Raw genomic sequence first — 141,324 nt, 5'->3', positions numbered from 1 at the left:
TTCAATGTCCTGCTTTCCTTGCGGGTTAGCCTGCAAGTTCTCCTTGTCTTCATCATTAAAGTACTACATGTAACCACAGCCTGCCTCTGCACTTTGGTCCTTCATCACTCTACAAACATAACAAAAGTAGAAGTAATTCACTTAAAATAAGCAAAAATAAGCTATAGTGCATAGAAAAACTTTTAAATGTCTTCAGAAAACATGGATAACTACTCATCAAAACCACTTTTAAAGATCTCAAGAAAGTCAAACAACTAGCTTGCAAAGTATACAGGTATTTGAGATGTTTTATTGGAATTTTATGTGATAAATCAATACGTTGCATAACTGTGGTTGAACAAAATGATGCATCATTTCAAAATTCTTCCCAAAACTAGGGCTACATGGTGATGCAGTTGGTAGCACCGTTGCCTTGCAGCAAGAAGGTCCTGGGTTCGACTCCTGGCCAGGGATCTTTCTGCATGGAGTTTGCATGTTCTCCCCTTGCATGCGTGGGTTCTCTCTGGGTATTCCAGCTTCCACCCACAGTCCAAAGACATGGCTGTTAGGTTAATAGGTCTCTCTAAATTGCCCTTAGGTGTGTGGATGAGTATGTGCATGGTTGTTTGTGTGTTGCCCTCTGATGGACTGGCGACCTGTCCAGGGTGTACCCTGCCTCCCACCCATAGACTGCCGGAGATAAGCACCAGCTTATGGTGCACTATGGAAGAAGCGGTATAGAAAATGACTGACTGACTTCCCAAAATTAAGAAAGTGTGGCAGGCATTTGTATTCATCCCCCTTCACTTTAATACCTCTAAATACATTTCTTTGCAATTACATCTTTGTGTAATTGAATCTCAGAATGAATCCAGTTGTATAATGAAGGCTTCAGAAGTTTGTTAAAGAACAAACGGACCAATGAACACAGTAGATATGTCAGGAAAAACAGCTTTAGAGAGTTAAAGCAGAGTTAGATTATAAAACACCAGACAAGCTTTAAACATCTTTTAGAGCATTGTTCAATCCATTGTCTGAAAATGGACAAAGTGACTAAAGGCAAGCTAAATTATTGTGTTCATCAAATCTAACAGGTCAGGGAGGAGCCAAAAGGTCTGTGTGAACTTTGGTTGTGTCACGATCATGCTGTGGGGACCCTGTTCTTCAGGAAACGTAGGGAAGCTGGTCAGAGATTTTGGGATGACAGATGGAGCTTAATACAGGAAAATCCAGGAAGAAAACCTGTCAGAAGCTTCAAAAGAGTTGAGATTGGGACTAACAAACAAAGCTGGTACCCCAAAAGAAAGACAGACTTGCACTTGTAGCAAAAAGTAACAGCCCAACAAAATATCGACTCAGGGGGCAGAACAAAAATGAAAGCCACACTTTTCAGATCACAATCCTAATAAAATACATTAAAGTTTGAGGTTTTAACATAACAAAATGTAAAAATTTTCAAGAGATGTAAATACTTTTTCAAAGCACTGCACAAATCAGTCAGCCAATGGTGTATGTTGTGTTACTGAAACACTATGCCTTAGAACTGAAATAAATTCATGGACATCTAGAAAACATTAGAAAAGTTTTGTTTTTCTCTATGTATGACAGACATTCTAAGTGGTATAGGAATGGCTGAATTTCCTAAACCTCTACACCTACATACACACCTAAGTGACAATCTTTCAAATTTTTCACACACACACTTGTACCTAGAAATTTGCAGTTCTCAGTTTGAATGCATCATATCCTGTATGAGTTTCATGATCCAGATTTTCACACAAAACAGACATGGCTTTGAGGTTTTATTGAGCACATGTTCCAGGGAAACACATAAAGGTTGCTCAATAAATCAAAGTCCACTGGAACACATGCTCTCACTAACGCCTGGTGTTAGATCAGACTCTAATCTCAATATGTGTCCTTAAGAAACTTTATACGAAACTGAAACATTTACAACAGTTATTCCCTGAGGCCACCGGTTTCCTGTCTGCACATCTGATGTTTAGAAAGTCAGTAAAAGTAACCTCTGCTCTGCAGCTCTTCTGTTGAATGCCTTCTGTTACCGCTGTACAGAGAAAGTGTTCTGACCTACCTTAGAACCCTGACACAGAGGAGGAAACGTAGGTCTTGTTCCCTCAGGACACAAAGATCTTTGTGCCTGTGTGGAGAAGGATTTAAGTCCTGATTATTGTGTTATATAAGGAATGTGGGAGGGGTATGTGAGGACTGGACTTCAAGTTCTTCTGTGTGAGTTTGAATTCTGGGAAAAGAAAACATTCTGCCCAGAGCGCCCACCCTCCAACTACCAGACGCTCACAAAAAAAAGAGGAGCAACATTATGATAACAAAATGTTTCTGTCTTAAACAAGGAAATATTCATCAGCTGACAACAAAACATTCCCAGAATATTTCTTGGATGTTGCCAGTGTTATCTTTTATGGAACCAAAAGGTGCTTTATTATGGAAATAGAGGAAATAATAATAATATTTTTTTAACCAACTGGATAGAGAATACTTTAAAATATGCATGTTTACCATACACCTCATTAGGAAAATTATATTGAATGTTGGGGGGAAACAATCAACACACCAGAGGGCGCTATTAACCAGTCTTTTCATCTGAAACGATGGGGCAATGCTATGGAGGACCGATCCTGACAAAATTAAAAATAAAAGCAGAAATATATATATTTTGTTTTTCCTTTTCCTTAAACATGTGTTTTCATCAAGAAATGTAAATGTTTTGTTTTTCCTTTTCCTTACACATGCGTTTTCATCAAGAAATGTAAATGTTTTCTTTTTCGTTTTCCTTACACATGCCTTTTTTCTTTTGACATTTCCTCTCCTCTCTTTTTCCTTTACCGTATGCATTTCTGCTTCATTATGCAAATGAGGAGGGCTGCCTTCTTCTCTCCAGCTCCTCTCCTATTGGTCAATATACAGGAAGAAGGAGGATCCATGTGCAGGCCGAGGGTGTGTCCCAATTCAGGGGCTGGATCCTTCCAAGTGCGTACTTATGGGCTGATTACGTCACAGCGCGGTGCGGAAGGTCTGTCAGATGCTGCCGACAAATGTGTCCTTCTTTTGTCCGATTTGAAGGATGACTTGTGAGTATCCTTCGCGGTCCATCTTTTCCCATGATTCATTGCGGGTCGAAGCGTTTTGGTCAAACAGGGGCAGCCATGGCAGACCACACTGGCAAAAGCTGTGAGTAAACTGTGAAAAATTACACTTTCTGTGACACAAATGAACTTTTACAATGTTTTTAGTGCGGGAATATAACTGTGTAGACGTGAAAAATCTGCTTGATTCATCAAGACATCGCTTAATTTCAACCGTGCTCCGACGTGTTCTGAGTTTTCCGCTCCCACCGTAGTAACTGCCGGTTTGCTTCGCCAGCCCTACCGGCGGTGGAGCGAGCTAGACCCAGTAGAGATCTGACCGGACTATTGGCACTGAGCTCCTGCTGCCAGTCATCACAATGAACGTTATACACAAGTGATTTCTAACAGTTTATGTTAGTATTATTTTAATGTATTGTGTCATTTGTTCATGTAAGTTGATTTGACATTACAGGTGATATTAAAGTTAACCTGAATAAATGGACAATTTTATGTAATCCTACCGTATCGCTGGAGAGTGTGATTGAGAATAAATAAGCTTTTAAATATTCATTTTTGATGAAGAAATATGCTATATGTGTTTTTAAAAGTATATTTATAATTCAGCTAGCATTATAATTTGTGATTCCAGGTACAGTTGAAGAGAAATACACTTTCAAATGCAAGAAAATCTCAGTAAAGAAGTGAAAAGTTTGAAAGAGCTTGTTTTAGGCATTTGCATAGAAATATTTTAATATGTTCTGCAAATTAAGACAAATGTCAAATAAAAAAAAAAGACTTGTTTTACACTGATATTAAGCAAGATGGTTTTTCTTGTTGTTTTTGTTGTTTAGGTACAAAGGAGCAGACGGGCCAGTTTATTAAGCTCAGGGGTGAGAACCACCACCTTTTTACTGGTGCTAAAAACTCAGCCACCGCTTGGAGGTACAATAATAACATTCTTTGCAGTCAGTTTCTGTCCAGTTTCAATAACTCCTATCTTTCTAACTTTCATAAATATCCATCCAGTGATTAACATACGTTTTTAATAACACGCAAGAAGACCCCTCGGGGGGGACGCTTCAACAGTAATAATTAGGGTACAAGCTGGCTTGACTTTTATCTCTGAGGTCTACAGAGATTACAGAGAGTTCCCAGCACCACGCCGAGAGAACCAGTTTCCCAAGGAAGGACAAAGGAATGCGTCACCGTGGTAACGTGCAGTTGGCCGGCGACAGACCGAGGTTTGCTGATGCAAACCTTCGTTCAAAGTGGATGTTTCTTCAAACTTCGTCGTCGCCCGCCCAGACAACTCCTCCTCAGCACGGTTCAAAAGAGGTTAGGGTTTGGGCAGAGAGAAGTGATTTAGGATGAAATTATCTAAACGTTTTTCATTTTATGAAGTTTGGTTTTGTTTGTGAAACTGTGCTATCTTGGCGCTAGCAGGCTATCTGCAGCACAAGTGCTCAGTTTTGTGTTCTGTGTTTGTGTGTTTTAAAATTAAGACAAACTTTATTTAATGGGTGATTTTAAACACACAAGATTGATCATAACGCGCCATCCACGCTTATGCATTTTAACCCTTTTATTAACGGTATTTTAAAGGTGTGTGTTTGATTCTGGTGCAAAGCTATCAGCTTCTTTTGTTAGCTTTAACTGCTAACTTCTTAGGACATGTGCTTTCCTGCTATAGAATATTCACCCAGAAAGGTTGTTAGTTTTCAATCCAGTAAATAATATTTCCCTAAACATTATTTTACTAAACTTGATAACTAAGTAAACACCATGAAGCCCCATTTCTTCAGAAAGATTTGGCTAATATTTCCTTAAATATTTTACAATTTCCTTAATATTTCTTTAAATATTATTTCAATAAACAAAGGCAGCTAATGAGACACCGTTGAGAATTAGTCATCCAGAAGGTTGGTTTTATTCAGCAGATCATTCTTTAAAACATTATTTTAAATAATATTTTATCTGATCTTGCATTGTGATTGGTTGTCTAAAGGTATGCTGATTATTGCCTAAGTTGGTTCCAAGACTAACTTAACTTCATTTCCAGATCCTTCAAGATAATCATTGGTTCTCAAACATAAACACTGCATGGTAATGTTGCATCACTCTTTCAGTCATGGTTTTCAATCATCTTTAATCAACTTGTTTATATTGTACATAGCCTATTAGTCTTCGTTATCCTTTAATTCTGCTTGGTTGTTTAGTTGGATTGTTTTAGCATAGTAAAGAGTTTGTTGATTGAAATATGTTTGACTTTGAGTTGACTTATTTTTGTTAATAAATTCTTGTATTTTAAGAAATTGTGTGAATTCATTCCATGTGTTTGTAGAGTTTTGCTGTTCATTAATGTCAGAGCTTGGCTCACCCTTTTGATTTTGTCCTAATACCACCGCCTTACTGGGCTGGTATTCACAGGACAACCCTTAACAGACCGAAAATATGAAGGTATTAATATTAAATAATCATAGTCACAACACGAGCAATGGAAGATGACAATATCTTGACCATCGGACAATGACCTTAAAGTCGGATGAAATGCAACATGATTTTTCTAGACTGCAGATGCTTTGAAAACTATCGGATACATATCCAATTTTAGTTCCACAAGCACAATTAAGATTTTTTTGGAGGTGAAAAGATCGGAATTGGGCCGTTCTGACTACCATGAAAAAGTTAGATATGGGTCGCATTTGGGTAAATAGTCAGATTTGGGCTACTTTTGCCTACAGTGTGAAAGTAGCCCTTGTCTCTTGTAGTTGCAAAGTAGTTAAAAAGCTACAAGTGTAAAAGGACCAGATCACCGAGGGTTGCAAAGAGAACCTAAACACACCGCCAAGATGGCAATGAGCCTGACACAGCAGAGCACAGGAGCAACAGACCCCTGAACAAGGAGACCCAGAAAGATGCAATTTGTGTGGCACAACCATTCTAATCTCAGAAAAAACCATCATAGATAGAGATATCTATAGATAGAATACTTTTTACACAAATATTACTTTTTACACTCTGCCAAAGCTGTAAGCCACCAAGTCAAACACCTGGAAGGTATGGTCTGATTTGGACTTAATTTGGTTCACATACAGACGAGCAATAATTCTGCAATTACTTCAATTTGCAATAGGCTATCACATTCCAATTGTGTACCAGAGAGCATTTGTGTCAGCCTTATGAGTGGTACAATATTGGTACCAGGCAGTTACCAGGGCGTCTAACAGCTCATCAGAACAGTGATTGAATGTGAACAGACACAGTGTAGTCATGATAGAAACCACCCGCTGAGTTTGACAGGGGTGAGAATTTAGATTTACATGAAGATGAGTGGTCACATCATTCAAGGTATGTTTACATTCACATCTCTGGTCTGTATTTTGACCAAATTACATCCAAATCTGATCATTCCTGGTCCCTAACTGTTTTTATCATCAAGTCTGAATTTAGAAAAAAAATTGTTTTTGTTTGAGAACAGATGTGAACTGAATATATTTGACCACTAGATGGAACCTTTGAGCTACACCTGAATCCAAAGGATATCAGGCAAATGACTCCTGTGTGTGATGTGAGCTCAACAATAGATTTCTGCTGGATATTTTTATGACAGAAATGCAATTTTTATTTGATTTCAATGCAGTAAAAAAATAAATAAAGATATCCATTGGCTTTATATTTAAATCGAAATTAACACTTCATTATCCTGAAGCCTTTCTGAAAAGGATTGATAGAGCAAACAAAGCATATGTTTGAAAGCAAATAAACATAATATATTCACAGCTCAACATAACAGTACAGAGGTACTATTTGCAGGAAATACTTAAGCAGAAGTTTCTGTTTTGGGGAAAATAAACCAATGTTTTTCTTGTTCTTCACAGTGAATAACTGTATACACTCTGAGAGATATATCCTGTTGCATGAGGGTTCACATCCCTAAACTAATACATTGCTGCTGAGCATCTCATTATCTTAACTTTATCATTAAATTTTTTGACATACAATTGCTATTAATTATACTGTTCATTTCCAACCTTTAACAAAAGCTTTGGTTTGCAGAGTAGTTGCAAAGGATCAACAAAATATAAGTCAACAATTGATCTGTCGGGCGAAGGATCATGAAGACAGTAATCTATAACTGAAAAGAATATGCGAAAATAATGATATTACAGAAACTGGATCTTTTCCCAGAACTAAGGAAGAGAAAAACGGAACCTGGTCATGGAGGCTGCCAACGGGCACAAAAAATGAAGGAGCTGCAGAAATTCTGTCAAATGCTGACTGTGCTCCTTTCACAAAGTAATTGAAGGCAGGATTAAGACACCCTATTGCCGTCTGCATATGTTTTTAAAGAGTCAATGTTGAAACAGGGTAGCCACTGTTAAGCCCCACACTCAACAAGGCCCATGGCAGCTGATTTGTATAAGGGCAGGCCGGCTTTGTGTGTCAAGGGAGTGACCGACTGATGGCGTATGGTTTGTATGACAAATTGAGAAATTGACAAATTGAGTCACAGGTAGAACATAAGCCTATTTCTCAAAACACTTCTGTCATACACCCGCAAAGACATGCTGTCTATGGGCTCTGTCTAGCGGTATTGGACTTGTCTTGTTTCTTGCAAAATATTTTACTTAGGACACACGAGTCACTGGCCCTACCCTCTATTCAGCTCAATGTTTGGGACGTTGTTGCTAGATGATACAAACGCATCCCTAACGGTTTGAGTTGTTTTAGTCACATGTCCCAAGGTGTGAATTGCTGAAAAATGTTCAAACGGACGGCCTCAGACAAACTCCTTGGGTCAAGACCCAGTGATTTATTCACATCCCAGGGGACAAGGGACTCTAGTTTGAAGACAGCAAGTGCACATTTAGGACAGGAAGGACAGGTGGTTTGATGAAGGAGTAAAAAGTCATATATGTTAATTGCAAAAAAAACAAGACTAAACACGGAAGGTGGCTACAGTTTTCATCTTTTTACTCTGCAGCCCTGACTCATCTCCCCAGGCCGTTTGTCAGTAATTTACGCCTTGAGACATGTGACCAGTTTGTCTGAGGCCTTGTACCGACATGGCATCCTTAGGGACATGTCTGGATTGTCAAGCAAAAACGACACAAACACTCAGCTGAATAGAGGGCAGGGCCAGTGTCTCACATGTTCTAATAGCCCCATTAACCTCAGTGGCCCTATTAGTGTGATTGTTCTGACTACAACTTAGCAGCAATGCATGGTGCAGCTACCATGCTGTTTGCTGGATTTTCTTCTACATCCTACGATGACAGCAACGACCTCGGACAGTAGTAAAGAGTTCCTGCCGCTATTAGTTAGGTCTGCGCAAAGTTGGAAAAAGAAACAAACCATATTCTGACCACCTTATTTCTTAACTGTAGAAGGCGTTGTTGTGTTTTTACACCATAACTTGGCGTTAATATGGTGTTAGTATGCTATGACCAAAGCATTTGCTGGGGGGGGAAAGGGTGGGGCAAACAAATGCAAAAAAAAAAAAAACAAGAAAAAGCCAAGCAAACCCAGGTGTTTCTTAAAAAATTTTACTTAAATAAAAAAGATTCTGCTTAAAATCAACTCTCATATTATAAGAGAACAACAGTAACAACATATCCACATTAATATTATCATTATTATTAATAAAACATCTTAGTTGTTTTGTGTTGATACTCTTTTTTTGTTTTTTTACACTGACATAATTAGGTCATTTATAATTAACATGGTCACAGAATATGATAGCTGTTATTATATTGTGTGACCACACTGTAACTTATAGTGTAAGACTAGATATTTGAACAAAACTGTTTTTGGTGACTCTTTACTTCCTATAATCACTAAAAAGTAACATTTCACCACTGACATCATGATTATTACTGAAATATAGATATATGACAACAGCATATTTTGTGGCCATCATATTCTATGTCAATAAAAATCATGTCAGTGATCAAATGTTACTGTACCAACATTAAGTATCAGATTTCAGAGCTGCCATAATGTGTGTTGGGCGGTGGACCCATCAAAAATGCTTTAACATTAAGAGTAACCATGACGTCTTCATAAGGGTTGTTTTTTTTCTTAGAAGAAATTTATACAAGACAAAGCAAAGCGAAAAATATTGTATTAATATCCCCTCCTCACTGTCTGCCAAGCAAGTGGGTCACCCACTAAAAATGTGTTCTTTGTCTTTATTGTTTTATGTTTTATTAGTTTGTCACAAATGCAGTGCTTGCTGTGTTTCAGTTTAGTTTGATTCGGTTTCATTACAGTTTTTGCTAAAAAATTTGCAGGTATGTATTTTTCCACATGCAAATTTGTGAGATGCAAACTGACTTTAAATTAGATATTTTTTTATTCAGATGATCCTGTGTTATAAGCTATGCCTTTATTGAATTAGTTAAAGTTAGATTTATACATTTCCAACTAGTGTTTTGTAAATCTCACAATCCTCATATCAAACAGGCCAGAGAAAATGACATATAAATGAATTTGCCTGACCAGACTACAAGGTGATCAAAAAGAAATATATATGGTTTATGAAAACATGGACTGAAAACTAAAGTAGAGAGGCAAGAACATCTAACTTCCTTCTGACATTTAAATTCACACAAAGAATTGTGAATTCTGAAAGTTAATAAAGGAACAAATGCTTAATGTAAGCGGAACAACTAAGGTTTTTTTGTGCTCGCTGACTTGATCATGGAGCCTGGAAAGTCAGGTTCCAATGTGTATATGTCAAGTCTCTGTGCTTTAAATAAACTTGATCACAAAATTATTTTCTATGCAGTTGTATAAATAATTAAATAGTTATTATTTTAATCATCTGATGTTACTTATATGCTTATATATTTTAAAAGCAGGTTTGCATTGTTGCAGTTTGTTAATGTGGAAATAACTTTTATTTTATAGAAACACAGTTATTTTTTATTATAGATCAAGTTGCTCTTTATTTTCTAAATTTACTCGATTTTTGTTTATGTTAGTTAAGATTTACTGTAAAAACAACATCAGCACAGATTTTCCGATGAATGTGATGTCAAAGTCCTCTTGCTGGTTGTTCCAGCAAAACAAAAGCACCTTCTAAAATTGTTTTAATTTCAAAATTATTATTACTCTGATTAAATTATATTCATACTCGTACTTGTCATCTTCTGCTTTATCCGGGACCGGGTCGCAGGGGCAGCAGAGGCATTCAGAGGGCAGCCCAAGGTATTCCCAGGCCAGCCAAGAGACATAGACCAAAACGACAGTCAGAGACCTGTTCCCAACCCAAAGGCGCAGGGATGCAACCCTCTCATCCACTGGGGTAAACTCCAACACGAGACGGCAGAGCTGGCGGGCAACAAGCAAACCCACCCCAGCCCGCTGCCTCTCCCCGTGGGCCACTCCATAGTAGAAAAGAGTCCAGCCCCTCTCGAGGAAATGGGTTCCAGAGCCCACACTGTGCGCAGAGGCAAGCCCAACTATTTCTAGTCGATATCTCTCGACCTCCCGCACAAGCTCAAGATCCTTCCCCCCTAGCAAGGTGACATTCCACATCCATAGAGCCAGCCTAAGCATCCGGAGATCGGGCCGCCGAGGCCTCCACTTTCGTCTGCCACCCAATCCTCTTTGCACCGGTCCCTCACGGTTCCCCCTGCCAGTGGTGGGCCCACTGGGGGATGGCCTCGCGTTTCTCGTTCGGGCTTGGACCGGCCGGGTCCCACAAGGAGCAACCCAGCCACCAGGTGCTCTCTGACAAGTCCCGACCCCAGGCTTGGCTCCAGAGTGGGACCCCAGCTCCGCCATACCGGGCAACGTCGCTTGCCTTGATTTTATGGTCCTCATGAAGGTGTCCTGAGCCGCTCTTTGTCTGACCTGTCGCCTAGAGCCTTAAAGAGAGAGATTGAATTTTATATATATATTCAATTAACTTCTTTAGAACTCGACATTAAAAGTTTAGGACTTTGACTCAATGGGACCTTCATGCCTTTGCCTGGGACTTGACTCGAGACTTGAGTGAAAAGACTTGACACTTACTTGTGACTTGCAAAACAAGGACTTGGTTCCACCTCTGGCCATTACAATAAAAAGGCTTTTGGAAAAAGACAGCCCTTTTTAAACTTCCTTCTGCTTTCATTCAGAGGTCGTTTGTGTGTAACAGGAACCGCTCTCAGTTGATTCCTGCTTCTGTGAATAGTGGTGAAAATGTCGGGTTTGTGCACATCTCTGCTCATCCTGGCCTTCACCACTTACTCCGTGGCTGATGTTGGGGACTTTACCCCCTGTTTGCAATTCTTCTACAGATCCTGGCCCCCCAAAGGCCTGGCCGGGACCTCGATCTGCCAGCGTTACAACAACACATACCACTTTGCCACATTGTACAGTCGACCTCGACGTTCACCGTGGTTGTCAGCTTATTTATACACAGTACCAACTGGAAAAAGACCCAAAGCTTCCTGGAAATATGAACCACAGGTAAGCAGGTTCAACTTCACACTGTCAGTTCACTGTTTTAGATAGTTTGAAAAGTTGTATACTTTACAAGTTTATACCTATAAATGTCAAAAGTTGTTTACTTTACAAGTGTCATTTATAGGTCATTTATAGGTATAAAGAAATTGATTTACAGTAGATACAGAAGCATCTTGTTTTACTAGTTTAAAACTTCTTCAAAAATCTTTCTTTAGCTTCTAATTGTCCAGTTAAGGTTCACTGATATGCCTCACAGTGGTTTTCAGTAAATAAAAGAAAAACGAAACTAAGCTTTAAAAGGAGAAGTGGTATCTATGTTTTCACAGTCAGCCAGCCCCGCATAATGCAAATAAGTCTGTACTCTTTAATTTTAGCTGTTATTCTGCAGCACTAAAATATGCAAATGCTACTGGAAAAATGTCTTTCCCCTGATGATTATAATGTTTTCATTATTTAATACTACATTCTGTGTAATTAAAAAATAATTAGGAAAAATATAAAGTTTAGAAATCTCATAGGGAGATACATGACAAAACAACAGAGCAGTTATAGTTTTAAATTATTAAAATATAATAATATAACACAATCCAAAAACATGACTGTTAGGTTAATTGGTCTCTCTAAATTGCCCAAGGTGTGAATGGGTGTGTGCATGGTTGTTTGTCCTGTATGTCTCTGTGTTGCCCTGTGATGGATTGGTGTCCTGTCCAGGGCATATCCTGCCTTTCGCCCGTAGACTGCTGGAGATAGGCACCAGCTCCCCCGCGACCCACTATGGAATAAGCGGTAGAAAATGACTGACTGACTGAATGGATAATAATATAATAAAGCAGAAACCAGAAAAAGTGAGTAACTGATGACACACTGTTTTAGATCTGCCATTCTCAAAGGCTTGAAATGGGTCCGGATGTAGACCCAAAGACAAGTCAATCCAGACCCAGTCAGAAGTGCAAAAAATGCAGATATAATAGCAAAATTGGAGAAAACTAATTGTAGCATTTGGTGATTTTTGGATTTTAGCTGACCCAAGGAGTGTTTTCCAACCATCTGATGCTCCTCTCAGATCATCCTTTTGTCTTATGATCTAGTCTGTTCTTTACGCCCAACAATCACTTGAAAGGTCCCAATTAGGCACTGGGGGGAGGGGAGGGTGGGGGGGTTGGGGCTTGATTTGAAGTCAACCCACCGCTGATCCATCTCAGGGGGTAACTTGTAACCACTACGAACTGTAAGGGGTCCTATGGAATTGCAGAAAGAGTGTGACGTGATGATATTATGCAAAGCAAAGACAAGCATCACAAATCTGTGGGTTTGACTAGAGAATAGGAACTGTATAATCTTCTGGTGTTCATTTGATCTTAGAAATGGATCAGCAGAGTCTGATGCAGATTTAAAAAATCAGGCTTCACTGAGCTTATAGGTCTTTTCACAAAGCTCCTTTTAGAAACATTTTGAATTACATGTTTAGCTCTTTAGTCTCTTGCTCATGTAATCCATCTGAACTATTGTCTTTTTTCGTTTTGGTTCCTAAACAGTTAGCCTATCCTGCAGCTGATGGCAACATGATGCCCTTCTCGCCAGGACCAGTGGACCTGAATGTTGTGGAGAGCCAGGCAGTGGAGTTAGACTACATTAACTCTACCTATTCTCGTGGCCACCTAAACCCTAGTCTTCATCACCAGACCTACCAGTGCCGCTCCTCCACATTCACCCTCACCAATGTGGTTCCTCAGAAGAAATGGTCCAATGATGGACCATGGGAAAACCTAGAGCAGACCGTCAACAAGACCTTGGCAGCCTACTGTCTTGGAGAAGCCTACATAGTGACAGGCATCATTCCCTACCAGAAAGACGAGCATTGGATCAAGAATCGTGTGGCAGTGCCAGAGTACCTCTGGTCCGCATACTGCTGCCCAAAGTACAACCACACTATTCCCAACAGACTGAAAGATGCCTTTCCCACCTTCGCCGCTATCGGACGCAACGACCCCAACAGCACTGAGGAGATTGTTCCAATAGACAAGACAGCTAAGAAACAGTTTAGGGGATATGATGTGAGACAGATGTCTCTGAACTCACTTGAGATGTACCTGAAGGACAGATTCAACACTGTTGTCAGTGTTTTTAATGAGCAATGTGCTTAATCAGCTTATATGTTAATAGAAAATTTAATGTTCATCTAAATTTTGTTTGATTCAGGACTTGATTGATTCAGTCTTGGTCATCCTCAAGATAATACTATAAGGAAATACAACTATGTTGATTATAAATTGTAAACACCTCATCTGATAGTATAGGTTCATTAGACATAGCTTTTGACTAGAAGAGTTGCCAGCTCAAGCTACTGTCCAGTTAGCTTAGTTTGGCTTTGTTCATTCGTTTTGAACTGCAGTTTTAATGACAAGCTAATCAGCTAATTTCTACTGTGTAGGTAAATTTAAAATCAACCAGGTAATATTTTAACCTTTTAATTTACTTTATGCACAAACAACATAATGGCGGCATCATGGGTAGAACAAGATTTATAACAGGCAGTGGCCAGAGCTTTCAACTGCAATTTTAACCAGTATGTCGACATGGTGGAGGACCTTTAGTTGGAATGAACAGCATTAGCATTATTCAATAAAGCTCGAACGGGATTGTATTTTGAGTTTGCCTGAGGTTGGATGGTCATATTGTATGAGTGCATAGTATGTGGGTCATAGTCAATGCAACATGTGGTACAAGGTACACGGATGTCCTGATGTACCCACTGTTTCTAACATGAGACTAATGTTTCATTTGTATGATTGCATGTTGCAACCTACAGGTCTACCTGCAACCCACAATACGACCCTTCAAACTCTGTTAGGTGCTGACAATGCCGTCTAATGTTTCTCTGTGTTTGATAACCTTCGGTCCATCAACTGCCTATAACACTATGGCTCCACCTGTAATGACTCTACATAAGTACCTGTTCTAAACATGCCAGCTTCTTGCCAGTTGTTGCACTTGCTGGTAAATAATTTTTGCCCAATTTTTTTTCCAGAAAATTTCATCATATTAAGGGCATATACAAACTTACTACTTCTGACCAGATGACTAGATGGAGGCCTATATCTGTCCATATAATAGTGTTCTTCACTTCTATTGGAGTTTTTTTTTAATGCGTAATTAAACTTTGTTTAGATTTACTAATAAAATGTATAATTGAATAAATAAACTTTATTTTTATTTAAAACATAAGTCACTATTATCTGTCACCTTTTCTGACAATTCAAAAGTTGTTGGAAGAAAGGCACTGATGCTGCAATACAAATAAACATGCATTCTCAGTTCAACATAATAGTAGAGAGAAGTTATTTTCCGGAAATAATAAAGCAGAAGTACTCTGAAGAAAGTCACAATTTTTTGTGTCATAAAATGCAGTGGGGTAATTCAGTCACACAAGTTTAACCTCTGAAGGGTGGCAGCAAAAAAACTTATTTTCAGAAGTTGATTCACTATGGAAGTAAATACAACTGTTTCACACTGAAAAGTACTTTTTCTGTTTAGATTTATTTTGTTTTGTTAGATTTATTTTGACATTTTGGAAAAAAGCTTGACCCTGAACATTCATTAATGTTTTAAGACTGTTCTAATACTCCAACCCAAAGTAGAAAGATTTTTAGCCCTAAATGTTTGCATGTCTTTTTATCTATAAAAATGCAAGCATGTGTTGATATGTCTGACTTCAGCTGAAACAGAGCAAAATACAGACTGATGCCAAAGTTTGATTTGCTTTTAGACAGACTGTTCATACTCTCTGTTTAATTGGGCTTGCTATAAAAGAACATCACTGGAGGTAATGTACTCCAACAGTGAAAGCGTTTGTTTCTGTTGCTGTTTTTATTATTAAAAATGCTCATTGACAGAGATCTCCCATGCTTACAGAAATACCCTCATTCAACTTTTTCTGTTTTATTTTTCCCTTTGGCAGCAATCAATACAACTGTTGTTTTGAGTAATTATACTTTTATTGCATGAACAGGTGTTATATTAACACAGGATTACACAGAGCTGAGCATGTCTAACACGAGTTTATTTAAACACATCCCAAATGGACAACTCAGTTAGGACGCTGTGCCATTTGGGAGAAAAACTTGTCCCAGATCTCCACCTTCATAATGGCTCTGCCCACAGGGGACATGGTGGCCTTGACGTCCAGGCTGCTGCCCTCAAAGCTGAGCCCACTGCCGTTGGCCTCCTGCCGGACAAAGCCCTGGGGCTCCTTGTTGTAGTACATCTCTTTGTAGAGGCTCTCGTTGCATTCTTTGCCCTGGTTATAGATTCCCACAGCTATCCAGTTTTTGTACATGTTGTAGTCATATGGCACTGAGAACATTATTGCCAAAATCTCTTTGGCATTGTTGGATTTTCTCCCAAACAACTCGTAGGTCAGGACACCTACGGCACCCGTGGCTTTGGCACTGATTTTGGAAAAGTTGCAGACTTCAGTCTTCTGTGGGCGGACAGTGGGCTGGGGAGGGCTTTGGATGCTGCCACTGTCTAGGAAAACCCTTTTTTACGCAGAAACAAGAACATGTCATAAGAAAAAAAAAAATCTTATCACCAGGCATAAGTTAAACATGCACCTATTTTGCACTTACTTGGGGTTCATGAGACAGTACTCATTGGTCAGGTTGGTGATCTCAATAGTGACATTTCTTCTGCTTTTGAGGTTGGCAGCCAAAGCCTCTGCTGTTTCGCTCATTGTTTTATCTTTAAATGCGTCAACTGCAGATCAAACAGAGATGTAACTATTAATAATTAATTAACTCACCTGAAAACAAGTTCTCAGTAAGTTAAAGAAAAGAAAAGAGCTTACCTGTCAGTGCAGCCGGTGTGTCACTCTCTCGTGCAGTGCTGAATTTGAATTCCAGGCTTCAGTGTTCAGGTGAATCTTGCTGGTGAATGTGAGACAACCCACAGTGTCTCCACCCATAGCAGATTCCCACTATGTGCCCCTCCTTGCTCAGACTTCATGAATCAAGTATGTCTAAGGAAGCATGTAGAAAGAAGGTGCAGCTGAGTCTGGGTTTTCTTGTTCTCAGCATATTTTCTTGCCAATGTATGAGACTGTTGGTTGACCTTGCCTTGCAGTGACACCATTTCATAATGGAAAGTTTCCTCAAAAACCACACTTTTTTTATTTCTCTCTTACTTTGTTTTTCTGTTTTCCTGATAATCCTCACAAGCAACATGTCTGTCAATCACGTTGCAGCTGATTTTAATGTTTTAGTTTGCATTTATTAGTGAATTTTCTTTAAAGAACAAAGGATTTTCAATGAAGCATAGAAGACAAGAAGTGGATTAGATTGGTTTTTTTTTCAAATTTATTTAAAGCAAGCAAAAAGACAGGAATCATCAATCAACTGTAATGCTTTTATTTGATTTGAGCTGTTCAATTTGACAGCATTACAAACAGCTTATCTGCCCATCTTGTCATACAGCTCCAGTTTGATGATCGCCTTGCCCCCATCAGACATGCAGGCCCTTACGTCCACATCCCTACCCTGGAAGGCCATCCCGGAACCGTTGGCCTCTTGGCGCACAAAGTTGGTGAAATCCTTGCCTTTGTACATTGTGTCGAACAGGTTGCTATCACAGGCACGTGTGTGCTCAAAGATGCCCACGCCAAGCCAGTTCTTGTAGAAGTTGTAGTCGAATGGCACAGAGAACATGATAGCCATCAGCTCGCTACAGCGGTGCTCACGCATGTTAAACAACTCGTAGGTCAGGACGCCCACAGCCCCGGATGCTGTGTTGTCGTCCTTGGTGAAAGAGCACACCTCGGTCTTTGTAGAGCGCACAGTGGGCTGCGGGGGGCTGAATGCGAAGCCGCTTTCCATGTGAATCCTGCAATGAGTAGTAGTAAGCCATTTTATCAAGACTGATAGAACAACTATTGCATAATACTTTTAAGTTGGAAACGTTGCTTCTAACACCTCAGTAAAGTTTCAATTGGTTAGACTAGTTATCATTGCAACAATGAAGGCAAAACATTGAGACAAAATTATCAAAAACAGTCACAAATGCACTTATCAATCCAAAACAATTATTAAACATGCACAAAACTAAAAACCTTTATGCGAAACTGACAAAACAACCCAAGATTTGCAAATTGACAACAAATTCCTTTTAAATGACAGAAAGAATTGCAAAATAGCCAAAGAAAAGACATAATTACAGAAAATAATGCAACACTGTTACAATTAATTAATGAGACATGCAAATTAACTCAAAAAAGACAAAAAAAATTAAAACAAAAAGATACATTTTACCACAATTACAGTATTTGCAGTTTGTAATAAGATTAATTAGCTAAAGATAATGAAAAATAATACATTTATTATGCTTAAACTGTTTCAACTGCTTCATCTATTTTTAAATACAGTTGTGTTTTTTGAACTTATTACAAGTTATTAAATATTAAAAGTTTTATAGTTTTGATTACTTCTGCATGCACGCAAACCCAAGAAATTTGCCTGCCAGAAAGGATCTTCTACTGAACCCAGAACAGATGTTTGATGTTTGATAGTGTTTTAGACGTAGAGATCATGGGGGTAAATGTTGGCTGTCGGTCTGAGGCTCTTACTTTGGGTTGACGAGACAGTAAACAGCACTGACATTAGTGATCTCCATGGTGCAGTTACGGTTGGTGGTCAGGGTCACAGAGTGGGACTCTGCAGTCTCAGGCATGGTGGTGACTGCTTATAGGATGGCTGCAGGGGAACAATTCAGATGAGAGGTTGAAACAGAGAGCAGCCAGTCACCATTCATTAGAGAAAGTTGTTCACAAAGAGCCACAAAAGGCTCCACCAGATATTAATAGAATAACATATTTAATGTATGACAACTACTCTGAAAAATAATGTAAATATTTCAAAATAAAAGCATTTACTTACTTCAGGTAATGTGGCACTCGTGGGATGTCAGAGAGTCCTCTGAAAACACATTTGAGTTTGGTTTGGAGACGAGCTTGAAGTCACGCCCACTTGGACACACCTGATCTGCAGGAAGGTGTGTCTTCCTGTGGTCCTGAACATTAGCACCTGGAATGTTAATGTTAATGAATGTTAATAAGAAAAATGCATTTTATTTATTGTGATCTTGTAGGACATCTTGCAACAAACCAATACAGATAAAGCAAGCAAAGTGAGGTCAATGAACGGTATAAAATGCATTGAAAAGGTCAAATCAGTCAATGCATATTTGGTGCCGATGGAGATGAAGAGGAGCAAGCATTTACAATATAAACGAACTCCAAACAAACATTTCTTATTTGAATTTTAAAGAAAATAAATTTGTAAAGATTTGTCCTAAAGGCTGAACCACACCCAAAATAACCAGTTACAAACCCATGAAGCTGCTATCATCCAGACTGGTTTGTCTTGATAACCGTCCAACAACTGGTGATGAATTCTGTTTTTCAATCTGTTCTTTTTACTGAGGGATTAACCTTATTTAATCATGAATGAATCACAAATCATGAAAACTACTGCAGTCTTTTAAAACTGTGTTTTCAGAATGTGTGAACCATTTACAGCAGCCTATTCCTGCATGTTCAAACTAGATGTAGAAGGCTGAAGAGTCACCAGCTCATCTGTCCAGCAAACTTGTTGTGGGTTCATGGAAACTATTAAGTTGCCCTGCAAGCACCACAGCTACAAAGAGACTTAAAAAAACAGAACAAAAAAAAAAAAAAAAAAATTGTAAAACAACCAGAGCAGCAGCAAAAACCTGTGGAATCGCAACGGTTGCAACACCAAAAAAACACAAAACAGAAATAACAGAAGTCTCCATAACAACATGAAAATGTATGTATAAAGACCCAAACAGGAATAAAGCATTCACAAAGAGACTAATCGTAATGAAAAACATTTTAAAAAGAAGAGAAAAGGAAAAAGGAAGGCAAAAAAATGAAAAAATATTTAGAAAACATAGACAAAAACAAGATAAAAAGACAAAAAATCTGTTAATGCCACAATGTGCTGTAAAGCTAGGACATAAAAACAAAACTTCCAAAGACCAAAGTAATAATAATTTCAACCTGGAAAGACTCACAAATGAGAGAAACACAGAGATGGCAATTAGAGGAGTTTATTAGCTGATGTTTGATTTCTTTTGGCGCTCAGACCCCGGTGGAAGACATGGATGCTGATAATGACATGAGCTTGAATGAACATCTTAGGGTTAGAATTAGAGAAGTTAAAATGCCCAGATATGAACTCAAAGGACGCAAAAATCAAGCAGCGAACCACACTTACAGACATACAGTAGAACCATAAAAACAAACAAACTGAGTCCAAGGGAAGATTCACAAACAGCAAAACCTTAATGTGATGGAAATAAAACACACATATATAACAATTTGTGAACAACTCTAATGTTTTTACGTGAGATTTATCCACCTGCTCAGCACACATAACTCACAGCAGCTATAATTTAGAGAAAAGGTATTGTGTTCCTATTTGAATATGTAGAAAATAATTAATATGACATAAAATACCTGCAATATTATTTATATTCAGTAACGATTAAAGTTCGATTAAAGTTATGTTTGGCTTCTGCTCAAACCTTGTCGCCTCCTGTCTTTCTGTGAATTTCTTATTACTTTAGCGCCATCATGTGGTTAAATACGTCATTTATTTAATCCCTTGCCGAAGAACATGAAATCCCTCAAATGCGTCTGTTGCCTCTGAATTCAAGCTATTTGAGTTATACTGTGCAAAGACGATTAAGTTAAATCTTTCAGAAAAACTAAAAGCATTAAAAAGAATGTGTTTAACTTTAGTTTGGGGAGAGTGGTCAAGTGGGACCACAAGGCTGAAGATCCATTTAAAGAGAAATCAAAATGCAAAAGCGGGAATTACAGAAACCAAAAACAACATTTTTAAACCCAGCTCTGTGTGCACACAGGATTAAAACGTTACCCATATTTCCACTTGGTAATCATTATGTGATACATTTGCATTGTTACACTCATGATGCTCAGCTCCATTTATCCCTAAAACCTGGTGAACCCAGTCAAGCAATTAGACATAAAAGCCCAGATGACTTATTTTCTGCTAATCAGTTCAAACAAGACAGAGGTAGCCAAGACCTACAGCATACGCTGTGGTGGATCGCAGCTGAGTGTGAAGCGGCTGGGATGAAGATCAGCTCCTCCAAGTCCGAGGCCATGGTTCTCGACCGGAAAAGGGTGGCTTGTCCTCTTCAGGTTGGAGGGGAGTTCCTGCCTCAAGTGGAGGAGTTTAAGTGTCTTGGGGTCTTGTTCACGAGTGAGTGAAGAATGGAGCGGGTAATCGACAGATGGATCGGTGCGGCTGCCGCAGTAATGGGGGCACTGTGCCGGTCTGTTGTGGTGAAGAGAGAGCTGAGCCGAAAAGCGAAGCTCTCGATTTACCAGTCGGTCTATGTTCCTACCCTCACCTATCGTCATGAACTTTGGGTCATGACCGAAAGAACGAGATCCTGGATACAAGTGTGGGTCACCGTAGGGTGACCAGGCACTCCCTTAGAGATAGGGTGAGGAGCTCGGCCATCCGGGAGGGGCTCGGAGTGGAGCCACTGCTCCTCCACATCGAGAGGAGCCAGTTGAGGTGGCTGGGCATCTACTGGTCCTTCTCAAAATATTAGCATATTGTGATAAAGTTCATTATTTTCCATAATGTCAGGATGAAAATTTAACATTCATATATTTTAGATTCATTGCACACTAACTGAAATATTTCAGGTATTTTATTGTCTTAATATGGATGATTGTGGCATACAGCTCATGAAAACCCAAAATTCCTATCTCACAAAATTAGCATATTTCATCCGACCAATAAAAGAAAAGTGTTTTTAATACAAAAAACGTCAACCTTCAAATAATCATGTACAGTTATGCACATAATAATTGGTCGGGAATCCTTTTGCAGAAATGACTGCTTCAATGCGGCGTGGCATGGAGGCAATCAGCCTGTGGCACTGCTGAGGTCTTATGGAGGCCCAGGATGCTTCGATAGCGGCCTTTAGCTCATCCAGAGTGTTGGGTCTTGAGTCTCTCAACGTTCTCTTCACAATATCCCACAGATTCTCTATGGGGTTCAGGTCAGGAGAGTTGGCAGGCCAATTGAGCACAGTGATACCATGGTCAGTAAACCATTTACCAGTGGTTTTGGCACTGTGAGCAGGTGCCAGGTCGTGCTGAAAAATGAAATTTTCATCTCCATAAAGCTTTTCAGCAGATGGAAGCATGAAGTGCTCCAAAATCTCCTGATAGCTAGCTGCATTGACCCTGCCCTTGATAAAACACAGTGGACCAACACCAGCAGCTGACACGGCACCCCAGACCATCACTGTCTGTGGGTACTTGACACTGGACTTCTGGCATTTTGGCATTTCCTTCTCCCCAGTCTTCCTCCAGACTCTGGCACCTTGATTTCCGAATGACATGCAGAATTTGCTTTCATCCAAAAAAAGTACTTTGGACCACTGAGCAACAGTCCAGTGCTGCTTCTCTGTAGCCCAGGTCAGGCGCTTCTGCCGCTGTTTCTGGTTCAAAAGTGGCTTGACCTGGGGAATGCGGCACCTGTAGCCCATTTCCTGCACACGCTTGTGCACGGTGGCTCTGGATGTTTCTACTCCAGACTCAGTCCACTGCTTCCGCAGGTCATCAAAGGTCTGGAATCGGCCCTTCTCCACAATCTTCCTCAGGGTCCAGTCACCTCTTCTCGTTGTGCAGCGTTTTCTGCCACACTTTTTCCTTCCCACAGACTTTCCACTGAGGTGCCTTGATACAGCACTCTGGGAACAGCCTATTCGTTCAGAAATTTCTTTCTGTGTCTTACCCTCTTGCTTGAGGGTGTCAATAGTGGCCTTCTGGACAGCAGTCAGGTCGGCAGTCTTACCCATGATTGGGGTTTTGAGTGATGAACCAGGCTGGGAGTTTTAAAGGCCTCAGGAATCTTTTGCAGGTGTTTAGAGTTAACTCGTTGATTCAGATGATTAGGTTCATAGCTCGTTTAGAGACCCTTTTAATGATATGCTAATTTTGTGAGATAGGAATTTTGGGTTTTCATGAGCTGTATGCCACAATCATCCGTATTAAGACAATAAAAGACCTGAAATATTTCAGTTAGTGTGCAATAAATCTAAAATATATGAATGTTAAATTTTCATCATGACATTATGGAAAATAATGAACTTTATCACAATATGCTAATATTTTGAGAAGGACCTGTATGTCATGACGAATCTGTCCTGACCTCACTATCACTATCCATTCAATGACTTGTTATGCTTCGTTTTGACCACAAGGTGGCAGAGTAATAAAACAAATTGAAAGTACTGCTAACCCCACATCCAGGGTCCCTGATTATGGTGTAAAAAACTGTTGATCTTTCAGTCTACATTTAGTTTTTAAGTAAATAGAAGCTGTAAGAAAAACAGTTAATAATAACATACGTGAGTCATGATGAACAGGTTACAGAAACAGGCAACAGGGAAAAATCAGTGTAAAAACTTTATTTTATGCATTAAAAAAGTAATACGATGAAGCAAAATTACAACAATATGTGATAAAAGTTACATCACTTTTAAACTCAGCAGAGGTGTAAAACGTTCATAGAAACACATTTTAGCAAAGGTCTTCAGATTTTTATAAACCAGTAGATAAATTGAACCTTTTTGTTTGTGTATTACAGGAAATATTTATAGAACAGTTGAAACTCAACACTAAATGAACTGTCACTTTGTTTTCTCTTATAAGTAGTGATTGGATGGAAAATGAATGAAAAAGAAAACCCTACGAAAATGTATTTTAAAAAAAAGTGTGACATACCTTTCAGTCACTCACAAATATTTTTGTAAGATATTTGTGAGTTTAAGTTGTTTTAGAGCTCAGAAATCCCCAGAGTGTGTTACTTTGTCTCATCAATGACAATGTATCTGTTATTCTCCAAACTGAGCAGTCTAGGTAGTGTAAGATACTGACTGCTCATTCTTAAACTATAAAACCCTGTTTCCAAAAAAAAAAAAAAAACACAAACCTCTTTAACAGCTTATGATCTCAGCTTTAAATCATTTCTGAGGGAACATGGTTCCAGCAGTGATGGAGGAAAGGTTTGTCTTTTCTTCTACCCATTTGTTATAATTAGTAATTTTGGTGTAAACGCCAGGTCTATTTTCCATTGCACATCCATCACCCCAGCTAATAATTCCGAAGAGGAAGAGCCTGTTGTCGACTTCACAGACCAGTGGCCCTCCTGAGTCGCCCTGCGAGACAGAATCAGGCAGCATTGAAGGCAACAAAAGCTCTTATCTGGGGAATGAAGACTGAATTCAGGTACAGACATGTTAACATACCTCACAGGCGTCCTGGCTCCAGTCGGGACGTGCAGCACAAAACATGTTGTTATTGACCATATTTCCATAATAATCCTTTTGTTGACACACATTATCAGCAAGGAGGTTCACCTGAGCCTTCTTGAGGTACTGAGATTTGTACCACAAACCTGCGAAGAAAAGGAGTGGATAAACTATTGTGCAATAAAACCAATATGTTATCACAACAAAATACATTTATCTTTTGTAATGCACCTTTGTTTTCCTGACTGTCAACACAATCAGAAGAATAATTAACTCCTTTTGATGATATAATAGCTCCTCTTTAAAATGTTGCTTCAGTTCACTCATTTTTTGCATGGCTCTCTTAAGGTGTCGTTAGTGTCAATTAGGTTGAGGTCTGGACTTTGACTAGGTTATTGCAACACCTTTTTTCTTTTCTTTTAGAGATTTTGTTGGAGATCTGCTACTATGTTTGGTATCACTGTCTTGATGACCCAGTTTGGGCCAAGCTCAAGGTGTCTGATAGATGACTTTACACAAGGTTCACAGGTCCTGTGTCTGCAATGGACCCCAAATCATCACTCCTCCTCCACCACTCTGCCTTATAGTTGGTGTAAGACGTTGGATTTTTTTCCTTATGTGTCCTGTGCAAACATCCGGGCTTTGGTCTCATTTGTCACTGTTTTAGACATCTAGCAAATCGAAGTCATGCTGCCACTCTTTTTTTGAGGGAAAATTTATTTTTTCCTTTAACAATTTAAACAAGTCATACTTGTTTAAAGCAAACACAATTGCTTCTCTGAAGCCATTGCTGATGTCTTTCCATTTTGGCATTGTATTACGTACAGCTGAATTCACCAAATCCCTCGTAAAATTAAATGTTCTTCCATGACTCTTCTGAGAGTCCCATGAGGATAAATGTTCAAATATGAAAGAAAGTTTATCAAACTTTCTTCACCAAATTTCTCTTTCCCATATCCAGCGATCTCACAGGTGACCCCCGGCTGCAGGCTCTGCAAAGGTGGCGGCAGGCAAACAGTCTTCACCCAGTCGGTTTCTTCAACACACTTTCCATGTTTGGCCATTAATTTCAGCAAAGCTAAAAAATATAAACACATTTATTAGAAAACTTAGTGTTGAAGTAAACAACAAAACAAACATGACAGACATAATTCACATGCAAAAATCATTAAGACCTCCCCTGAGGTACATTAGTAAGTTGATGGTGCAAAGTATGATTGTTTTTTTTAACCCTAACTCTATAAAAGTGGCACTTTGTTTTATTTAAAATGGCAAACATTATTCAGGTATGGCTGAATTCTATGTTGCTTTTATCTAGGAGATTTTTTACAGCAAAGAGATCCATTCGTACCAATGTCGTTATTGTAGTTTTGTTCACTGTTGTTGAAGCCTTCATGGATGAAGATTTGCTCCACTCTGAAGGTTTGCTCCATAGTTGGGTCACTCTCATTGAGAGCATTTTTTCCCAACGTGACAGAGAAGCATTGATGGCTCGCCTGAGAGCTGAAACACAAATGTACATCATATTATGTGTCATTTCTCAGCACCGACTCTGCTTATTGTAACTGACGTCATGTCTTACCCTTCAGGAAAGCAGTGGGCGGCCGTTATGATCCAACAGGCGGATATCAGACTGCCCCCGCAGCGGAAAACCTTTTCTTTCGATTTGCTATGCCAGAATATGGCTGCAACCCACGGGTGAGATTCCACAGTAGCAACTGTTCCACCCACAATCTTCATCTGAGTTCTTATGGTCCGTTGACCACATGCCAGATCTGCTGCTGGGAAAGAAGCTGTTCAAAAATATTTTAACGAAAAGCATAAAAATCAGAAAAAGATGTGCATTAGGAGCTCACGTGTTTGTGGTTTGATGGGTCCAGCTGAAGGTGCAGGTGTAACTGGAAGATTGAAAATGTTTTTTAAAACATGAGGAGAGGTCACATTTGTGAAACATTTCTAATTAATTAAGATATTTTACAGATCTCTCTTTAAAAAATTATTATACCCCAGCAGTATTATATATCGCAAATTATACATTAACTTGTCCTAAAGGTTCAAGATCTTAACGAAATCTGATTAAGGTGAAAAATAAATATTCTCCTTAGGGAAATAACACACTTACAGGATTCAACATGACAACGGGGGATATCACAATATTCACGCACCAGCTGGTGGTTTTTCCACACGTTACACCATGGACGTAGTCTGTACTGGATATTTCTGAAAGAGAAACAACACCAAGTACCAACAAACTAATTATTTTTGTCTTAAAATGTACAATATTACCATAGGTGGTTTTTGGGTGCTAACATCTCCTCAAGCAGTTAAAAGTTATTTTATATTTTCAACCCAAATTTGTGTGTCTTTCTCAATTGATATGTATGCCATAGTTTGAAGGTAAGTCAAATGAAAACATTTTTAACTGGGCTGCATGGTGGCACAGTTGGTAGCACTGTTGCCTTGCTGCAAGAAGGTCCTGGGTGTTCGACTCCCTGCCGGGGGTCTTTCTGCATGGAGTCTGCATGTTCTCCCCATGCATGCGTGTGTTCTCTCCGAGTACTCCAGCTTCTTCCCACAGTCCAAAAACATGACCGGTTAAATGGTTTCTCTGAATGGCGTGAAATTAGGCATGAATGAGTGTGTGCTTGGTTGTTTGTCTTTTGTGTGTCTGATTGCTGTGCGATGGACTGGCGACCTGTCCGGGGTGTACCTCGTCTCCCACCCATAGACTACTGGAGATACGCAACAGCCTCCCCGCGACCCACTATGGAAGAAGCACTAGAAAGAAGAAGCAGTAGAAGCAGTAGAAAATGACTGACTGACAAACAATTTAAACTCTGTTTTATTATTATTTTAGGTTTTCGTAGTTCTTTATGATAGAACTATGAAACGCTGACCAGACGTCCCCAATTTCCGGGGACAGTCCCAGTTTTAGACGAAATGTCCCTGGCTAAAGCTGTCCCTGGAAATGTCCCTGATTCTAGCGTTTTGTGAATATTTTAAGACCACCCACAGAACTCCGAAAAAACAGTGTTTCTCTGCTCATTGAACGCCGTCGGGTGTAAAAAACACAGCATTAAACTGCATTTTGATGGGATTTTCACCGTGTTTTATGCCATCCTGACTTATAAAACAACGTTTTTTGCATGACCTTTTAACCAGACTTTCAATTATAAAAAGTGCCGTTTTGTGGCACAGTTTGCTTGCCATAGTCTTTGACATGAGGAAGGCTTGGTTCGCCATAGGGAACTTTACTAGTGTTGTCAACGTTCGCTGTGCTCAAGTTAAAAAAAACATAAGGCTTTGGTTTTATACTAAAGGTGAGGACCCAAATGCAAATAAACCAAGCTTTTATGAATGACCAGAACAAGTAATGGCAAGACGAGAGCACAGTGAGTAGCTGTAGCTGAGTGAGGGAGATTGTATTGTAACCATTATAACCGTATTATTAATATTTTGGCGTTAAACTAAGTTATTGCTAAGTCATACTGGATGACTTAGCAATAAAAACTTTAGGTTAGGTTTTTATGTCCCAATTACCTGAATATGATTCACAGCATTACCATGCTATAGATTCTTCAGCTAGAAGTAAAATTAAAAATTAGCAGAGCGTATTTGACAAATCAAATTAGTTAAAATTAATAAAGGTCTCTATTCTAGCGCTAGGCATCAGTAACATTAGCTATCGCCAGTTTAGTCTACAACTAACATCTAAACAACTTCCATCCATCCATCCATCCATCCATCCATCCATCCATCCATCCATCCATCCATCCATTTTCTATACTTGATTTTTCCATACTGGGTCATGGGGGAGCTGGTGCCACGGTTAGGGTGCCCAGCAGTCTACAGGCGAGAGGCGAGGTACACCCTGCACAGGTCACCAGTCCATCACAGGGCAATGAGAGAACCCACGCAAGCACTGGGAGAACATTGAAACTCCATGCAGAAAAACCCCCATATTACTAGTATTCCTAATAGTTTGGGCAGCATGTAAACTGAATGCTGATGTAGAGGAAATAAGAAACATTTCTTAGCCTAGCTTTGTTGGTTTCAATGACATAGTTAGCGCTTATGAATATAATGATCTACTACAGTATTACGCCAGTCGAAGCAATAATTAGTTTAAAGTGGAGATAGATAGATAGATAGATAGATAGATAGATAGATAGATAGATAGATAGATAGATAGATAGATAGATAGATAGATAGATAGATAGATAGATAGATAGATAGATAGATAGATAGATAGATAGATAGATAGATAGATAGATAGATAGATAGATAGATAGATAGATAGATAGATAGATAGATAGATAGATAGATAGATAGATAGATAGATAGATAGATAGATAGATAGATAGATAGATAGATAGATAGATAGATAGATAGATAGATAGATAGATAGATAGATAGATAGATAGATAGATAGATAGATAGATAGATAGATAGATAGATAGATAGATAGATAGATAGATAGATAGATAGATAGATAGATAGATAGATAGATAGATAAATAGATAGATAGATAGATAGATAGATGAGGGAGGGATAGACAGACATTAGAGGTTCACCGATTGCAGTTTTCTGGCCGATTACGATTCTGATTTGGCAGATATCGATTTTTTTTATAACTGACACTGTCAGGTGTCATAAGGTCTCAACACACCTTCAGTGTTTGGTGTTGACCCATCATGTTTATATGTTCATGAATATTTTGATGTGGCTCCTTGATCAAGGCACTTGGCTGATTTCGATCAGCTTTGTCTGAGAGATTAAAGTTTATTCATTTTAATTTTTAATCCTAGTGAGGTCTGTGGAGCACCACAGGGTTCATTGCTTGAGCAAATTCTCTTCTTTTTCTATACGTGCTTCCACTTGATAAAACTGCGAGACAATATCCATTATTATGCAGATTATACACAGTTATATTAATCCATAAAGCCTTGCATAAAACATTGTATTTTAGCTAGGATCAAACTGGAATCTACATAAGTGAATTTCAACATGTCTTTATCATTGAATTGTATTGGTTTGATCAGATCATACAGAATACTTCTGGATATGACCTGAGCCTGTTTGTCTTGACATGACATTTGTTGTGAATTAGTGCTAAATATATAAACTGAATTGAAATTAAGCAAAACTTTAAATGTTGCAAGTAAAGCAAAGTGTGTAACAACAGACCTGTGGATAAGCTCGTATTATTGACCTATATCCTACCAGAAGTGCTTCAGTGAATCATAGCGTTTATAGGAAGCTGTCTCTTGTTTTGAAGGGTGCCTCCTTTATTTGTTAAGAATAACTATATGCATCCCAAAGAACTGTAACTATAACTCTATAACTGTTAAAACAATGAAAGTTTAGAACACCATTTCCTCCTTAGATACAAAAAATTTTGTTATCGCTATGTCAGAGTGTAGTTTAACATTGACATCACAGACCTACCTGCAGTAGTTGTGTCTTCCAAAGTGAAGGTCTGAGGACAGGTAACGCCTTCTGGTGTGTAAATCCCAGTTCTCGCATGTTTTTCCGCTGACTGATTTTGAAACGGTGCCTCTGTAGTATAATCCAGTCCCTTCATAGCAGCTGTCACCTTTCCCTATAACCACATACACAGGTTAGTAAATTGTGAAATGGCATGATTGAAGTTTGGTTTAAGATCAGTTTCTCACCAATTTCACAGTGTCTCCCAGTAAAACCATCAATACAATTACAAAACAAGTGTTCACCAGTGACCAAGGAAGGCACAGACAACCCACCGTTGAGGCAGATCTCATCTACAAGATAAAATTGTACAATTAATGCTCAGAAAACAATACCAAGAAATCTTAAGGAATGTTCTGCTTACCTGAACTGTCGGTGGAGGAGAAAATAGAAATGTGTCTCCTTCTTCCATGTCTCCACAGGCCCCTTACAACCTCGGCTGTAGACAGTGCTACTAGCAAACTTAGGAAAACACTAGAGCACCTTGTGTTTATCATTCTTCTTGACTGCAGAGGTTGTAGCCCAAACAGACTCTGCATGACCGTGCTTGCAGAAAGTTATTTGTAAGGCTTCAGTTTTCACTTCTGCATGCCTGGACAAGGAGGAGCTCCGATTGGCTAACAGCTGTTTGACATCTGCTTAGCCTATTAGATTTTCTGGTGAAGAAATTGGAGTTTGGAAGGCTTCTAAATGAGTCTTTACAGTTGACCTACATGATTTGTTCTCAAGAACAATATTAATAACTGGTATGTTAAGAAAAATCATGCAGCTGTTTAAATGCCTCATGAACAGATTATGGGTTAAATTAAAATGTAGGTTGCTATTTAGGAAACCACAAACTATGAATATGTTTACGGATCATAAGTCTGGAGTTTGTGGTTTTCTACATACTGTACAGATACACTGTTGGGTAACTGATACCACTCTGTGCACAAATACTGACTACATTGGGTAGAAATAGTTTTAGCCTTCTGGACTGGTGTGTCCTTAATGTCCACAAACACTGATCACATTTAGAGAGGGGTTGCTAAAGATATCCTATTAAACTGGCATGTTAACCTTCACTAGGCAGCGTCGGAGCGGTCAGTTGTTGGAGAAAAAATTAATGTGTGAGGCAATAAAATATACATTTAAATATCAGTCACACTTATAACCCAATACCATTACACTGGAAAAGTACTCATTCCTCCTGAACTCTTCCACATTTTTTCAGGTTACCACCTGACAACATGTTTTGAAAATTAAACACTGAAAGGTGTGTCCTACATTTATCTTCATCCTCTTTATTCTGAGATCTATATATAAAATGCATTGCAACCAATAGCCTTCAGATAACAACTCATTAGTAATTACTCAGTCAAAATCCAGGTGATCTGTGTAGGCCTGAGGTTTGTTAAAGAACATCAGTGAACAAACAGCATTGTGAAGACCAAGGAAAACACCAGGCAGGTTATGCCACAGCAAACATGTGGAAGAAGATGCTCTGGCCAGATGGGACAAAAAAATAAACCTTTTGGCCAACTATTTAAACAGTATGTGTGGTATACTTCATTACACCAATCCCATGGTAAAACATGGTGGTGGCAGCATCATGCTGTGGGGATGTTTTTTTTTCAGCAGGGACAGGAAAGCTGGCCAGTTAATTGATCAATTGATGGAGGTAAATGCAGTGAAACATGAGAAGAAAACCTACTAGAGGCTGAAAAAATTACTTGAGACAGGAATGGAGGTTCACCTTCTAAGAAAACAGTGGAATACCTTCGATCATGGGTGATGAACCTTAGTCCTCACGAGCCGGTGTCTGGAAATTCTTAGCAAGAACACATCTAAAAGCAGCTGGACAATGGTCCTTCAGGAATGAAGTTTGTCATCCCTGATTTAATTCAAAGCATATTTATGTATTAGAATGGCCCAGTCAAACTACAGACCTTAATCTGACTGATAATCTGAGGCAAGACTTAATATAAATTCTTCATCCAATCTGACTGAAGTAAGCTATTTACAAAGAAGAATGGGCACACATCTCAGTCTCCAAATATGCATAGTTGGTAGAGACATTTGATAAAGGTCCTCAAAATGGTAATTCTGCACAGTATTTACTCAGGGGATCTGAATATATACGCTAAGTACTTTTATTTTTGAAACAGTCTTGAAAACCATGTAACATTTTTCTTCTGCTTCACATTCCCTACTTTGTGTGGTCTTGGTAAACTACAGTGACATTTATTTTTGTAATGTAATAAAATGTGAAAATGTTTCAGAGGAATGAATTCTTTTCAAGACACTATATCTTTAGACTGCTGGAGGACTCTAACGAACCTTCAGAAGGGTACCAGAACCAGAGAAATAAAAATAAAAAAAAGTAAGGCACTAAGGTGATCACTCTTCTACCCTTTCTGATGTAAAACCTTGTCAAGGTTACAAAGAACAGGAGGACTAACAGTTAATAACCAGCAGATGAAAGGTCAGCTTTACATTGCTGGACAAATTGTTTTCAAATTTCTTTAAAAAAAAAGTCCAAGAGTCAACTTCAACTAATTATGAATGTTTTTAATGGTTTTATGTGAGCTCAGTCAGATAATTTAATCATGTAATAAATAAGACAGTTTAATTTTAACTGTTAAATTGATTGGTGTTGTTTTACAAAAGCATGAAAAATAGCAAAACAGTTTTTGTTTAGAATATATAGAAATATATTTTACTACTCACTTTTGTAACTGGTATTAAAGCCAATATAAGAGTTACTACCAAACATAAAGTATAGTCTAAAGTCTAAATCAAAGTTTATCGTTGCATTTAGAGATCAAAGGTGTGATCCCTTTGTTGGACGTCGCTTTTTTCCAGTGATTGCTAATTAACTTTACTGACTGTGCTGCTAGGTGACCTTGTGGCGCCATCTACTGTCCACTTTATAAATTATTTCCTCTGCAGTTGAACGGACATTGAAAGAGAGAAAAAAAACATCTCTCTTTAATGTTACATTCAGATGTGATGGTGCAGGTGGTGATGATGTAGCTCATCATGACGTGAACCACTGAATCGTGGTTTTACGTGTAGCTAGTCAGGAGAGTCAAGTGGTAACACGTGAAGGTAAATATGTACATGAAGTATCCCGGAAGTCTTCTCATTTGGATCCTGCTCAGGATATGCTGCTTTCAGGAACAGTCAGCATTATCATAACAAAAAGCTGACAAATAAATTTGAGTAAATATGATGTAGGCACTGCAGTATTACTATTTTTAATATTAATATTAAACATCTTGCTTCTTAACTCATGGTTTTCCCTTTCCCTCTTATATACATTGTGTGTTTTATTTTATTTCGTATTGCTTTTTTGTTTTTAATTCTTTGTTTGTTGCCATTTATAGCTGATATTTATTTCTATTTATGTTATAGAGTTCTTTTGAGAATTGTTTCAATATACTTTTTGCGATTTTACTTAATTAAAATTTGTATTCTTGTGGCTTATTCATTTATTTATTTGAGTGTGTGTTGCAGATAGAAGTATTCCCCCAACAGAAAATTGATATTATCTTGGTAATTGTAAAACAAATTGTACTTTTTTTGCTGGGAATCTTCCAACTTTTTGTGTTTTGTGTGTTTTTTATCATGTTTACTTGTATTGTTTTAGTTTGTAGACGAAACTGTGTGGGAAGTTTAGGATGTCAGTTTTAGTGCTACAGTTAGGCATTTTTCCCACTACAATTTCTTGTTTTTATTCATGAAATTCTATAAGCCAATTTGGTGGACTTGTAAAACTGTTTTTCAGTATTTTGATTGTAATTAAATACATTTTTAAAAGCCTGATACGTCCAACATCCTTCTAAAAAGCTTTTTTGTTTTTGTTTGTTTGTTTCTTAAATAAACGACCAGAAAGAAAGAATGACACGTTTTCGATGTGGAATGCTCCGAGTCGTCCCTGAACGCACCAGCAGCGCGGCGCTCTGAGCTGCGATGAGCGAAATTATCATCGGATCCTACAGGCAGGAGGAGGTGGCTGCTGGATACAGAAAAAATGGGAAACGCTGATACTAAACTTCATTTTAGGAAAGCGGTGATCCAGCTGACGACCAAAACTCAGGTCGGTTTTTGTTTTCTTCATAATAAAATTATTTAGCGGGGAAGGAAAATGTATTTCCGAACGCGATCTGTTTGCGATTTTAAATGAAGCCATGATAAAGGTTGGCGTGCCAGATGGTAGCGTCAGGTGCAGTCCACATTGTCAAAGTAGAGTAAAAAAAACCTTAAATAACCTTGCTTTTAGTTTAGAAATGAGACTGGGGAGATACGATAATAAACATTTATGTTTTATCATGTCCACTGTTTTGCGGAAGATAATTATTTTGTCCTGTTTGGCATCAATTGTTTGTTTACTGCTTCTTCAACAACCTGTTGTTTTGCCATGTGGAGTGAAAGTGTGTTTGCCTGAAGGCTTCTGTTTAGTTAAGGTTAAACTGAACTGTTCTCATAGTCAGTGGACAACACATATTGCGCCATAACCATTTATTAATTGTTTCATGGTAGAAGGTAAACCACTGAAACAGAAAACATCGGTGGGTTGTCATTTTATGGAAAATCTATCAATTGTGGACATTCAAAATTGTTATCTGTTACTGTTCACTAATTTCTAGCATTTTAGGGAGCAAATATTTAATAAATGTCATGTAAAAACAAACAGCTTGTCATAATACCTGTTAGATGAGGTTTTTTTATGTATTAGACTGAGACATTATTCTGTATATACCTGGTTCAAATAAGTGTAGTCATCATTTGTGGTTTTTGTAAAAGTTTGCAAAAACGTTCCACTAAAAAGATCTTGGTATGTTGGTGGATGGGAGCCCCTCTTGGTCATACACAACTAGACATTAACATTTAACACAACCAGATATAAATTAATCCTGTCATGCACATAAAGATAATGTTGTATCCTATTTTTACTTGTCTATATTTTCAGTGTTCATCCTCCTGGCAGGTTTAAGTTTAAAGTAAACTTTTGTTTTTTCTTTTTTGTTTGACTGGAAGCAATATTAAAACTTAGCAGTGGCCCAGCCAGAGTCCTGACTCAAATCTGATATGAATCTGTCTAGGGAGCTAAAGATTAGGGTGATGGCAAGGAGGTCCTTTAACCACAAAGACCTGGAGCTCATCCCTTTGGTTAAATTGTTAAAATACCAGCAGAAACATGCAAAACACTGGTCATGAATTATAAGAATGCTTTGATTCCTGCAATGCAAATAAAGATTTTTCAATTGATTATTGAGAAGGATATAAATCCTTTTTGCCATTTAAAAATATAAAAAAAATGTAAATAAAATGAGAGAAAATCTTTTTTTCAAAATTGATTATTCATTTATATTGTTTTATTAGGCCCTTTGATGTCTCATTTACTCTAAATAAACAAACCTCTCGGCTGTATAAATTTTTTTTAGGTCTAAATCTACTAGGAGTATAACTAATTTTGTGTTTAACCGTAGCAGGATGTTTTTTATAATAATATGTCTGCAGGATTGCTGGTTGGAAAAATGGTAACATGGGTACACAAAGATTTTATCATGTTTCCTCTTGTGCAGCCTGTTGAAGCCACAGACAATGTGTTCTGGGATCAGTTCTGGGCCGACTGCTCCATCGCCGTCCAGGATGTTTTCGCTCTGGTGCCTGCAGCAGAAATCCGAGCTGTCAGAGAGGAGTCTCCGTCCAACCTGGCGACCCTCTGCTACAAGGTAACCTGGCCTCACCAGGATGAGCTGCTAGTTGTGATCAGATTTAGGAATATTACATACTTAGTTTGAAGTCAGTTTCCATTATTCAAGCATTTAATTGAATTGGTAGCTTTGCATTTGTGAAACATTTGCCTTGGTAGAACACGGCAGCCATGTTCAGGCCTTTGGCTCACAACTGCGGCACTGAGAAAAGTGTAAAATGTACAAAAAAAAAAAAACAAAGTTCACGGCAGGCAAAAGTACACAGTCAAAAGCTGCCTAAGAGTGAAAACACCAACTTTTATCTCCAGCGATCATTGGGTGAGAGGTGGGAAACACCCTGGGCAGGTCGCCAGTCTATTACAAGGCAACACCGAGACACACAGAACAGAGACTCTTTCACACACACAAACGTACCTAAGGATGATTTAGAATAACCAGTTAACAGTCATGTTTTTGTACTGTGGAGGAGGCTGGTGTACTCATAGAGAACCTATGCATGCAACTTCTCCACTGTGCAGCCCTTAAAGACAAAAGCTTGCTTGAAAACTACACAACTATTACTGTTTAAAATGAGCTAATGTAAGCTAAAGTTAGCCTATAGAACAGGGATCTCGAACTATAGTGCTCAAGGGCTTGTGTCCTGCAACGTTTGGATGGGTCCCAGCTCCAATGCACCGGAAACAAATATCTGAATTGCCTCCTCAGAATGCGGACAAGTTCTTCTGAGCCCTGCTAATGGCCTAATTATTTGATTCAGGGGTGCTGAAGCGGAGGATGGAGTTTGAGACACTTGCTCTAGAAGTTCCCAATAAACACAAATAGGATGTTAATGAGTGATTTAAAATCCTGGAATTCTTTAACCCTGGTTTATCATTTAAGATGCATCATTGCTAACTTTGCATGGCCAAACAGCTTCTTCAAAAATGATTCTGGAATAAAAAATACAATAGTTTTCCTGCTTTTGCTTCATTTTAAGTTGCTACATCATTTTCCACAACTATTGGCACCCGTTTTAATGGTGTTTAAACAAAATTAAAATACATTTATTTTTTAATGCAGTAGCATCCAACTTTTAATTTTAGTTATTTTTTCTGTTAGGAGAAAAATGCACAGAAAGAAATATTTGTTAAAAATAATGGAAGCAATGTATTTTGATACCCTTCTTGTTTAAGTGAGATTGCCTAGGAACTTCGGATTAGTAATCCCCGACTTCCTGTTTCCTTGGGAATTAAATGTGACGTGAAAGTCTTCAAAATGGGAAAGAGGAGACAACCTGGCATAGCTAAACTTCAAAAGTCAAGAAATGACTTCACAAAAATAGCTACTTGCCTAAACTTTCCTATATATAAAATTGCATTTTTTTTAAACACCCTGCAACTGTGACAAACAAGGCTAAACAAGAACAAACATTTATATTGTTAATATGTAAAGTGAGAAAGATGATACAAGAGGTTAAAAAAACAAAAATATCCAGAGCTTGGTGTTAGAGCGCTACAGCAAAGAGTGACAACCTTAGGGTTACAATTCTTGATAATGATTCATTTCATTGCTTTGTACACATCTTTACCAGGGGGCGCCAATAATTGTGGAAGGTGAGAAATGTATTTTTAGGAACAAACACTTTTATTTAGGAGGCTGTACCACTAAATGTATAACTATCTCTAATTTCAGAGCAAAGACTTTCCTTTATTATTGAACAGAATAATAACAGTATCAAAAGGTTTAAAACCAATAGTTCAGTTGGTTTGCTGTGCTTTTACATAAGCTGCTCAAGCATGAAGATACTGAAGCCAACTTCTCTGTTAATCATGTACCATCTTATTGGACTTTCCTACTGAAAATATTTATCCCTGACTGAGGCGAAAGGATGAGGTTTACATCTAAACATCCCTTCCTGGAGCTAAATCTGCTCACAGATTCAGACTGAAAATAATTATATATATATATATATATATATATATATATATATATATATATATATATATATATATATTTTTTTATTTATTTTATTTATTTATTTTTTTTTTAATGAATAAAGTAGTCACTTGGCCTGTATGTTAGTTATTACAGACAGCGAGAACTCCTGTGTTTTACTTCACTGCAGCTTTTGTCCATCCTGGATACGGTTGGAAACAAAGGAATGCAGATGTTTGTTATTCCCACACTTGGTGTACTAGAGGTTAGTAAGTAAAGTTGGGAGGGGAAAAAAAACAGTCGAAAAACACAGATCAAGAAGTAAGAAACATTTTGTTATCGTTTTTGTTTTAAATCTTTTTAGGTTGTTTTAAAGAATCCTTGATTTATGGACAGAAAATAGGTTACAATTACACTCATGCCCTCTGATACCTTCTGAAATATGTTATCTGTTTTTCTGATTCAATCTGCTTTCTAAATGTTTTACTATCATTGTAATAAAACAACTTCTAAAGTTTTTGCATTAGATTGATGCTTACAGAATAAATTTCATTTGTTTTCTGCCTCTGAAAGAACTCAGAGCAAAGCAAACTTCATTCAGATAAATGTCACAATCCTAACTTCCTTAGTTTTTGTTTTTTTAAGTCCTGGTTTTAACTCTAAATATAGATTGCATTCGACTCCTCCGATAGTGGATTTTAGGATTAAGGAATTCGTCCTTTTGCAGTTAAATTTATATGTTTGATGTCATTTGTTTCCAGGCCGTGGAGAGGCTTGTTCAGTGTGTCGACTCCGGCTGCCCCTCGGAGAAGGAGCGTCAGATCGTATTGAACTGCACCCGCCTGCTCACCCGGATACTGCCATATATTTTTGAAGATGCCGACTGGAGGGGCTTCTTCTGGTCCACCATCCCCGGTGCGAAAAGATCTGGGGTACGAATGTGACTCGCAGTCTGGGCGATCTGACACTCTAACAGTTTGCCTTTCTTTGCACATTGTAAAGGTTTATCAGTTATGCTGAAACTGCTGGAGGAGCTAAATAAATCTTTTGGGTTACTTCAGCTTTAATGGCCTCATGCATCTTTTATATAAATTACTGAGATATTTACAAGTTCCACAGGTGCAAATAGTTTATTATTGGTCTATATTATATGTTGGAAGCTGCTTCCAGAGAAATCCTTTCTGTCTACAGACAGGAGAGTTTGACCTATCAGCTGTTGTTCTATCTCACAGTTTGAGACTCCTTGATTGCTTCTGCCAGAGTAATATGCCCTGGCTAGAAGATATCTCACCTTTGATTGTGTAAGATAAAACCACTGCAGAGGTCTCCATCCATAGCTGGGCTCTCCCTCCTCTTCTCCTTGCCCACCCTCCACCTGCTGCTGAGTCTCTGGTTACCTGGTCAACTGGGGACTATGGTGCAAACACTGCCTATATTGTATCTTCACTGTGTCCTCGCCAATGGTTGAGTTAAGGAGGTATTAAATGTCTCCTAATGAAAGTATGGGACTGAGGTGAAGGAGGGCTGCTGCAGGTTGAATAGGCTGTTTGTAGTCAATCCTACTCTGCAGGAAAATACTTTACTTACTTGATTTTGAGAAACAAAATTAGTTAACCCTTGAATTAAATTTGTTGGTCTGATGAGTGTGAAACTAACTCTTGGAGTGTATATTGGTAAATTCATCATGGAGTAGATGAGTCAGAATAACTGATTTCATAATTGGTCATTAAACAACATAGAATAATAATTTGTTGTTACTAATATTACTTATATTGTCCTTTACTGAGTAATTGTAGTTGGATTTATGTTATAGTATTCAGGTGCAACTTTGAAAACCTCTAGCATTTGCTAATTGCTGTACTCAGTGACGATGCTAACTGTTGTTAGCAACAAAAAACAAAATGTTTTTATGTGTTTAAACTTGATAGCAATATGCTCACATATTCTTGGGAGATTTAATAAGATACAGACCACCAGAAGAGAAGGAGCTGTTCATCACTGCAGCTGTTCCTTCACGGATAGGATGCAATTCCAGCCACCAACAGCTTTCTTTATTCACCTCTTTATAAAACCTGTGAGATTAGTATTTAAATTATGTTTTTTTTAGCAGAGTTTGGATGAAGATGCTGATGAGACTGAAGATCGGCCACTGGCTGAATCCCTGCTGCTCGCCATCGCTGACCTGCTCTTCTGCCCAGATTTTACCGTCCAGAGTCACAAGAAGAGCAACTCGGTCAGTATGTTTTAATGAACATTTAGAACGGGTCATTACAGAATAATGCAGGGTTAAACATGATTTATATCAAGTAACATTAAATGTGTTGGTGTGTTATTTCTAACTTGGACTACTAGGTCTATAGCTCCAAACTGGACAAACTGTACTTTTGAACTGTGCATACCAAAAAAAAATAATCTCAGCCATCTTGTCCCTAACTCCTTAGTAATTGCTTTAAAGACGCAACATCATTCTTCTAAAATCTATTACAAAAGGATGAAAAACAGGGCTAGCCAGTGTGAGCTCTAATGAAAGGTTTCAGGTCGTGTTTTGTAACCTATTGGTATAAGTCCGTGCCGTTATCTCCGTCATGCAACCTTCTCAGGCGGTAGCTTGAGTTAATGAGTGACTCCATGGCACAGAAAGAGGCAGGAGTGGCTGTGTTTGAGCTGGGTGGATGCATCTTAACTGAACTCTGCAAACATTTTAGAGACTGGGGAGGTGATCTGTGTTGCCACTAGAGGAATTGGTCAGTTTTTATTCCCACCTGCCTTTGTAGTCAATGAAGCATGAAATATAGCTGGAAGTAAGCTGGGGGGCAAATTAAACTTGCACTTTTCTGTTAGTATTTGTTCATCTGGGGGTCCGAATTTGTTTCTGAACATAAAGCGTTTGATCAAGGGCCCTAATTTCTCTTATTTAAAGTTGCAACTGAACCATGTGGGGATCAGAACTGCAATCACTGTAAACATGGGTCTAATATAAACCTTTCAGATGATAATGATAAACTTTTGAATTACATTATTGGTAAGAGTTTAGCATTTTTGTGATCATCAATTTGCACCATTCATTAAAAGTGCCTAACTACCAAGAGAAATAGACTGGTATGCAACGGCTAAGTAAGCTGGTGGGAAATTGTTTGTTTACGGGTTGAAAATGGTGGGGAGGAAATTGTAACACATGGTTAACAAATTCTGGCATGAGTTGGTGATGGGCTGTATTGATATTGTGCCAGAAAAATATATGATTTTAACTCTAACAAGGCAGTGTCTTAAGAGCTATTAGCTAAAGATTTGCCATTCAGCACTTAGTCATTGTAAATCAGCGCTGCATACATAAACGCAATTGAACTAAATCAACTAAACCGAAGGATGATGCATCTACCAGGTCATGTTCCAGGTCTTTGCCCTTCTTTTCATGTTTCCTAATATTAATATTAATATTAAAGTCCTCCTTTTAATTACATTTTTTATTTAATTTCTTATTTTTATACAGAAATCTTTTGAGGCCTACTAGTGTTGTCTACTTTAGTAGTCTTGACTCTGTGCTGAGATTTGCCCAATTTTTTGGCTTGTGGATCTGGGAATTAATGTACCAATAACCCCATAACACTGTTGTGTATCTGTCTTATATTTTATATGCATTGGATGACATGATGCCATAGGAAAATAACAATCCCACACTGCCTTCCAATGCATTTCACACTTTAGCATACACAATTTGATCACCACATAAATGAGTCTTTTATGGATATTTTGGAAATGTAAAAAGAAATGCCACATCAGCCATGAAGCTCTCTCATGTCATGTATACTGCACATTTGCACCACTGCTACAGAATCAGCACAGGTGCAACTCAGATATTAATGATCCAGTAGTAACATTGCTTCTCAAGGTAAAAATGAAAGTGAAACTTGCACCATTTTTATTTTATTTTATACAGAAAAGACTATAGTTTGATTTGAGATAAAGACTAACTGAACTGAACAGTAGAAGATTAGATTTCTGACCTTTCTTTCCAAATCTGCTGCTGTGTCACTTTATCAGAACTCCATTACTGGCAGGCCTATTTATGATCAGGACAATTAAAATACTAAAGTCTGTGTTGAATAATTTTAATTGTTTTTTTGTTTTTTCTGAGGGGGAGATTTAACTTAATGAACAACACTAAACAGTGAGTTAGGTGATCTTGGGTTAGGCCACCAGAGAAGTTTAATACGGCTCAGAGGTGTGCCCGTTGTTGTCAGTTTACTTACAGGAACACCTCGTCACTTCTATTCTTAAAGCTGCAGTTATCTGTGTCTAGGTGTCAAAGCCTGATAATGTCAGCAGAGTACTCGGCTCGGTCTACTTAATGAAACACATGGTCCAAGTGTACAAACGCAGACTCTCACATGCCTATTTAAACCTTTTGTTTAAACTGTAGTTGAATACTGCTATAAAGAATATTTTATGTAATGCATTAATTGCACTCTATGTTGGTTTGTACCACAGTTTGACAGTGAATATAACAGTTTGACTGACTATGACAGAAAGATGTTTTGCTTCAGGATGCATTAGAGGAAATGCGATCCATAGACAGCTGTGAGTACATCTGGGAGTCCGGTGTGGGCTTTGCTCAGTCGCCTTCGCTGAATTACATCCATGACCGAAACAGGTAAGACTGCAAGCTGGTTTTTACCTGTTTAGCTAGTGTCCTAAATATTAAATTGACAAATTTCAAACTGGAGGGAAATAAGACAGTAAAATTTTGTTTTGTTATATTTTGGGTCATTTGAATCAATAATGATGGCCAGGGGAGGCCAAATAATAAGAAATTGGTTTAGGTAATGTAAAATATAAATTCAATTCTTTTACATAAATCTGCAGAATTTCTCAGAACTACGGGGATTTTGTTTAAATAAATACATCCTGTTTAGTGACGCTATAATCAATTATTTCATAAAAATGGATAATTTTCCATTATGTAATTTCATTACATAACATTGTGTGTTTTCAGGACTGAGCTGCTGAAACTGCTTCTCACCTGCTTCTCTGAAGCCATGTATCTTTCTCCTTCATCTGACAGCCAAGTGCTGAACCCCTGGGTCTCTTTCTTCTGTTCTGCAGAAAACAGGTTGACAGGGCGCAGGCCTTGGCTTTGAATTGTATACCATCTTTAAATGTCTTCCGTGCATAGCTACTCTGTAAAAACCACCTAGCTTTAATTGGCTTAAAATTTGTGTCATTGCTTCAGACATGCCCTGCCCCTCTTCACATCCCTGCTAAACGTGGTCTGTTCCTATGACCCTGTTGGATACGGCATCCCTTACAATCATCTGCTGTCCTCTGACTACCGGGAGCAGCTAGTAGAGCAGGCACTGCAGGCGCTGATTGTCACATTGGAGCACGAAACTGGGTCGCACATGAGTGCTGCCCTCCAGGCTATGGATTGCTCCTCATCCAATGCATCTGAGGAACCAGAGGTATGATGGATGCATTTTATTTTTGCCATTGAGCTGTAAAAAACCTACTTTCACTTTACACTATATCAGCGGAAAATGAGAAAGAAATGGATAAAAGATAAAGCTACACCAGACAATAAATTATCAGCACAGCCAAAAAAAGAAAAAATATGAATTAGGTGAACAATACAAGTTTTAACATAATTGTTACACTGCATTCAAAAAAACTCTAAATAACAGAGGTCTTAATATACAACCATGTGGATCACCAAAATTATTGTCAAACTATTCTGTAATTTTTTATTATTTTAACAAATTACTTTAACAATTGTTTTTAAATACCAAGATTGGTGAAATAACTAATTTAATTAATTTAGATTTCCTTCTTGTTTGTATTAAGTCTTTGATCAGTTTGTTTAAGCGCTTTGCCAGAATTCAAATAGAGAAGGCTGGTTATAAGTAGATGAGGTAAATTTAAATAGTAAGTTCTCACTTTCTTTCTCTGTAGCCAGCTGGACCTGACAACCTCTTTGTCAATTACCTCTCCAGGATCCACAGAGAGGAGGTATGGTAAAGTAAATCTTAAATGTTAGCCGCAAACAGGATACTCCTACATTTTAGCATTTTCTCGATCTTGGTTCAACAGGATTTGAGTTTTGTCCTTAGAGGTTTGGCTCAGCTGCTCAACAACCCTCTGATCCAGACATACCTTCCTCGATCAACCAAGAAGATCCATTTCCACCAGGAGCTGCTGATTCTCTTTTGGAAATTCTGTGATTTTAACAAGGTTTTGTGCTCCTTGCCTTTTTTTTATTGTATCTTTTGACTTTTCTTAGTACAATTTCTCAGTACTTCTTTGTGTAACCTAACGAAGCACTTGTCTTTAACACACTCATAAATGTTTGTGTGTGTGTTGCAGAAATTCCTGTTCTTCGTCCTAAAAAGCAGTGACGTCTTGGAGATACTGGTCCCCATCCTGTTCTACCTGAACGATGCCAGAGCAGATCAGTGTGAGTCACTTTCTGCGACATCTGAGGGAGAAAAACAAAAAATAAAAACAAACAAATCTGTACACAGACAATGAGACAAGGGTAAACTACCTAAACCTCTAAAAGCTCTTCATGTTTGTGTGCACGTCCAGCTCGAGTGGGCCTCATGCACATCGGCGTGTTCATCCTGCTACTGCTTAGTGGAGAGAGAAACTTTGGCGTTCGGCTAAATAAGCCGTACACACTCCATGTCCCGATGGACATTCCTGTCTTTACAGGAACCCATGCTGACCTGCTCATAGTGGTGAGAAAGCTTCTTTACTTGATTGAAAATAAATATTACCAGTCGCCCAAAGTTTAAGTTAAACAACCTGTGCAACATAAAATACTTCACAAGATTAAAACAGAAAAGACAAGAAAAGCTTAAAAAGTTGGTTTTCCTTGTAAACGTGAAAAGCTTACTAAAAGAGTACATAAACTTAGAGATTCTGCAAATTAAAACATTTTTTGGGCTGCAGGTGAAGTTAGACTTTCATATCTTTTCGAAAGTACCAAGGTTCATATTTATGCACCTTCTTTTTTAGATTTTTCACAAAATAATCACCTGTGGTCACCAGCGTCTCCATCCTCTGTTTGACTGCCTGCTCACTATAATTGTAAACAGTAAGTATCACTGTTGACATGCCGCCCCCTGGTGGAGAGTTGCTTTAAACACATGTTGTGCCTCTAGTTTCCCCATACCTAAAGAGCCTGTCCATGGTGGCTGCTAATAAGCTGCTCCACCTGCTGGAGGCCTTCTCCACGCCCTGGTTCCTCCTCTCTGCACCTCAGAACCACAACCTAATCTTCTTCCTGTTAGAGGTCTTCAACAACATCATCCAGTATCAGTTTGATGGTAAGAGCAACAATGGGATCTCATCGGTGCAGCTCTATTTGAGACTCTCTTTTAAGGTCCGAAACCTTGCCCACAGGTAACTCCAACCTCGTATACACCATCATCCGTAAAAGGAACGTTTTCCACCAGCTGGCCAATCTGCCAACGGACGAGGCGTCCATTCAGAAAACTTTGCAGAAGAAGAAGAAGAAGCCTGGGATATCTCGCCTAAACTCTACAGATGGCGAGTCCATGGAGGGCTCCAGGCCTGCCGCACCTGCCGAGCCCGGGACACTCAAAGCCAGTTTAGAGGCCACTCCAGGTGAGGAAAATTAGATTATTTAAACTGCCAAGAAAAAACAGATAATAGGTTCTAAAGTACAGTTTTCTTGCAAAAAATAAAGGCAAAAGGGGAAAAGGTTAAATTAAACAAGTTAAAAAACCACAGAAAAGCTCCAGATACAAAAATGTGTTTGAAGACAGGAAAGCAATAAAACAAATTTTTAATTAAAAGCAAAAAACTGCTATACTCGGACCCAGAATCTAAAAAGAATTAAAACAAACAAATCCAAATTAGAATCAAAACTTCTAATTTTAAGCTATGAAAGAGTGCCGAAATTAAAGGTTATTGTCAAAATCAGTTTGAGTCACAAAAGAAGTTATGAAAAGAATGTACAAATCACCAAAGCAAGATGACCGAAAAGAGACCAATTACGATAGTAGGGAAGGGCATTAAAAACAACAAAATGAAATGAAAACTATTTAAGAAATGTAAGCTAAATTAAAAAAAAAAAAAGTACAGTGGCTTGTAATAGTATTCATACCTTTTGAACTTCAGTATATTTTGTTTGGATTGTGCGTGAAAGACCTACAGAAAGTATTGCGTAATTAGAGGGTGGAAGAAGAATGATTCATTGTTTTGAAATTTTATTTCTGTTTTAAAGTCTGACAAGTGTGGCGTGCTTTTGTATTAAGACCCTCTGAGGTAATGTTTTGTGGAACCTGCAATTATGTATCCAACCAGCTTAATAATAATAATAATCATCATCTTTATTGGTCATTGCACATGTACATTACAATGAAATTTGTCTTCTGCATTTAACCCATCCCTTACAGGGAGCAGTTTTGCACATCTACTAAAACGTTTACACATTCTTCTTTGCAAAATAGCTCCAGCTCAGCTAAATTGGATGGAGAATGTGTGTGAGCATCTATTGTGAACATCTATTTTCAACTGTTGCTACAGATTCCCACTGGAATTTCGGTCTGGACTTTGACAAGGCCATTTTAACACATGGAAATGCTTTGATCTCAACCATTCTATTGTAGCTTTGGCTGTATGTTTAGGGTCATTGTTCTGCTAGAAGGTGAGCCTCCACCTCAGTCTCAGGCCTTTTGCAGCCTCTAACAGGTTTTCTTCCAAGGTTGCCCTGTATGTATTTCCATCCATCTTCCCATCAGCTCTGACCAGCTTCCTTCTCCTGCTGAGGAAAAGCATCCCGCCACCATGCTGCTGGCACTGCCATATTTCTCTGTGAGGATGGGGTGCTTTGGGCGATGTGCGGTGTTTTCTTTCTGCTAAATACAGTTTTGCATGTTAAGCAAATGTTTTTGGGCTCATTTGACTGGAGCACCTTCACCCATGGTTGATTTGGCCCCTACATGACAAGTGGCAAACAGGACTTCATATAAAGTATAGTTCTTCAATAATGGTTTTTATCTTGCCACTCATTTATAAAGGTCAGATTTGTCTAATGTAAAGGAAATAATTATGCTATCAAAAATAACCACCTGAGCTGTGGATCTTTTGCAGCTCCTCCAGAGTTACCATGGGCCTTTTGGCCTCTTCTCCAATTTATGCTGTCCTTGCCTTTTACTCTTATTGGACATCCATGTCGTGTTTTTGCAGTTGTGCTATACCATCCTTTTTCAAACATACATTTGTAAAAAAAAAAAAAATTTAATAAAAAGGAGAAAAAGTGACCAAGTAAAAGAAGAAATGAATGAAGAAAAACAACCCTAAACAAATGTTATTTACAGGTGACTGCATGAAAAGCTCTGGGAATGATCTCTAAAGGCCACAGTGTGGAACCTAGCCCTGCCATTTTTATATCAGGACAATAACAAGTTGTTTCACAATATCAATATTTAGGTTTGTATTTAGTTTCAAATGTCAACTCGCCTACAGAACTTCTGCTCCAAGTTTTTGGATTTATTAGGAATTCATTTCTGAGTGAGGCACCAGAGAAAAGTTTTTTTTCACATGAGCTATTGTTTGATAAGGTGGTCTAGTGCAAACTCTAAAGCTTTAAAACATTTCGAATCACTGTGCAAACTAGCCCTCAAGGTTTTACATAAATTATTTTGTTTTCATCATTGTTGTATCTTAAAAAAAAAAGTAAAATTCTTAGTATAGACATTGTTTAACGTATAGGAGCGTTGTCCTAAACTATATGAAGCTCCATGACCCCACTTATATGTCTAATTTTGCTCATTTCAAATCAGCTGCAAACAAAAATATCAAAAGAGCTGCCAGAGACTTATAATCCCACTCAGAAAGACAACATTTGGTCGCTTTTCTTTTTTTAAAACCTCCCAATCAGTGGAAATTTATACCACCAACCTTCAGTCCTCATCTTATATTGATACACAGTGTAAATGAATGTTTATTCGGGAATCAAAACAATCAGCAAATATTTTTATGACATGGACAGTCTGTTTAACTTGATCATTCACCTAAATGTTTGGTTGTAATGCAATGTTGCTATTTTCAACATTTCATTATTGTGTTATTGTGCTTTTATTGTGTGGCATCATTGTTTTATCAGGCACAATGACTACTGATGAAAAATAGCCTATTGGCTACCTGGGTAATTTTTCAACTTATTTATTTTTTCAATAATTTACACTACTAGTCAAATGTTTTAGAAACACTTTCTCACTTAATGGGTCTCTTTATTTTCATGACTTTTTACATTGTAGATTCTCACCAAAGACAACAAAGCTATGAATGAACACACATGGAATTATGTAGTAAACAAAAAGTGTGAAATGACTCTAAACATTTATATATTTTAGATTCTTCCAAACAGCCACTATATGCTTTGTTGACTGCTTTGCTGTCTTGGCAGTCTCTCCATGAGCTTTGTGAGATGGTCATCTGAAATGGTTTTCCAAAGAGTTTTGAAAGAACTTCCCAGAGGTTAATTTAGAGATGACCAAAGGTTAATGTCTCAGTCATCACAGCAAAGGGCGGCTACTTTAAGGAGTCTAAAATGTAAAACACAATTAAAGTTATTTTACAATTTTTTCATTTGCCATATGCCATTCCATGTGTTCATTCACAGTTTTAATGCCTTCAGTTAGAATCTACGTACAATGTAAATAGTCATAAACAAAAGGAAAACCATTAAATGAGAAAGTGGTTCTGAAACATTTGACTAGTAGTGTATATTGTCCATTTTATTAATAAATAAAAAAATATATAGAAAAGCTAATCTTTTAAATACAACACATAATGAGAAATTATGAGAAATAACAGTTTGGATAGTTAGGAACTACACAAAATGTCATTCATTCAGACAAAATGAGAGATACACAGTGAAATGGAAAGAGTTGTATAGAATAAAAAACAATACCAAGTAAAAACATATGTGAATAAAACGACAGATAATGACAGAAATACTTTCAATTGAAAGTGGAAGAGTTTAAGTATCTAGGTAAACTATACAAAGCAAAAGTAGGAAAGGTACGAAGTGGTTGTAAAACCTGCTTTATTGTATAGTATTGAGTCAGCTGCACTAACAAAATGAGGAGAAGAGCAAATGAAACTCAGAGTTTCACTTGAAATGACTAAAATAAACAATATTATGCCCCTTCCCCATTACTACCTACTCAGAACGGTTCGTCTCAGGTCAGTTGTACTCTACACGGTTTGGTTAGTTTTCCACTACAATTGAGTACCATCTCAATGCGGGCGGTATTGTCAATAGCAAGGCAACCCCACAGTCCAAAAAAGTAACGTGATGTGATTTGTATGTGACACAAACACAAAAACAATGGAGGACCTGCTGCTTGGTTTATAGCTTTTATCAGACTCTGAGTGAAAGAAAAGCCAGAGAAGGCTGCAGGCAAAAAGACGACGCACTCTGGATAAGTACAGGAGAAAGAGAAGAATGTGTGAGGGTATCTAATGCTAGCTTGCTATAGGTTATATACACAAAAAAACGAGCATACAAAGAGTTAATGGTTTGAGATATTGGTTAGTTATTATAATATGTATGTTGTGACTAGTGACACCGCCCGCTACCCAATCAGTGATTGACAATCTTCGGATGTCACAATTTCTTAGCACAACTCAGCACAGTTGGAACCACAGGCAAGCAGGTGCTAAAAGTAGTAACAGTTCCATGTAACCTTTACTAATGGAAAAGCCTAAAAAGCAAGTAGAGCTCTACCGAACCGTGTAAGATCAAGTAGAGAAGGGTCATTAGAAGTAAAGACATAATTTCCAATACGAGCAGGAAGTAACTGCTCATATTGTTTGTTTCAGGAATTGATAAGATAACAGAGAAATCTCAGGTAAGCGAGGATGGAACAATGATTGCCGTCCCACATTCGTGCTCTTCAACAACTGCATCCCGCCGCCGCACCATCAATGGGGCCAGCGACACAGAGTCAAACTCAGAAAGAGACCACGAGGTACAGCAGATGTCTCACTGCTCACTCTGTATATTTTTTCTGCTTTCTCATTGTTTCATCCTGTCATCAGGTCTTCATAGGGTCACAGACATCAAGAAGTCGAATGTCAAGCGTCTCGTCCACTGTGGCCTGGACCGCTAATTCAGACTGGGTGAGAACGGGTTTTTCTCTCCTGCTCCTTGTTGGTTCCTCTCATTGTGACACTGTCCTTCTTTTACCTGTTCTCAGATGGTGTCATGGAAATCTAGACTTCCTCTGCAAACCATCATGCGGCTGCTGCAAGTCTTGGTCCCTCAAGTGGAGAAGATCTGCATTGACAAGTAGGAGAAACAGTTAAACTAAAACGCATTGCCATATTTCTGACAGTGCTCTTCATACTCCAAGGAAACAAATGCCAATATTTTTACATTAATGTCATCTAACCCTTAAACCTAATTAACAAGCTGTACCGGCATGAGGGTCCAGTTATTTAGGTCCAGATCAGATGATGAGGTTTTGTTTTATCCTCAGGGGTTTAACAGATGAGTCAGAGATTCTGAGGTTCCTGCAACATGGCACACTGGTTGGCCTCCTCCCGGTTCCCCACCCCATCCTGATCAGGAAGTACCAGGCAAATGCCGGCACTGCCATGTGGTTCCGGACCTACATGTGGGGAGTCATCTACCTACTGTAAACACACACGATGTAGATTCATTGTTGATTTCAGTTTGGCTGCTGAAGATATGTTTTTCAATCTTCCTTATGTTCTTTGTAGGAATGTGGATCCTCCAATCTGGTACGACACAGACATAAGGCTGTTTGAGATTCAGAGGATTTAGAGGAGCTGCTGACATTAACCTCAGTAACAAGCTTCTGCGTGATGATCTTTCGTCAACTTTCTCAATGAAATAAAGCTTCTCTCAACAAGCTCTGAAAGGTCTTTATTATAAAACAAGTCAAATCATTTACTGAATATAATTTTTTTAAATGATCAGAGGTCCTCTGTAAGGTTTTCCTGTAGACACTCATAAGTGTTGAACTGTACAGAAGATTTAGTGCTCACAAAAAAATGGAACCACAGCAAACATTTTGTTTATTTGGGGAAAAATTCTCACTTAAAATTTCAAAATATTGTTAGAATGTTTTTCTATTTATTAATTGATTTAAGCAATATTTTATAAAATAGCAATTGGAGTCTTGGTCACATCATATTTAAGACCAAGTTAAACAGAAATTCATGGATTAGTAATTAAAAGTTTGTAGATGTGCTGTTTAACCTAAAGAAAATGTTAAAAATAGGCCTCATTTAAAGAAAGTATTAGGAGTGACTATGTTAGCTGCCCAGGTGATTTCATATCTTTTATATGAAATTTTATACCTTCAGATTTTGGGTTTTTTCACCACGGACAAATTAAGTTAAGGGTGAATTTTTCTATAATTTTCACAGAGACTTTAAAGAATTTGAAAGTGCGAATAAAGTGATGGGTCGTGCCAAAATCTGTATTAGCTTAAGAAAATCTAATATTAATGCCTGTAGTTATAGGAGAAGGAAAAACATTATCTCCAAATATTAAAGAAATATATGTAAACTTAAGAATTAAAATTAAAATCTCAAAAATAAAATCTCTTTCTGGCATTTATCATATTTAAATATTGATTGTAATCCTTACTGACCTGAAACAGGAAAAGTACAGACTTATAATCAAAATTTTGTTTTGTCTTTTCATGTAGTGTAAGTAAATATTTAGTTCCAAATACAAATCTTTGCTTATAGACTTTTACCTTTCCATCTATGTGTTTAAATGTGAAAATGCAACAAGCAAAATGGTTTGTGCACAGCTGGGATTTTAAAAATGGAAGTATTTTTGTTCCATCAGCTTTTAAATATATTATATATTTAATATATGATTATATATTTAATATATAATATATTTACAGAGAAGATTACATTAGGGAAGTGCATTTTAATGGAAATCAAAAGAATTCATTATAGGTCAGTAGGGTTGCTTTGATACTTCTCTGTTGTACACTATTTATACTAATTATAATACTATTTTTAAGGTGAGGTGAATGGTACTAAAAGAAAAAACAAGATATAGAAGTTTCTATGTATAGTATTATTTTTAATTGGACAGTTAGAAAATTACAAGATGCTTCAGGTTTGACCTTTTCGTTAAACTGGGCGTGTCTTTACGTGGAGACAACTGCGCCCATTCATGACGTTCAGCACGCCGCCTTTTATCCGTCTCCAAGCAACCAGCTTTACAGCCGCTCCGTGGCTCTTCTGGCCGGCGGTATTACGTTAGGTGTACAGGCCACGTACCAGACCGGACCGAGAAGCCGGGTCTTTAAGAGTGACTAATGGTTATGGACCGGAGCTCAGACTGAGCTTCCGCCATGAACGACCGGTACCACCGGGCGGCCCGGGACGGCTACCTGGACGTCCTGAAGGAAGCCACTCGGAAGGAGCTGAACGCCCCGGACGAGGATGGGATGACGCCGACCTTATGGGCCGCTTATCACGGCAACCTGGAGGCGCTCCGGCTCATCGTAGGCAGAGGGTGAGTTCTTAAACATGTTTACTGCTTATGATTAAATAAATAAATTCTTATTAATTTTACACAAAGTTTAAAATATTTGAATTAGATTAAAAATAATTTTTGTAATCAAATCGAAATCCAGTTGGTTTAAAATTACGTAAATAATTTGGAAATATTTAACGATTGAAAAAATGTTTCTGTCTTCCTTAGCAGCCCAATCAGTGCAGCAACATGAGGTTTTACAGCCTCATTACATAGAAAGGTCAGGTTAAACAAGTGAATGCACACAAACTCTGCTGACAGACAGCTTTATGTTCAGTTCTGATCCATTTCACAACAGAATCTTATCCAAGAGCCTTCACAAAGTAATTATTTTACTTTTCTACCGACTGCAAATGATCTGAAGGAGAAAATCCATTGAATCTGGCTGAATGTCTTTGTTGAGATGCGGGGAAGGTTCTAGGATGAATATTTGCTGAGGTTTTTGAGATACAATCAAAGCAGAATGGCATCTTGTTATCTGTTGAAGCAGAATAAAACTAGGCTGGGTGCAGTTTATCATGCAGCTGACTGCAGGTTTATAAGGCGCGCAGTGAAGCTAAATCCCGGCCGAGTTTGGAAAGGTCAGAGAGATTGACTGAGTGAAAGAGACCAACAGAAAGTAAATGGCGAAGACACACAAAATGCTGTTAAATGTGTCAATGACACAGGCAGTCATGGGAGATTTGTATTTAGTTGCACGTTTAAACACAGTGATCAACATTGCATTACAGCATTAAAGATGAATGAATCTTTAATTCTAATCTTTAAATAGGTTTACAAACAATATGGATGCATAGGTATTAAAACGCAAACAATGCTAATTTCTTCATGTAAAAATCACCTGTTAAGTTCAGAATGACACTGCTATTTGTGTGAGTGTGTTGGTAAAGTATTCATATGCCTATAACTTTTCCACTTTTGTCACATAATCAGAAACCTCAATATTTACAGTATGTTACTGGAATTTTATGTAATGTACCTATTAAGAGTAGTGCATACTAAGTGAAGTGGAATGAATATGATACATGGCTTTTTAAATTTTTACAAATGAAAACCTGAAGTGGTGTGCATTTTTATTCTGCCCCTTTCACCCTGTTATGTCTAAATAAAATCCAGTGAATTCATGTTCAGGAGTGAGCTAATTAGAGAATATTTATTAGATACAATATGTGTGCAATTTAATCTGAACATAAATTAAGATGTTTTGTGAATTATTAAAATTCACTGAAGTCGAGGTTGTAAGTCAACAAAATGTGGAGCAATTCAAGGGGCCTGCATACTATTGCAAGGACTGGTTGAATTAACTGATCATAGAAAGTATTAACAAAACAGAATTATTTCCCAAAATGTGTTGTAATTTCATTAAATTTTACAAATTTGTGCAAAAGACAAGACATTTTCTTCTGTTCAAATGTCATTTTTTATATCTTACCTTTTTTGCACACTTTGAAATGTACACTATAATACAACTAATTGTCACTTTCACACATAGAGTTGAATTTAACAGTTTCAGATAAAGAAATGTCAAATTACAAATTAGTGTAAAATTAACTCTATTGCCAGTTTTTTCAGAGTAATTTCTTTTACATATTTTAGTGTGAAAATCAGCTATGAGAAATGAATTATTTAACCCTCTTGTTTGTTCAGTGTTCAGAGCAACACTGTTATTTTTATGGAGTTAATTTCACACCAAATTTGTTTACTAAATTGTGTGCTATTAAGTTTTTCTTTATCCACATTTTTAACATATGGCCCATATAATGCTAATATTGTTTTCTACTGAATGGCTTTTTATTAAATTTCCAAAAATCTAAATAATCATAAAGTTAGAAGCGTGCAGTAGCAACATTTTTTAACATTATGATTCATTGCCAAACTTGCTTTGACCACAGTGTCAGTTTTAATGAACCATCTTCAGAATGCAATGTTAACCAAAGAAAGCAAAATGGGAGTAGTCATTCGCTTCATATGACATTTGTATGTCAAATGGTCTAGAATACGATAGATGGTTTTTATGCAACACAACAAAAGTCTGTGTTGTCCTATTTTTGGTTCAGATTAGTTTTAACTGATATTGTCCCATCAGTCTCCTCATTAAGCCAGAGTAAATAATTTGCTACATTTATATCCAGTCCAAAGTCAAAAAATCTCTAAAATGGGATGACAGAAAGAAACTGAACTTGTAGCACAAAGTAGCCAAAGAATAATAATGTTACAAATGGAAGACCAAACGTATGCATTACTGTATAACAAAATACCCACCCAAGAACAAAGTAGTGATGTTGAAGTCTCTTTTCATGAAGTCGAGTTTTATATGGTCCTGTGAGGAGGAGGAAGTCAGGAGAACTGTTATGAAAGGTCATCGCAGTGATGAGCCCAGTCTACGACCAAAATATAATTTAAAAAAAACTAAACACTGCTTCAGTGTTTCTCATCACCAGATTATTTTAAATTACAAAGCAATGCAGTAATAGTGTAAACAATTGCAGTAGTGAATGGAAGTAGCTGAAAGTCTTACTTTTCTCCACATATTTAATCCATGTTTTTAGACAGCTGCCTCAAGCCACTATGATGTCAAAATGTTATTTCAAGGACATTCTCTGTCAAGTCACTTACACTGTACATTTAGTATCCTCACAACAACATGTTGTTTGGCCCTAAAAAGTCACTTTAAGCTAGTGCTACTCTTGGTACATGGATGGCAAGTCAAAATGCTGTTGTGTATTTAGGTAAGACAGTCCTGCAGGCTACTTATAGGTAAAACCATGCAAAAAACATTTGGAGAAAGTGGTTATTGGTTTAATTTAATAACAAAATCTGTGAATGCCAGAAGACAGTTTGTATTGACAAAGGATACATAAAAATTACACCCTGTCTTACCGGAGAAACCTTTTTAATCTGGTTGCTGACCTCATCAGAGCCTTTTATTGCAGCAAATTACCTGCTCTTTGCTTTCACAAATCTTTTTTTCTGCATTGCAGGATCTTTGAGGAAATCAGAAGTGCTCACCCAATCCTGTTTAGTGTTGTCAATTATCAGCTGCACATATTCCTGCTAGAAAAGTGTTTTTTGTCAAGAAAATGATTCATTTTCTGTTTACAATTATAAACAGTCACACTCTGCTGTGACATATGTTACATCATCACTCCATAGATGGTAATGTGTTTCAAATTATACAGTGGCTTTTCATATTTCATACTTTTCCTGGCATTAAAAAAGAAATACGCGCCAAAGGCAACTTGAGTTGCATTCAACAATTTTAAATGACTTTTTAATACAATTTCATATTCAGAGCTTCATAAGTTTTACTACTCTTGACGTCATCCTCATATTTTGATGTTTCTAGGAACAGATTTGTTGTTTGTCTTATGTCTTTGCTTTTTCCCCTCTAAACTGAAGGTGCTGCAGGTCTTCAGGTTACTGTCTGAGTTACGTGGGTGTGATTCCTGCTCCATACTACAGTGAAACATTTCCCACAGCAGCAACTGGATCTGCTTTACGGCTTTCAAACCAACAGCAGAACGAAGAACTTTGGAAAGGTCTTCTGCTGGGCAAATTAAACCCCATCAGCAGTACAGACTGAAATTAAAGTGAGAGATGACGCTGATGAGGCTGGTGGCCCTGCTGGGGTGTGTGATGACCATGTTAGTGGGCGTGTCTGTCAAAAAAGGCTACGGGTGTGTGGAATGAATAATGTAACGTCACCTCTGTCATGTTTAACCTGCAGAGCTTCAATTATTGATTATGGCCCGGTCGTGTCAGTGGAGGGAGAGAAAGAAAGAAAGTTTGTCACTGCTGCAACTCAATGCTCCTGTTTATGTTGTTTATACTGATACATTAACACCTGGGGGAATAAACTGCAGTTTGGGGCTTCCAGTTTTTATTTATTTACTTCAGGATGGAGGAGAAAACTTACAAAATGTGAATTTTCCTGAAAATCAGTTTACCTAAATACATTTCAATATATTAAAGATAATTGGGGGAACATTTTGCACCTGTAAAGCATCAACAGAAATCTCCATGATGCTACGATATGTTTAATTTCTTAAAATAAGTAAAATAAATATGGTAGGAATTATTTAAGGTTACTGAAGTAAAGAGGCATCAACCATCTTTGAGTGTGAATATTTTAGATAACCAGAGAGTAAAATTTACATTTTAGTCGGACTGGGATTTGCTTGCATTTGTGTCCACCTCAAAATCTCAATTTTCCACAGATTTCAGGCCTCCCTCACACTGACTCTCAGAGCAATGTGTGAAAACTGGCATGTACTTTTTTTTTTTTTTAAATGGCTACAAAAGGATGGAGAACTCTTGGAATTTGAGCCTAGAAAAGTATGGAATACTAGACAATATGGGAAAACATTAATGGGTCGACAATGTATAGTCAAATGAACCCCCAGAAGTTATTCAGGTTTATTTTCTTTTTTTTTATCTTGCAGACTGAACTCAGCAAAGCTCTATCTTTTACAGAAAGAGTTCATCATACTTGTTTTAATGATGTATCGTAAATTATTCCCACCTTCACACTGAAGTCCTTTCAAGGTGTAGGTTGTTAAGTCCATTTCATTGATATGGGGGACCTCGGGTTTGAATCCCAGTTGTGTAAGGAAGGGTGTCTTATATGATCTTATAGCTTATGAGATAAAACATAGGATAAGATATGATAAAATATAAGATCATATAAGATAACATTATATAATAAAAAGAGAAGATAGTAAAATATAACAATTTTGATATCTTGATTTTTTAAAGTTCAATAGCTAATCCTTATATATTAAATAATCTCTTTTATAAAAGCGTTTAAGGATTTTGCAGCATCTTTTAGTGAGTTGGCATATAATCCTTTAAGTGTCAGTTCTTTAAAGGTGCAGCAGTCAAGCTTTTGCCAGAATTGACTTTCCACTTTGCTTTGAGGCCTGGCTTGCTGATTCAGATTTCTTCCTCAGGGCTGCAACACATGCACACTTGTAAACTTCGCTTTTATTAAACAATTAAATTAGAGCTGCACTATATATCGAATCACAATAGTCATTTAAAGTTTGCTGTGTAAAAAAAAAATTGCAAAGAACTGCTTGGATGCAATATTTTGTAGGATTAGGCTATAATTTTCCAGCAGTCATGCAGTTAAACTGTACATTCCAATAGTATATTTTGCCCAATGGACCAACTTTCACTGCCTTTTACCCCTACACCTGACATAGATCATGGTGGTCAAGATTCAGAAGCTCAGGAAAAAAGAAGAATAAGCAGGTTAATCATAATCGATTTTGTCACTGCAATATCCAATAAAACCATCACAATTTCATATTATCCTTACCTGTGAGCCCTAAATAAAAAAATAACATATATTGAGCATTGAAGAGGAAATGTACTGCATGTTTTTTGGAAGAGGTGGTAAGTTTAAATCCGAGAGAAATTGAAGAGATTAAATGATCTCTTTCATGCGTCAAACCACATGTTTCTGAATTTTTTGACTTCAACTCAAAATGACGTTCATCGAAGAGCAAGTATTAGTTCATGTGTTTACAGAGTGAACAAAGTGGGAGTTTTGTTCAATCAGTTTGGATCCTCTTAAGATTAATATTAGGATTAGTTCACTTAATTCATTAAGATATCTTCTCTCCTGTTTCTCAGAGGTGACCCGGACAAATGTGACATCTGGGGGAACACGCCACTCCACCTAGCAGCTGCCAATGGCCACATCAGTTCTCTCTCCTTCCTGGTAGCTTTCGGTGCCAATGTGTGGTGTCTGGACAACGACTACCACACACCTCTGGACATGGCCGCTGCCAAAGGTCACATGGACTGCATTCGATACTTGGACTCCACCGCCGCCAAGCAGATCACCATTAACCCAAAGCTGGTCAGCAAGCTGAAGGACCGGGCGTTCCGGGCTGCGGAGCATCGCATCAAAGACTGCGAGAAGCTCCAGAGGAAGCATCGGGAGCGCATGGAGAGGAAGTTCATGAAGGGGTCGGTGGCTCTGGACAACCTGGATGCTATTAGCTTCTCCAGTTACACCAGCAGCAGCACGCTAAGCCGCAAGTTCAACACTGTCACCTCCAACATGCCATTTTCACAGGTGATTATGTTTCAAATGTAAACAAATATAATGTTGACTGTCTCTTCTATATGCTAATGATGCTTTTGTGAGATACTTTATATCCCTTCTTGGAATACATTCAGGACCCTTGGAAAAAGCTTGAGAGCTCCCAATGTTGGATTAGCAGAAGACAGTGGAAGGATATATAGTTTGTAGGTGATCATACGATGGAGCGGTAGATAGATAGATGGATTACATCTTAATCTGGTCTATCTTGGTGAAGGAAAGCTATGCAAAAAAGACAACCTCTGACATCTATTGGCCTGACATATTTTAATACATATTATCTTCCCTTTTCAGGTTGAAGTGTCAAAATAAACATCATCAAAGGTTATGGAGTAGTGTCATTGAGGTCTTAGTGAATGATTATTATTTATAGATTTTTTAAGCAAAATAGATTGAAGGTTGATGAAGTCTTTCTAAACAGAAGTTATTTTGACAGATGTGCCAAACTTTTTTTGTTTTGAGACATTTGAGACATCACTGTTGTTTAAGCTAGCTAATTTTATTTATTTCATTTATAGACTATGCTGCATTCAACAGCCAAGGGCAAGGCCAAGATTCAGAAGAAACTAGAGAAGAAAAAGCAGGTTGAGGGAACGTTCAAGATCTATGAAGATGGGAGGAAGAGTGTCCGCTCGCTCTCGGGCCTGCAGCTTGGTAATGATGTCATGTTCCTCAAACAAGGCACCTATGCCAACCCTAAAGAGCGGACCCGTCTCAATATCCGGGACATGTTCGCCCGGGAAAATGACGATGATGTTGAGACAGTTTCTCGTGCCATGAGCGACCCTGGCCTCTATGAGGCGGCATATTCAGAAATCAGCGCAGACTCTGGGCGAGACTCCCTTTTCACCCGCCCTGGGCTTGGCACCATGGTCTTCAGAAGGAACTATATGACAGGCGGCATGTTGGGGATCAGAGGACAAGATGAAGGGAGCATTGTAGGAAGTGAACCTGTCGGTCGAGCACCTAATGTCCGTTTCCATGGACGCCTGCCTCAGCGCTCTCCTAGCTTTGATGAGGACAGTATCGGCAGTGTGTTCAGTCTACAGGCTAGGAACTTGCAGGAATTACCTTGGGAAGAGGCTGACATCGGGTTGGATGAAGACATGGAACCAGAGAATAATCCTCTGGAGACTTTTCTGGCCACCCAGGGCCTTGGTGAGTTCTTGTCCATCCTCAGTCGTGAGAAGATCGACCTGGAGGCGCTGCTGCTATGTTCAGATCAGGACCTCAGTAGTGTTCATATCCCATTAGGCCCTAGAAAAAAACTGCTCGACGCCTGCAAGAGGCGTCTTGATGTTCTCGAAGAACCAGAAGCTATTGAGGACACTCAACTTTGAGATTTTGTCTGTTTTACAGCAGAAACTTCACCCTTTGCCTTCATTCCTAGCAGATAGATGCATGTCTAACTTCAGTAGTAATCATATCTTTGGATCATGTTTACAAAATATTATTGGGCAAGACAGAACATATATTGTCTTTCATTATGTTACTCACTAATCAGCAGATAAATCAGTTTTTGTAGATCAAAGTTTTTTGGTTTTTTTTGGTTCCAAACTAAAATAGTTGAAAATATATCATGTTGCAAAAAACAAATATTCAAACCCGATTAATGACTCTGTAACGCTGCAAACACTGCTGTGGCCTTGTTTAGCTCCAGTAAAGTAATTCCACCATCTAGTGGCTGCTAGGTGTAACTGCACCCAATTGAAGATTATTGTTTTCAAAGTTTGACACAAACAGGTAAGCTTTTAAAGATTCTCCCCCAATAAAACCTGCTTCATTGTTACTTTAGTATTGAATCACCTTTGCATTGTTGCATCAAAGAAGAATTAAAATGTAAATTTTGCATTTACTTTGAAACACCTTTTTTCTTTGGAACATGTACATTATTGAATGTACTGTATGTTTGTGATTGAAACAGACCTGAGACTGAATGCAAAAAGTGCAAAAAGAGTAAGACGATAAAGTGTCGGGGCAAAGTTACGTGAGTGTGCAGAAGACAAAGCTGCAGTCTCAGGTTTCTCCATGTCGGATCACCTCTCAGCTCTGGTTGTAGCTGCACCCATGGCCATGACCCTGCATGTATGATATGTATGATCATTTTCATGTTTTTGTAATGACTGCCTGAAAATGTACCCAGAAACATGTTATGTTTTATTAAAATAAAATAAAGATAATAAATGAAATGATAATAATAAAATAAAATGAGTCGTCAGTGAGTTTGCTGAATTTATACATTGCTACATCAGTATTAAGGCTGTAAGGATTCACTTTATGTTCAGTTTAGTCAATTTAGTCATCAGCTCATTTTGGGTCACTTTTTAGATTTATGTAAGTATGTTTCTCTTTAGTACGTTTCACCTCTCTTTGTGGTCATTTTATGTACTTTTAGATTATTTCTCACAAGCCATTTCCCACTCATTTCTTACTTTATGTGATTTACTAACATTTATCTGCAAGTTATTTTCAGATTTTATGGTTGCTGTTTGTTTTGCCCTTCATTTTAGCTGTTTTGCATTAATTTCTTGTCCTTTAAGTCACCTTTCCCTTCGGTAACTATCTTTCTTGCACGTTTTAGCTGTTTTTAGTCTCCTTGGGGTTGTCCAATATTTTGTTTCTGTAGTGATTTAGATTTGTTTATAGATTCTTGTCTAACCATTAGGTTATGTGGCAGCTTGTGTCAATGTTGTCATAATAAGACAGACGTGTTGTTTATTTTTGCACTCTAGTGGCGGTTTGAATTTTTTTCTATTTATTTTACTAATTTGAAGTCTCTTTTTATTTGTTTTCATGATTTTGGGGAGCTTTTTGCCAATTCTTTCTTTTGCTGTTTATTACTATTTCTTGTGATTTAGTATCACTTTATGGTAATTTTTGCACCTTCTCGTTGTTTGTAAGCTAATTAAACATTTTAGTTTCTTTTATAGATTTGAGTTTTTAGAAGTTACTTGCTAAAAGAATGTTTTCATGCACTAATTTGTGCCTCTTTACCTATTTTAGAAATCACAAAAGTCTTATTATTATTGTGTTCACGGTTTGTTTTTTGCTGCTTTTTTGTCTGGTACTTCCTGATATTCCTTTGCATGAATTTCAATAGCCATTTTCAGTCTTTTTTGTTATTTTTATATATTTGTTTTTTTTTTTTGTTTTTTATAATTGGAAAACAACAAGAATAGTTTATATTTCCACCTATTTATTCCTTTCCAAGTCACATTTTGTCTACTCATCCATCCAGATTCCAGAGGAGTGTGGATCAATGTGTAATGAACTAGATAAAAGCAACACCATTTAGATTAGTGGTCATTTTTTGCTTCTTGAACTCTCACTGTCCTTATTTGGGCTGTGTGGAGAAAAATCCTGACTCTGACCTCCAGCTATTGCTTCAAATAGGCTGCAATAGGATGGGAATGGAGCTGTGACCCTGTTGCTTGTCCTTTTTGGCTGTATCTAAATTAAAAGAATACTCAGAGCATATTTCAGAGAGCATGCTCTGGTCAGGTAGGCTTTAAACAAGAAACCAGGTCTCTCTCCAGAGTCCTGGATGCATATCCATAGATGCATCTTCCCCTGTGCCAACATATAACCACACCCTAACTACCAAAACACCTTTTTGCACAGCAGCCTGTTCTCTGTCTTTGTCCGAGCCTCTATCCACTGTGAAAAAACAGAAATAGATGCTGTTATTCAGCCCTCCTCTGTCTCTTATCTTTCCCAGGACGTTTGCCAAGGTTACAGTATCAGAGTGGAGGGAGAGAAGGAGAGCAAACAAAGGCGGAGAAACAAGGAGAGAGAGAGCCTCATGCAGAATGCATGAGACACCAGAGAGGATGAACTGAGCAGATGCAGTTTTTTTCTGGAGGATTTCTGAACCCATCCCGTTAAATCTTCATTCAGTAGGACATTACATTCAAAGTCAAGCCGCGGAGGAGGAATGAAATAAGAAGGAGGTAGGAGAGGAGGCACCAGGAAGCTAACAGGAAAGGGGCCGGGCTCCTTTGACAATGATCCTCACCAACAGGGAGTTTGTCAGTGTTGACTTTCCTCTGTGGACTTGGTGTTCAGTACTGAGCGTTTAGCTACGGCTGCTGTCAGGGGGACACAAACTGCACAGTGACTCCGTCCCCAGCTGGTCCTCAGCATGCAGAGTGTACAGGAGGAGTGCAGAGAATGTTGTGATGGCCGAGGAGGAGGTGATGGTGGGATTAAAGTGGGGAACAGAGCGGTTCCAGAGATGAAGAATGGAGGAGGAGGAAGAGAGGAAGATGTGGGGAAGGAGTCTCTGATGATGGAGCTAACCAGGCTGGTGCAGAAGGTGATAAAGGAGAGCAGTTGGTGGGAAAGGAGGGGAGTGGACTGCAGTATCCTGACTGCATCTTTCCTCTGCCTGCCTCCTGGTAAGGAATAACTTGACATAGCTGTAAACATGAGTAGATAACTTTGTGCCAGAGTGAAACAGTTCAAACTAACTTGTCTCAATTTGTTTTAACATTTTTAATAATCTTTAAATTATATAGAATTGTATAAACTAAAAGGTGCAGGTGTTTATACTGAGCCCCTTTACTGTAATATTCCTAAATAAAATCTAGTGCCTCTAGGTGCTTTCGGAAATCCCCTACTTAGTAAGTAGAGTCCATCCATGTGTAATTAAAGCTCAGTATCAATACAGCTGTTCTGATAAGACTTCAGAGGTGTGTTGGATAACATTAGTAAATAAGCAGAACTATGACTATCAACATACACAGCAGACCAGTTGTGGAAAAGATTAAAGCTTAGTTTGGTTATAAAACTGTACACTAAGCTTTCACAGATCTGAAAATGGAAAAAGGAGGGGACTCTAAATTCAATTCAATTCAATTCAGTTTTATGTATATAGCGCCAATTCACAACGCATGTTGTCTCAAGGCACTTCACAACAGTGAAGGAGGTAAAAGATCACCAACTCAAGTGGAAGAAATTTGCTTACAGTGCAACTACTTGTTGTATACTTTACAAATCTGGCATTTATAGAAGAGTTGCAAGAAAAAGCCATCTAGGAGACACAGCAAAGGTGGAAAAAGGTGCTCCAGTCAGATGAGCAGCAACATTCTGTAAGGATGCTTTTCTTCAGCAGAGACAGGGAGGATGGTCAGAGTTAATTGGAAGATGGCTGAAGATAAATACATAACAATCCTGAGTGAAAACCTGTTGGATGCTGCAGAAGATCAGATCTTAGTCATGTATTAAAATAGACCAGTTAAAGTCCAGACCTCCAACCTGCCTGGCTGAGCTTAGGCTATTTTCTACAAGACGTATGGGAAGAAAATCAGTCCCTTAATGTGTAAGTCTATTAGGGACATAAGCAAAACTTTTGTTATGTGTAAAATAATTTGTAAGCCATTTATCATTTCACCTTTATCTTAAACAGGGCTCTGATAAATGAGACTAAACAGATTAGCATAATTTTATAGGTTTAGAGAAAGAATTTGCTGGGGGCCAGAGATGGCAATGCAGTTTAAAAATCCCATGAGACTGTATGTATCTAATCAGGATGAAGATTATATGATCAAGAGCACAAACCACTGTCCTAGTGGGTTTTGGATTAAAATGATTAAACAAAACAACATAACTATATTTTTTTACTTTATGCACATAAGGAACTGAATCTTCCTGCATAAAGCAGATGTATAAATTCACATGTGGATATAAGGATGACACGGCGATGTCAGGAATCTTGTGTGTAATGATATGGTGCCAGATACAAGCAGCCCTGCTGTCTCTGGTGTCGGATTAAGTTTTATTTTACCAGCTGATATTCCTGCTAAATCAGCTCAATTCATCCTTTTTACTTGTTGACTTTTACGAAGGTCACCGACAAAACTTCTGTAAAGAGTGAGAGCTTACTCAATCTTAATTTTATCAATATACAATATTAAAGTACGACATTAGAAAATGCAATATTAATGGTAAATATTGCAATAAATTCCTGTTTTTGTCTTTTCTCTCTTTCTCATCTGGGCTTCCTACACTCTGTGACCTTTAGCACTTTGGGTCTCTGCCAAACCTTGAAGCAGATGGTCTACCGCAGCAAAAGACAACAGTGGGTGCCACTCCTGTTACCTATGAATGGGAAACTGTGGCTACAATTCACACTGGTTCCACAAAATAAGATAACAGATTAGAAAAATGTTGCCTGGTCCAATGATTCTTGATTTCAGCTGCAAAATTCAGATAGGGTCAGACTTTAACATCAACAACATGAAAACATGGATCCATCCTCCTTGGTTCAGGCTGGTGATGATAGTTTGATGGTTTTAGCAATATTTCCCATAGTAACAACTTACCTACTCACAAATCTGCAGCAACAGTGCGACTGTATATTTTCAGGATGGACCATAATCTGTGAAATGTTTTTGACCCATTGTTAAATCAGTGCCACAAAGAATTACATCAGCTCTGGAGATAAAAAATGAACGGACCCCGTACAAGAAAGAAGTACTAGATGAAGTGCCAGATGAGTATATATTTTAATTAATTTATCATAGCAATAAACAGAAGGTCATAAAGACATGTTAAGAAGATAAAAATACTCATATGTGTCAGGACTCATTTTTATATCCAAATTTAGTTCAGTGAGGTCTGCAGACATTTGCTTCTTTACAGGTATCCCACCACAGCATTTCAGTCAGATCTGTACTTTGACTGGACACTTGGAACACCTGGGTTCTTTTCTTTTTCAGCTATTCTGTTGTGGATTTGCTGCTGCGTTTGGGATTATTATTCTGCTGATGACCTAGTTTGGACCAGACCTTAAATTAGTTCTTTCCAATGCATATTTGCCAACCTAAACCATGCTGCCATGTTCTCCTAAGAGAGAAACGGCTTTCTCCTTCAGCCATTCTGAACAAGCTATACTTGTTCAGTCTTTCTAATCATCCTGTCACATACATGAATATTTGACATGCTAACTGATGCCTGTAGAGTTTGAGTTTGATCTCTTAGGTTTGTTACAAAACTGCCAAGACTGGTCAACAACAAGTTTCCATTTTGTTTTCCTTAATCTGCTGTCCTCCTTTTTTAGTTATTCAAGATCTCCATCATAACGCCTTTGCAGCCCTTTAGAACAGACAATTTAAAACTATGGTGGTATGGCATGGATCAAAAATGGATTTAAATCCAGTTTAAATGAAGATTAAGAAACAGTGATTTTAGAGTTTGAAGTTAATCTAAACACCTAGTGACACCTAGTTATTGTTGAGAATTAAAATCATTTAATTTCATATTTGTGTTTAGTTTGCATGTGGGAACATAAAACTGAGATGTAACATGTGTGAGCCTTGAGGAGAGAAGTCACAAGGTCACAGCAGGAGTCAGGTTGGAACAAGGCTGAAACAGGGGTTAGGAGGTTCTCAACAGCTGCAAGCAGTAAATGCTGGCTGTATGGGCAGTAAAGCAATAAATGTTGACTTTTGGGCATGGTATAGATAATAAAATACCCACAAGGGGGGCTTGGCTGATTTACAGTGGCAGACTGCATAAGGGGGAGGGTCAGTCAGTAAGCTTTGAAGTAGATGGTATAAGATGTTCTGGCATCTGTGATGAGGCAGACATCTCCGTAAAGGCAGCCATGCTTTGCTGAAACCCGAGCTCTTTCCTTAAGGCCATAGGTAATTGTCTTTCTTTGTGTTATTCTGTTTGTTTTGCTTTTTACATTGGACATCATTGGACTTATTATCTACCAAATTAAACCTGTGTTAATCTTAATTTCCTGCTCTTCATCTGTTCTTTCTCACGACATCCGGACTGGGGTGTTGAGGCTGTATTATGATATCTGGTGGAATTATTTTACCTCAACATTATCTTGTGTGATCTGTCTTGCAGCCTTCCTGCTGCTGGGCTCCTCCCAGCTGCTGTGGTTTATGTTGGGGATGCTGTTGATGGGCTTGGCTCACGCTGTCATCAACGTCAAAGGGACACATCTGGCCAGCCACGGGGCACTCAGCGAGTCGCAGACCTGGGGAAGGTTCTGGGCCATCTTCTTCATTGAGGTGCGCAGAAATAAACATGAATCTGCTGCTATATCAAAACTTAAAAACTATTTTTAGAACTGTAGATTCTTACTTTCACATCTTTAGCAGAGCTGCATTTAAAACTGTCTGTTGGTATTTTTTGTGAAGTAGTTTATTTATGTTTTGCTTTGACTATGCTTTTTCCACAGAAACACATACAGAAACACGTACATTTCCATAAAACCCTCTCAAAAAGCCTAAAAAGTCCTGATTAGTCAGTTGCGGAAGACTTACAGTGCTCTGTCCTTCCTTCTGAAATGCAGCATTTAAAAACAGTTTCGTTTGCAGTAAAGCTGTTAGAGAAATCAAATGTTTTCTTATTGCTTTCCATTAAATCACAAACTGGAATACTGGTGATGGTTAGTCCTTATTTGGTTTGACTTTTGGCAAGCTCAAACTCGCATGATTGAAGAAATGCATTAGTCAAGCTAAACACACATCTACTAACCTTTGACTTTACATTGTCTTATATATCCCTTTTCTCAACTGTCTTAGTCTATGGAGTTGAGCCCATCTCTGTGTTGGTGATACTTTACTGATTCTGTCTTTGCTTATGGCTTGAAGCTGCTTTGATGGAAATCCAGTCTAGACAACTAAGCTAGAGCTCACAAAGTAATTTATTCTCATTTTTGTATTCTCATATTTTTTAACTTTGAGGAATTATTTTGTATTGTTAAGGGAAGAGGGAGTAAGTACTTTTTATCAAATCATATAAGGTGATAGAACAAAGCAACTTTCTTAATTTTCCATTACAGACACCCTATTAATCATTTAGTTAGTTATCAAGAAATGTTCACAATTTTGTTTTATTTCTGAAAGAAAAGAAAATAATTGAACTACCGGTAATCATCATAAATTGTTCTTCTTAAACCCATTAAACATAATGATATAATCGAAAGTGTAAATTCCAAATGAGGAAAAAGCTAGAAAAACGCCTTAATCACTCACACCTCTGGCAGATTAAATTTAAAGTAAGTCATATTTCATCTGACTGGAAATACTATGAATGTTTTGGAATGGCCAAGCAAGAGTCCCAACTTGAATCTAATAGCAAATCTGTGGAGAGTGCTGAAGATTAAGGTGATGGCAAGGAAGCCTTCCAACCTGAAAGACTTGGAGCTTTTCACTAAAGATAAGTAGTCAAAACACCAGTGGAAGCATTCAAAAAGGATAATTAGCAATAATAAGGGTTTTAATTGCCTTTTACATTGTTTTATTATATTTTAAGATGCCTGACTTATTCCCTATCAGAAACAAATGTGGTTAAATTAAAATAATTAGATTTTTAATCTAAATCTACCAGGGGGATGAATAACTTTGGGCATAATTGTAGACTGCTGCAAAAAATACAACAAAGTAAATGTTTTGAAGTGGTCATCACAAAGTCCTAAACTTAGTACCACTGAAAATTTATGGTTAGATCTGTAAATGTGTGTGTGATCTAAGTGGCCTACAAATCTATCCAAAACACCAGCAAACTACAAGGAGAAGCTTCTGGAAGGACACCTAAAACCTTTATCCAAAAATCATACAATTTAAACAGGCAATTTTAGTAAGAAATACTAAGGAAATGTGGGCAAACCTCTGATTTTGAAGAAAGTTAAAAACAAACATTGTCTCTCTTATTATCCTGTCATTTTGGCAAATAGAAATAATTTTGGTTAACCAGCTGAATATAAAACATGAAAAGATGAGTCTGATTTAATGTCAGATCGAGAGAAAGAATGTTTGTTTTGTTTTTATATAAATATCTGGTGTCAATTTTATAAAAGGTAAGTGGCCTAAACCAATATCACGTTTTTCTAGTCACACTCAGCACTCCAGGCGTTTTTATATAAGAGCCGCACCCATAAACGAATACCGTGGTTTATTTATGCATGAGAAGAAGCTTTAGAGAAATGAGAGTTGAAATAGTCGTGTCCACACCTCAGGGTCATTAGAATTCTCCAGTTAACATAACAGAAACCTGGCAAGAACCCTTCCAAGCATAGAAAGAGAAGGTCCAGGTAATATTTGAACTGATGATCTTTCTGTGTTGCAAACCAGAATATGTTTTTACTTAAATCATTCAGTACCTTCTAGTAACCCAAGCATCCAGAAAAATAGTTAAATGAACCTCTGAACTTGCAAAATTAAACATGAATGTTTACTGATTACATTGGTATTTACACAAGCCAAAAATGTATATCATTGCCTTCTCTCTCCTTTAATCTTTGGTCAGACACTTCTAAAGGTAAGCAAAAAAATAATAGACAGTAATTAGCCTGTATCAAATCTCTGTTAAAATATATGTGAATTGGCTCAGATACATGTTTAGTTTCAATGGCTGTTGTTTTATTTTATTTATTTGTTGTTCTGCTCAGATTTGTGGCTCATTCTCAGCCAAAGCTGGCATGCATGGCCACATTAAGATGCATCATGCACACACTAACGTCATTGGACTGGGCGACTCCAGCATCTGGAAGGTCCCTTTTCTGCCTCGCATTGTCTACCTGTTCATAGCCCCCATATCTGTGCCTGTCATCACTCCACTGGTTGCCCTTGGTAAGAGAGATCAAGGCTTTACAGGTTTTTAAAATGACTACCAGACTAAAGTTAAGACAGTTTTCTGACTCTTTGATGCTCCTGAAATGTCTCTCATCAATGTTGATTTAATGTGAGTGATATATTTGTTTTCTGTGTGGGTTTGCAGCCCATCTTAAAGGACATTCTTTAGGTGTGGTTGTCCGGACAGTCCTGATGATAGCACTGGGCCTGTATTCACAGTACTGGCTACTCATCAACATCTCCGGGTTTAGGTCAGTGCATGGAGCCTTGTTCTGCATGCTGGTGTGCAGAGCTATGTTGTCTGTGCCATACATCCACGTCAACATTTTCCAGGTGAAAAAAAATGTCTTCATTTCATTCTTCCTTTAGCATTTGGGTAAATCTCATAAAGACAAAGTGATTTTTTCTATGAAAGACCTGTTTCAAAACTAGCATTTTGCTAAAATAGCAATGTTAAGGACATATTCATTAGAGTAAGGGCCTTGAAAGCTTCAGCGCCTGTTGTAGTTTGTATTAAGTGAGAAGGTCATTGGAGGAAAACACCTTTTCCCAAGTTCTCTGCATATTAGAGGGACACTTAAAAAAGGTTTGATCAAAGAGTGCAGTTGCTTTTTTGGTAAACATGTAGGAATCTGGATAGAGTGGTATAGTAGCCTACTGTCTACTACCCATTATTTTTAAAGGTTTTGTGGATGAGAGGGTATTTTGAAAATACAATACTCCACTCACAGATTTGCTCTTTTTCATTTAATGCCAAATGATCACGAGAGAGCATATTATAACAGGCGCTGTGGGAAGCAGCAGCAGAAAGCAGCATTGTGTTACAGAGAACTAATGGGATCACAAGAAAAATCCAGGCGTGATTTTCCAAGAAAGGATCCTGCAGGTCATTGTACATTGTTCCGATTAAAGTGTGTGAAGGTGGATTAGAAAACACAGGTTTCAGATGTTTGTTCTAACTGGGAGGTCGAACTGGAGACCCTTTCTCCGGGGTCTCCTGGGTCTCTGGGTGTTGTTGTTGGCTGGTTTCACCTCCCCTCCAACCTTCCTGGCCTCAGAGCTCTAAGGCTGAGGTCGGCCTCTAAATTTGATTTGGTTGGTCGTATAGAGATTGTACTAAATGCATCGTGCAAATTTTATGTTTTATTGTCAATAAGTGAAAGCATTGGAAGCAGCTGTTTCAGTGCACCATTGACCAAAAGATGTTGGAATTCTTGGAATTTATTTGCACAATCCCCACAGCTCCAGGTGCAATCTGCTCGTTCTCTTTTGAGTACATTTAAACAGCAACACACCTGAAAGGATCAACCACAGTTTCAGATGGAATTCAAAAACCTAGACTTGTTTTTCTTTTCATCTGTAGACCATGTGTAATAGAGACATTTCACAATAAATTCTACTCTGTGAACCCATTTTTTTAATATACCATTGAATAAGTTTGTTGTGAAATCATTTCACCCTTTAAAATTATCATTTCAAATAAATCATTAAAAGCCCTACAATAAAACCCATGATGTGTATGTAAACTCTATACTGGCACTGTACATGCAATTAAGTTGAGTTATGAATGCAGATGGAAGCCACTTTGGGACATTGGCTTTGCATTTCTTATAGTGCATCAAAAACAAAAAGAGTAATGTTTAATTGGAAATTACAGGGGTTGGACAATGAAACTGAAACACCTGTCATTTTAGTGTGGGAGGTTTCATGGCTAAATTGGACCAGCCTGGTAGCCAGTCTTCATTGATTGCACATTGCACCAGTAAGAGCAGAGAGTGAAGGTTCAATTAGCAGGGTAAGAGCACAGTTTTGCTCAAAATATTGAAATGCACACAACATTATGGGTGACATACCAGAGTTCAAAAGAGGACAAATTGTTGGTGCACGTCTTGCTGGCGCATCTGTGACCAAGACAACAAGTCTCTGTGATGTATCAAGAGCCACGGTATCCAGGGTAATGTCAGCATACCACCAAGAAGGACGAACCACATCCAACAGGATAAACTGTGGACGCAAAAGGAAGCTGTCTGACAGGGATGTTCGGGTGCTAACCCGGATTGGATCCAAAAAACAAAACCACGGATGCCCAAATCACGGCAGAATTTAATGTGCACCTCAACTCTCCCGTTTCCACCAGAACTGTCCGTCGGGAGCTCCACAGGGTCAATATATACGGCCGGGCTGCTATAGCCAAATCTTTGGTCACTCATACCAATGCCAAACGTCTGTTTAAATGGTGCAAGGAGCGCAAATCTTGGGCTGTGGACAATGTGAAACATTTATTGTTCTCTGATGAGTCCACCTTTACTGTTCTCCCCACATCCAAGAGAGTTACGGTGTGGAGAAGCCCCAAAGAAGCGTACCACCCAGACTGTTGCATGCCCAGAGTGAAGCAAGGGGGAGGATCAGTGATGGTTTGGGCTGCCATATCATGGCATTCCCTTGGCCCAATACTTGTGCTAGATGGGTGCGTCACTGCCAAGGACTACCGAACCATTCTTGAGGACCATGTGCATCCAGTGCTTCAAACATTGTATCCTGAAGGCGGTGCCGTGTATCAGGATGACAATGCACCAATACACACAGTAAGACTGGTGAAAGATTGGTTTGATGAACATAAAAGTGAAGTTGAACATCTCCCATGGCCTGCACAGTCACCAGATCTAAATATTATTGAGCCACTTTGGGGTGTTTTGGAGGAGCGAGTCAGGAAACGTTTTCCTCCACCAGTATCACGTAGTGACCTGGCCACTATCCTGCAAGAAGAATGGCTTGAAATCTCTCTGACCACTGTACAGGACAGGTATATGTCATTTCCAAGACGAATTAATGCTTTATTGGCCACAAAAGGAGGCCCTACACCATACTAATAAATTATTGTGGTCTAAAACCAGGTGTTTCAGTTTCATTGTCCAACCCCTGTATATCCTACACCCAAAAAGGCTCCATTTAGAGCAAATTCCAATTAACTTCATTACTATATTCAAATTTTCAGTTCTTGTTTTTATTCAGATAAAACAACATAAAACGCTTTTCACGGTGAGGTAAACAAGCTGAGAAAAACAGCATCTCAGCACCGAGAAAAATTATAAAACGCTGACTAGAATAATAAACCTGATTTGACCGTCATCAGGTCAAAAGTAGAACTTAATTTTAACATTAAATCTCTTCAGGAAGGGGATTAGAGAGGAATTTGCTCTAAGTGAAGACAGATTTGTAAACATTACACTGGCTTCTTCTAATTAGTGATAACGTTGCTTTAATTGCCAGTCAATTCAACTAGAGTGTGCGACCTGTAGTTAACACGATGTATTCTTGTAGTGTTTTATATTGGAAAATTATTGTTACTTTTCATTAGTTGTGCTGAGTTTTACTGATATAATCATGAAACTATTTGTAGTGTTCATCACATAAAGGAAGTTTAAACTTCATCATCCAAAATAAATAGTAAAAACATAGAGCACATTAATGTGAGTTACCCCCCAAAAAAACCCTATGAATAATTTTGTTTCAGTGTTTGACATTTGTTTTGGTGCCATTTGTATTTGAAAATAAAGTTTGAATGGTCTACAAAAAGTTTAAGACAGTTTTTAAGCTTGGAAGTAATTCTGCACCAGAACCTTTTAAAATAGTGGCAGCGTGTTGATGATTAAGCTATCAGTCACTGTCAGATTCTTGAGAACATCACTAAAGTGCCAACATTTGCACAAAGGCCTGCTTTATTGATCAGATGCTGATCAAAATACCAGGTGGTTGTATCATATTAAACAGAAATTAAATAAATGTGTCTTGCTGCAGCACATTGGTCTGCCGATGTTCTCTCCAACAAGACGGCCAAAGAGGATTTACCAGATGACACACGGAGTGCTGAATCTTCCCCGTAACCCTCTGTTGGACTGGACGTTTGGACACTCTCTGATCAGCTGCCATGTGGAGCACCACCTCTTTCCCTTTCTGTCAGACAACATGTGTTTAAAGGTGGAGTTAACATCACTGCTTCGCACAAGTAAACCAGCCGGTATAATACAGTTCCTGTGAGAAGTTTTACATCCAAAGATCCTGGCCACTAATACACCAAAAACAGCTACAGGCTTTAATACGTACCTACTGCTATTTAGTTAAATGTGACTTTATACACTGCACTGCTAACACGCATTATTTGTAGCTATCAGCAAGCCTCTGGCATAATGCCAGCTGGATGTTTGAACACTACTCTTAACAGAATCATTAATTTCCTGTTTATGGCCTCTTCACACAGGCTTGGCTTTCAAGCATAAGTCAATTTTTTGAACAGGTTGATGCCAGGGATCGTCCAGAAAGCCCCAACCCCCAGTACTGGGGGAAGAATTCAACTTTCTTTTCTACTTTCACCACTGTAAGTTCCCTTAGTTAAACATAGCATGTGTGGTATCCACAGAAAGGTTACAATCTTGGCTTAGCGGCAGGAAGACAAATAAAACTATAAGCAGTTGAATGAAAAATAAATTAACTCCACAAAATGGCATCACAGCAACACTCTCAGTCTCAGCTGTTCACCAAATGTCTTCTACACACACATCTAAAATGTCTGCTGAAAGTAGAGATCTCACAGATTTATCACAATCTACCCTATGGTTTACTAAACCAGCAGCAAAGGAAGCCCAGAATTAGCACTTGCATTCGAAAACATAATTATTATCATAATGGACATTTAAATAAATTTTGTAATTTCTGAAAACACAACAGCCCAGAAACCACTTTATAGCTATTTTGAGTGGTTCTGGAGTTGTTCCCAAACAACAGGTTGTGTTCATGTTTAAACCATGTGACTATCTGTTGTCCTTAGATGAATGTATTCAGATGCTGGAACAGCCCAGAGACTACTCAAGTCTACCATGAAGTGGAAATTGCTGAAACACCAGGGTCACCGTCTACAGTAACACACAACAAAGCCTAAGCTGTTTGGCACAATGACAAGAATATATATGTATATGTGGAGAAGTCAAGTTGAGGTTTTCAAACCTAAGAATGTACCAACTGTTAAGCATGGCAGTGGCAGCATCAAGCTATGGAGCTTCAGCTATCTCACAGATGGCCTCACTTTGGCAGGTCAAGCAGTAAAGAACAGTTAGGCACAGGTTAAAGTGCAAAAAGGGGCTGTAATATAACCCAGAAAAACAAACTTTAAATAATAATAAAAAACAAAAACAAAAAATCAAGATATTAAGCCCACAAAAGAGGTCAAACTAACAAACTCTACTCAACAAACTGGCAACAACCCAAACAAAAACACACTTGCCTGACTGAAATAAAACCAGAACTTAAATAGAGTCTGATCAGTCTACACAGGCAAAACAAAGGGTCAAATGCACAAAAACCTGACTAAAACTAAGCCCCAAGCCCCATTTGTCCCCCATGGTCCTGAGTTGTGGTATGAACCAATTTGCAGGTCTCCACATCAGCTTGCTCCGCCTCCTTTTCCATCTCTTTGTTTAGCCACGGGAATGGAGCAGCTGCCACTGAAGTAACTCGGGCAAGAAAAAGGATTAAATCAAAAAGTGGACATTGCAGTAAACTAAAACATGCACCTTTCAATTCTTTTTTAATCTGTAAATTAAGTCCTATATTTAAAGTGTAGTGAAATTTGTAATTCTCTACTGTAGCAGTGTGATGTTGGATAGAAATTACTTAATTTGTGTGACTGTATAGCTGCACCCATCACACTGACCTTTGACCCTAGAATTGTTTGGAATACAGAGGAGTTTATGGTCCTGGGATCATGCATAACACATGTCTTGCTTTACTTTGTGCAGGTGAAGCCTGTTGTGTCAAAGTACCTGAATGAAAAGAAGCTCCCATACCAGGAGGACACCTACCTGTCCCGTCTGCACTTGTTCTTCAGCAAATACCAGGAGTTGATGGTGTTCGCTCCACCCATCACAGAGTTGGTGGGAGTGCAATGATCCAGGGAGGACGATGTCAGAATTAGTTAGGACTCCTGATACGTTTCAACTTATATCATGCTCTTTAAAAACAGCCTTTATAACACAACACAGGCACTAAAACAATATGTACTGTAGATAGTTTAAATTATGAGTGATGTATTTAAAACATTAACTGACTCCAGGCTTACACTTTAGCAGATGATTTAATAGGTAACACCAATATTTAACCCAAAAACATTTTCTCTAATTAGGAGCCTTAATCAAACACTTCTTGTACCGACCTGGTTTCTGTCTCGTGAATCCTTTACCACCATTCCCACTTACCTCGTACATGTACTGTATCCTACCTCAGCTGAAGTTGGGAAATCTTGTTTTCACTATGACAAAGCTGATAAAGGTGGTGATTTTCCTGTACATTTACTAAGCAAAGTTGGAATACTGTTGAATAAAGAGATGACATGGTGAGAAATATGAAGGGTTTCTTTGTGCAAAAAACACAAATCCTTCCGAGACTGCAGTTATCAAATTGTTTTCTTTTGCCCTATTTAAAAGGCATGTACCAATGTAACAATGGCACTTAAACCCAAGTTAGCTACTTCATGTATATAGGTGTATGAATGTGTTTGTGAGAGTGAAAGTGGCTCTAGTGTAAAGTGCTTTGATTGGTCTCTATGAGGAATATACCATGCACTTTTCTAAAGCAAAAACGAAACAAAAAAACTTTTTTTCCCCCCAAGAAATGCTTTTTTATGTATGTGTGATTACAGAAGTGACTGCAGTTATTACATTTCTAAAAGATTGTTTTAACTTATCATCAATAATGGAATAACTTCTTACGTTATTGGCTAAACATTATATTATTGGCTCCAAAACGTTATTACATTGAAGTCATTTGCATTATTTCAATTTGTGTGTTATTGGGCAACAGACTTCAACTACAGAGGTGGAGTGGTTAAATCTTTCTTCCTCATGGGAACCCTTCAGTCACTACAAATTCTGTTAAAACCAGTTCATTACATCTCTCTTTCTCCTTCACAAATTTAAACACAACACCTTTGGAAAAATCCTGGAGTGTGGGATCATAGAATCCTATTTCAAAGGATTAAGCTTCAAACCCAGGCTTTTAGCCAGTCAGCTGCTGAAACCTTTAAAGTTTTAACCCAGTTAGAGCTTAGATCTCAGACACTGTGTATAATGTCAGGCTTTACTTTCATTTGGTATGTTATACTGTGTGGAATTTGTTTTCCCTCTTTCCATGGGTTTGTGTTTTTTTTTTTTTTTCTTAATCATGGAATACCTTTGATTTCAAATGTAATAAACTAAAGTCTTCGTTTTTGTTAAAATAGCTAAATATTGTTTTACAGACAAAGGAAAGATGTCTTTGCTTTGGCTTTAAACATTGAGTATTTGTGATTGAAAGGTTGTTGGGGCTTACCAAATGGACCTACAAAGGCGATCAAAGGCTACATTTGGGCAGAACCTGTGGGACCAGTGAATGAAAGACAACCTGAAAAAGCCATCAAAAGGTCTTCAAAAAGAGACTGATGCTGCAGTCATGTGAAAGAATTAGGACACCCCATGGCAGTCTGTGTTCTTATAACATATTTGGACAATATGTATATATCAATACAGAAAACTATAAAGGAATGCAAATAAACAATAAAAATATTTTTTAAATAACTTATTTTCTTCTGTAAAATGTATTAAAAAATGTAATTTCCAGTAAGGAACAAATTGGGAAATCCCCACTTGTATTCCCAACTAAAATAGCTGAAATTACACATAGGTGTATCACATCAGGTACACTTGATGAGAACATTGTTTCTCAGCATTTTGAAGAAGGTTTGCCCAGTTCAGTCTGGTGTGACATTTAGTTTGATGTGCTCCTGAATGATGAAGTGAAAGTGAACAGCAAGAGCTGAAAATAAAGACCATGGTAAGATTAAAATATTACTGTAGCAGCTTTTGAGTCTGGTAAAGGATTTAAAGCGGTCTCAAAAGAATTTGCAATCAGCCATTCCACTATCTGGAAAACAATCTACAAGTGGAGGACATTTAAAGACAACTGCCAAAATGCCTAGGTCTGGCCTTTTAAGGAAGTTAACCATTAGAGCAGACCGTTACAACATTAAAAGAAGTCTCAAGAAATCCTAAAATGTCATAGGGCCTACAGCATGCTCACAGCTGAAAGCGAGAAAAGGAGTAAACTCTCCTCAGACCAATACAGACTGGTAGATGGCTAAAAGAACAACTCACTGAAGTTATTTCAGCTAAATGGGGTAATACTAACTATGAGGAATTTGGGTGTCCTTAAATTTCCCTCAGCTAATTTCCCTGAACTAATATGTTGATATATTTAGTTTTATTTGTTAAACAATGCTATTTTTGTTGTTTAAGTGCAGTTATATCTATTTCTTTTCCAGAGATAGAAAAATGTGACGAGTGTGAACATTTCTTAAAAAAGGACCATCTTTCTTAAGAAATGTTCTTAAGAAAGATGTCTTAGGTTGTCTATTTTATCATATAACAGTGGCTACTTTCAGTGGGTGTGTCACAGTTTCCAGCTGTTGTATTCCTGTACTCCAAGAGCCAGTATGAACTTGTTTCTCCATGCGAGGTTCTACGTGCCTATCGAAGGAGCATCCAGCAAAGTAGTAATTCCAGATCTAAGCTTTCAAGCAACAGTCAAGAAAAGAAGACAAGAGAACATATTTGAGACAGTTTGTCAATTTTTGACAAAATGCTTTGCTTATCATGCAACAACAGCAGTTGTCTTACGCTGGCGTAACTGGTTATGTTAGATCACTCACATGTAGACAAGGTGACGATAAGGAATCGTAGATATAACAGATTTGGTACTACAGTGTGTGGTGTACAGTCACATGGCAAACACCACACACAAACATATTTCACTCATGAACATTCAGATGTCAGACAGGAAATCTCGCAAATCCTCTCGAGATCAAACGTGAGTGCAGAGTAATTCCCTTCTGTGTTTCCGTCACCTCATGTTCTGATTGGCTGTACGTCATATTCAAGAGGCTGCATCCTCGTTTATCCTCAGGGAACACCCCACATGGTAGGATATCGGGCCAAGACAATCCAACATGCTGAATCTCCCCAATTTGAGGTTGTAGCGGTCCCTATGTCCTTCCCATCAGACTAGATAACTCATAACACACCACACACAGCAGAAATATCTATAAGATTATGTTAGGAGCCATCCCGATGATCGGGGCAAGGGGAAAATCGAGTCAAAAATCAGCATAAAAATCCTGTCATGTGAACCAGGCATTATCATATAAACTTTCAGAAACAATGCCATAGCTGCCTAGTTTTATATATACTTGTTATTGGAGCAATCTACATGTCTTGAAGACAAAAAAAACTTGGATGACTTTAAATTTTCTGCTTCTAAATTCAGACAAGACAGAAGTTGTCATCTTTGGACCAGAATTTTTTTTTTGCTTAGTCAATCAATTAATGTGGACGGCATTAAATTGACCTCTGGTCATAAAGTAAAAAACCTTGGTGTTATTTTTGACCAGGACATGTTAAATGTTAAATCTCATCTTAAACGAGTTTCTAGGATTTTCTTCTTTCACCTCCAGAGTATTGCCAAAATTAGAAATATCCTGTCCAGGAGTGACGCTGAAAAACTAGTCCATGCATTTGTTACTTCAAGGCTGGACTATTGTAATTCATTATTATCAGGATGTCCACACAATGCAGTTAAAAGACTTCAGCTGATTCAAAATGCTGCAGCTTCCCTTCATTGGCTCCCTGTTAAATCCAGCATATAATTTAAAATTCTCATTCTCACATATAAAGCCCTTAATGATCTAGCTCCATCATACATCAGAGATCTGATTGTTCCATATCTTCCTAACAGGGCACTCCGTTCTCAGACTGCAGGTTTACTGGTGGTTCCTAGAGTCTCTAGAAGTACAATGGGAGGCAGATCCTTTAGTTATCAGGCTCCTCTCCTGTGGAACCAGCAGCCAGTTTTAGTCCGTGAGGCAGACACCCTGTCTACTTTTAAGGCTAGGCTTAAAACTTTCCTTTTTGGTAAAGCTTATAGTTAGAGTGGCTTAGGTTATCCTGAGCCATCTCTGTAGTTATGCTGCTATAGGCTTAGGCTGCTGGAGGACATAATGACCACTTTCACCCTCTTCGCTACATTCTCACTCTACTCTCCAATTTTGCATCATTTGCTGTTATTTCAGCTTTTAACTTTATGTTCTCTGTTTTTTTCCTCTTTCTAGAAGCTGCATCTGACCTGGCTTTGTGTTTAGCTGTGGCACCTTCCTGGAGGGGGACATCGGCCAAGCTGCTGCTGCCAACAACTTAATGCTCACCTTCTACAGATGATACACTGGCCCAGTCTTTCAGTGTTTAACCCCGTCTCTCCTAGACATAGCTACTGGCTAAGCTTCTACTGTGACTAACTGTATGTGCTCTCTTTCATACTCTAGACTTGAAAACTGGCCCAGGGTTCATCTGCTTAGTGGTCTTTCTCTCCTAGATGAAGCCGCTGAGGGAGCTTTAACCATTAATGTTTCACTTATCTTTCCTAGAGAAAGCACTACTAGATCAGTGCTTCTGTGTTCTTTTTGTGTCTCTGCTCTGTTCTCTCAAACCCCAAGTCGGTCGTGGCAGATGGCCGCTCACACTGAGCCTGGTTCTGCTGGAGGTTTCTTCCTGTTAAAAGGGAGTTTTTCCTCTCCACTGTCGCTACACGTGTGATCAGTATGAGGGATTGCTGCAAAGTCAATGCAAGCGACTGTCCACTGTCGCTACATGCTCATCCAGGAGGAGTGAATGCTGCAAGTCGCTGACATGATGCAATCTGCTGGGTTTCCTTAGATAGAAAAACTTTTAACCAATTTCAATAATAAACTCAATCCGACTGCACTGTTTGATAGTTAGAATTAATTGGAACGTATGTACGTGACTTGAAATCTGTATGATTCGATTCAACTGACTTTATAAGAGACGACATGTGGTGCTATATAAATAAAACTGAATGAATGGAATAGAATATTGTATTTTTGCATGAGAAAGCACATTTGTCTTGTTCTTTTTTAACGGAACTCGCGAGGGAACATAGGAGAATTTTTTTTCTTTTGCGTCCCCACGCAATACTTTTTGCGTAATGGAACAAACACTACACCCATTTTTGAGATTTATTGAGTTTTATTTTGAAATCGGCATTAAATATAAGGATATTCAGTCTCACTTAAACACAGTTATTATCCACAAGCTGTCAGACTACTGAACTTTGGACAATAATACTGCACTAAACCACATTTGTGACTCTTTATTAGCTTATTACTGCTGCACGATGTGTACTTTTTTTATTGTACGCTTTTAGTGCTTTTATTTTTATAGTGAGTTGAACGATTCTTCCTATCCCAAGCATTTCATTGTATTATTGACTGTGTGTTAACCTGCATATGACAAACAGGGTTAGGTTACCAATGCCATATCTGTGCTACTTGTTTTCTGATTGTCATGTGTGCTGCTGTTGCAAAATGCACAGCTTTCTCAAGGTGATTTACAACTTTTGCGAGGGAACGCAAAAATATTGCGTGTGTACGCAAGAGTATTGCAAGCGAACACAAAAGTATTGCGTGGGGACGCAAAATTCCCCCATGTCTCCTTGCGGGCTCTGTACTTTTTCCTGTTAAGCTTAGAACCTAAGATGAAAATTTTAAATGACACAGAGAAAGTGTTACAGTGTCAAAGAAATGCCTCTGTTTGGAATATGTAGCCCAGCACCATCTTTGCCATGTTTTTTTATTTTTTATTTTGTGGCACTAGTGGCCTTTATTTCAAAGTGAGCAGTCTTGACACGGGGTGGAGGGAGAGGAAAGACATGCAGAAAAGGTCTCACTGGGTTGGGACTTGAACCCAGGATATGTGCATTAAGGTGTAAGGCTACATAGGTTGCGTGCTCTACTGCTATGCCAAGTTGCGCCCCTTTAGCCATGTTTTGAAGAAAGTCACATTTTTCTTTTGACATTTAATTACATTAAATGATTGTATTGCAGTCTGCACAGTCGGGCAATATTTAACACATTTGCATCAAGAAGGTTCTGGGTTCAAATCCCAGTCTGGGTTGTTTGAATGGAGTTTGAATGGAGTTTGCATGTTCTTGCGATTCATGTCTGGATTTCTCTGGGTACTCAGGCTTCTTCCCATGACTGTTAGGTTAATTGATCTCCCTAAACTGCCTTGTATAATTTTTAACTAAGCTGTCTTTATGGGGTGCAGGGTGGATAAGCAAGGGAGCAAAAAGGTCCTGGGTTTGAATCCTGACCTGGGCTCTTACTGCATGGAGTTTGCATGTTTAATGCGTGGGTTCTCTCTGGGACAGCAGCTTTCTGTCACAGTCCAAAAATATGACTGTAATTGTAAATTGCCCTTAGACATGATTGCGTGTGTGTGTGTGTGTGCATGGTTGTTTGTCCCATGTATCTCTGTGTTTTCCCGTGATAGACTAGCGACCTGTCCTGGGTGTACTCCGCCTCTCACCCACTGACCGCTGGAGATGGGCACCTGCCAAGATCAGCAGATTTAAATAATGAACAGATGGGTGGATGATTGTATTGCCACCTACTGGCACAACATTGGTATTACATTATATTACATGAGGTGTTTTTTTTTATTGATTACCTTATTCTTTAGAGAATTAACAAATTATAAAATAAAAATGTTTGACATCAATATTTGTGTATCCAGGGCCTAAATTACACTTCAGACAGTGAAAACGATAACATGACAAAAATTATAGCAGTTTTAGTAAGAATCTCTTACAGTCAATGGTGTCCAGAGGAGCCCAAGAGGGACACATCTAAAACCTGCACCAACACTTGCATAAATGAACACAAAGTAGTTAATAAACAAAATGTGATACATTGTGTCATCTACCATCTCACCTTGATTAGTAAATGAACATGAACTTGTTCATTTTGAGACTGAGTTTAGATCAGAAGTTGACCTGGGAAATCATGGACCTACCGCTGCTGGACACTTGGTGGCAGTATATAGCAACTCCAATGCCTAACATACTTAGTATTTGTATCCGCTTCTGATTTTTAAGCAGCATGCATTTCAACCTGTTGAAAAAAACAAACTAATTCCTCAGCCGGCAGAGTGACGCACTGGTCCTAGTTTTCAAATTCTTGAACGTTTTAGCTTCTTAATCAAGTCAATTTGACCTTAGTAGTCTTTTGTTTGATAAAAGTCGGGGTTTTAGTGTTATTTTATGTGTCAGAATAATATTTTTGTTTTTCCTTCAGAGTTTAAAGCAGCTTTGTTCTTGAGCTGGTGCTGGTGCTGGTTTGTTAGCTCCACCCTGTGATTAGGGGAGGGCTCTGATTGTATGTGCCTGTGTAAGTTTGCATGTGAGCGCTTAGTGGGAGGTTTCTTTTAGACTGAAACTATGACCCCAGAATGCAGGTGTGGTTTTCCGGCTCTTTAGTTTGAAACTAATGAACCTGCGGGCTGATAAAAGCGACTCAGCCTGTTATTGTCAGAGTGTTTCAGAGGGTTGGATGTGAACCAGGAAGAGAGAGAACAGCAGACATGGCAGATCCAGCAGCAGTGGAGGCAGCTCCTGCTCCCAAACAGCAGAACCTGTGCAGGGTCTGTTCAAGTGAACTGAGTGGAGGTCAGCCTACAGCTTGTGGTCACTCTGTTTGCGTCTCCTGTCGAGAGGACAAAACTAAAGGATGTCCAAAGTGTCTTCAGAGTCCACGTGACACACCTGCTCCTGAGAATTGCCACAAGCAAAATGGAACAGCTGCTGCTCCTCATGGCAGAACCAAGGAACAAAGTCAGGACCCAAATACTGTGGAGGAAATAAAGGCACAAGAAGATCTGAAGGAGTTTGACGACCCCAAAACCCCAGCAGAGAACAAGACAAAGCCAGAACCACAGACAGATCAGGGGCCAAAACCAGAAGACGTGAAGGAGGACCCTTTGGGTCCCGATGATGTGGTGTGTGACTCCTGCATCGAAACTCCCTGCAGGGCCCTGAAGTCCTGCCTCACCTGCATGGTGTCCTACTGTGAGGCCCATCTCCGGCCTCACCTGGAGAACCCAAAGTTTCAGAACCACCGGCTGATGGAACCGCTCAAGGACATCGAAAGGCGTACCTGTGAGAGCCACAAGTGGCCCCTGGAGCTTTTCTGCTGCGCAGACATCTACTGCATCTGTCAGGACTGTTTAAAAGAGGAGCACCGAGGCCACAAGACGGTTCCTGTAGGGGAGGCTCGGAGACAGAAAGAGGCAAGCAACCACCTTTAAATCTCCAGCATCCCGTTCCCTCATGTAAAAGGCCTATATGTTGATCAATTAAAAGAAAGGGGGTGTAAGGGCTGCCAGGTTAAAATGGACTCATCCCAATTATTTAAAGGAAACATGGAAGTTTTAAATCCCAAGTTAATGAAAATTATGCCATTTGAAATGTGGAATCCAAAACATTGTTGTTTTTGGCAGCCATTTTAGTTTTAGTTTTCTTTTGGATGAAAATGTTTTAGTTTTAGTCACATTTAATCATTTTCATATCATATCTTAGTCCAGTTTTAGTTTCCAAAATAAAATAAAAAAACATTGTAGTCAGTTTTAGTAAGAAAAAAAAAAATAAAAAAGTTTATTCTTTATCTCCATTTACAAAGTATACCACCTGTAATGGTCTACAGGTGAATACGAAACTTTTAGTCATCAAATTGCCATATTTAGCTTGTCATTGTCTCATTGTCATGTAAAAAAAGTCAACCAAAATCATTTCGTCATCGTTGACGTAAACAATACTGATTCAGAATTTTTGTAAAGATCCCTGAAATGTTTTGTTGGATTTTATGTTTTAGATACCTTTTTAGTTATTGGAAAAATAGGTTAAACACATTTAAAAAGGAAATAAAATGAGAACTTTAAATGCAGGCTCCAAAATATTCCTTCACATCGGTTTCCAAACTCCCTCATTCGTCAGGGAACGCTTGATCTGATCACAATAGTAATCCCATCTCAGTGACTAGGGATGGTACCTATCACATTTGAACTAACACCCTGTACCTGGGAATCGATACCGGTACTCAACGGTACCAGTTTTTGGTACTTTTGTGTGTGGTTATGTGGTAATAAATGTTAATTCATTTAATAATAATAAAATATCAAGAATTTTCAGTTTAACATTTCTAATTAAGGTATCAAAAACATCCAGTTGTTTGTATTGTAACATCGCAGTTGTTTCATGAAAACCCTTAACTGACTACGCAGTGTTTTTTCTTAATGCACAAATTAAAACCCTGCCATGTTGCTGGCTGCAGATGACGAGCCGCAAACGGATGCAGGCATGCTAACGGCACTGAATGCAGGAGTTGTAGCCGTAGATTTGAGGCTGACAAAAATTGTTCTTCAGACTTGAGAAAAATGTTGTGCTTAACCAGGTGCTTCCTCATATTAACAGTATTCCTACCGCTGGCCTTACACTTGGTGTCACAAATATTGCAGCGAGCGTAATCTGCATCACATTTTGAAAAGTTGAGCCATACTTTTGAGCGCTTTCTAAGTATCAGCCATTCTTTGTTGACTGTACCAGTGGCCATTGATGTCATTACGCTCTTGCATGCAATGCTGTGTTCATGTCAGGCATGGAAAAGATCACCCACTCTTTCATTACCTCAGTGTCACAATGATGCATTTAGGTACCGAAACATGGTATTGTTTGATTTTGCGTGTATCGGTACTCTGTAGTACCGACAGAATTCGGTCGGCACCTATAAAAGTACCGAATTCGGTACCCATTCCTATCAGTGACCGCTTTGAAGGCCATAAGCTATCTGTGTCTGATCCTCAGCCTAAATCAGACTCCTGCAGAGACACCTCATTTTGTCACAGAGTTGTTGCAAAACCTCAAACTACTTGGTAGTTGTAAAGAACCACTGACATAACAGCTACATTTCCCCTTTTAAAACAGGAAGTGAGCCAATAATGTTATATTCATCCAGCAGATAAATAATGAACACAGAATAAAATAAATTCCCCCGCGAAGGGACATGGGGGATGTATTTTATTTTATTTTGCGTTCCCATGCAATACTTTGTGGGATAGTTTCCAAACCAGATAACTGCAAAAATGGAACAAACACTACACCTGTTATTGAGATTTGAGTTTTATTTTGAAATCGGCCTTAAATAAAAGGCTCTTCAGACTTAAAGACAGTTATTATCCACAAGCTTTCAAACAACTGCATTCTGGACAATACTGCACGAAACCACATCTGTGACACTTTTTTTGCACGCCATTAGTGCTTTTGTTTTTATAGTGATGTGAACGGTTCTTCTTTTCCTAAGCACTTAATCGCGTGGAATGCGTGTTAACCTGCATATGACAAATAAACCATACCAATGCCATATCAGTGCTGTTTGTTCTGTGAGCAGTCATATGTGCTGCTGTTCCATAATGCACAGCTTTCTCAAGGTGATTAACAACTTTTGCGAGCGAATGCAAAAGTATTGTGTGGGGACGCAAAAGAAAAACAAAGTCCCCCATGTCTCTTCGCGGGCTCCGTAAAAAAGAAAAAAAAAAGCTGGATAAAAAAAACGCAAGATTTTAGGTCCCACCACTCCCGCCAAGCTCCAGGAGGGTGTCCTAGTTGTCATTTTCTGGGCCAGGTGTCATGTTTTCTCTGATTATTTCACCTTAAAGTCTATGAATAGTTCTTAGCCTGATGCCTCCCCAGAGACAGGTTTTCCTTAAAAGCGGAGCTAAATAACTAGATGAAATGTAAAGCTGGTCCTGCATACAAGTGGCTGAAACAATATTATTTTACTGGCAGGACAGTCCTATAGAATACAGAGTTAAACTAATATATTAGTTTCTTATTTTAACCTAATGTTAAAGCACTAAATGTAAGGTTACCTTTCTGCTAGTATGATCTTCCATGTTCCTCAAATCAGCACGAAATCTCAGTTTACATGTTGCAACAATACACTGACTGCAATATTCCTGCTGTGTCATCGCTGTGTTTGACCTTATTCCAAAACAAATCCCATAGGCAATGAGTTGCTGCATTTATTTAATAGGTTTTTAATCCACATGGGCATGCCGACTCAAGAAAAGAAAACTGAGTTTAGTATTCCCCTCAGGGTCTGAAGCTTACTGGAGATAAATCTCAGAGTGGTGTTATCTGCCCCAGAGTTGTCTGGACCTGCCTGAGGATTTTTGATCTATCTTGTTAGGCTAGCCCAGGCTTTGAAAGAAATATGTATAAAAGAGACAAATGGATGTTACATGATGTTAAATCCCTATAGAACAAAACTAAAGTGAAAGGTTACATCTGCTTATGTTGTGGTGTGGTTTGTATAGGAATGCTTGCTCAAATGTTTGTTTTCCTTTTTATGATCACAGAAGGAGCTGAGGGAGAAACAGACAGAGATGGTGAAGATGGTGACGGCAGGAGACAACGCCATTAATAAACTCCAAGACAACAGAGCGTCTATTGAGGTAAACATAACATGTGACTAATCTGTAAAATGATTCACAGGGTGTATGACACAAACATGTCACAATAGTTTGTTGAATACACGTAGGGACCAGCTATTTCTGGTGTAAATGTTTCAAAGCCACTCTGGAAAAACAAGTTTCCTTGTGAGGTCAGAGTAAAACTACGGTAGCTGTGTGGTAACGAATATTTAACCTCTGAGGGTGTGCAGGTATGTAACATTGCCGTGTCTCTTCACTGGACTCTCTGCGTGTTTTACAGCAATCAGTGACAAAGGTACAAACGGTGATCGAGAGCCAGTTCCAGGAGCTTCAGGCAATGGTGGAGAGGGCCAAGAAGGAGGTGACTGAGATTCTGGAGGGCGAGGAGAGCAAGGCACTGAAGCAGGCCGATGGCATCCAGGTTCACCTGGAGCAGAGGTGCACAGAGCTGAAGAAGACTCAGGCCCAGATGGAGAAGCTGTCAAAAAATAAAAATGACATTGACTTCCTGCAGGTTAGATTGTAGCCCAAAAACATGACACATTATCACACTCTACTGCAAACAATAATTTAAGTTCATCTTCTTTAATCAGCAACAATACCTTTCTGAGCAAACAATGTCATGTATTATTGCCATGTGAGCAGAATATACAATAGAATGATGTGGTAGGATTTAGTTGACTTTGTTATTTTCTAATTAGCTGCATGTTTTGATATAAGCAGACAGCTTTTTCATATGACCTCCTGATCTTTTTGCTTCGTAAATTAGCACTGACTAACAACAAATGTCAAAACAAAATTTACAAGATGTACTACAAATCCAATTTATGTAAAGAAAATAATGAGTTCAAAGCAATCGTATAAAAAGATTCAATGTTAATTGTTTATGCTCCATTTCGAACCTATTATAAAATAGTGTCATCAAGTTCTGTTTAATCATATCTAAGGAAAATTAGTAAACTGCATCCAGTCCCTGTCATGATGCGTGTTGAGGCAAATGCAGAGCGTAGTGTATTGAATGAGAAGAATTTAATAAAGAGCAAACGTAGTTTGACCAGGTTAGGGAACTCAGAAAAACGACAGAAGCAGGGATTAAGGTAGGAACCAGGGTAACAAACAGGAGGAACCAGTGGAACAATGAAACCCAGAAAGGTTAAATACTGAGGGAAGTGGAGAATGAACCAATGAACTGAGAGAGGAACTATTTAGGAGGATATGAAACAGCTGGTGACCAGAAATGCTGGAGAACTGAGGGAGAGACTAATTAACCTGATTAAGCAGGGAGTGCAGGAAGAAAACAGGGACATGTCTATGGAACAGAAGAAGTAAATAATGAACTAAACTAGGGGATATAACCAAGGGGAAACAAGATTTATAAGGAAATATAAACTAAACACAACATAAGAATAAAGGAAGTAACAAAACTAAAAAAAAGGAATCTAAATAAACCTGAATGAACAGAAAAGCACCTGGCTGAGCAGAAAGTATCAAACACAAAAACCTAAAAGACAGATCCTGACAGTACCGACTGCAACAATCACTCATCCTGAATGAGCGACAGTGGACAGTTAATTGGATCCTGTACAGTTAACAAAATAACAGCTATTCATAAGCAAACCCACTGGAAAAGAACTGAGAAGTTATTTGCTTCATGAAGCACGGCCTCACCCACTAAAAACATGGAAGCAGAAGGACATACAGATTTTCCCAACATAAACTTTTCATACGCAGCAGCAAAGGACATTATATTTTAAATTAAATTCAGTTCAGTTTATTTATATAGCGCCAATTCACAACACGTTGTCTCAAGGCACTTCACAAAAGTCAGGTACATATATTCCAATTAATCCTAACCATTGAACAGTGCAGTCAGATTCAGTTATTTATTCAAATTGGATAAAAAGTTTTTCTATCAAAGGAAACCCAGCAGATTGCATCGAGTCAGAGATTTGTAGCATTCACTCCTCCTGGATGAGCATGTAGAGACAGTGGACAGTGACTGGCGTTGACTTTGCAGCAATCCCTCATACTGAGCATGCATGTAGCGACAGTGGAGAGGAAAAACTCCCTTTTAACAGGAAGAAACCTCCAGCAGAACCAGGCTCAGTGTGAGCGGCCATCTGTCACGACCGACTGGGGGTTTGAGAGAACAGAGCAGAGACAGAAAAAGAACAAAGAAGCACTGATCCAGGAGTACTTTCTATGGGAAGGAAAAGTAAATGTTAGTGGTTGTAGCTCCTTTAGTCGTTCAGCTAGAAAGAAAGAACAGATAAACTCTGAGCCAGTTTTCAAGGATAGTCCGAAAGAGAGCACATACAGGTCCTTCTCAAAATATTAGCATATTGTGATAAAGTTCATTATTTTCCATAATGTCATGATGAAAATTTAACATTCATATATTTTAGATTCATTGCACACTAACTGAAATATTTCAGGTCTTTTATTGTCTTAATACGGATGATTTTGGCATACAGCTCATGAAAACCCAAAATTCCTATCTCACAAAATTAGCATATCATTAAAAGGGTCTCTAAACGAGCTATGAACCTAATCATCTGAATCAACGAGTTAACTCTAAAGACCTGCATAAGATTCCTGAGGCCTTTAAAACTCCCAGCCTGGTTCATCACTCAAAACCTCAATCATGGGTAAGACTGCCGACCTGACTGCTGTCCAGAAGGCCACTATTGACACCCTCAAGCAAGAGGGTAAGACACAGAAAGACATTTCTGAACGAATAGGCTGTTCCCAGAATGCTGTATCAAGGCACCTCAGTGGGAAGTCTGTGGGAAGGAAAAAGTGTGTCAGAAAACGCTGCACAACGAGAAGAGGTGACCGGACCCTGAGGAAGATTGTGGAGAAGGGCCAATTCCAGACCTTGGGGGACCTGCGGAAGCAGTGGACTGAGTCTGCAGTAGAAACATCCAAAGCCACCGTGCACAGGCGTGTGCAGAAAATGGGCTACAGGTGCCGCATTCCCCAAGTCAAGCCACTTTTGAACCAGAAACAGCGGCAGAAGCGCCTGACCTGGGCTACAGAGAAGCAGCACTGGACTGTTGCTCAGTGGTCCAAAGTACTTTTTTCGGATAAAACCAAATTCTGCATGTCATTCGGAAATCAAGGTGCCAGAGTCTGGAGGAAGACTGGGGAGAAGGAAATGCCAAAATGCCAGAAGTCCAGTGTCAAGTACCCACAGTCAGTGATGGTCTGGGGTGCCGTGTCAGCTGCTGGTGTTGGTCCACTGTGTTTTATAAAGGGCAGGGTCAATGCAGCTAGCTATCAGGAGATTTTGGAGCACTTCATGCTTCCATCTGCTGAAAAGCTTTATGGAGATGAAGATTTCATTTTTCAGCACGACCTGGCACCTGCTCACAGTGCCAAAACCACTGGTAAATGGTTTACTGACGATGGTATCACTATGCTCAATTGGCCTGCCAACTCTCCTGACCTGAACCCCATAGAGAATCTGTGGGATATTGTGAAGAGAACGTTGAGAGACTCAAGACCCAACACTCTGGATGAGCTAAAGGCCGCTATCGAAGCATCCTGGGCCTCCATAAGACCTCAGCAGTGCCACAGGCTGATTGCCTCCATGCCACGCCGCATTGAAGCAGTCATTTCTGGAAAAGGATTCCTGACCAAGTATTGAGTGCCTAACTGTACATGATTATTTGAAGGTTGACGTTTTTTGTATTAAAAACACTTTTCTTTTATTGGTCGGATGAAATATGCTAATTTTGTGAGATTGGAATTTTGGGTTTTCATGAGCTGTATACCAAAATCATCCGTATTAAGACAATAAAAGACCTGAAATATTTCAGTTAGTGTGCAATGAATCTAAAATATATTAATGTTAAATTTTCATCATGACATTATGGAAAATAATGAACTTTATCACAATATGCTAATATTTTGAGAAGGACCTGGAGTTAGCAATGTGGCACAGCTAGCTGCTACAGGAAGTTAGAAATACAGCAGTTTAAATGATAAAATAAAACCACTCTTCCGATGGTGAAAAAGCTGTGAAAGCCTTAACAGTGCAATACTATTGTTGGCATAAGCATAGGTTTAATGTATTGAACTTTAGTCCCCAAAATACTGTACATGCAGCCCACTATTGAGTCAAAGAAAGTCTTTATGTATGTTTGGAGACTGTGACTGGAGTTTGAGCGGGATGAACAGAAATAATATTGATGAAATACACAACTTACATAAATTTGACCATGTTCTCCGAAACATTCAGAGGACAGCCCAACTCACTCCTGCAAGCTATCTGCTCTCTATAAGGTGTGCTTGCATTCTCTGCACAGAGTCCAGATTTTTCAAACTGCAAGTTGGACTCTCTCGGAGCTGCTTCTTGCCATGTCATGTTTGTGGTGTGAATGGACAACATCTCAGGGCACAGTGCTAAAGAGGATGGTGTCTGGTTTAGGAACCTCAGGGTCTTATCTTTGCTTTTAACAAATGGTTTTGTTTTGTTGGTGTCTTCCAACCATTGCCTTTCACATGCACTGGAACACCTTGCAGTAGAGGGTTAAATTACCAGGATGAGTCACCTGTTGTGGGTGTCCACACCCCAATGGAGATTAAAGAAGAGTTCAGAGTAGCTCATGTAATGACTCAGACTGAGAACTCACTAGGTGAACCTGTAACTGACACATGGATGGATGGATGGATGGATGGATGGATGGATGGATGGATGGATGGATGGATGGAAGGAATAGTGTTTTATGTCTACAGGAATAACTTTACAATTTTTGGAAAACATTTACCAAAATCTACCATAATAGCCTTTGAATTCATGCTAGTTCTTTGATTAGATTTAATTATCTAATCTTCGTGGTCCAAACCAGTGGGTGTTAGTAAACGTTTTGTCTTTATTTTTGCAGACTTAAAGTCATTATCATCTGAGGCCACCTTGTCTTCATTCCTGAGCTGCTTTGTGTTTGTTTCTCAGGAATATGCTGTGTGGAAGAAAGAGGCCACTGATAACTCTCTATCTGGCATCTACATTAGCCTGGAGGACCGTTTGGACTCCTTCAGCCGTGTGATCCAGGAGTCCACAAAAAATCTTTGTGACATGCTGTTGTGTACATACATTCAGAAGGTCAAGGAGAAGTGCAATAATGGTGAGTAAACTTGAACTTGAAGCTAACCAGAGCAATTACAGTCTAATCTTTAGCATGTTACAAATGTTGAGATGATTCTTTGACTGGGTTTGTTCACATGTGCACAGATTTTCTAGACAAGGTATGCCTTGGTGCATGTGTAATTACTACATGTGTGTCTGCTGAGTCACCTGTGTTACAAAAATTTGGTTAAACTTGTTTAATTTCTTTTTCTGTTTCAGACGAAATAGGAATAAGGCTAACAGTTCAAAAAAATACTGCAGCGAAACATGACCTATCCAAACCCGACCCAAAGACACGTTCTGAACTTCTCCAATGTAAGTGCTATGTAGCCTGAGTACATACCAACAATTTCATGCATCACATTGGAAATGCGAAATTCACTTGCTCCTAAATCCAGCTCCCTCCCATTGTCCAAGAGCATGCATTTTAGAATGACTGGCTACTCCAAATTGCCCTTCAGTGTGAGTGTGTGCATGCATGGTTGTCTTTGCTGTGTGTCCTTGAGATGATCTATCCAGAACGTCTTGCCCTTTGACTGCTTGGAATAGGCACCAGACCCAGCGCCTGTTCAAGTATTATGGAAAATGAAGGATGGATATCTGAAAATCATAACATTTTTTAGGCCATCTTAAACTAGCAAAAACCCTGGTCTTAATCTTTCTCTAATTAAATTAAACCACAAACTAGACTTACACTTATATTTATATACAGCATATATGAGATTGTTGATTCTAAATTCAGAATAGACTATGCATAGCTAATAATACCCTTTAATCTGTCATTCAAGTTTTTGTTACCATCTGTTTATGGTCGGGCAGTTGAGCCCTTAATGTTGTCATATTTATAATTTATAAGTTGTGACCAAAAAAGCTAAACTGCACATATTTAACGCACACAAATTGCTTTGTGAATTTGCCCTTGAGTCTAAACTCTGTTCTGTTTGCATATTTTTCTAAATTATTTTGCAACACAACTGACATGTTGAATAATTCTTTCTAGATGCTGCTCAAGTAAGTTTTGATGCTAACACAGCTCACAAATTCCTCCGCCTGACCGAGGACAACAGGAAGGTGACTAATAGCACCCCCTGGCAGCATCCTTATCCTGACGTTCCCGAACGCTTTGAGAACTGCCGCCAGGTCCTGGCTGCTGAAAGCTTCTATGTAGGTCGCCACTACTTTGAGGCTGACATCAGCGGCGAGGGTACGCATGTCGGCCTCACATACAACAGCATCGACCGCAAAGGCGATGAGAGTGGCAGCTGTATAAAAGGAAACAACTTCTCCTGGTGTCTCCAATGGAACGGGCGAACCTTCTCAGCATGGCACAGCAATGTGGAGACGCCGCTGAATGTGGAGAGGTTTACTCGAATCGGCGTTTACATTGACTATTCGCAAGGCCATCTTTCATTCTATGGGGTGAACGAGACCATAACACTCCTTCACCAGTACAAGGCCCAGTTTCTAGAGCCTCTGTATCCAGCTTTCTTTCTGCCAAAAAAGGACAATATTGTAGTTCTGGTGGCTCCTGGGGATCCGTTACCGCTGAAAAGCCCCTCCCCTTCCAACTCCCCAGCAGATGGATCTATTCTTCCACAAACCTAAACAAAAAGGGCAAGAAAACCAAGCTGTTACATCATAAGTGGAAACTTTTGACATGTTCAACCTCGTTATGGGTTTAGTTGGATAATCAGTATTTTCCATGTGTTAATGAATTATATTTGTGGCTTTGGGACAACTGTTACTGGAAATTTTCCTTTACTGTTTTGTATGTAAATAAAAATGTATTTATCAGTTTGGAATGAAGGAAGTCTTTTTTTCAAAAGATCTACCGCTGTCTCAGTTTGACGTGTTTATTTCAATAAATGTACCTTGCGTTACATCTGCCGTCATCAAATTTAAAAACTGAACATGTTTCACTTAAAATGACAACAAAAAACTGGTACAAACAATCGGTCATGCCTTTTTGATACCATACATCACAGCAGGTCTCACTACCATCTTGTACACCTTCCCTTTCACTCTAACAGTTATCCTTCTGTCACAGATTATCTCCTTTCAGTCCATGACGCCTGAACTCTCTTCATCACCTCTTTTGTTGTCCCCAAGAACTTAAATTCATTCACCTCTACTCTTTGCAGCTTTACTATTCCACCTGTTTCCCTCTCTTACACCACAGAGCTGTGACATCTGTGAAAAATTCTAATTGAATCTAATTTTTCAGGAGTAGGGAATACCTTCCTCAGACGGATGTCAGAGAATATTCGACGGCCACAAGAATCGTCTTTTCTTCTTTGAAATGGTATTTAATGGGGTGTCCTAATTTGTTTACGTGACCGTTTACAGGAGATTTACTGTCATGCTAGCATCAATATAAGCCTTCATGTGGAAAAGAAACAGTAATTTAATCAGCTTACAGATGAGGCAGTTGAAAGGGTTTTCTGTATAAAGCACCACACACTGCTCCATTCTTCTCAAGTAAAGATTTTCACCATGCACACAAAATCCAAATCTAAACATAATTTTTGTATGATAACTGAACTGATGATTGCACAAGGCAACAAACTTAAGAGTTTATTATACACTATTATAAATGACCAATCACAGTGACTCCAGTGAATTTGAGCAGAGTGAGAGTGAGAAAGAGGAAAATTATGAGACTCAGAAAGAGACCCATTGTTTATCAATATTATTTAATAATTATTTACGTTTTTTGTGTGAAACACAACCCACAAAGTTTTCGCCCACATATTATAAATATTAAAATAAATACACTGCTCAAAGAAATAAGGGGAACACAAACAACACAATATAACTCCAAGTAAATCAAACTTCTGTGAAATCAAACTGTCCACTTAGGAAGCAACACTGATTGACAATCAATTTCACAGCTGTTGTACAAATGGAATAGACAACAGGGGGAAATCTTTGGCGATTAGCAAAACACACTCAATAAAGGAGTGGTTCTGCAGGTGGGGACCACAGACTACTTCTCAGTACCTATGCTTTCTGGCTGATGTTTTGGTCACTTTTGAATGTTGGTGGTGCTTTCACACTCGTGGTAGCATGAGACGGACTCTACAACCCACACAAGTGGCTCAGGTAGTGCAGCTCATCCAGGATGGCACATCAATGCGAGCTGTAGCTAGAAGGTTTGCTGCGTCTGTCAGCGTAGTGTCCAGAGCCTGGAGGTGCTACCAGGAGACAGGCCAGTACACCAGGAGACGTGGAGGAGGCCGTAGGAGGGCAACAACCCAGCAGCAGGACCGTTACCTCTGCCTTTGTGCAAGGAGGAACAGGAGGAGCACTGCCAGAACCCTGCAAAATGACTTCCTGCAGGCCACCAATGTGCATGTGTCTGCACAAACGGTTAGAAACCGACTCTATGAGGATGGTATGAGGGCCAGAGGTCCACAAATGGGGGTTGTGCTAACAGCCCAACACCGCGCAGGACGCTTGGCATTTGCCAGGGAACACCAGGATTGGCAAATTCGCCACTGGCGCCCTGTGCTCTTCACAGATGAAAGCAGGTTCACACTGAGCACATGTGACAGACGTGACAGAGTCTGGAGACACCGTGGAGAGCGATCTGCTGCCTGCAACATCCTTCAGCATGACCAGTTTGGCAGTGGATCAGTAATGGTGTGAGGTGGCATTTCTTTGGAGGGCCACACGGCCCTCCAAAGAAATGCCACCTCACACCATCTGGAACATTATGTCTCGCTCCATCCACCAACGTCACGTTGCACCACAGACTGTCCAGGAGTTGGCGGATGTTTTAGTCCAGGTCTGGGAGGAGATCCCTCAGGAGACCATCCGCCGTCTCATCAGGAGCATGCCCAGGCGTTGTAGGGAGGTCATACAGACGCGTGGAGGTCACACACAACACTGAGCCTCATTTTGAGTTGTTTTAAGGACATTACATCAAAGTTGGATCAGCCTGTAGTGTTTTTCCACTTTAATTTGGTGTGTGACTCCAATTCCAGGCGTCCATTGGTTAATAAATTTGATTTCCTTTGATTTTTGTGTGATTTTGTTGTCAGCACATTCAACTTTGTACAGAACAAAGTATTCAATGAGAATATTTCATTCATTCAGCTCTAGGATGTGTTGTTTGAGTGTTCCCTTTATTTTTTTGAGCAGTGTACGTTGTCGCTATACCGAAGAAGGTGGCGTTGGTCACGTGGCCAATGTGTAAACGAAGTGTGACGTGTCACAGATCATGTAACCAGGAAGAGTCTGCTAAAACCTCACCATGCTAACAGGAGTAAGTGGCAAATATTAACTTTTTTGTCAAAATGAAGTCACGCAGTTGATGCTTGATCTGCGATGTTGTAAATGAAAAACAAAAAGAAGAAAAGTTGTTTTTTTTATCTCTAGTAAATGCGAACAGCTGTCATGCTAATGGTGTTAGCATGCTAAAAATAGCAGCTAAATGTTAAGTTTCGAAAGATGTCTGTAATCAGAAGGTGCTTGTATTTTCCATTAGGCCCTTGAATTGCATACTTTCCGTTTATCTACGTCAAAAAATATTTGAAGTTTACATTTGGTTATGTCGTCTTAAAACTGTAGTATTTGGATTTACAGTGTGGCTAATGTTAGCTCTAAATTTTTCTGCTTACAATTATCGAATACAAAAACTCTTCTATATTACACACACAACAACGTGTGCACTAAGGTGTTTTTGTTATTTTTTATTTGGTGTAATCAAACTATAGAGAATGCAGTTAAACCATGTAACATTACAAGTATTGATCTAAAAACACAAAGCTACGTAAGGAAACTGACGCGTCGTGCTTTATATTAAAATGCTTCTATTGTAGAACTAGTTGACAATATTAAAGCAGTTATTTGCAAAAATCTTGATTACCTCCAGTTTTTGTCTTTTTTTTTTAACTGTCAAGACTTTCTGTAATTTTTTGTGGTTTTGATCAGTAGTTTTCCAGGGTTTACAGACCTTCGTTATTCTATGGGCTTTTGCTGCTTTTTCACTCATCCTCAGTGCAGTTCAAAGTGTTTTCTGTCTTGAGCTAATTCAGGCAGACGTATAGATTACTATAGAGCATCTAAAATATGGAATGCCTTTATCATTCTCTAGTATGAAGGTTTCTCTTTGGAAAGACTTAAATGTGATTTTTTTATTTATTTATTTTTTTTTTATGTGGACTATTGAAAAGACCTTTCAAAAATACAAACAATCACGTATGTTGGTGAAAGGTTACAACTTTGTAAACTCTAAAATATGTTATACATCTGCTGGTTTATATACAGAAAACAACTCTTTGCATTGAGTTAGATGATAAATATAACTGTTAGTTGTTGGCAATAATTCTTAATACAAAGCTCAGCTGTTACAGGCAGCAGAAAGTTCAACCTAACAATCTATGTATCTGTTAAAGATACATCTCCAACAGAGTTTCACTCAAACTCTTGTGACCTCTGAGCAGTCCATATGGACATGTCTGAATGTTATTTGGAAAAAGAAAACTCTGTGTCTCTGAGGGTAAAGCCTCTTCCTTATTGATCCCTCAGGATACCAACGATGAAGACGTGTCTCTGTTTGATGCCGAGGAGGATGCAGGACAAAGGTCAAAGAAGTTCGTCAAGTAAGTTTAGCGTCCTGATGTGGTGCGTGTTTGATTGTACCAAGCAAATATTGTCACATTGTTTTTATTTTGATTTATTAATCTTTCAGTCGAGTGTGTCGAAGGACTGTACACTTATTATACATTTCCAGACCACTATATAGAGATATAAAATAACACTCCTTGACCAAACCGATTTTATATCCACTGAGCTGTTTTCATTAATGGCACAAAAGAACTGAAACAGATTTGCCCTTATCTATATCAAACTGAGGTGCCTGGTCATACTGGTTTAGTTATGTATAGCTCAAGAAGTTTGATAAAATTGTTATATTATCAAGAAGAATAAATAAACTAGTAATAAACAGGAGAACAAATTCTTTGATTTGTTGCCAACCTGACTTTTTGAGTCATAAACAGTCATTTAAATAAGTTGTTTAATCAATTTCTTGCATAGCACATCAGCTTTGCAGGACAGGTAATGGTAATGGATCTGTTTCTGTTTCTACCATCATTAATAAATCCAATTTAAAACTAGTGCTTCCTGGCCAAGGTTATTGAGTTGATCTGTGTCCTGAAAAGCTTGAACTCTCTTGGTGTAGTAGGCAGACACATTATGACCATAAAACTGTTTTGTTGTAAGCAAATCCTCTCCTTATTGATGGCATTTCAAGATGGCCATCTTTGAAAACCAGATAGCAGATAGCAGCCAAAACCTCAGTAGAGGTTTTGGCTGCTATCTGCCCTGCTTGTTCAGCTGGCCTGCAGCCCCATGAGTTCAATGTCTTTCATTTAACCCTCCTGGGTAACGTTTTTTATATATATATATATATAATATATATATATATATATATATATATGCACGGACATCATATTTTTCATTTGCTTGTGTTATCTTCCAGGCTCACATGTGTTTGCGTGTTGTTTTAGTCTTTCTTTAATGTCTTTCCTTTGATAGTCGAACCTCGGCTTCAGGAGGAACAGTGTGGTTTTCGTCCCAGCCGTGGAACACTGGACCAGCTCTATACCCTCTACAGGGTACTCGAGGGTTCATGGGAGTTTGCCCAACCGGTTCACATGTGTTTTGTGGACCTGGAGAAAGCATTCGACTGTGTCCCTTGTGATGCCCTGTGGGGGGTGCTCCAGGAGTATGGAATCGGGGGCCCTTTATTAGGGGCCATCCGGTCACTGTACGAGCGGAGCAGGAGTTTGGTCCGCATTGCCGGCACTAAGTCGGACCTGTTCCCAGTGCATGTTGGACTCTGGCAGGGCTGCCCTTTGTCACCGGTCCTGTTCATAACTTTTATGGACAGGATTTCTAGATGCAGCCAAGGGCCGGATGGGGTCTGGTTTGGGGAGCAGAGGATTTTGTCTCTTCTTTTTGCAGATGACGTAGTCCTGCTGGCCCCCTCTAGCCAAGACCTCCAGCATGCACTGGGGCGGTTCGCAGCCGAGTGTGAAGCGGCTGGGATGAGGATCAGCTCCTCCAAGTCCGGGCCATGGTACTCCACCGGAAAAGGGTGGCTTGTCTCTTGAGTGGAGGAGTTTAAGTAGCTTGGGGTCTTGTTAATGAGTGAGGGAAAAATGGAGCGGGAGATCGACAGACGGATCGGTGCGGCTGCCGCAGTAATGGGGGCGCTGTGCCGGTCCGTTGTGGTGAAGAGAGAGCTGAGCCGAAAAGCAAAGCTCTCAATTTACTGGTTGGTCTACGTTCCTACCCTCACCTATGGCCATGAACTTTGGGTCATGACTGAAAGAACGAGATCCCGGATACAAGCGGCTGAAATGAGCTTCCTCCGTAGGGTGGCCGGGCACTCTCTTAGAGATAGGGTGAGGAGCTTGGCCATCCGGCAGGGGCTCGGAGTAGAGCCGCTGCTCCTCCACATCGAGAGGAGCCTGTTGAGGTGGCTCGGGCATCTATACCAGATGCCTCCTGGACGCCTTCCTCGGGAGGTGTTCCAGGCACGTCCCACCAGAAGGAGGCCCAGGGGGGACGCTGGAGGGACTATGTCTCTCGGTTGGCCTGGGAACGCCTTGGGCTCACCCCGGAGGAGCTGGAAGAGGTGTCTGGGGAGAGGGACGTCTGGGCGTCTCTGTTGAGTCTGCTGCCCCCGCGACCCGGTCCCGGATAAGCTTCTTGGCTTGGTTTTTTGTTTTTGTTTATTTTAAACCTGAACATCTGGTTTATACTTGCTCCACGTTTCATAGTATCCGACTGGGTGAAGTAAACATGGTGCTTTAAATGGGCTTTTAAATGTTGTTTGATGTGCAATAGACTTTAGAGTGTTGATGCAGCAGCTTGTTGTTGCCAGAAAACCTTTGAGCCTTTGCATTGTTAGGATTAGAGCTGCAGGACATTTCAATATTTTTGTTTGATACTGCAAAAACTATTTCAGTTACAATTGACCAACATTTTCTACCCATCATCATGATTTTTCTTTTGCCCTCCATTAGTTGTGGACATCTACGGCAGTGAAGGTTCATCCAGCTGGCCAAATAAATTATTTGCTTGGAGAATTTGAAAATTTGCTTACATTACAGTCTTACATTTACTCCACTTTTGCATCTTTGTTGTCTTTTAGGTAAAATATGTGTAAAAATAGAATTTCATCTCTATATTATGCATTCTGTGAAATAGACAAATGCTTTAAAAGTGTGAATGACAAGGCGATTTCTTTATTTTTCTAACTTCTGATCAAAAAAGACTAAACACTGGTAATTTCAATCTTTTTCTGGCGATTTTGTTTTTCTACGAGGCCACATTTTTAAGATGTGAAATTAAATAGTTTTGAGCCATTCCTTAAACTGATGTACAGATATCACAAAACAAAACTGCCCAATGATCCCCGTCTGTAACTAGCAGTGATAATGGGTGCAGTGAGCAGATTCTCTATGATGCACCAACTGTGATGTAAATCTGCGGCAGGCATCCGGTGGCATCCTTCTTCCACCTCTTCTTCAGAGTCAGCGCCACGCTCGTCTACCTGTTCTGTGAGTTGATCAGCGGTAGTTTCATCGCCTCCATGGTCACCATCATCCTGCTGCTGTCATGTGACTTCTGGACTGTAAAGGTGGGCATTCTATACTCTACTAGGATTGTACTTTTGTCGAGAGTTGTTGAATAAAAGATTCACTTGCTGTGATCAATGAAGATAAAACTCATCTCTGTATGGACTGGACATCACAGGTTGAAGCTGAACCGCCAACTCTTTTCCTTTTTTTTTTTTTTTTACCACAATGCAATGCAGACCTGAGTAAGAGAAGGTGTTTGGCTCAAGCTTGCAGCGTTTAACTGGTAGCTGTGTCGGAACGCGTTTGCTTGACATTCACACTGTAAATGAACTGCTCTAGAGTTGATTCAGAACTGCACTGAGACCACCTCCTCCATACAATCTCGGTACGGTTGTTTTTTTCCGCACCCTAGTGGGATTGCTATGTTTACATCTACACAGATGAACTGAACTAAGTTAGTTTTAGACAGACTAAACCCTTCAGGTGTGAAAACACCCTCTTTCCCTCAGATATCATAGGTCTGTTTCTCAGCAGATATTTTGACTTAAAATAGTAGGATTAGCACAGTTCTAATGAGGACTGCTTTCCACTGCTGCAGCAATGCATGCTGGTTATCTGTAGAACATTTCCAGAAGCAGAACTTCCTCAAAGAAGAAGGCAGTTCTCAAAATTACCTTTGAGTTTGTCCTATTTCAACTCAAAACATCAGCTGTGATGAAAATGAGAATTAAGGTTGATAAATCTCCAACATTTGTGTTCTATACTTGAAATTAAATGTCACAATAAACTGTCGGAAAAAAGATGTGTAACAGCTTTCATTGGTTTTAAATGTATTTGTTAGTTGCTGACGTGAAGGACTTAGAGAAACAGTACAGGAGAGATTTTCTTTTTTTTTTTTTTTTTAAAGGTCTTTTTTCTGAACCAGATACTGAAAACATTGTGTGATATAAAAAAAAAATGGACTCAGAAATTTGTGCTCATTCAGTCTTTCAGTCTGACAAGGTTTGCTCTTAAATGTGGAGAAACTATCTCTGTTCTTAGCCTAATAAATATCCTTAGTTTCTACTCTCTAAACCTTACAGTCTCATCATAATGTACCACTCCTGAACCTCTATGGTTGTAATTTCTTAAATTTCAGAAAAGCGTACAGGCATAAAGTTGATTTTGTTTTTTTTAAAATCTTGGTTCAATGATAAGTTACTCAGAACCGATTATTCATGTATTTTATTTATTCTGAGAGCTCAACTAACATCCAAACTTCTGGTTTGGCACTTCGCTCTATTCAGTTCATACACTGCTTTGCAAAAACTTTAAACCACCGGATATTGTTCTTTTCATTGTTTGTCAAAGAGTCAGACGTTATTGTAATATTTTCATTAAAAGTGAAAATTTAGTTTTTTACCCATTAAAGACGTGGATCTGAGGTGTTAAAAGTCTACAAATTTTTACATTTTGCATTTTTGTATTATTTTTTGCGGTTTTATATTGTTAGGGTTATTGTCTTTGTGATCACAAGGCTAAGACCCTGAGAACATTAACTGCTCACCTGTGTGCAGGGGCAAAAAACAAACCCAGGACCTTCTGCTTTAGGACCACTACCCAAAAGTTCACTAACGGCTACCAACAGGGTTGCCCTTAAATCTGCATATTTCTTGATATTGGCTAAAATATGGCCAAAAAATAAAGTCGCCATCAAAAAAGAAAAAGGTCACACACTAATATTTTGTTGGACCGCCTTTAGCTGCGATTACGGCACGTATTCGCTGTGGCATTGTTTCGATAAGCTGCATTGTCACAAGATTTATTTCCACCCAGTGTTGCATTAATTTTTGAGTTCCTTTCGCATTTTGCGTGTGGAAATGCTCTTACTTTCACTATTAAACATAGCCTGGAGTTCTACTGTTGTTTTTCTTTGATTTGATTTCACCAAACGTTTAAGTGATCGCCGATCACGATCATTCTAGGATTTTTTTCCGGCCACATTTCTTCCTCGAAGACGATGGGTCCCCACTATCCTTCCAGTTTTTAATAAAGCGTTGGACAGTTCTTAACCCAATTTTGGTCGTTTCTGCAATCTCCTCAGATGTTTTCTCTGCTTGATGCATGCCAATGATTTGACCCTTCTGAAACAGACTGAGATATTTTCCACGACCACAGGATGTGTCTTTCAACTTGGTTGTTTAAGAAATGAGAAGCAACTCATTGCACCAGCTGGGGTTAAATAACTTGTTGCCAGCTGAAACATAATCACCTATGGAGTAATTATCCAATGGGAGGCTTGTACCTATTTGCTTAGTTAAATCCACTTTTTTTTGGCCTGGCAGTGTATTTGCAGCCCTTTATTTTACTAGTTAAGGAACTATTTTCATTTGGCCTGCCAAAAATAAACTGCGACGGGAAAAGGTGAGAGACATGCAAAGTGACACAATAGGAAGGACAAAAATTGTATATGCAGGAATAAATAAGTTAATGTTTAAACTCATTGAGGACGTCTTTCTCTCTTGTGATCAACATATTACAATTATTACCAGCATAAGACAGTCTTGCTAGTGGGAGCCACTGGGGGACAGCAGACTATGTAGAGTGTCAAACTCTTTCAAGAAAGAGTGAAGTTATGTCAAGAATTTCATTTTTTTTTTATGAATAGAGCAGTGGAGACACACGCAAATCAACTAACTCTGTGCTCCACTAACCAGCCTGAGATCACGTGACGCCAAGTCGCTGATGTAAATTCGTATTCTCATAGAAAAGAAATCGTATTCACAAAGTGTTATAGCATATTGTATTCATAAAGAATAAACCACAACTGTAAACTTGAACTTTGTGTTTGTATTTTCTTGAAGTTGTAACATTTTATTTTGTATTCTTATAGAGGAAATATACAATACCTCTTTTGGATTTTAATTATGCACAACTATTGACTAATATGCACACATTTCCGTCTTTACATACACGTTGTTTTTGACAGCGTTTTTACCCCATACACCAACAGAAAAACCTATTTTCTCTTTCTCTGTGTTAAAATGTCTGTGTGAAATGTTGGTTTTCAGAACATCACAGGGAGGTTGATGGTTGGTCTGCGGTGGTGGAACCAGGTGGATGACGACGGACAAGGCCACTGGGTGTTTGAGTCACGGAAGGTAGGAGGCTTATCTGCTTCTGGTTGCAGTAATTTATCTAGTTCTGGGGTGGGCCTTTAACCTCGCATGATGCTGACCTCTGGGGCTGTAGGAGTTTAATAATGCATCTGTTTACTGTCATCGAACCTTCTGACATTAAAAAATGTTGTAACTGTAAGAATATCCTGTTTTCTTCAGGGTACTGGGAAGCAGCAAGCATCGGATTCGGAATCCCGAATCTTCTGGCTCGGACTGATAGTTTGCCCTGTCATCTGGGGCATCTTTGCTTTTAGCACACTATTCTCATTCAGGATTAAATGGATGGTAAGATGCGTAGTGGGGCGGAAACAGATTCGGTAACATCCACTCATCTTGTATAAATGTCATAATAATTTTGGGCCTTTTAATTTTTTTTATTTGAAACCATACATTTTTTTAGATTGGAACTGAAATTCTTAAGTCTGTTCTTTGCAAGGACTCAAATATATGTTTCCTGAAAATATTTATTTATTGAGCAAGTTTCAGCTCATCCATAACCAAAGTCCTGACAGAATGCTGGCTTGATATTTGACCACCACTCTTTTTATCACAAATGGTAGAGCTCATTTAAGTAGTTGCTTGCTTCCATGAATCACAGTTTATACATTTTCAAGAACGTTGAGGTCAGAGTTTTGGGGATGCCATTTAGGACACTTCATAGGCCAAACTGGGTCCTAGTTTCAACCATCTGACCCCAACTGTCACCCAAAGATGAAAGGAGATTGATTTGGGGTATCAAATTCCAGTCCTCGAGGGCTGGTGTCCTGCAATGTTTGGATGTGTCCAAAGTCAACCACACCTAAATCAAATTAATAAACTATTTCCTCACTCAAGTTCTACAGATCCCCGCTAGTTACCCAATTACCGAAACATCTGACAGTTACAGGACACAGGCCCTCGACAACTGAAGTTTTACACGTTGCTAAAGAAAAGGTGTAGTCCAAGTGTTAATTAATTACTTAAACGTCCATAATGAGTGTATGTAAACCTCCAACTTGCACTGTATATAATTCACATTTGATAAAATACCAATTTGTAATATAGATTTTTTTTTTTCATATGAAAATAAGCGCTTTAACCCTGTGAAGCCATGTGTGACAGGACTCTGTTCCTTTTCAGCCTGTGGTGATCATGGGTTTGGTGTTGCAAGGAGCTAATCTCTACGGATATGTGCGGTGTAAAGTGGGAGGAAAGACCAGCTTAAAGAACATGGCCACTAATTATTTTGGCCGACAGTTTCTGAAACAGGTGAGGTGACTTCAGAGAAAAAATACTGGAAAGATGCTGTTCATCTATCATTTTTCTAAAGTTGTGTTGATATGTTTTTTGTCCACAGGCGCTGTCTAAAGAAGAGGAGTCATAGAGTTTTACACATCTGCATTATTCCTAATGCTATATTATAAGTGGACACAGAAATCTTTCTAACATGGACTAAAGATATTGGTTTTGTGTTTAATATTTGCATCCTCAGAACAGACTTATTTTCATGTTTTATTTAGAGGTCAGAGGTTTGGTTGCTTTTTTTTCAGTAACTGAACTTGAGCAATAAACTCTTTACTAACACCTCCGCCACAAGTAACAAAACCCTGAAATCTTAACCTGACTTTTGTTTGTGTTCTAGTCTCATAAATACTGTACATCACATCTTTAGTTTGTTTTTTCATTTCCTTGTAATAATTTAAAGTAACTCTAAACAGCTTTTCAGATGCTTTGTATTAGGTTGTTTTTCTTGCACAACAGACCGTGTAAAGCATCTCTTGTAAATATGTAAGTAAACAAACAATGCAGAATATCTCGTGTGGAAAAACATTTGAGACTTTATTTCAGACTAGTTTGCTGTTTTATTTATGCTAGTTTATTTTCAAAAAAGAAAACCCACCCACTTTCAGTTCAAGGGTGTTACAAGACAGAATAAAAATGATCGAGGCATTTAAGATTTTAAAACTATTTAAATCTAATCTTAAGATTGCAAAAACACACTGGGTTTGCAGGTTTACCTCATTTTATTGATGTTTGCATACATTTTTTTTCTGGTCTTCTCTTTCACGGTGTTGAGTTGATGTCTGGACTTTGACTGGGCCATTCTTTTCTTTTAGAGTTTTTCTGTTGAAGATTTGCTGCTGTGTTTTGGATTATTGTCCTGTTGATGACCCAGTTTGGACCAAGTTTCAAAAATACTTTAGTGTATACAGAGGAGTTTAATGTTGATTCAATGACTGCAAGCTGCCGAAGTCATGGGAATGCAAAACAAGTCCAAATCATCACCTCCTACCACTGTGCGTGGTTGTTGAGTTTTTGGTTTTACATTTTTTGCTGTAGAGTCTGAGGTGAAGCTCCTGTTTTTTTGGTTTTTGCTTTGTCAGGGTGAATTTCCTGGGGCTGCCACTCCTGTGAAGACCGGCAGCTATCCTACGTGTTTTTCGCTTGTAAACAATCTTTTTCTGTAGTGATGGACTTGTGATTATTCTCTAGCAAAATGCAGAAACTCCTGTTTTTATAGAGGCAGTCATAATTGCTGCATGATCAATTAATGTAGTGCACTGAAACACCTGGCTGCTACTGCTTAACCCTAGGGAAACTGCAAGGGTGGTTGTAGTGCTCCAAAGTGAGCTTAATTTAAACTGCAACTGCCCACTTAAGAAATCTGAATGCCTTCTGAAGGAAAATTGTTTGGTCAGAGGAAACAAAGATTGTGCTATCTGGCCTCAGTGACAAGAAATATGTGCCATGTGTCAAGGTCGGGGGTGGCATCGTCATGCTGTGACACCTTTTCTCTACTAGCATTACTGGTACAAGTAATTTAATTTCATAATTTTTAAACTGTCGTGTGTTTTCGTACAATTGTGGCTAGATTTAAATGAACTAAAGATCAGCAGATCATTTTTATTATGGCCTGATGTGTATAAACCTGAAATTTAAAGAGCGTCTACGTTTTTTTCATAGGCAAATAAACATTTTTGCATTCAAGTACATATGATTAATGCCTTGCATGATTTATGTTATGAAACAATTTAAAGTTTTATCTATTATTTTGATTGATGTAGTCGTGTAATTGTAATATTGCAACAACGGCGCCCTCTGGCGTCTATTTTAGTATGTTAAATGGGTTTAAAATATTTATTTCAGTTCAAAGCTCAGTGGGCAAAATAAGTGTTTTGTATAAAATTTTGTCAAAATTGTATTCGGGATTAGATAACTGAGGTTTTGTTCAAAATAATCGTTTCTATCAGAAAGGTGTGGGCACGGAAGAGACGTACACGCCTCAAGCGGAGGTGAGTGAATTACCTTTCAGAATAAAAGCCATAATTGTCATACTTGCAGGAACCGGTAACGTCTTAAAATATGCAAAGATTAAAGAATGCAAACACAAACAAATTAAAAGAGGAAGGGGTTCAGAGTTCAGCTTTGACATAATCACAACCCTACCTTGGACCCGTGTGTCACTTCTATCACACACCTCCACATTGTCTTACTGGCACCCTCACATTAGTTGATAGTTAGGTTGCATTATCTGATCGAATGAACTCTTACTAAAACAATTCTGTCTGTTGGACTAAATGGTTTTCTGTGGAGCAGGTACGAAAATAGCTTATTTTAACTTCATGGTCTTCATTCATCGTTTTATTCTGAAACGTAACCGGAAGCTACTTTGCTATAGCGACTAACCTTCCTAGTTTCCTTTAGCTGCTTGAACAACAGCTTTGGTATGGTAGTTTTTCTGATTTAAATCGTCCAAATAATTATTTTTCTTCCACTGGAGACTGTCCTTTGTTGGGAATTACTTCAAGGATGATTCCTACCGAGGATGCGTCCGCCAGGAAGCGAGAGATCGAGGAGAAACTGAAGCAGGTCAGTTTGGCTGGAGAGAGAAAGCTGTGCTAGATTCATAGTTTAACTTAACAAGCAGGGTGTTCAAATTTCTACAGGTTTCAACCTATAAAGATGGTGTCAGGTAATGTGTGATGGGGGGGATTATTTACTGTGATTTTACAGGAACAGGAGACGCTGTCATTTATCCGGGAGAACCTGGAGAAGAGCGATCAGCTGACCAAAGGCATGGTGAGAAGATCTGTTTGTACTGCTGTCCAAAATAAAACTTTCTCCTTCCTCTTTTCTTAATGTTAATTAACATTGCCTGGATATGCAGTATATGACCATGTTATGGCCTACACGGTCACAGGAAAGACTGCCAACTTGCGATTTGCACCACAGTCATTGATAAAGAAGCTGTCTCTTATTTTATTTTTTTATTTTTTTATTATTTAAGTTTTTCAAATGTATTTGAGCAGAGACAAGACATAAAACAATGTTACATTTAAAAGGGCCTAGACATAGGACAACGGTTATAAATATGCCTGGGTGATTTTGGACCACAGCGTAAAAGGTTTGGACAATACTGGCATATACTGTTCAGACATATTTTTATTTGGCTGACATTTCTGTATTAAAACTATTATTCTATTGGTCTTACTTAATATGCTGTTTTTCTGAGAAACTGAATTTGGGGGTTTTATTAGCTGTGAGCCACAATAACCAGAGTAAACAGAAACAAGTCAATTAATAAGTTTTAGCTTTTATGATATTTCAGTTTATTAAGATGCACCTGTAAACTTATTCTTCACCTTTTTAAGTTAATTTAAGTGTCCATGAAGTTTTCCTGGATGATAAATATAGTGCCTTGAGAAAGTACTCGGCCCCCTTGAACTTTTCAACCTCTTGCCACATTTCAGGCTTCAAATATAAAGATATAAAATTCAATTTTTTTGTGAAGAATCAACAACAAGTGGGACACAATCGTGAAGTGGAATTAAATTTATTGGATGTGTCAAACTTTTTTAACAAATAAAAAACTGAAAAGTGGGGCGTGCAATATTATTCGGCCCCTTTACTTTCAGTGCTGCAAACTCATTCCAGAAGTTCAGTGATGATCTCTGAATGATCCAATGTTGTCCCAAATGACTGATGATGATAAATAGTATCCACCTGTGTGTAATCAAGTCTCCGTATAAATGCACCTGCTCTGTGATAGTCTCAGGGTTCTGTTCAAAGCGCAGAGAGCATCATGAAGACCAAGGAACACATCAGGCAGGTCTGAGATACTGTTGTAGAGAAGTTTAAAGCCGGATTTGGATACAAAAAGATTTCCCAAGCTTTAAACATCCCAAGGAGCACTGTGCAAGCAATCATATTGAAATGAAAGGTGTAACAGACCACTGCAAATCTACCAAGACCCGGCCATCCCTCTAGACTTTCATCTCGAACAAGGAGAAGACTGATCAGAAATGCAGCCAAGAGGCCCATGATCACTCTGGATGAACTGCAGAGATCTACAGCTGAGGTGGGAGAGTCTGTCCATAGGACAACAATCAGTCGTACACTGCACAAATCTGGCCTTTATGGAAGAGTGGCAAGAAGAAAGCCATTTCTCAAAGATATCCATAAAAAGTCTCGTTTAAAGTTTGCCACAAGCCACCTGGGAGACACACCAAACATGTGGAAGAAGGTGCTCTGGTCAGATGAAACCAAAATCCAACTGTTTGGCCACAATGCAAAATGATATGTTTGGCGTAAAAGCAACACAGATCATCACCTTGAACACACCATCCCCACTATCAAACATGGTGGTGGCAGCATCATGGTCTGGGCCTGCTTTTCGTCAGCAGGGACAGGGAAGATGGTCAAAATTGATGGGAAGATGGATGGGGCCAAATACAGGACCATTCTGGAAGAAAACATGTTGGAGTCTGCAAGAGACCTGAGACTGGGACGGAAATTTATCTTCCAACAAGACAATGATCCAAAACATAAAGCCAAATCTACAATGGAATGGTTCACAAATAAACGTATCCAGGTGTTGGAATGGCCAAGTCAAAGTCCAGACCTGAATCCAATCGAGAATCTGTGGAAAGAGCTGAAGACTGCTGTTCACGAACGCTCTCCATCCAACCTCACTGAGCTCGAGCTGTTTTGCAAGGAAGAATGGGCAAGAATTTCAGTCTCTCGATGTGAAAAACTGATAGAGACATACCCCAAGCGACCTGCAGCTGTAATTGCAGCAAAGGGTGGCGCTACAAAGTATTAACGCAAGGGGGCCGAATAATATTGCACGCCCCACTTTTCAGTTTTTTAGTTGATAAACAAATTTGACACATCCGATAAATTTCATTCCACTTCATGATCGTGTCCCACTTGTTGTTGATTCTTCACAAAAAATTAGAATTTAATATCTTTATGTTTGAAGCCTGAAATGTGGCAAGAGGTTGAAAAGTTCAAGGGGGCCGAATACTTTCGCAAGGCACTGTAAGTTGTGACTTAGAGGCCCCTTTGCTCTTTACTACTCTTCAAAATAGAAAAGACAAGAATGCATGTTGTTCAATTAAGGCATTTGTCTGGTGGTATAAGTCAGGAAATGGTTGCAAGCAAACAACTTCTTGGCTAAATATTCACATGAGCCTGCATTTACGCTGTATGTAAGCTAAGTCCATTTGTATGCACACATAAACTTCACTTGGTCCTCTGATCTGTTTTCGACCTCTGCTGTTCTCCTTCTGTAAGGTTTCCATCCTGTCTTCGTTCGAGAGCCGCCTGATGCAGCTTGAGAACTCCATCATCCCGGTCCACAAGCAGACGGAGAACCTGCAGAGGCTGCAGGAGAACGTGGACAAAACTCTGTCCTGTTTGGACCACGTCATCAGTTACTACCACGTGGCAAAAGATACCGACAGGATAATAAGAGAGGGGTAAGGATTAGCTCCATCTTTTAAATTGTGCTGTAAGCAGTTACTGTGACATAACGTTCTTGTTGTTGTTTCCCAGACCTTCAGGCAGACTGGATGAGTACCTTGCCTGCATTGCGAAGATTCAGAAAGCTGTGGAATACTTTCAGGACAACAACCCTGACAGCCCTGAACTCAACACAGTGGTAAAGTATAATCTGATATCTGTGTATATGTAATTCTCTGAAATATTTTCTTGTTTTTTTTTCTGCACAGACTGAATTCAGTTTGGCAGTCTGTATTGTACCCATCGGAGGGTTCCAAAATAGTCTCCAAAAATCTAGAAACATTTGAAATTTGATTAATTTGAAGTTTTTCTTGGGAGAGGTTTAGTTTGATTAAATTTAAGCATTTATACGTAAAATATTTGATTTTCTTGTTAATATTGTGCCCCTTTTGTCTGCTGGACCAGAGCCGTCACAAGCAAACTAATCCGCTGAGCCCCCCAAACCAACAGGGTGCCTCCTATAAATGCTTGAATTTTATTACAACCAATAGATCTAATAATAACCAATTATCTCAGATTTGTTTTTTTTATCTCAGCCAATCACATGTGGCCCCTCTCCCAGATTCCACTAAATCTGTATTGAAATGCTGTTAGTGGTGGTGAGGGGCCAAAAATCAAATTCTGCTTGAGGCCATAAAGACTTTGAGCCAGTCATGGACAGGATAGATATCTGAATTAAAAAAAAAAAGGTTCTTCTTACTAGTCCGTCCATCCATCCATCTGTCCGTCCGTCCATGTGTTTTTAGCCTGGTCAGTATAGAAAAATGTTTAGGTTGCATGGTGAAAATGTTGTATTTCTCTGAAACTTGATCAAATTTGACTGTGTACTGCGTAAAAGTTAGTTTGGGAAAAAAAGTAAAAATAAAAATGTGTAGAGGTCCTGTGACCTCTGTGGCCATCTCAGTTTAAACCCACATATAACATTGTTGCTTTATTTATCGTGGATTAAACAAAGGGAAATAGCTCTGCCTTAATTAGTCTGTTTTTTTTTTCTCTTCAGAAAGCTCGCTTTGAGAAAGGGAAAGAGCTGCTGGAGGCGGAGTTCCGGAGCCTCTTGACCCGCTACAGTAAACCTGTTCCCCCCATTGTGATCTTGGACGCCATCAGTGTGGACGAAGACTTGGAGCTACAGGAGGAGGCAGTTCTGGAACACCTGCCTGAAGCCGTATTGCAGGACATCATCTGTATTTCCGGCTGGCTGGTAGAATACGGACGCAACCAGGGTACAGCTGTCTGTTTTAGTTTGTCTGCTTTGTTATATAACGTCCACACCGGGTCTCCCAATCTTTTTTTTTTTTATTTGATTTACTCCTTTAGATGATTTATTTAGTTGTTTTTTTCATTCTAACATAATGTTACTGAGGTTACATAATGTTTTCCAGCCTTAATATATATGTATTTATGAACTGCAGTAAATAAACATCTCTCATTGACTGTGGAGCTCTAATGCAATGAATTAGAGCCATTTCAGGGCTTTGTAGCGTACCAGAGAAGTTTCATTGTCTTGACCGATGATCAGCAGGGAGGTGGTTAGGGATCAAACTATAATTATGTGCAATTTATGTTTCAGTACAGCATCCATCAAAATATGCGTCATAACATTAGTAAAATGTGTTCCTGTTCTTGTGCTGTAACAGATTGATTACAATTACTGCACATCATGGTAATTAAAGTTATTAAAGGTTAAGGGTTTTATTTGATTTAGTCAGATGACTTTATTCAACAAGCCTTGAATGTATTCTCAGCGTTGGCTGCTTTATAGGACTTATCTCATCACTATGAATTTCTTTCAATGTTTTGTGTATTTTTGGCCTAAAGATAAGATTTTGACAGTAGGTAAACAGCTAGTGCAGTGGTATTAAAGCAAATGAATCTATGACGGAAAACGGAAGTAGCTGAAAGCCCACCTAGGGTTGAAATCGGGGGTGTAGCATTAGGAAGAGAGCCTAGCTGTACCTACAGCAATATAATGGTTTTCTGCTAAAAGTTAAGTAGTAAAAAAAAAAACTTCAGTCAGGATATCTTAAGAATTTATTTCTGAGGCCCGAAGCGATTAAGAGGATGTTAATGTTGTTGCATGGACACATGAGGAGTTTATGAGCCACAAAACTGGGAATATTGGGCTGACTGAGCAGCCCAGTGAGCAGCTGTCTCCCTGCAATTGGTATGCTTGTCATTAATAGTAATTTTGGTTATGTGAGATGGAATTAGTGTTTGTAGGTCTTCAGCAGAGAAAGTCATTTTCTGCTGTATCTTTTTGATTAGAGACTTCATTATTATTTTAATAGATCAATTTACAGAGGCATGCTGATGTAATCAAACACAGTTGAGTCACCTGATGCAGTGGTGTTATTTACAGCTTGCTCAGTCCTTTATGACTACAAATCTACCAGACATCAGGTGAGAGTGATTATTGTCCTTTGTCGTTTCTTATAATTGGACTAAATGAAGTGATTGTTAATGAATTTATTGATAAAAAACAATTAGCCAGTCAGGTTGGAGCACAGCACTGGTTATGCCTGCTAATGCGGCTCCCTATCACTTGCCCCTCTGTCTTTTCGAACTTAATGTTTGTTTCAAAAAATAACATCGCAGATTATTTATGTTTGCAGGTATACTCGACATCTGTTTGTGTAACATGTATTTGTAGCTCATCTGTGAGCTAAATGTTTGATGGAACCCAGCGGGTCTGAGCCTTATCTGTTCGAGGCGCTGGCTCAAGGTGCTGACTTGGGGATGCCCAAAGCCGGCGCTGCCGAGGCAGTGGAGAAGCAATTTCACCTCCTGACTCGTTACGGGGGCGTGTATCTGAGTGAGATGGTTTTTTACCCGAACTTATAGGCGTGTACCAAACCGCACCATTTGAACCAATAGGAAAATTCAACTGCAGCAACCACCGTTCAACCCAAAGAGGGCAGCACTAAGACAGTTTTAGGACAGATATTGTAGAATTAAACAAGTTTACATGAAATTTAAAAAAAAATAGTACAATAATATAGCATCCTTAAAGTGCCTGACATCAAATTTTCATGATAAATCCAATTACATTTATGGAATGAAAACATTGATAAAATATTTTAAAAAGTAAATTCATGCCACTGAAATGAACAGTTCTCAAGATATACGGTCATAAATTTCACTAAAAAGGCATTTCCAGACTATTCCTTTGCAATTTTGTGGCGCTCTTGTATGACGTCTAAGGGGAGCCCCGTACGTAAACTGACTGCTGCTACAATGGTCAGCAACACAGACAGCAACGAAGAATCTGATATTTCTTTAAATATATTTCAGTCACTATCAGAGAGAGATGCAGCAGTCAGGAGAAGAAAGTCAGCGTTCATCAGATGGCAGAGCTCAAGTGCTGTGACGAGCGACGGCCATCTAATTCAACAAGAATCTATTGTTTCCGGATGCTGGAGCACGGCCGGAGTCAATATGCATGAATCATACCGCACCACTGGGAAACAGAACCGGCACAGCATCCGGATTTTCAAAATAATTCACTAAAGATGGACTCGATCTCGCTATATTAATAAATACTCACATATGTTTATATATACACGTGCATATATTAGCAGTTGTCTGCATTAGATCAATTGGATCAGTTACTGGTTCAACTAAGGTATTATAAACTGAGGAATTAAACATTAAATGCACCAAACTAAGCAACAAATATAGCTTCACTGCACTCTGAACTCACCCATTGTAGAACAAAAGACATGAAAATATTTGGATGCATAAAACGAAAAGTGAAGCAGTTTAACTTCCCCACTCCGCATTTATCACTGGCATTTATTGCACAATCTGCGTATAGTTCTTGGAGCTCCTCCAGGCTTTGCGGCGGACCGGACCGGAGCGGAGCAGATACAGTGTAAATTCAGGGCTACAGTAAATACGGCATTGGGTGAAACAACCAGAGGCGAAGTGAGCAGCTTGGAGCAGCAGCAGACATGAGGGATGATTCAAGATCTGAAGACACTACCTAGTGTCATTTTTTTAACTTTATATTAGAATCTTTAGAGAAACATTTATTTAAATATATCATATGTGCGTGTAATTCATCTTTAACAATAATAATAATTTGGGATCAAATATTATCTATAATAAAACTAATAATTTCTAATTATTAACAATAACTTCTGATATCTAAATGTACTTTTGTGACAAAGAAGTGTTCTTACCTGCTAAGTCTTGATCCGGTTAGCAGCAGCAACAACAACAGCGTGGCTATAGACTCTGCTTCAACATTCTCCTTCGTCTGTCAGACATCCCATCCTCTGACATCATTTTTCTTGTGAATTCAGAGGTGTCTTGTTTGAAGCAGTCTGCCGATTACAACTGGTTGTGCTTGGTGGGACCAGCCCATCTGTCCCTCCTCAGTTTTCCAGCTCTGATCCCGGCAGCTCTGATCCTCTTCGCTTCAGGACAGTAGTGCAGACTAACAGCTGCTGTCATAGTTTTGCTGCCACCACCAGTAATGCAACGTTTCACCATATTAGCGCTGTTTTTAACGCAACTTGGCTTCCACCTGAATCGTTAATCATTGACGCTGACACAATGAATGACCGGAGACTTCCCCTTTGACGTATTTTCTGGGCAACTTTAGACTTGCAAAATTTAACATCGAAATATGCTTATTTTGTGTCACAATTTTCTGTTATCACGTCTTTTAATCCTAATATCTTGACAATTACTGCCCATTTGCTTCAATATATAAATGTTTTCTTTCAATTTATGCCTTTGTAGGAAAAGCATGTCACAGGTACCTTAAGGCTCAATTTATAGTTCTCGTACTCGTCGTCTTCCGCTTATCTGGGACTGGGTCGCGGGGGCAGCAGACTCAGCAGAGACACCCAGACGTCCCTCTCCCCAGACACCTCCTCCAGCTCCTACGGGGGGAGCCCAAGGCATTCCCAGGCCAGCCGAGAGACATAGTCCCTCCAGCGTGTCCTGGGCCGTCCCAAGGGCCTCCTCCCGGTGGGACGTGCCTGGAACACCTCCCGAGGAAGGCGTCCAGGAGGTATAGATGCCCGAGCCTCCCCAACTGGCTCCTCTCGGTGTGGAGGAGCAGCGGCTCTACTCCGAGCCCCTCCCGGATGGCCGAGCTCCTCGTCCTATCTCTAAGGTAGTGTCCGGCCACCCTACGGATGAAACTCATTTCAGCCGCTTGTATCCGGGATCTCGTTCTTTCGGTCATGACCCAAAGTTCATGGCCATAGGTGAGGGTAGGAACGTAGACCGACCAGTAAATCGAAAGCTTCGCTTTTCGGCTCAGCTCTCCCTTCACCACAACGGACCGGCACAGTGCCCCCGTTACTGCGGCAGCCGCACCGATCCGTCTGTCGATCTCCCGCTCCATTCTTCCCTCACTCGTGAACAAGACCCCAAGATACTTGAACTCCTTCACGTGAGGCAGGAACTCCCCTCCAACCTGAAGAGGACAAGCCACCCTTTTTCGGTCGAGTACTATAGCCTCTGACTTGGAGGAGCTGATCTTCATCCCAGCCGCTTCACACCCGGCTGCGAGCTGTAGGTCTTGGCTAGAGGGGGCCAGCAGGACCACGTCATCTGCAAAAAGAAGAGACGAAATCCACAGGTCCCCAAACCAGACCCCCTCCGGCCCTTGGCCCCCTCCTTGAACTGCCACCTTAACGTGGTGGAGGGATTTGAGTGCTCAAATGATCCTAGAAGCAATGTTGTCTGGGGCTTAAATGCCCCTGGTTGGGTCTCCCATGGCAAACAGGCTCTACGTGACGGGTCAGACACAGAGCGGTTCAAGAATCCTTCATGAGGACTAATATATCAAGGCACGTGGGGTCCCACCGTGGAGCCAGGCCTGGGGTCGGGACTCGCCGGAGAGCGCCTGGTGGCTGGGTTGCTCCTCGCGGGACCCGGCCGGGCCAAGCCCGAATGAGAGACGTGAGGCCATCCCCCAGTGGGCCCTCCACTTGCAGGGGGAACCGTGACGGACCGGTGCAAAGAGGATTGGGTGGCGGACGAAGGTGGAGACCTCAACGGCCCAATCCCCGGATGCTTAGGCTGGTTCCAGGGACGTGGAATGTCACCTCGCTGGGCGGGGAAGGAGCCTGAGCTTGTGCAGGAGGTCAAGAGATATCAACTAGAAATAGTCGGGCTCACCTCCACGCACAGCGTGGGCTCTGGAACCCATCTCCTTGAGAGGGGTTGGCCTCTCTTTTACTCTGGAGTGGCCCACGGGGAGAGGCGGCGGGCTGGTGTGGGTTTGCTTGTTGGGGGATAGGTCTCTGACTGTCGTTTCGGCCTACGGGCCGAGCAGTAGTGCGGAGTACCCGGCCTTCTTGGTGTCCCTTTCGGGGGTGCTGGATAGTGCCCCTGGCGGGACTCCATTATTCTGCTGAGGGACTTCAACGCCCATGTGGGAAATGACAGTGACACCTGGATAGGCATGATCGGGAGGAATGGCCTCCCCGATCTGAATCCGAGTGGTGTTTTGTTATTGGACTTCTGTGCTAGTCACGGATTGTCCATAATGAACACCATGTTCAAACATAAGGGTGTCCATCAGTGCACCAGGACACCCTAGGCAGGAGGTCAATGATCGACTTTGTTGTCGTATCATCAGACCTTCGGCCGCATGTTTTGGACACTTGGTTGAAGAGAGGGGCTGAGCTGTCTACTGATCACCACCTGGTGGTGAGTTGGATCCGCTGGAAGAGGAGAAAGCTGGACAGACTTGGCAGGCCCAAGCGCATAGTGAGGGTCTGCTGGGAAAACCTGGCGGAGCCCTCGGCCAGGGATGTATTCAACTCCCACCTCCAGGAGAGCTTCGACCAGATTCCGGGGGATGTTGGAGACATAGAGTCCAAGTGGACCATGTTCTCCGCATCTATTGTCGATGCTGCTGGCCGTAGCTGCGGCCGTAAGGTCTGCGGTGCCTGTTGCGGCAGCAATCCCAGAACCCGGTGGTGGACACCGGCAGTAAGGGATGCTGTCAAGCTGAAGAAGGAGTCCTATCGGCTGTGGTTGGCTTGTGGGACTCCTAAGGCGTCTGACGGGTACCGTGAGGCCAAGCGTGCTGCGGTGGAAACAGAGGCTGGGGTCTCGGGGTTGGACTCTTTCATCACCCAGGCTGAAGTCACCGAGGTGGTTAAAAAGCTCCGCGGTGGCAAGGCTTCGGGGGTGGATGAGATCCGCCCTGAGTACCTCAAATCTCTGGATGTTGTGAGGCTGTCATGGTTGACACGCCTCTTCAACATTGTGTCGCGGTCGGGGACAGTGCCTCTGGACTGGCAGACGGGGGTGGTGGTCCCCCTTCATAAGAAGGGCGACCGGATGGAGTATCCAACTACAGGGGGATCACACACCTCAGCCTCCCTGGTAAGGCCTACGCCAGGGTATTGGAGAGTAGAGTCCGGCCAATAGTCGAATCTCGGCTTCAGGAGGAACAGTGTGGTTTTCGTCCCAGCCATGGAACACTGGACCAGCTCAATACCCTCTACAGGGTGCTCGAGGGTTCATGGGAGTTTGCCCAACTGGTCAATATGTGTTTTGTGGACCTGGAGAAAGCATTCGACTGTGTCCCTCGTGATGCCCTGTGGGGGGTGCTCCAGGAGTATGGAATCGGGGGTTCTTTATTAGGGGCCATCCGGTCCCTGTACGAGCGGAGCAGGAGTTTGGTCCGCATTGCTGGCACTAAGTCGGACCTGTTCCGGGTGCATGTTGGACTCAATTTATAGTTTATCTGCAAAAAAAGTTTATTTGGTGTTTAGTTCCTCTTTAATTTCTGACCTGCCAGTACATTTTTAGGCCCTTCTGCTTTCTGTTGAAGAAAATAATTAAAGTTTGTCAAATGTTTTGTGTCATTAATCATTTACATTAGGAGCAGAAGCGATGTCACAGCACAGGTATGAGAGGAGCTGCAGTAACATGAGCTCATGAGTAGTGTTAGTTACAACAAATAAGCTTTATTTGAGGATTTTTCCTCAATGAAGAATCAACAGACATAAAGAAATTTTAAGTCATGATGTAACTTTGCAAATTTACTTCCTTTGTCTTGCACAGATTTCATGAACGTCTACTTCCAGATCCGATCAAGTCAGCTGGATCGCTCCATCAAAGGCCTGAAGGAACATTTCCGCAAGAACAGCGCCTCCTCTGGTATCCTCTACTCACCGGCTGTCCAAACTAAACGCAAGGACACGCCCACCAAAAAGGCTCCCAAGAGACCAGGTCAGCAGCAGACGTACCTCCTTCCAAACATAATCTGTTAACATTCACCTTCATTCAGCAATGACAGCTTCTTTCATACAGATAAATGTAACAAACACGTCTGAATTTGTGAATGATGACGCTTGCATCAAGTGTGTTTGTTGGTTTCCATTCAGCCACATTATTCTTCATCTCTAAAATGATTCCTCACATCATGGTGTGATTTTTTCTTTTTTTTTTTATTGCTCTAACCATCCTTCATCCTTTCCTCCTTCATAATCCCTGTGTTGTGATGACAGTCTACATCCCAGGTAAAGTCAAAGCTTCCGTGTGTGCGTCGTGCTTGCTTCTGTCCGTTTGATGGCACCTTTCAGAGCAGAGGAGATATTATTATACTATTTCAGCCTTCCATTAGTAATATTTGAACAAGGAAAAATTCAGTCAAAACAAAATGTTTTTGGTCAGAAAACATTTTCTTTTGTTTTTTTGCCTGTTAAACCATTGTTAAATATGTTTTCTCCGCTCTCGTTGCTCAACATGTTTCTTTTGTGAGGCAGCTTTGTGTTTTGTGTATTCAAATGGTCATTACAGTGTGCTATATGTGTGTTGTCACAAGCTGAAGGAAACCATTTGTAGGCCGTCAGCATGACACTTTTGCAGGCAGGATTCTCAGTTCCCTACAGGTTTGGGGTAATTTTATTTACGCTTTAGAATGTAACCCCTGTAAAAGAATCACAAGTAACGGCCAGAAAGCTCGGTTGAAACGTCGACTGCAGTACCCGTTTGTCTCTCCTCTGTGTCAATTAAATTGATTTTAAATACAGACGGTCACTCATTTTGAGATCTCATTGTTGATTAATGTGGACATCATAAGGTGCATTTAACCAATATTTTCCCCACTCTTTTCTTTCTTGGCGACATCCATGTCATTTTCCGTCACTAAAATCAATGAAGTGGGGGTATAAAGGGCAATGAGAATCCATCCAGCTGGCAAAACATACTGACACTCAAAGCACGATACTTGAAATTTAAAAGCTGTCTTATTCTTGCAGATAAGCACTCCTTTGGAAGAGCGACGTTGCTAACATTAATATTAAAGATTGCGATTTGATCAATTGTGCAGCCCTGCATTGTGCAGATTTTGCCATGTTACTTTGCACAAGCTAAGCATGCTGCAAAAGAATCTTGGTGTTATAGTTAAACTTTTGAAAAAAAAAAAAAAAAACTACCAGCACTCGCCGTATTTGCTGCTAAAGAACTGCCACAAGGTAGTGCTATATCATTTGCAAACCTCCACGCTATTTGTTCAGGCAGGGCTGCTCAGCCCAGGCTACATGGACATAATAATTCTGTTGAAACTAAAATGGAAATGAATTTGTTGCTCTAAATCATACACAGACTGCTGCTATTAGCTCTTCTTACAATGATTAATTAGCATATTCCCTGAGGGTTGATTATTTATTTATTTATTTTTTGCAAGAAATGACCCGGACGTACAATATAAAGCTGTTGAGGTAGATGTTCGAAATCTTTTTGGGGTTTACTGCTTATCCTGGCTGTCTACTGGTGGCTCTCCAACCTTTTTCTGATTCCCTTAGATTAGTGGTTTAAACATTAGAGCAACACCTTCATGATGCAGGCATGAAAATTGACTTCTCCCTTGTAACACAAACCAATTCATTCATTAAATCTTTCCTAGATTAGCTTAATTGACATTTAGAACAACAGGCTTACATGTCTTTGACCTCCTTTGTTTTTCTGCAGTCTCCCACTTTGTCCTCTTCGCCGTACAGTCCTCCCTGACCAGAAATCATAAAGCTACTGTATGGGGGAAATTTACTGCCAAAAATCAAGACCACATATTTTCAATATGAGAGCAGGACTTCATTCTTATACTCAAAACTAGTCATGCCTGCACTCAAAACTTCTGCTTTCTTATATTTACTCTGTTCTCTCTCAAATCTTTGTCTGATACGGTTGCTAGGAGATGATACGACTTTAATCTGAGAGAGAACAAAAAGAATTTGTGAGCAGGGAAGAAACTTGAGATAGCGCAGTTTTGATCCGAGCAGAGAGCAAGTTTGCGCGTATGGAGGATGAAGCAAGCAGGAGGAGAAATTATCTATGCAAGAAGCATTAGATCAGAGCGCGGAGACAAAGATTTGAGAGAGAACAGGGTATATTTGAAAGAAAGCAGAGATTTTGAGTGTCTGCATTACTAGTTTGAGTCCAAGCAGAATGAAATCCGGCTCTCAAATTGAAAATATGTGCTCTTGATTTTTGGCAGTAAATTTCCCCCATACTACTGTACGTTTTTGGTTCTGAATAAAGGTTTGGCTGGAACCATCAAACGTTACATAAAACAATGTTCTACTAATGTTCACTATCTTCTTATTGTTGAAATGCTGCTGTTTTCTTACCGTCCTGATGGTTTTGCCATGGCCGGTCGACTTTAAGACTTAAACATTGTTTCAGAGCTCTTAGCTACAACCAAGCTTGTTGGTCTGTGAGGAGACCCAGAGTTTGTGTTCTGTCTCCAGTGATGTAGTTGAAGTTGGCATGTTGTTGAACATGGGTGCAGAGCTGCGGTCATCCCTGTGTTTGTTGCATGTGTGATGATACTGATGTTCTAACCCTCTTAGCTCTGTGCAGTTTGCTGTCAAAGCCTAAATGTGCCAGACGCTCACTAACCCAAGCCAACACATCATGTTTTGGTTCTTAACCTGTTGAACATGTTTCATCGTGTATCTTCAGACTGTGTATGACTGTGATGATAATCATGCTGACTGTATTATTAATGATGGCTGTGTACCTAACCTGTGTATTCTCTTCCATGACCCTGGCGCTGTGTGTTTCAGCACAGCTGTCCTGTCGGTGCTTTAGTTTGTCTTTTACCTGGTTGTTCTGTTGTGTAGCTGTGGTGGGCTGCTCCCACCCCTTCATAGAGACCTCTGCTCGCTGCGTTGTGGTGAAGGGATGTGCTCTCGGCTTTTCAACATTCACTTCCTAGCTCTCCTATCTTTTCTTCTTCTCCCTTTGGGTGTTTCTTGGCTGTCTGGACCTCGTTGCCCCCTCCCCTCCTCTGGACTCTGTCTTTCTGTTTATGGGACCAGGGACCATTCGCAAGGCTCAGAACCTTCTGAAACAGTACTCACAGCATGGGCTGGATGGGAAAAAGGGGGGCTCTAACCTCACTCCTTTGGAAGGTAAAGCACCTCGGTCTTGTCTTCGCTCTCTGTTTTCCACCCGCAGTGGTTTCAATCACACAGAAAAACCGGCCTGTCACAACAGCTCTGAAAGTCAGAAGAGCCCTAAAATCAAACATAACTTTTAATGTATCTGGAATAAGGGCAGCTGTCAAATGATAAGCCTCGTTTGATTTAAGAATAAACAGAGTCCCCCTGGAAACACGTTTCCACTGTTAAAACACCTATCAGCTCAGTACACATCTAGCAACAAAATATTTTGTCGGGAAATTATAATAAATGAATCCTTAGACTAAATGACGTGAGGTGTTTTATCAGAGCCTGTGAAATCTAGGTCTCCTACATACAGGGTAAAGAGTGTCCCATGGTCTCCACGACCTCCACAATCTGTTAGAAGGTTTCAAGATTGCTGCAAATTTCCTCCTTTATCCTCCTTTATTGAGAAGGCAATCATAAATTGCTGCATTCCAAATGAAGTATTCTCCACTGCTTTCCTGACCATCCTAGAGAAACACTTTAAAAACTGTTCTTAAAAATATCAGAATTGGCTAAAATTTGTATCAGAATCTCAGAGCTTTACAACTCATTTGTACATGTTCACTAAACACAATGCTTGGGTTTTTCTTTGACAACCTGACTTGTACATTGTTTGCATTTTTGTACTTTATAACTCACAGCCATCCTCAGTCTCCCAAAAAGTAGAAAAGTGTATGTTGGGTGCAATTTGGAGGTGTGTGGTCTTCTTTCTAGCACAAAGCCCAGCCCATATCGATTTCTATGTAAAATAACTGATGATGATCACTAGGCCCCCTCCTGCCAAAGCAGTAGCCTGAAAGCCTTACAGTAACTTCACACCAGCTTACAATAAATTACTTTTAGTGCTTAAGCCAATGATAGCAGTGTTAGGTTTTAACTTGGGTATGAGGCCAATGTAGCCAGCCCTTCTTCAAATTCTCTGATTAGCTGCCCAACAGAATGAATATGTTATAATTGTTGCTGCTAATCTCCCACATGCTCCATCGAGGACCCCAATATCCTACAACCACAATAATATTCTAAAATGATAATCCATAGAAACTATTTAAATCTTCCTATATTTATAAAGAAATTCACATTTTCCTGATTTAGGTAGAGATCATCTGGATAGACATTCATCTTTTCTACATTTGGCCCAATCTTTTATTAAACTTTTGGTCCAATTAATTTGTAACTTTCTGAATAATGCCACTAATTTACGGAAACGATCTCATTCATAACTGCTTTTTTATTATTATTACTAACATATTGGTATAGCTTTTTTTCAGTTTTATCTGACTCTAGAAACTGTTCTCATTCTGAGCACTTTTTAATTATTAGTGAAAAGGGTTTTCATTCAACCTAATTGGATATTCAATTTGCAATATAATAAAACTAACAATTATTCTGAATATTTCTAATTACATTAAAATATTACAACATTATCTTAATTATTTTGAATTTTGTATAATATTACCAGGTTGTTTAGAAATAAACTAAAAACAGCTGCAGCATGAAGAGATAAAACAAAGCAAAAGTCTTAGAAAAACACATTTTAGGACAATGTAAACTGGTAAAGTTTTTTCAGGACATCAATAACCAGCAATGGAAACGTGTGTCTCAGGATGTGGTTTTAGAAAGCTGAGATCATTTTCAAGCTGTTGTGAAACTTGAAGCCTCTTTCTGTTGCATAGTTCAACACACTCACTGATTCAGACTACATAAGGTGCCCCCTCCTTCTTTTCTGGTCCCTGTGCTGGTGCTTGGTGGCGGTCAGAACAGCAAATCCAGGGTCAGGTTTGTCCCATTCCTGCCCCCCCTCCCCAAACTGGTCATAGCCCAGGTGGTTTTGACAAGTCCTTCTGCTATCCCGTCCCCACCCACCAGGTTACGATAATGACCCCCGGGTCAAACTCCACTCTGACGCCCTGAACGAGAAGCACGGGGCCGCCACAGGTGAGTGACAGGAAAATGGGGGGGGAAAGAAAGATGACCGGTGCTCCTCTGATTAAATATGTCTGTAATTGTTTTTTTGTTAATACGGAGTGTAGTTTAGCCTGCAGATACCACACATAGCATTAGTACATCTGAACACAAACTGCTTCACAGAACTGTATAAATCCTGATCCACACATTATTTTATATTTTCCTTCCAAAAAGGCAGACATGTTCCAATTTGGAGCAAAAACGATGTTTCTGTATTTGTGTTACTTTTAATGCACAGGGTGGCATTACAGGGTATTACAATGTATGATGATGAAAACAGAAACAATAAAAATGTACAAATATTGCAAAGTTTGTTTGAAGGACTCAAAAGATTCAATTCCAATTACACTGCTAAAAAACTAAAGGGAACACTCAAATAAAACATCTTAGATCTGAATGAATGAAATATTCTCATTGAATACTTTGTTCTGTACAAAGTTTAATGTGCTGACAAAAAATCACACAAAAATCATCAATGGAAATCAAATGTATTAACCAATAAAGGCCTGGATTTGGAGTCGCACACAAAATTAAAGTGGAAAAAGAAACTACAGGCTGATCCAACTTTGATGTAATGTCCTTAAAACAAGTCAAAATGAGGCTCAGTATTGTGTGTGGCCTCCACGTGCCTCTATGACCTCCCTACAACGCCTGGGCATGCTCCTGATGAGACGGTGGATGGTCTCCTGAGGGATCTCCTCCCAAACCTGGACTAAAGCATCCACCAACTCCTGGACAGTCTGTGGTGCAACGTGACGTTGGTGGATGGAGCGAGACATGATGTCCCAGATGTTCTCAATCGGATTCAGGTCTGAGGAACGGGCGGGCCAGTCCACAGCTTCAATGTCTTCATCTTGCAGGAACTGCTGACACACTCCAGCCACATGAAGTCTAGCATTGTCCTGCATTAGGAGGAACCCAGGGCCAACCGTACCAGCATATGGTCTCACAAGGGGTCTGAGGATCTCATCTCGGTACCTAATGGCAGTCAGACTACCTCTGGCTGTGCGGCCCTCCAAAGAAATGCCACCCAACAACATTACTGACCCACTGCCAAACCGGTCATGCTGAAGGATGTTGCAGGCAGCAGATCGCTCTCCATGGTGTCTCCAGACTCTGTCACGTCTGTCACATGTGCTCAGTGTGAACCTGCTTTCATCTGTGAAGAGCACAGGGCGCTGATGGCGAATTTGCCAATCCTGGTGTTCTCTGGCAAATGCCAAGCGTCCTGCACGGTGTTGGGCTGTGAGCACAACCACCATTTGTGGACGTCAGGCCCTCATACCATCCTCATGGAGTCGGTTTCTAACCGTTTGTGCAGACACATGCACATTTGTGGCCTGCTGGAGGTCATTTTGCAGGGCTCTGGCAGTGCTCCTCCTGTTCCTCCTTGCACAAAGGTGGAGGTAGCGGTCCTGCTGCTGGGTTGTTGCCCTCCTACGGCCTCCTCCACGTCTCCTGGTGTACTGGCCTGTCTCCTGGTAGCGCCTCCAGGCTCTGGACACTACGCTGACAGACACAGCAAACCTTCTAGCTACAGCTCGCATTGATGTGCCATCCTGGATGAGCTGCACTACCTAAGTCACTTGTGTGGGTTGTAGAGTCAGTCTCATGCTACCACGAGTGTGAAAGCATCACCAACATTCAAAAGTGACCAAAACATCAACCAGAAAGCATAGGTACTGAGAAGTAGTCTGTGGTCCCCACCTGCAGAACCACTCCTTTATTGAGTGTCTTGCTAATCGCCAAATATTTCCCCCTGTTGTCTATTCCATTTGAACAACAGCTGTGAAATTGATTGTCAATCAGTGTTGCTTCCTAAGTGGACAGTTTGATTTCACAGAAGTTTGATTTACTTGGAGTTATATTGTGTTGTTTAAGTGTTCCCTTTATTTTTTTGAGCAGTGTATATACTTATGATTAATTTTCCCTTGTATTATAAGACAAAAGACAGATTCAGTTGATGTAAAAATATAAATTGTTACAACATCAATAATAATATAGAAATAATAACAGAAATAAATACAAACGAATATTACATGTAATCCAAAACAATAGCTATCTTGGTAACGTTTTAAATAAAACATTTTGATAAGGTAATAAATGCTAACAGAAATTACTTGATGTAAGACCTTGTATTTTTGTCATAATAAAAGAAATACCAGTACGATTGTTCATGATAACACTGAACACTTTTTCTTTGTTGTTATCTTCATAAACATCCTCATTAACATCACAACTGATGAACAAAATATAAAATTTTCGGAGGGAATTTAAAACTTTTTAGGAGTAATTTTCATGGCTCTGTCGATTACATTGCTGGAGTTAAGATCCCGACTTCTGTCTGGCTGTCTTATCTGTGGTGTTTTTTTAGATTCAGGTAATGGGAACAAATTGTTTCTTTGTGAGAGGCTGCTGTTAACATCAAATAGATTTTTTTGGCTAGGTTTTCTGTTGCCAGGTTTTCAACACAAAACTATGTCCTTCCAGGATTTTAGGAGATTTGTATACGTGACTTATTCTTGGGTCAGAGTTAGGTGGCTTTAAACTACCAAAAAGACTGTTCCTCTGAAGATGGTAAAGGGTCATGGACATCAATAAAACGCAGCCAAAGTCCAACAAAAAAATTTGGAAGACCTTTAGAGATCAGACCTATTAATGTTTGGAAGAAAAACATAAAGTAAAAAGGGGTGCTAAAATATTTCCAAAGTACTGTACACCAGAGGTTTTACTGGAACTGTTCTTGTTCACCTCTCAGGGAAAGACGATGTTCTAGACATCGAAATTGACTCATACATCCACTGTATCAGTGCCTTCGTTAAGCTGGCTCAGAGTGAGTACGCCCTTCTGTCAGAAATCATCCCTGAGCATCACCAGAAGAAGACCTTTGACTCCCTGATTCAGGTCAGATACACTGAAATCTGATATTTTTATAGCAGGTTTGGTTTCTTTTAGGTCTATTAATAAGCTATTCAGACTGTTTAAATTATTGTATGATGGACTGCAGCACAGGAAAGGTCAAATAATTACATCTGAAATAATTATAGATGGTTATAACACATAAAATGAGTTTTAGTTAATACTTTGACATTTATTTGTTTATTTGATAAACTATTGACCTTTTTGTTATATATTTAGTAAATGTAATACGACTTTATTTAAATGCTCACATATATGAATATGTATTTTAGAAATTATTTATTGGATTGTGGTACTATTACCCCTTGAAACTGTTTAAACTCAAAGAGTAATCCAACCCCCCTGCCTGTTTTTCTCTCATCTGTCCACAGGAGGCGCTGGACAACCTCATGCTGGAGGGAGACAACATCGTGTCTGCAGCTCGCCGGGCCATCATGCGTCACGACTACTCAGCCGTCCTCACCATTTTCCCCATCCTCAGACACCTGAAGATGAACAAGTCTGAGTTTGACTCGACGCTGCAGGTTGGAGCTTTGGGCCTTACTGTTCCGACAGGAAAGTAATGTGTTGCTTGTGTTCGAATAATCGTTTTGCCGCTCTGTGTGTAGGGAACGGCTGCAAGTACCAAGAACAAGCTGCCCACTCTCATCACCTCCATGGAAACTGTTGGAGCCAAAGCTCTGGAGGAGTTTGCAGACAGCATCAAGGCACGATGATCAGATTATATCCATATAATCAATACCCCCTAATTGATCAATTGATCAATCAATCTTTACTTACTGTCCTCTTTTCCTAACAACAGAATGATCCTGATAAAGAGTACAACATGCCCAAAGATGGGACCGTCCATGAACTGACCAGTAATGTGAGTAGTGTTCGCTTTCCAGCACAGATCGAGTTGGTTCATGCCCGTCTTGCTCATTCTCACTTATTCTGAAGCTCTGAACAGATTTATATTATATAATACTTAAATCTAAGCAATACGTTGTTGCAGTTCTATGTAGAATGAGTTTCTATGACACAGCCAATTGTAATTTCCTGCAACATAGAGATTGCAGATGTTAGTTTCCTGACAAACATCTGATCACTGGTTGATGAAGCGGTACTGGTGCTCCTCTTCTCCTCTGCAGGCCATCCTGTTTCTGCAGCAGCTGCTCGACTTTCATGAGACGGCCGGAGCCATGTTGGCCTCCCAAGGTACCGTCACCATGACGACACAGACGACTAACTGTCTTTCATCTTGCTGCTCTGCTGGAACCGCTGACCGCTCTGCCGGAAGGTGTTTGGGTGGTGATGTGTTTCACCCTTGAGTCTGCTTTTATAAATCAAACCAAACTACAGCCAATGAGATTTTAAAGCTGAGCAGAGGGAACAGAAGTACTTTTTTTAAAGGTCACAAGAGTTCTTTAACTTAAAATGAAAAAAAAACTAAATTCTAATTAGTCTGAATTTGGTAGAAGTCGATACTCAGACACTGTTTTTCATCCATCACTTCCCACTGGGCTCTGAAAAATTAATCAGATTTATGTTTCCTTCACCTGGATCCCCCAAAGACATCTTATACATTATAACAAATCTTACAAATTTCTTTTAACTTTAAAAAAAATGTCAAATTGATTTTCTCATTTTTATTTTTTATATTTTATTTATTTATAGGTTTTTAAAATATTTTTACTTTATGTATTTACCTTGAATGGAGCTTACAGAGTAAATAAAAATTATTCATATATAACAGTTTAGGTTATATTTTATTTATTGATTTTTTAAATAAAAAAAAAACATTTTAATTCTACTTTAATAGTATTCCTTTGAAGGCATCTTACACAGCAAGTAAAATATTTTAATACCCTTTCTGTATTTTGGAAATATTTTTATTTTTTATTTATTCATTTATTGTTTTTAGTAATTTCTTAGTTTTATAACTTTTATTTATTCATTTATTTTCAGTTTTTTGACATCTTTTTTGCTTTAGATTTTTCCTTAATGTATTTCCCGCATGCTGCACAATAAATAAACTGGGCTGAATGGAGTTTTTAGAAGTCCTTTTTAGTAATTCTGGTCACTAAGACCACTTTACAATCCAACCTATTTTTAAATGTATTTAAAATAAAATTAAATCGTTAAAATAAAATCAAGTCTTTTGACATTCAATTATTTTTAAAACCCTTTGTAGCTTTGTTGTTTGTCAGTGAGCCATGCCTGTTTTTCTGCAGGTCTGTGTAGCATCTGACTAAATGAGCAGCTGAGGTTTGTACTCATTGACGAAGCCGTCACATTCATTCAACATATTAACCAATTTTACATCAGACCTTTTGAATGTTTTTGTAAGCCAAATTCACAAAGAATTAGAATTTCTAGAAAACTAAATAGACGACAGAGGAGCAACATTACTTTCCAAACACCTGTTCTGTTATAAAATGTGAAACCAGTTCACCATCTGTTCAATATTCTGGTTTCCTAGTTTCTGCTTGTTATTCTGCTGCTCTGTGCTGCTGCCTCATAATTCTCTGCCTGATTGACTGCTGTTTGCTTTCTCTGCTCTAACAAATCTCCTCTAACCTTGTTGCTCCTGCCTCTTTTTCCGTCTCTTCTCTTTTGCCTTGCCTCGGCCTTTTTAGTTCTGGGGGACACTTACAATATCCCTTTAGATCCCCGAGGTAAGCTGGAGAGAGGGTGTGTGTGTGTGTGTATGTGTATGTGTTTGCAGGCCTGATGTTTTCTGTCTTCATGTTGATTCCTCTTACTTCTGTAATTTGCATGGGATAATTTAGCTCTAAAGCTAAAAGTTCTTCTGCTGTTTTTCCAGAGACAAGTTCAGCGAGCAGCTCCACCTCAGACTTCAACAAACGGCTCCTGAGCTCGTACATCTGTAAGTCCACACGGTTACGTATTTACTGTAACAGCCCTTCTGCTGATTGATAACCGTCCTCTTTTTTTTTTTCAGGTAAAGTTTTAGGAAACCTGCAGTTGAATCTGCTCAGTAAATCCAAAGTTTACGAGGACTCTGCTCTGAGCGCCATTTTCCTGCACAACAACTACAACTACATTCTCAAGTCACTGGAGAAGTCAGCATCTTTCCTCTCTCTCTTCCAAATGCCTGATTTGTTAAACATTTTTCACTTCATTTTGTCACTGAGATGTGAAAATTTCTCCCTTTTGTTTTGGATGGCTGCAGGTCCGAGCTGATCCAGCTAGTCACGGTGACTCACAGGAAAGCGGAGAGTTCTTACAAAGAGCTGATAAAGCAGCAGATTGATTTTTATCAGCGCAGGTAAATCCTAGTTTAGCGTTTCAAACTCAGGTCAGTTTCACACGTTTTAATATCCTGAAGTTGGTTCTTTCTGCTGCAGCTGGCTGAAGGTCCTGGAGCACCTGACGGACAAGAACATGCCTGTTTTCCAACCCGGTGCCAAGGTCAGGACTTTATCATTTGTCTCTCAGGAAACAGTATTAAAAAAGAAAAAATTAAGAAATATGCCAGTACAGATCTGCTATGATGGCGAATGAAGAAAACCGAGAAATCTATTAGGAGTTTTCAGTCAAGCTGAAAACTCTGGGAGTGAATCTTTGTAGTTTTAAATACAGCTTAATTTAGTTTCAAATTAATGTTTTCTTCCAGCTGAAAGACAAAGAGCGGCAGGTGATAAAAGACAAATTCAAGGTGAGCCACAAAAAAAATACAAATCTTTGGTCTGAATGTATTAAAGCAGTTTTGCAGCTGCAGCTGTTACCTGCATCTCACTTAGGGCTTCAATGACGGTTTGGAGGAGCTGTGCAAGATCCAGAAAGGCTGGGCCATCCCAGATAAGGAGCAGCGAGACTTCATCCGACAGTCCCAGAAGAAAATCGTCTCGGATGCTTACAGAGCTTTCCTGCAGAGGTGGGACATGCTGATTTTATCTCCTCTGTTGGCATTTATTAGGAGAACATGATCTGTTTTTAAATGCGGAAAATTATGCTTGTATCATGAAAAGAAAGCACACCTTCTTTTAATTCAAAGGTTTTTCTCATCAGGACCCAATAAACAAATTTATCTATGAGTACAAATAAAGTAACCTTGACAATCTGCCTTTTTACCAGGTTCTGAAATGATTAAAATCTGATCTCAAGTTTACAAAACACACAGCTTTTCCATTTTGGAAAATGAATGTGTTGAGTAGAGCCACCTTTAGCCCCACTAACTCTCAGGAGCCATTTTATGTCTGACTTTATCAGCCTCTCACATAGCCACCCTGGCATTTCATACTGTTGGTATGATTTGTTTGTGCCAATAAGTTTCATTTGATTTTCTACTAACACGATGGTGTGGATTATGGTTTATAGAGTCTGAGATGGAGCTTTTGAGTTTATTGTGATTTCTTTTGGAATTGCATGTTCTGACTCTATGGTGCATTCACTGGGATTTCAATTCCTGGAAGAGCTGCAGCTTTTTTCTTAATAATGGTTCTCAGTTGGGAGCGATGGTGGCGCAGAGGTAGAGTGTGCGACCCATATACGGCCGTAGTCCTTGGCGCAGCCCATCACGGGTTCGAGTCCCAGCCCGTTGACCTTTGCTGCATGTCTTTCCCCGTTTCCTGTGAGCTCACTTTTAGTGCCACAAAAACAATAATGAAAAATAATAATGATACTAATAATCATTCTTACTATAGAATGATGGACTTCAAACAGTTTGGATATTCCTGAAGTCTTTCTGCCTTGGCATAGTGATAAAGGAAAGACTCTTGAATCGTCTCCTTATCGCAGAAATCATTTCACTCTGTTTGTTTCTCCTGCAGATGTGCCAACATCTCCTTCACTAAGAACCCTGAAAAGTATCACAAGTATCGGCCGGAGGAGGTGGAGGAGATGATCGAGAAGCTTTTCGACACGTCGGCCTGATATACAGCTCGACACGCCTTCCTTCACCCTCTTCGCAAACTGCCTCCTCCTTCTCTGCACCTGAATGTTTTCTATCATGTATTTATCTAACTTTGCCTCTCCAATGTCAAGTTTCTGATTAATAAACACTAAATCATCCAGGTTTATTAGTTTGGCTGATTATGTTCATTATAGATAATTAAAACAAACGAATTAGGAGACAGATGATGGAAACCATCCAGATGTTGTGTCTCTTAATGAACACTGAAGAAACCCCACAGAGAGATCACCCCCTTAGAAGGTGAAAAGGCTGCAGACAGGAAGACATTCAGCCTGTGTTCAGTTCCACTGTTAACGAGCAGAGTGGTGCTAACAGACACATCTTTGTTTTCTACTGAACGCAAAAATCTTAAAGAAGGAGATCCCTCTTAAATCCAGTTTCCAGTCTAAAGTTGCCCATTGCACCATTAAATTATGTATATGTTAGGGTTTGAAAACTTTTGTATTGTTTATCACTCATGTGTGCTCTAAGTGCTTTTTCCTCCTACATGCCACAGAAAGGAATAAGTGGGAGACGAATGACTTATGATTACCAAGTCCTCACTCCCTCTCTGTTTAAAATCAAGACACATGAACCCTAACCTTTCTGACCCCCCACACACACACACACACATACACCCTGAATGTTTGTTGAACTGTGTGTGAACCAGCATGTATAAATAAAGAGAGAGGGGTGCCAACACTTTGTAGTCTGCACTGCAGAGTGTGAGCTACCCTTGCTGCAAGTAAATCTGACTCTATCGTTCTTGCCTCTGAGTTGACTAATTAATACCTAACATATATAAAGGTCACAGAGGGGAATTAAAACAGTTTTATGATCATATTAAAAGTTAATGTTCCTTTTAAATGACTTCAAACGAACACGGATATTTCTTGAACCCTTTTTATTAAATTTAAAGCAGTAAGCAATCATTTGTCTTTATTCACCCGCCTCTGACATTTTTCTATTTTGGTTCTGTTACAACTCAAAATATTTGAATAGACGTTATGTTTTCCAAAATAAAACCCAACACATTTTGAAGATACGCGTCAGATTTTTTAGTTATTTTTTTGTCTCTTCTACATCATGTTGAATCATAATCACCATCATTTAGACGTAGCTGATTTTGGCTGCTGCCGACGGATCGGACAAAGAAACCTCCCTTAGTCGGATTTTTATTTCATCTGTTTGTTTACCTGCTTTCCTTAGGGGGCACCACAGCTGATCATTTGCCTCCATTTCACCCTGTCCTCGAAATCCACCTCTATCACACCAGCTCTGTGGATATCCTCTTCCTCTACCTCCTTTAACCTTTTCTATGGTCTTCCTCTTTTCTTTCCTTCCTGGATGGAAAATTAGCTACACTTTTTGTAGCTATCATTAAAGCTCTGGGGTAATTCTGACTGGATATTTGACCACTAATCTTCCTCGAAATGTTAGTTTACTTAAATTGATTGGTTTCCAGGCACAGGCCTTGGTAATTCTTTTTTTATGTAATTGAGGTCCAGTCCATTCAAGAAGGCTAATGGGTCACTGGCTTTTTGGAACAGGCAGTTTTATCCAATTTTCTGTTTTTTTATTTTATTTAAAATGATACATTAATCAAAGATGGGTTGAAGAGATTACATTTTGATTTAGGGAAATGTCTGCTTTGTGCTAAAATGTCTTTTAATATATTGAGTTTATCAGCACAACTCTACTTTGTTATAACTCAGCTTTTAAGGTAAACAAGTTATAAAAATTCTTCTAAAATGTCAGCAGCTGTTTATTTATAATTTTCAAATGCAGTCCACCTTTACAGTGCAGCCCAACTAGATATGAGCATCTTTTATTCAAATTCTTTTCTGAACATAAAATTCTACAGAAATTAGGAAATTATTAGAGGATTTCAGGCTCAAGCAGGGGAAGACAATTGTTAAAAAGTACCACGTTTAGAGTAAAATAAGGCTTTAAAGAAAGCATTTGCACATTTGGTTCCTAATGATCATTCTTCAGTACTGAGCTGAACTGTTTGCTGAAGGTTGCCGCTAGACGATGATGACATGAAAGCAACCCTGTAGCTTTAAAACCTACTGCGCTCTTCTGTTTGTGTCTTCCTGTGGTGCTGAAATCATCCTGTGGGTCATAGTGAAAAGGTGAAGATGTTTCTTATTACCACGACAACCAGACCACCTCTGAAACTGCAGGTTTCCATAGTGACAAAGTGATACTGATCGATCCTGGGTGTTTGGTTCTTTTCTGTCAGGGTTTCTTTAAAAGGTGACGACGATAGAACAAAATATATTTTCTTTTTCTCTGAATGACGTCTGTTCGTCTGAACCTCATTTTGTTGTGTTCCTCTGGAAAACAACTGGGCTGCAGTCAGTGTGGTCAGACTTCACTGACCTTCTGTCACTACAATATTAAATATAGTGCTGTGAAAAAGTATTTGTCCCCTTGTGTGATTCTTCATTTTGCTTTTTTTGTTATACTTAGAAATTTGAGATTATCAGACAAATATTATTCCCAACAGTTTTCAAATGATGATTTCCTTTTGTTAAACGATGGCCAAATCAACCTGGCCCCACTGTATGTGAAAAACTAATTACCCCCATTATTAAATCATAAATAAACTCAAGTTAACAATTTTTTTGGTTCACTTTCATTCACCATGCCAAGGCCTATTAACTGCCTGAGCTGTAGAATCAAGAAATTACTTAAATAGCACATCCATGACAACAGGAAGTAGGCCAACAGATCTAAAAAAGCAATGCCTGGCTTACCAAAACCTCTCGAGAATGCATGAAAGACTTATCCAGGAGGTCACAATAAGAATAGGAAATATTTAGAACATCTAAAGCACTGCAGACCGATTTTACCTCAGTTGAGGTCGGTTTTCATGATTTAATAATAAAAAAAGAGACCGGGGAAAATGGCATCATTGAGAAAGTTCCAAGATGAAAACCACTGCTGACCAAAAATAATACAAAAACCTTACATTTGTCGTCAAGACGTTCACTGAATGTGAACGTCTTGGCCCACCATAACACTGCTCCAGATTACAGTTTCTCTTCTTCAGTTGTTCCGTCCAACCGTCACAAACACTGGGGTTCAGTGTTCACAATTTCAGCTTCAGTATTCCCTGCTTCTCCACACTCGGGTTCCTTTGTTGATTCTGGGGTTTCTAATGTTTAAGTGTGAACATTTACTGAGTTAGTCTGGCTTCATGGGTAAGACACCACATGAAAACTACAAAATCATAGATATTTAGACACTATGTTACCAGCAGCTGACACAAAGACATACTTCGTTCCCTGGCAAAAGGTAGATGATCACCTAAGGAATAAAGCATATTTTCCTGTAAAAAGATTTTCTGATTTCCTGTTTTGTGAACAGATGAGATTCAGATACTGTTCCAGAGCATCTTCCATAAAATTTTAAGAGTGCATAGGAACTATGATCATAGCAATAAACATACAGGCATTTTACAATCAAACAGCTTCAGAGGCCTGAACCGGCTGATCGCAGCAGATATGAAGATACGAAGAAATCTGTCCAATTGCATAAGGTTCTGGTTAAAGTCCAACACTGCCAACGTCTGCCATCGACCCTCCTGATGTCAAACCCATCTGAGCTTTCTAGAGATACATCAAGTAAAGCACATTCTACTTAATAAATACTTAAAACTATAAGCAAAAAAACCAAATAAAGACATAATCACACTAAACTCTTTCTATTTGCTAATGATCAAAGAAAGAATTTTAATTACTATTTTTAATTTCAGAGATTTACATATAATATGGTTACTATACCTATGAATGTATTTTAAGACAACAGGTTAGACATACCGCTTCCTTGTGTGAAAAGTTTAACATAAATTAGCCAAGATAACAGGACAAGAATGAGGTCCTCCACAAGTCTGGTTCATCTCTGAATGCAATTTCCAGATACTTTAAGGTGCAATGTTCTTTGGCTTGGTCATCACAAAGCCCTCATCTCAGTCTCATTTAACATTCTAGGTAGAACTGAAAAAGCTGAAAAAGTCTGCACCAGCAAGGCGGCCTGCAAACCTGAGCTACATCAGTTCTGTCAGCAGAAATTGGCCAAAATTGCAGCAAACTGTTGTAAAAAACTTGTGCAAGGACACACAAAACATTTAACATATTTTTTCTACAGTTTAAGTAAAAATCTGGTTTCACCTGTACTTTTGATCATTATCCAGCTGCAAGACCCAAAGATTACCCATTTTCGGGGATGAATGAGATTTTTTCTTAAAATGTCCTGCTATTTCAAAGAGTTCCTGATGCCATGCATCCTAACAAGTCTCCCAGGACCTTTGGAAGAGACACACGCACCATCACAGAGGGGCTTTTCCTCATATTTGGCCTTTGCTTCACATTAGTCCTACCACAAGTGAATAAACGATCTTTCCTGGCATGCCTCCCAAAACAACTTTTTGGCATGTTGGTAGTACCTACTGGAGACTTGGTGTCCCCAAGATGTTATTCTTTGCTGCAGTTCTCTAAAAGTGAGCTTTGGATATATGTTTACCTCCCCTAACCGTTCTCCTCACTGTGTGGTGAAAACACAAAGATGGGCCCTCGGCCAAGCTAGCGGTCAGAGGCTAAAAGAAGTGGTGTCACACCATAATTATAGCCCAGGGAAACAAGAAGTCTCAGATTACAAATTAGAAGTTCCAGGAAACTGATTAATTAAAGAAAAAGCATCAAATTAAAAACCTTCAGTTACATTTGTTTTTATTTTATTTTATAATCAAATAAAAGTTTACATCTTAGTAAATTTTTTATTTTGTTGTTTTTTTTTTTTTTACAAATCTATAACTAGTGCTAACAAGTGTAGAGAGCATTGAATTAATCATGTTCTGTTTGGTGGAGTATGACGTTAATTTTGTAAGTCAGGCTCTTGTTATTATGAAAATGAATTTAAAACATTGTGTTCTAAATAGAGCTGGCATTAATATATAAAATAGGGATTAAATAAAATCCCATGATGACGAAAAAGACCAACACAAAAGACATAAATAAAAAAGTCTGGAAAGTTTAAGTATGACGAGAAACTAGTTTACAACCATGTATTTCTAGGTTTAGAGAACTGTTTGTGAGATTTAATATTTCTCATTTCTGTGGGTTTAGGCAGTTTATCTGCAAGTCATTTCACAATATTTGCAGGTTACACTTCATTCACTTGTCTGTTGATTTTGTTATTAAAATTATGCAAAATCCTACAAACAAATAAAATAACTGTATATTTAATTAGTTTAAATTTTCCAATAATGATATGAGTTTTAATATTTGTTTTATCTGTTTATTTTTTAATATGTAATTGCATATACAGAATGTTTAAAAAGAAGAAGAAGAGAAGGAATACATCTTGTAAGATTTAACTTTTAAAGATTATTATTTATTTGTATAATATTTTTAATTCCAGTTGCATCGAACTGGTTGGACAATACCTTAATCGTTAGAGAATAGTGGTGTTCATTTACAACTTTGAAGCCTCAATAGAAATGTTTTCTTTCATGGCTAAATTTTAACCAGATCCACTTAAATTCTATTCACAACTTGTTGCCATTGGTTTTACACATTACTGACTGAAGGTACTTAAAAGAATCACATTTCTATTTACAGACTGTGAAAAGAACATTCACACAGTTTTACAAAATTTCTGATGTAAACATAAGTTACAGAACCAGTCTGAGATCTTGGCTCTTAAAGTTAAAAGGTTTTCTGCAACCAGCTGCTTGTTTTTTATTGTAGATATACAACAGTATCATCAGCATGTCATCTGAACATCAGGAAAGCTTGAAAGCAAAGTACCTACCAACACACCACTATAACTCATTAACAAATAACGTATCTTTATTCTAATTTTGTACCAATTCACTCTTAAGAGACTTACATAATTTGAACAAAAGACAAAAATTTTGTTCTGACTCAAATTTGGTAAAAGTGTAAACCAGCCTTACACTGTTGTAGATTCTCAGCCATTCAGAACATGACTGTCCTAAGCACTTAAGTAGAAGGTTACTCTACTCTTCTCTTGTTTCTTGAAGAAATTTCACCTCTTAGAAAAATAATTCTTTAGTTTCCAAATGGATGAGCAATAAAACATTTTCAAGAAGTAAGACAAGAAGTCCAACTGGGTTCTACTTAAGCACTTAGGTTAACAAGTCTCAGCCTTTGATTTATTTCACTGTTAAACTAAGTTGAAAAAATCTGAAGAACACGAAGCATAACAAAATGTTAGTCAGTAAATACATTTAAATATTTCTTTTGTGATCAATAAATAACTAACATTCTCCAACACTGAATAATTTCAACAACATTAAGAAATAAAGTCAGTCTGGATCTTTCTTTAATGTTCAAGACAATCCCAAATATACCCTAAATCTGGAGTCGGCCAAATGACATGGTCCTCTTGATTTCCAGTTATCAGTAGCAGCAACATCAGTAATATTTACAATTTGTATCATTTTTGAGAGATGTATCTCAGAGCTTTTCTTGCTCTGTCAGGTTGCAGTGGAAGCTGCTTCTTCCTTTGAGGGTCTCGTCTCAATGTTGCTGACTGTGTTTACTGGCTGAATAACGTGCACCCTGTTTTCCTCCCTCCTCTTCCCGGAGCAGCTGAAAACCTTCTGAAAATCTTTGCGGAAATGCTTGGAGATGAGAGCGTAGACAATGGGATTGAGGGAGGAGTTGGTATATGCTACCAAGTGGGAGAGGATGCGCAGGGCGTATGTTGTATGGTTGAGCTGGAAATGTCCAAACCACATGCAGAGGATGATGAGGTGATGAGGGAGCCAGCAGAGACAGAAGAGCGCAGCCACAATCAAAATCATTTTGGTGACTTTACGCTTGGAACGCCTTGACTCTGTCTTGTCTTTGACTGGATCCACGCTGGTCCACAGGTAGCGGATGGTACGAGCGTATGTGAGGCTGAGCACCAGGACAGGGATGAGATATCCTAAGATGAAGGTGCACAGGTCCATTATGAAGCGAGGTCTAGGCTCCCAGGCAGGAATACACAGCACAATGCCATCCAGGTCCATCTGGGAGAAGTAGCTTAGGTAAGGTGCAGAGAAAACCAAAGCCAAAAACCAAACTAGGCAGATAGAGGTGAGGGCGTTCTTTGGAGTCCTCATCTGCCTGGAGCGGAGTGGGTAACATATGGCTAAATACCTGTAAAAACAGAAGGAAAAACTGTTAAAACTGGGGGATGATTAGAGGTTGGTTGTAAGACTTCAGAGGCAGAGGTGTGTGTTCTTTTGAGAAACCATTGACTCTGGCCAAAAGAAGACCAAATCTAAATAAAAACTGACCAAATCTGAGGTGCTGGAACCAAACCAGATGTGAGGTACAATTCCTCTAGCCAGCACATGACCATAAACTTCAATATTAAAACTGCACAATATATCTTGTCAAACTGAAGTTTGTGTCTCACAAAGAGCCATTGGGTTGGGAGGAAAATGTTAAGAAAGGGAAGATGATTTATGGTTGGTCTGGAATACAATTTTTTTTGAAAGACAATCTGAAGCTTGGATTTGATAGGTTGATTTACATGATCAAAATCTTCTTCAAAACAATATGATACCATTCATACTTCAGAAATATTCTGGATAAAACCAGTGGTTTTCAAACAGCATTCATTTGTTCAGACTCATGTGCGATTTTGCATATGAGATAAACATTTGAACTGCTGTCTTACTGTCACATCTGTTGCCCAGAAAAGGTGTAACCAAGGTCCCTGAATGTACAGACTGAAAGGAAAGGAGAAGATTAAAAGAAGACATTCACTGCAAACCTCCAAGGTACTCTTCAAAATAACAATTCTGCCATTTGCAACAAATGAAGGATCTGAATCCATGGGCCTAAATGGATAAAAGATTAATTTAGACTGTAAAAACAAAAGTAACAAATGCTCTTAATATAAGAGACTCAATCTTATACATGTTGGATCATTACAAGAGATAGTTTCAAAATCCTAATGAGCCAGTTCCGCCAATTAATAATTTGGACGTTCAAAATAAACTTTAATTTAAATTAATTCTGTTTATTTATGTAGCGCCAATTCACAACAAATGTAGTTTCAATCCACTTTACAGAAAAAAAAAAAATGAATTCAATCCAATCATATAGACAGATAATTTACAGATAGTCATCAAAATAAAAACCCAAATATTTCATAGAGTAACTATTGCAAAGTGAATTATACATCGCAAATGGAACTAAACGTCATAGAAACTATCATGTTAGACTTTCAAAATAAAGTTAAAAGATGCTCTTCCCAATAAAATCTTCAACATTTCACATAAGAGATTATTGCCATAGTTTCTCCAGTACTGCTGGAATCTAAAACAGAGTTTATGTTCGTCTTCAAAAAATAAATGAAAATATAATCTTAAAAGTAAAATCCTTAAAATTTAAAACAGTCAATTATCGCAAAGGGAGATTTAACATTGTTAATAGAAGTTAAGCAGTCATTAAAAAGGGATTACAGCTTTTTAAAATATGGCATTAAGATCCAATTAAAAAAACATTAAGAGAATATATTATTAGTAACGGAGATTCCACATTACTAATGAAACTAGACCAGACATTTGCATGGACTTATTCCTAAAGACTGCATTTGAGTTTTGCTATTTCCAGTTGGCTCCTCTGATGTTCTGCTTCTCCAACCCAGCTGACTGTCTCTGACCTGAAGACTTTGAACATTTGCTTCTTTGATACCAGCTTTCACGCAGGAAGTGAAGGTCATCTGATGTTGTGTGTGCCGAGCTGAATACCGACACGCAAACAGCGTGACGGCGTTTGAGTGTTGGCAACAGCTCTTTAAAGACCACATTTTTATTACATTTTATTTTAACTTAACATATTTTATTTAACTTTGCATCAAGATTTATGCAGCTTTACGTATTTTTTTTTATTTGATTTCAATTTATCTGACTTGTGATAAAACCCAAACACTGCACACCAGCGCATTGAAGCCTAACATTTAGAAGTGAATGTAATAAATGCTTATAAGGTTTTGGGAGTTGCGCACCTGTCCAGGGAAACGGCGGTCAGTGTGAAGATGCTGGCGTACATGGTGAGGAAGATGATGAAGTGCACAGCTCTACAGAGCACCGGACCAAACACCCACTGATCCATGGTGTAGATGGTCGCTTGGAACGGCACGCAGAACACAATGAAGCAGATATCGGCCATCCCCAGGCTGAAGATGAACATGTTGGTCGTCTTGGTGCTCATCTGGCCGTTGCGACACAGAACTGCGAGGACCAGAGAGTTCCCCGCGATGCCGAGTAGAAAGATTAAGGAAAAAGCCACGGAAATAAGCACGGACTCCGCTTTCCACGCAGAGGAGTTCGTTGAGGACAGATTCATGTTTCTCGAAGATTTTGGTTTGATTTGCGCGCAGCGGCGTTAATGCGCGGATCCCGGGGACGCAGAGCTCATTACGCACTGCACCCAGACCACAGGTCGGGATGGATTGAGCTGTGATACTGTATATGCTGCAGAGAGAGAGAGGCTCCTGTCGTCTGATGATCCCGAACTGAGGCTGCTTGAACAGTTGCAACTTCTAATGTCAGGTTCACACAGAAACTACCCAAACAAGCTGTAAATCTTATGAGTTTTATGTGCTAAAAGAAAACTGTTTAGCTTTAAAAATACAAACATATCTAAAATGAGGTTAAGAAAACAGACAACTTATTGTTGATTAATCACATTACTCAAAATAGCTGTCTACAATGAGCGGTTTTGATACAAGAAAACATGAGAAATCTACCGGGTTAAGTAGATCAGCATCAGTCTGTTTCCTTGTGGTCACACTGCATCACCGCAGAGACATTGGAAAAAGAATAGTTTGGTTAGGTCTGTAAACCCCCCCAAAAAAACTTCCTGATGCATGAATACTAGTACAGTCATATGTAAGGATGTGGATTAAAACGAAAGTAACATCGAAATTATTCAGAAGAAATAAACAATAAAAAATATAATGCAAAATGTAACATAATGTAAACGTGTAAAATGTAACAATAAAAAACTAAGAGTTTAAGGGTTTTTATGCAAAAACAGTTATGTAAATTATTTATAAAATAAACTGAAATGCACAAACCTTAAACTCTAAAACAGAGAAACGTTATGAACACATTTTGCTGAGTTGAAAACTGTGAGAAACATCAGATAAGAGATGAATAATAAAGAGACTACATGGAAATAAGAAAATACCTCCTTTAGGATTGTATGAACGGATCACAAAGTCTCAAAGCTGTTACTCTCTAATATGTGATATTTTTATTATTTAATTTGACCTCAGGTCATACAGACTGTCATCTCCAGTATTCAAGTTTGTTCACCATCCAGAGTGCACAGAGCTGAGGTCTTGAGTTTATGATTAGGCTGCAGGCTAGAATTTCTCTGTTATGCACACAGATTGTTTTCAGGTTTCAAAATGAGACCGGAAGAAGATTTGAATAATCTTCTAGAGATATTTTTGCAGATTTGATTCTTAAAACTAATTGTCAGTCAGTCAGTCATTTTCTACCGCTTATTCCATAGTGGGTCACGGGGGAGCTGGTGCCTATCTCCAGCAGTCTATGGGCGAGAGGCGGGGTACACCCTGGACAGGTCGCCAGTCCATTGCAGGGCAACACACATACAACCATACACACACTCATTCATACACCTAAAGGCAATTTAGAGTAACCAATTAACCTAACAGGTTAGGTTAGGTTAAAACTAA

At 39.1% G+C, this 141,324-nt stretch overlaps 12 protein-coding genes across 21 annotated transcripts in view; 7 read left to right on the top strand and 5 right to left on the bottom strand.

Annotated features, from left to right (window-relative positions):
• LOC124874663 (UDP-glucuronosyltransferase 2A3-like) overlaps positions 1-2,209 on the bottom strand; it is a 5,075-nt gene extending 2,866 nt beyond the window's left edge. Inside the window, exon 1 of the mRNA XM_047376114.1 lies at positions 2,072-2,209. The gene's annotated coding sequence lies outside the window, so the exon portion shown is untranslated. The remainder of the gene's footprint in view (positions 1-2,071) is intronic.
• Positions 2,210-11,221: 9,012 nt separating this feature from the next.
• LOC124874809 (endonuclease domain-containing 1 protein-like) lies at positions 11,222-15,436 on the top strand. Its single transcript, XM_047376349.1, has 2 exons — positions 11,222-11,543; positions 13,076-15,436. The coding sequence occupies exons 1-2, from the start codon at positions 11,274-11,276 to the stop codon at positions 13,682-13,684; spliced, it is 879 nt and encodes a 292-aa protein (XP_047232305.1). The 5' UTR covers positions 11,222-11,273; the 3' UTR covers positions 13,685-15,436.
• Positions 15,437-15,516: 80 nt separating this feature from the next.
• LOC124874810 (DELTA-stichotoxin-Hcr4a-like) lies at positions 15,517-16,548 on the bottom strand. Its single transcript, XM_047376350.1, has 3 exons — positions 16,387-16,548; positions 16,169-16,295; positions 15,517-16,078 (listed from the first exon to the last, which is right to left on the bottom strand). The coding sequence occupies exons 2-3, from the start codon at positions 16,270-16,272 to the stop codon at positions 15,628-15,630; spliced, it is 555 nt and encodes a 184-aa protein (XP_047232306.1). The 5' UTR covers positions 16,273-16,295; positions 16,387-16,548; the 3' UTR covers positions 15,517-15,627.
• Positions 16,549-16,876: 328 nt separating this feature from the next.
• Positions 16,877-18,555, bottom strand: LOC124875597 (bryoporin-like). The gene is made up of 3 exons (XM_047377839.1): positions 18,467-18,555; positions 18,157-18,283; positions 16,877-17,417 (listed from the first exon to the last, which is right to left on the bottom strand). The coding sequence occupies exons 2-3, from the start codon at positions 18,258-18,260 to the stop codon at positions 16,988-16,990; spliced, it is 534 nt and encodes a 177-aa protein (XP_047233795.1). The 5' UTR covers positions 18,261-18,283; positions 18,467-18,555; the 3' UTR covers positions 16,877-16,987.
• A 4,502-nt stretch (positions 18,556-23,057) lies between these two features.
• plaub (plasminogen activator, urokinase b) lies at positions 23,058-29,954 on the bottom strand. 2 transcript variants are annotated; one of them, XM_047377525.1, is made up of 10 exons: positions 29,767-29,954; positions 29,591-29,695; positions 29,364-29,517; positions 26,038-26,135; positions 25,772-25,813; positions 25,498-25,708; positions 25,267-25,418; positions 24,853-24,993; positions 23,913-24,061; positions 23,058-23,822 (listed from the first exon to the last, which is right to left on the bottom strand). In XM_047377525.1, exons 1-10 carry the CDS (start codon positions 29,939-29,941, stop codon positions 23,628-23,630), a joined length of 1,422 nt encoding a protein of 473 aa, XP_047233481.1. In that variant the 5' UTR covers positions 29,942-29,954; the 3' UTR covers positions 23,058-23,627. The 2 variants fall into 2 exon arrangements, with proteins under 2 accessions (XP_047233481.1, XP_047233482.1); XM_047377526.1 differs by having other exon boundaries at positions 25,498-25,693.
• A 3,347-nt stretch (positions 29,955-33,301) lies between these two features.
• hid1b (HID1 domain containing b) lies at positions 33,302-49,928 on the top strand. 2 transcript variants are annotated; one of them, XM_047376436.1, is made up of 19 exons: positions 33,302-33,483; positions 34,973-35,122; positions 37,780-37,950; positions 39,126-39,251; positions 41,563-41,669; positions 42,012-42,128; positions 42,249-42,477; positions 42,965-43,021; positions 43,103-43,243; positions 43,376-43,466; positions 43,598-43,749; positions 44,030-44,108; positions 44,176-44,340; positions 44,417-44,641; positions 48,872-49,020; positions 49,091-49,171; positions 49,249-49,340; positions 49,531-49,689; positions 49,775-49,928. In XM_047376436.1, exons 1-19 carry the CDS (start codon positions 33,418-33,420, stop codon positions 49,836-49,838), a joined length of 2,421 nt encoding a protein of 806 aa, XP_047232392.1. In that variant the 5' UTR covers positions 33,302-33,417; the 3' UTR covers positions 49,839-49,928. The 2 variants fall into 2 exon arrangements, with proteins under 2 accessions (XP_047232392.1, XP_047232393.1); XM_047376437.1 differs by having other exon boundaries at positions 33,304-33,483; positions 39,129-39,251.
• A 1,319-nt stretch (positions 49,929-51,247) lies between these two features.
• ush1gb (Usher syndrome 1Gb (autosomal recessive)) lies at positions 51,248-59,901 on the top strand. Its single transcript, XM_047377497.1, has 3 exons — positions 51,248-51,560; positions 57,219-57,666; positions 58,212-59,901. Exons 1-3 carry the CDS (start codon positions 51,397-51,399, stop codon positions 59,031-59,033), a joined length of 1,434 nt encoding a protein of 477 aa, XP_047233453.1. The 5' UTR covers positions 51,248-51,396; the 3' UTR covers positions 59,034-59,901.
• Positions 59,902-61,460: 1,559 nt separating this feature from the next.
• On the top strand, positions 61,461-75,892 carry fads6 (fatty acid desaturase 6). Its single transcript, XM_047376218.1, has 6 exons — positions 61,461-62,090; positions 65,554-65,720; positions 68,105-68,285; positions 68,434-68,621; positions 72,087-72,266; positions 74,081-75,892. The coding sequence occupies exons 1-6, from the start codon at positions 61,835-61,837 to the stop codon at positions 74,228-74,230; spliced, it is 1,122 nt and encodes a 373-aa protein (XP_047232174.1). The 5' UTR covers positions 61,461-61,834; the 3' UTR covers positions 74,231-75,892.
• Positions 75,893-81,327: 5,435 nt separating this feature from the next.
• Positions 81,328-92,630, top strand: trim16 (tripartite motif containing 16). Its single transcript, XM_047376281.1, has 6 exons — positions 81,328-82,507; positions 85,631-85,726; positions 85,986-86,219; positions 90,663-90,834; positions 91,056-91,151; positions 91,837-92,630. The coding sequence occupies exons 1-6, from the start codon at positions 81,803-81,805 to the stop codon at positions 92,439-92,441; spliced, it is 1,908 nt and encodes a 635-aa protein (XP_047232237.1). The 5' UTR covers positions 81,328-81,802; the 3' UTR covers positions 92,442-92,630.
• Positions 92,631-95,016: 2,386 nt separating this feature from the next.
• tvp23b (trans-golgi network vesicle protein 23 homolog B (S. cerevisiae)) lies at positions 95,017-104,383 on the top strand. Its single transcript, XM_047376734.1, has 7 exons — positions 95,017-95,103; positions 96,369-96,442; positions 99,348-99,492; positions 102,484-102,573; positions 102,751-102,876; positions 103,711-103,839; positions 103,928-104,383. Exons 1-7 carry the CDS (start codon positions 95,092-95,094, stop codon positions 103,952-103,954), a joined length of 603 nt encoding a protein of 200 aa, XP_047232690.1. The 5' UTR covers positions 95,017-95,091; the 3' UTR covers positions 103,955-104,383.
• Positions 104,384-106,229: 1,846 nt separating this feature from the next.
• On the top strand, positions 106,230-130,707 carry exoc7 (exocyst complex component 7). 8 transcript variants are annotated; one of them, XM_047376732.1, is made up of 21 exons: positions 106,230-106,440; positions 106,585-106,650; positions 109,147-109,331; positions 109,408-109,513; positions 110,375-110,597; positions 117,415-117,582; positions 120,675-120,767; positions 122,670-122,738; positions 125,527-125,672; positions 126,059-126,211; positions 126,296-126,394; positions 126,490-126,552; positions 126,818-126,884; positions 128,306-128,344; positions 128,494-128,556; positions 128,632-128,752; positions 128,863-128,958; positions 129,038-129,101; positions 129,307-129,348; positions 129,434-129,567; positions 130,463-130,707. In XM_047376732.1, the coding sequence occupies exons 1-21, from the start codon at positions 106,381-106,383 to the stop codon at positions 130,563-130,565; spliced, it is 2,160 nt and encodes a 719-aa protein (XP_047232688.1). In that variant the 5' UTR covers positions 106,230-106,380; the 3' UTR covers positions 130,566-130,707. The 8 variants fall into 8 exon arrangements, with proteins under 8 accessions (XP_047232688.1, XP_047232683.1, XP_047232681.1 ...); XM_047376727.1 differs by lacking the exon at positions 120,675-120,767 and adding an exon at positions 117,861-117,872; XM_047376725.1 differs by lacking the exon at positions 122,670-122,738 and adding an exon at positions 117,861-117,872.
• A 5,353-nt stretch (positions 130,708-136,060) lies between these two features.
• On the bottom strand, positions 136,061-140,109 carry LOC124875584 (galanin receptor 2a). Its single transcript, XM_047377818.1, has 2 exons — positions 139,624-140,109; positions 136,061-137,762 (listed from the first exon to the last, which is right to left on the bottom strand). Exons 1-2 carry the CDS (start codon positions 139,962-139,964, stop codon positions 137,093-137,095), a joined length of 1,011 nt encoding a protein of 336 aa, XP_047233774.1. The 5' UTR covers positions 139,965-140,109; the 3' UTR covers positions 136,061-137,092.
• Positions 140,110-141,324: the final 1,215 nt, after the last annotated feature.

Source organism: Girardinichthys multiradiatus, chromosome 10 (assembly GCF_021462225.1).
Source record: "Girardinichthys multiradiatus isolate DD_20200921_A chromosome 10, DD_fGirMul_XY1, whole genome shotgun sequence".
NCBI lineage: Eukaryota > Metazoa > Chordata > Actinopteri > Cyprinodontiformes > Goodeidae > Girardinichthys > Girardinichthys multiradiatus.
The sequence above is the reverse complement of the archived record's forward strand: the minus strand, read 5'-3'. Positions and strand labels throughout refer to the sequence as shown.

Bases quoted from the DNA above. Each gene is read 5' to 3' on its own strand.
- LOC124874809 (XM_047376349.1), top strand. From the start codon at position 11,274: ATGTCGGGTTTGTGCACATCTCTGCTCATCCTGGCCTTCACCACTTAC. The intron at 11,544-13,075 runs GTAAGCAGGTTC...GTTCCTAAACAG, and splicing joins CCTGGAAATATGAACCACAG to TTAGCCTATCCTGCAGCTGA.
- LOC124874810 (XM_047376350.1), bottom strand. From the start codon at position 16,272: ATGAGCGAAACAGCAGAGGCTTTGGCTGCCAACCTCAAAAGCAGAAGA. The intron at 16,079-16,168 runs GTAAGTGCAAAA...TGCGTAAAAAAG, and splicing joins TACTGTCTCATGAACCCCAA to GGTTTTCCTAGACAGTGGCA.
- LOC124875597 (XM_047377839.1), bottom strand. From the start codon at position 18,260: ATGCCTGAGACTGCAGAGTCCCACTCTGTGACCCTGACCACCAACCGT. The intron at 17,418-18,156 runs GTAAGAGCCTCA...TACTCATTGCAG, and splicing joins TACTGTCTCGTCAACCCAAA to GATTCACATGGAAAGCGGCT.
- plaub (XM_047377525.1), bottom strand. From the start codon at position 29,941: ATGCAGAGTCTGTTTGGGCTACAACCTCTGCAGTCAAGAAGAATGATA. The intron at 29,518-29,590 runs GTGAGAAACTGA...ATGTGGTTATAG, and splicing joins TGGGAGACACTGTGAAATTG to GGAAAGGTGACAGCTGCTAT. The intron at 25,419-25,497 runs GTAAGACATGAC...TTTGTGTTTCAG, and splicing joins GCCCACTGCTTTCCTGAAGG to CTCTCAGGCGAGCCATCAAT.
- hid1b (XM_047376436.1), top strand. From the start codon at position 33,418: ATGGGAAACGCTGATACTAAACTTCATTTTAGGAAAGCGGTGATCCAG. The intron at 49,172-49,248 runs GTGAGAACGGGT...ACCTGTTCTCAG, and splicing joins GGACCGCTAATTCAGACTGG to ATGGTGTCATGGAAATCTAG. The intron at 49,690-49,774 runs GTAAACACACAC...TGTTCTTTGTAG, and splicing joins TGGGGAGTCATCTACCTACT to GAATGTGGATCCTCCAATCT.
- ush1gb (XM_047377497.1), top strand. From the start codon at position 51,397: ATGAACGACCGGTACCACCGGGCGGCCCGGGACGGCTACCTGGACGTC. The intron at 51,561-57,218 runs GTGAGTTCTTAA...CCTGTTTCTCAG, and splicing joins CGGCTCATCGTAGGCAGAGG to AGGTGACCCGGACAAATGTG. The intron at 57,667-58,211 runs GTGATTATGTTT...TTTCATTTATAG, and splicing joins CCAACATGCCATTTTCACAG to ACTATGCTGCATTCAACAGC.
- fads6 (XM_047376218.1), top strand. From the start codon at position 61,835: ATGCAGAGTGTACAGGAGGAGTGCAGAGAATGTTGTGATGGCCGAGGA. The intron at 68,622-72,086 runs GTGAAAAAAAAT...GTCTTGCTGCAG, and splicing joins TCCACGTCAACATTTTCCAG to CACATTGGTCTGCCGATGTT. The intron at 72,267-74,080 runs GTGGAGTTAACA...TACTTTGTGCAG, and splicing joins CAGACAACATGTGTTTAAAG to GTGAAGCCTGTTGTGTCAAA.
- trim16 (XM_047376281.1), top strand. From the start codon at position 81,803: ATGGCAGATCCAGCAGCAGTGGAGGCAGCTCCTGCTCCCAAACAGCAG. The intron at 82,508-85,630 runs GCAAGCAACCAC...TTATGATCACAG, and splicing joins AGGCTCGGAGACAGAAAGAG to AAGGAGCTGAGGGAGAAACA. The intron at 86,220-90,662 runs GTTAGATTGTAG...TTTGTTTCTCAG, and splicing joins ATGACATTGACTTCCTGCAG to GAATATGCTGTGTGGAAGAA.
- tvp23b (XM_047376734.1), top strand. The intron at 99,493-102,483 runs GTGGGCATTCTA...GTTGGTTTTCAG, and splicing joins GTGACTTCTGGACTGTAAAG to AACATCACAGGGAGGTTGAT. The intron at 103,840-103,927 runs GTGAGGTGACTT...TTTTGTCCACAG, and splicing joins GCCGACAGTTTCTGAAACAG to GCGCTGTCTAAAGAAGAGGA.
- exoc7 (XM_047376732.1), top strand. From the start codon at position 106,381: ATGATTCCTACCGAGGATGCGTCCGCCAGGAAGCGAGAGATCGAGGAG. The intron at 106,651-109,146 runs GTGAGAAGATCT...TCCTTCTGTAAG, and splicing joins ATCAGCTGACCAAAGGCATG to GTTTCCATCCTGTCTTCGTT. The intron at 109,514-110,374 runs GTAAAGTATAAT...TTTTCTCTTCAG, and splicing joins GCCCTGAACTCAACACAGTG to AAAGCTCGCTTTGAGAAAGG.
- LOC124875584 (XM_047377818.1), bottom strand. From the start codon at position 139,964: ATGAATCTGTCCTCAACGAACTCCTCTGCGTGGAAAGCGGAGTCCGTG. The intron at 137,763-139,623 runs GTGCGCAACTCC...CTGTTTTTACAG, and splicing joins ACCGCCGTTTCCCTGGACAG to GTATTTAGCCATATGTTACC.